General features: G+C 33.2%; 6 protein-coding genes, 2 long non-coding RNA genes and 3 pseudogenes across 8 annotated transcripts; 5 read left to right on the forward strand and 6 right to left on the reverse strand.

Moving 5' to 3' along the window:
• Nucleotides 1–8559: 8559 nt before the first annotated feature.
• LOC148620840 (cytochrome P450 4A2-like) lies at nucleotides 8560–26233 on the reverse strand. The gene is made up of 11 exons (XM_088574679.1): nucleotides 26012–26233; nucleotides 20362–20509; nucleotides 19350–19531; nucleotides 18687–18811; nucleotides 18121–18183; nucleotides 16993–17116; nucleotides 16427–16559; nucleotides 13431–13557; nucleotides 11934–12212; nucleotides 9813–9878; nucleotides 8560–9347 (listed from the first exon to the last, which is right to left on the reverse strand). Exons 1-11 carry the CDS (start codon nucleotides 26183–26185, stop codon nucleotides 9242–9244), a joined length of 1527 nt encoding a protein of 508 aa, XP_088430805.1. The 5' UTR covers nucleotides 26186–26233; the 3' UTR covers nucleotides 8560–9241.
• Nucleotides 26234–26330: 97 nt separating this feature from the next.
• LOC148620841 (uncharacterized) lies at nucleotides 26331–34599 on the forward strand. Its single transcript, XR_015920967.1, has 3 exons — nucleotides 26331–26387; nucleotides 27609–27715; nucleotides 34106–34599. It is a non-coding gene; the product is annotated as an uncharacterized LOC148620841 (long non-coding RNA).
• Nucleotides 31322–36256, reverse strand: LOC148620842 (uncharacterized). Its single transcript, XM_088574681.1, has 4 exons — nucleotides 35054–36256; nucleotides 34164–34232; nucleotides 33841–33930; nucleotides 31322–32342 (listed from the first exon to the last, which is right to left on the reverse strand). Exons 1-4 carry the CDS (start codon nucleotides 35726–35728, stop codon nucleotides 32289–32291), a joined length of 888 nt encoding a protein of 295 aa, XP_088430807.1. The 5' UTR covers nucleotides 35729–36256; the 3' UTR covers nucleotides 31322–32288.
• A 3277-nt stretch (nucleotides 36257–39533) lies between these two features.
• On the forward strand, nucleotides 39534–40411 carry LOC148620843 (uncharacterized; annotated as a pseudogene).
• Nucleotides 40412–42705: 2294 nt separating this feature from the next.
• Nucleotides 42706–54229, forward strand: LOC148620844 (cyclic GMP-AMP phosphodiesterase SMPDL3A-like). The gene is made up of 6 exons (XM_088574682.1): nucleotides 42706–42832; nucleotides 44082–44292; nucleotides 44806–45032; nucleotides 50960–51123; nucleotides 51883–52060; nucleotides 52596–54229. Exons 1-6 carry the CDS (start codon nucleotides 42718–42720, stop codon nucleotides 53162–53164), a joined length of 1464 nt encoding a protein of 487 aa, XP_088430808.1. The 5' UTR covers nucleotides 42706–42717; the 3' UTR covers nucleotides 53165–54229.
• On the reverse strand, nucleotides 48671–50693 carry LOC148620845 (uncharacterized; annotated as a pseudogene).
• Nucleotides 54230–55068: 839 nt separating the features above from the next.
• On the forward strand, nucleotides 55069–72390 carry LOC148620846 (acyl-coenzyme A thioesterase 9, mitochondrial-like). The gene is made up of 14 exons (XM_088574683.1): nucleotides 55069–55130; nucleotides 57720–57841; nucleotides 58783–58828; nucleotides 59481–59677; nucleotides 60607–60690; nucleotides 61357–61466; nucleotides 62859–62932; nucleotides 63655–63722; nucleotides 66719–66830; nucleotides 67927–68017; nucleotides 68740–68825; nucleotides 69753–69843; nucleotides 70360–70513; nucleotides 71615–72390. The coding sequence occupies exons 1-14, from the start codon at nucleotides 55099–55101 to the stop codon at nucleotides 71656–71658; spliced, it is 1311 nt and encodes a 436-aa protein (XP_088430809.1). The 5' UTR covers nucleotides 55069–55098; the 3' UTR covers nucleotides 71659–72390.
• Nucleotides 72391–73087: 697 nt separating this feature from the next.
• On the reverse strand, nucleotides 73088–77210 carry LOC148620847 (uncharacterized). The gene is made up of 2 exons (XR_015920968.1): nucleotides 76711–77210; nucleotides 73088–75682 (listed from the first exon to the last, which is right to left on the reverse strand). It is a non-coding gene; the product is annotated as an uncharacterized LOC148620847 (long non-coding RNA).
• A 12155-nt stretch (nucleotides 77211–89365) lies between these two features.
• LOC148620848 (uncharacterized) lies at nucleotides 89366–97511 on the reverse strand. Its single transcript, XM_088574684.1, has 5 exons — nucleotides 96809–97511; nucleotides 95631–95789; nucleotides 94408–94531; nucleotides 91512–91694; nucleotides 89366–89934 (listed from the first exon to the last, which is right to left on the reverse strand). The coding sequence occupies exons 1-5, from the start codon at nucleotides 97483–97485 to the stop codon at nucleotides 89743–89745; spliced, it is 1335 nt and encodes a 444-aa protein (XP_088430810.1). The 5' UTR covers nucleotides 97486–97511; the 3' UTR covers nucleotides 89366–89742.
• Nucleotides 97512–108613: 11102 nt separating this feature from the next.
• On the forward strand, nucleotides 108614–130109 carry LOC148620849 (uncharacterized). Its single transcript, XM_088574685.1, has 3 exons — nucleotides 108614–109001; nucleotides 118203–118319; nucleotides 123657–130109. Exon 3 carries the CDS (start codon nucleotides 126831–126833, stop codon nucleotides 129900–129902), a length of 3072 nt encoding a protein of 1023 aa, XP_088430811.1. The 5' UTR covers nucleotides 108614–109001; nucleotides 118203–118319; nucleotides 123657–126830; the 3' UTR covers nucleotides 129903–130109.
• A 6546-nt stretch (nucleotides 130110–136655) lies between these two features.
• On the reverse strand, nucleotides 136656–142151 carry LOC148620850 (uncharacterized; annotated as a pseudogene).
• Between the last annotated feature and the right edge of the window lie 2028 nt (nucleotides 142152–144179).

Below are 144179 nucleotides of genomic sequence, written 5' to 3' on the forward strand. Positions count from 1 at the left end.
CATATGTTTTCCTTTCATCGTTCTAACTTTTGATGTGCAGCTCGATGGGTGTTTCTTGATCCATGGCTGCTTCCTATTCTTAGTGGAGTTTGAGTTGCTCATTTACTTTTGTTATTTTGTACGTATTATTTTGATTGTTTTATGTTCTTTGTTGTGTGTTTCTGTTTTCCATGTCTGGTCTTTGTCCCTGGATTACTTTCTTTTGATTTCCGATAGAATCTTGGTTCCCTTGATTACCCTTTCGTACTCTTAGTATTTTGGTTGAATAGAGGAAATAGAAAGTTTTTTTGTCCATTTCTACTGTTTGTATTTTAGCCATGCCGAAATTTACATAAGATGTTATCTTATTTTGTATTTGTTTAAATTTTGCATCTCACCCACAAAGTAGTGAAGCGGGAATTCGATGTCGCTTGAGACTGAAATCGAATTACAAGGTATGGCATATACCGATATATTTATTTTTTTCTGGTGACACGGTTATTCTATAAACAAATTATTTTGAACATTGAAATTCAGATTTCTGTGCCACTTTTAACAAGGACGTGAAGCAGATAACATACTATGTTATAGAATATTAACATTGCTTTATGAATAAATACTAAATCAAAGTGGAAAAATATTGATGATAAATTATAGTGTTATGAAGGACAATATGCATCCCGATGGGCAATAATTGCACACCTCAACTTGCCGATGTTTCTTTTACTCTTATAAAATACAGATATCACCCTCAACTATTTTGTGTCCGAACTGATTAAGTCTGCTTGAACTTTATATCGTTCCACCCGTTTTCTGAACAGGGACCATCAGTATACTTAAGACAACTGGAACAATGATCTGTTGCTTCTAAATAACGATCTCACTCCAAAAGTAATTGACCGATATATAGTATCTGTTTCTTGATTTGGTTGAAATAAGAGGAGAATGAATATATGCTTTTCTTCAAAATACTGATCTGTATGTAGGAAAGACTATAGTTATGTAAAGATATGGGAATGTAGATCGAGGAAACATCTTTTGTTCGGTTTTTGTTTTCTTTACCTCGAATCACATCCGTTTGTATATCTCAGTTTAATATGAATTGGTAAATATACATTTCAATAGAGTTGTATTTTCATTAATTACTATACAAATGAAAACATACTTACAAATATTTAAGACAACCCTAATGCTTTGTTAGTAAATCATATAAGTGTAATAATATGAATGATAACAGCGACGCAAATAGTTTCCTGACAAAAATTATTGCATGTATCTGAAATTAAAAAAAAGTTTATATCAAAGCTGTTAACCTTAAATTCATACATCAAATGTTCATGAAATATAGGAAACATTTGGGGTGCTTCAGGTCTATTATCTTAAACACAAGCCTTAGCGACCAATGTAATACTGACAAATTCGAACCAGGAAGGAAAAAGAATGGGAGAGGGGGTGTTGTCGTGGTCTTGTAGCGCCGGCTAAAGTTGAAATACATGCTAAAACGAAGACTAAACGACATATACATATAAAACTAATATTTTTAATGTATAATAAAAATGATCTGACGGCGAACAATTTAAGTTTCTGTTATTCTCAACGATCAAAAAATGCACAAACGCTTCAGTTTGATACGAAAATGTGAACAAAGATAATGTGAATAAGTTTGAGAGAGAGAGAGATTTTCAAAGTGTGTCCCATTGTAACTACGCATAAAACTTAAAAAAAAATTGGCACGATTTATGTCTACCGGAACCCTTCAGCAATTATAAACACAACAAAATCTAAATACTTTGATTAGCCATCCCTCATGTGAAAATTTAGTTTTTATGAATCAAGAGATGTGACTTTCCTGTCATTTGGAAGCATCAATTGTGCCACTCTCTATGTCTTCAACAGTCTCACAACTTTCTTGTGAATTCGCATTGCAACATAAAGCTCTTGATGCAGAGAAAACGATCCCGCCAATTGTGTAAACGATTGGACAAATTAAAGGTAACAACTTAAACAGTTTCACATGAATGGTAATTGATTTTATCAGCGTCCCAATTTTATTTGTGTTTGAATTGTCAACACGTGGCATATCACTTTCGTCTCTGTTTGAGTTTACGACACGTGGCACATCACTTTCGTCTGTGTTTGAATTGTCGACATGTAGCATATCCTCAGTGTGGCATGAATTCGATTCAGGACGTTCAACGGATTCTTCCGATTTAATTTCTCCTAATAATATTTCTTATTTCCTTTCTATTAACATATTTAATGATTTCCAAATTCCAAGGACAGCATAACTTTTCAAAGATGACTGGAAGACATACAACCATAATTTCGATCAGAGGAGACGAAATGAAATGAGTGGTGTTGATAAATCTAAGACTGTCAAATGTCACGTATAAAAACAAACTGGTCAGCGACAGTTTGGCCAAAACAAAAAAAATCTGATTGCGTAATGGAAGACATATCTTGGTTATTTTATCGAATGTTTCTACTTTAACCCAACCTTCTTGAGTTCGATCAAAGTCAGCCATTTCTTCGCCTAGTTCAGCTTTCATCTGTATTATTTCATTTAAAATCCTCATATAACAATTTTGTAAAGTAATTGTATATTTAAAAATATAAAACAGGACTGCCATAACAATTGCCCAAATTGTATAAAAGCTTGGAATATTTGAAAAAAGTGGTCCTGCAACAAACATGAAAAATACAAAACATCGAAAAATGAAATTAACAGCAAAGAAAATATGCGGCAAACAATACAGCGATATCAAAGATGCTATCCCTAAACCAAGAAATGCCAATCGCCGAGTGAACTTGGATTGTTGTCCCAGGATTACATTCTTCTGATTACCGTTATAACCTTGGTTCCCTTGATTGCTCTTTCTAGCGTTTGAACATTTTTCAAAAACCATACGATATACCTTTATTGGACGAATAACTACCGAAATAATAAAAACGTGAAAAAAGGGAAATAATAATGTAAAAGTGTAAATTATGAAATTAATAGGCAGTACTACTTAAGTTAATGGTATGTTGTACAGTGCCGATTTATTACACGGACAAAAAAACGTACCCTTCCAAATACGGAAGCTAAAAAACCAAGCCAATCTGTCAAGATATGTTAAGGTAAATTTTGTATAGCCAATGGGCTTGTTTTGCTCTACAGTGGTTGAGTGTTGATTGTTTTCAAATTCCATTTTACCAAAGGGCTTAATCGAAAAAATGCACTGCTTTGATTCGGTCCAGAAATAAGAGTTCAATATGATCAAAGGAACTAAAATAAAATTGGAAGCCATCAGAAGCAAAATGTCTGTACCTTGTAATGGAAAATAAATACGAGGGAATTTTCTGTAATCTGATACAGTCAATGATAGCGTCAACTATGCAGTAAACTACACTAATAATGAAAAAGAACATATAAATTATTTTGATTTCTGGTAGATGCATTTGTATGGTTTTAACTGGTTGAAACTCTTCTTCAAATAAAGTTTCGCCTGTGTCGAGGCCAAGCAAAAATTTTGTGAAACTATAGGGAGTTTCACCTTTTCTATAACGGTTGTTGTGGTTGTTTTGATAGCGTGTTGGAAGAAACAAACACAACAATGGCAAATACATGATTATGAGAAGTACAAAGATGTCTACTACATTGTTTACAGCCCTTTTCTTGATCGGAACAGCATCTGCAATTAACTTTCGATGATCATCCAAGCACACAAAGTCGTATCCTAGCCAAGTACCAGTTATTCCCTTTAAAGCAAACTTCCATTCTTGGCCCTTAAAATACCTATTACAAAATTGCCAATTAGAATCGGATCCGTTCAATATTTCCGACAAAATAGTATAATACAAACTGTCGATGCATATATAGTAAACAGAATCATATCCATATTGTTACCAAGTGAAAGAGATGCATTCATATCGAGGCTTATTCGGCGTTCGATTGTTTTTGCTGTGTTCAGTGTTAAAAACTTTAAATTTACTGAAAGAAAGCAGCGAAGAATGACTCTCTAAAATCCACGTCCATCTTGTTAGTCCATTCTGTAAAATTTCATCGAAAGGGTAGTTTGCCCAAAATGCACTTGGTAACTCTATATCAAAAAGAACCATCCAGACATCGTCGGTGCTCCTTTTTTCGTTGAACCGTTTCTTGACTTCTTCAGGTTGATAAATGCTTAATTGGCATATTGTCCTATTGTTTGTATTGTCATGTAAAGGTAAAGCTGCAGTTGATAACTTCAAGAAAATCAGAAGCATCAACACAATATGGTTCCTCGAAATCTCAATAATCTAAATCAGAAATGATTGAGATGAAAAAATTGCATGTAAAATTATTTAATTATGTATGGGTTTCTCTTTTAGCTGAGTTATTGGTCCAAGGCTAGTAATTCGTTCTCGGTCGTCTCTCATTCATCTTCGCAGACGTACGAAATGAAATTTGGAGAGGTGTTTCAGAATTCATGGTAGCATGTAACCTATGAATCCAGACGACTTTTAAACTGATCGATCAGTCCAGGGTCAATACTGAAGGCGAGTATTTGCAGTTAATGTGTATTTTTACATTTTGTATTGTATCGACAGTTATCATATTTGATATTTTATTATGTATATCCCATTATTAGTCAATGAAATACTTAAGTAACAGTGTATATCATAAATAAAAATACTATTTCTTGTAAAGGCAATATTTATTTAGTTACTAGTAATTGAATTTAACACCGACTAATGTCCAATAAAATAAGCCGCAACTGAGTTCAACAACGTTTTTGATGCACAAATATTTTTTATCCATATCAAAACGGAGAGATAAAAAATCCGTATGATATGTTTTAATCAAATGAATTTTTGGAACATCGATACAAATGCTTGCTAAACGATAAACTATAAAAAAAAAAATAACAAAATATAAAAAATATATAAAAAAATGGTGGCGCGCTTATCAAAGATAATCATAGAGGTAGAGAGAAACAAACAAAAAATTAATGTGATGCAAACGCGAAGAAAAACATCAAATTTCAAATCGTTATGAGGAATCCGGTCAACAAAAACATTGAGCGACAGTGAGAGTTTTTTTAAGTTATTAGTTTTCTAATCTCAACAGAATATAACGATTTGATTTTCAATATTTTGATCGCAAACAAGAATAATTAAACTTTTACTCAGTCTACAAAATGTTCAGATGCTATATCTATGACAGATGGCTGAAGAATAAAAAGCGTCACATGAAGTTGTGATGAGAAAAAAAAATAGGGAATGTGATAATATCATAAACTAATTGAAAAAACGAGTCTTTTACCCGTCTTTGTTCTTAACAAAGGAAAAATCAAGAAACTTCCTTGTACAAATTGTTCCACAACTTTTTAACGGGAGTGACTTATTTTAGATCACTATTTTTAAAATATAGCAATACTTCAGGTGGAAGTGCAAATTTACAAAAAAAAAAAAAAAAAAAAAAAAAAACACACACACACAAAAAATAAAAACCACAAATTCTCACATGATTTAAAGTAATTTTCTTTGTTAATCGACTATATCAAACAAACATTTTGAGCATAAGCGGGAGGGGAGCCCTGACCCCTCAACAAGTCTTGACATTGAGACCGATGTCGGACTTCGAAGAGCTGAGGCTAAATATCCATCCAACAAAAACAGCTCATATAATTCAGACATTCCTAGTACATATACATGATATAACATATTTGAATGTCATGTAAATAACGAGAAATACTTTTCTCGATTGAAATCAAAGTCGGTATAAACCCACTGGAATTAGCATTTACTCTAGACTCCCCTATTGAGAAATCAAATCTTGGTTCAAATCTAAGTGAAGTTTTAGGGGTGTTTTAAGTGGCATATTAAGGAGCTGAAAAACTTATTACTTTCATGATATTGCACTATTTGTATGTTGGTTGTCGTTCCATGTCTTATCGACTGAAATCTGTAGCTTCACGAAATGCAAACCACTAAAACACTCAGTCTTTTTTTTTTGTATTGGACATCATAGAATGTGGATTTGGCTTGGTTTTTGCTTAATTAGGCTTCGTCTGCTTTTATTTTATGGCTTTTAATACTTCTTGTACACAGTGTTTGGTTTAGCTTTTTAATGTATTTGGTTTTAATGCTTTTGGTGAAAGATACTCCCGGAAACACATTGAGAATACCGAAATTTGCAATATATTTATGATTGGTATTTTTGTATTTGTTTTCTTACAGATAACGTTTTGTTTGTCATTATAACTATTCAAAATTCATGCAACAACTCGGTTATCTTTTCTATCCTATTTATGATATTTCTGCTACCTCAACAATTACTTTTCCTTGAAGACTTCTGAAATACCTTGGCATTATGCTTGTTCTAAAATTACAGAATCAACCACCAAATGTACCGTTTATTCCAACAAACTTATATATTTTACGAAATTATTTATTATTTGGTTCATTACATGGTTCAGGCATTCATAATACGACTTTCATCGTACATCGTTTCGGTGTGTCCATCTGCACCATGAAAACTAATTTGTTCAGCTTGTCATAGTTTTCCATTTCTCTTTGGTCTACCCTGAACTTGAGAAAAGCAAGGGACGCTTAGCCTACCGGTGCACATAGTCCAAGCTCCAAGTTTTCAGTGGATTCCGAGTTACTCAATTACATTTGTTACTTTGTATGTACTATTGTGGTTATTGTATGTTCTTTGCTGTGTTTTCCATGTCTGGTCTGTCCATTGATTACGTTCTTTTGATTTCCGCAAGAAAATTGGTTCCCTTGATTACTCCTTAAAAAATTAGTGTTTCAGGAAGTAACACTAGTTTTTTTTTAGATATGGCTAATAGTTTTATGTTATGTTTTTCTATATTAAATCTGATATATGTATTACTATATGTATACATAATCAGTTATGGGAGACTTCATTGGTGACCAATGCGATTTCATATCGGTTTTAGAATGGTTTAATTGCATAGAATGTATTTGCATGGGACGTAAATTGGCATAAAGCGTTCTGGTTCCTTTAAATTTGTTAATCGCACATTGTATTTCTGATTTGAATTTTGTAAATCTCAGATTTTTTAAATCCTACGATTACTTATCTAATACTCATTTTTATCTGGAAATATAGGTGTTTTTTGTGAATTAAGTATATTTTTCGTTAATACTAATTTAGTGGACAAGAAATAATTTGAAAAAGTAACCATTTTAACACATATCTCTTACAGGGGAGGTTTACGTTTCTAAAAGTAAAAAACATGTATAAGCGTTTTATGTTATGGAATCCTTGAAAATACTTCAAACTGAAAAAAAAAATTAATACGGTCACGGCATTAGTTGTACAGTAATAAGTTCAAAACTATACGATGCAAGTAACTTATATTTTGCATGTTTTATATACCATGTGAGAAAATTTAAAGGCCAGATTAAATGATTAACTGTTTTTGTTGATTTTTTCCTTATTTTTATCGAGAAAAGTATCTATGTTCGAGAAACACATGAAAAGTTGGTTTATATACAAATATATAAGAAGATTTCATGAAAATCGCATAAGATATATATGACCATGATATCAAATAAAGATGTTCATACAACAGTTTTTCAAAAAGATTAAAACTAATAACTTTTGCCAAGTATTCCGAGGATCAACCACTGAACAAAATAGGGTTACCAATACTTATGCCGTTGAATTTACCAGAGTCTGCTTCATCTTACATCACCTTTATTAACATAGTGAAAGATGAAAACATATCGATAAGTCAGACATATTGTGTCCTAAAATTTAATTTCAGAAAACCCACCTTTCCTCCTCCAAAATAATTGTTTGCCTATCCTTAACTCTTATATCAATTCGAATGTCTTTAAAACAGTTCAGAATTAGCTAAACTTTGAGACCTATATTACGTATAAAAAGATTGAACAAGAAAATGATTATGTCTTCACGTTCTTTGTTATTTTTTTACAGACAAAATGAAACTTTATAGTTACTTTTATCTACATCTTGCAATTATATTATTATATAATATGTGTAAATTTATGCAACAAGTAAATGAGCAATGCGTGTAACGTGTTTAGAATGAACTTAATTTAAATATCTGTAAAGTACAACTCTAAATGAAGTAATATTACTATACTTTGTAATCGTAACCCTGTGATCATTTAAGGGGTTACAAAACACCTAAAGGAAATAACTGTAAAAATCAGTAAAACGTTTTATATTGTGACACTCTGATACCAAACTCAAAGCATCTTATCGAACAAGTTTTGTTGATGTTCATTTTTTCATTGAAATAATTCCCATGAAACATTAGGTTAAACTGTCTTGAAATTTATTTACCTTTCTTCTGTAATCAAGCTAAAACATTGGATAAAATGCCGAGAAATTTAAACAAGTCACATAAATTGTAGAGGAGATATAAAGTGACCAATTAAATAGACACCTTCATTCAAGCATTAAACAGCTTTTTTTAAAATAGGGGATTTTTTCTTACAGGAACAAGGAAAAAGACTTGGTGGTTGTCGATTTTAAAGGAAAACCTGAGATCCTAAAAACTCCGAGAGGAAAGTTGAACAATATTTACTTAATGGTGAATTAAACAAGCTGTATCATTTTTGTATAATTTTATTACAAGTGGACATGTAATGCTAAAACTGTATAAAAACTTGGACTAGCTTTACATATATTACAATGATAATATACAAAACGATTTTGCAATGTGCATTAGCTAAATTAAAGATAAGATTATTATAGAGAATTAATAAAATAGAGAATGAGTTTTATTTTGTGTTGTGCAATGACTTCATATAATCATACTGAGTTAAGACTCCTGTATGTTTGGCTTTTTATTTTATATGGGCTTCTCTTTCAAATTGGTATAGTTCTTAAACATAGAAAATGTCAAGTAGACAAGTTATTTATGTAAGTTTCTTTTCCACACATTTAAATTCAGAACTGAATTACTCAATTTATAGTAGAAACCATTTTATTATATATGCTTCTCTGATGTGTACTACCTTCTGTTATGTTGTAAGAATACTGAAATATGTACTGTTGCATGTTGTAATATCAAACTGCTATTCATCAACAAAGTAACATAACATCAATAACTTCAAGACGTACACAATCAAGAAACAAAAAATTAGAAAAGTCGTACAGTTGTAAATAAATGAGATGTTAATGTTTTATAATATTCATTAATTTTCACATACCTATACATATTTTACACAAAAAAATCATACGTGGTGGTATATAATTCGTCAACTTGAGCAATGTTTTCATGATCAAAATCTACCGCTCTCTTCTCTTTGCAAAACATTTGATTCCGTTCTTAGCCCTCATAACCATAGCGATTTCATGTTCAACTTTGTGGTTTGGATCAATTTCTATGGAAAACCTATAAAGTATAAAACAAATAAGAAACACAAGCTCTAAACAGCGTCTGACGTTCGAAATTCACTCTAGACTCTACAGTCAGCCCTCTTGGGAAATCCAAAGATCTTGCAAAGTCGAGAAAAAAACAATGATTTGACGCTAATTTATTCGATTATCAAATATTGTTTTATTTTTTAAAAAAAGTTCGAAAATCCTGTCTGCAGCGGTCAGTAGTAAAAGACGGAACAAACGTCTGCTGCTGCGTGGAGCTTGTACGAAACGGTGCAAACAGTAAGTATTCATTGTAGTGCGAAAAGCAAAACAAAACGCAACAAAAAATAAAAGAAAAACAAAGAAGAAAAATACTGAAGTATATTGAATGTGTTTTGTATTAAAAGTTAGTTTCTGGTAATTTAAAATATTCTATGGACCTGTTGAAACATTTCGACCGCAGGCGAAATAGCGCTACTCTATATAACCTTCTTACCTCTCTAGAACTCTTGCAATAAGAGTTTTTTCTTCGTTCATAGCAAAATGCTGTCCGATGCAGTTTCTGATAATAAAAAAAAATTATTTAGTTCAGAAGATACATTTATATCTAGTTGATTCATTTCTTCCTTAAATGAAAGAAGTGAATAATAATTGTTTTGCGGGACGATTGTGTAAATATAAAATAAAAACAATTGCTGATGTGTTTGTAACACTATCAAAGTAACCAAAAAACGTTTTATTTGACCTAACATAGAAGGTTTTATCCTGAAATAATTGTCTTCACATACAAATACCCAGTGTTAATGTAGCTATGCTGTGTTTGTGTACATACATATGATTGCCTGGTTTGGCTATACGTATAGCACATGCACATAAATATTTCATATCACTAAAAAGCCAGCCGGGATTTGCCAATTTAACAATATGAAATACATTCGGCGAGACACAATAGGGATAAATTATAAATAAACACATTCTACTTATATTTTTTTTTAAAATCATTGTAGGGTAAATAAACTATTTCAGTAACGTAAGCAAGCAAGCAAGCGAGTAATTTGTTATATTGACATGTGTTAACGTACATGATATTTATGTAGTTTAAACACCCGCTCTTTTGGACTTGCAAGTCATCCTATATCTAAATATCATTGTGAGAACGTCTTAAATTGTAAGCTCGGCCAAATAAATTAATTCACTTGTGTGTTCAGACATTAAATTATGTATCTTAGCAATAGTGTTCATAGTTATATACTCATTTAAAGAATGTAACTAAAGCAAAACGGTTTATTTTATGCGTAAATCAACCCTAAGTTTTTTTTTATACAAGATAATATATATTCAGATATTAGTAACAGTCCTTATAATTTGATATTTTGGCAACACTATGATGAATTCAAATCAATTTATTCCAATACACACGCCTTTTAATCACACCTGGCCGAAGGCCGTGTGAACTATTGCCACCATTTAGCGTCTGTCGTCGTCGTCGTTAACAATTTTTCAAAACTCTTCTCGTCTGATATTACTTGACCAATTGAAACCAAACTTGGTACGACTGTTTCTTGGGGTATCCTGCATAGAACTGATATGGCGATTGTCGAAAAACATGGCCGCGTTCCATAAAAATAGAACATAGGGACAGACAGTAGTTGTTCGCATATATCTCCCAACCCGTTAAGTTTAGCCATATTCTGACAAAACAAATGTATTCAGCATGATGAGATCTATCTATAGGCAAATTTTCACTTAAATTTGTAAAGCCATTTTTGAGTTATTGCCCTTTTGAGTTATTAGCTATTTTTAATGTTATTTCTTTCAAAAATCTTCTTCTCTGACACTACTAAACCATTTGGAACCAAAATTTGTATGAATGTTCCCTGGTGTATCCTGCAGATAAATAATGTAGGGATTTTTGATTTGTTGAAAAACATGGCCACCGTTACTAAAAATAGAACATAGGGGTCAGACAGTAGTTTATTGCACATATCTCCAAAACCGTAAGCCAAACGCTTTCAATTGCTAAAATGGTCATCATTATAAGGCCTTCAAAAGTCGTCGGGGATCAAAGTTGTCAAGCGACTCCTTGCAAGATTTATTGGCATTGAAATATGAAAACTTACGTGTTTTTTTTAACAGTTATCAGCCAATATCTTGAAAACTAATAATAGATAGAAAGAAGCACTCGACTTCTGTAATGATCCTTATGAGTGCAACCAATGTCTTCTTGAGTCAAAATGTTGGAGAACTCCTTGTTAAATTTATTGCCCTTGAAAGCCACACTTTAACCAGGTGAGCGATTCAGGGTCCTGGGAGCCTATTCTTTCTGACAGGATTATTTCATTGTGAACAGTAGTCTGGTTAAAAGGGGCATTATAAAAAGTTAATGACCTTGTTTATTGATCATGTGATAGGAACATTTTTATACCCAAGATGAAATAAAAACTATGGCATATTTTCTTACAGTAAAAATAGTCTTATTGAATTATTAGAGTTTACAAAAGTTCATTTCGAACATAATTACAAAGCTCACAATCTTTATTATTGAAAATGGGAATCTGACTCCACGGTGTGTTGGTTATATTGTACATATGTTTGCAAACGTAAGTAAGAATGTTACCTTGGTCCTGCTGAAAAAGGTATAAACGCAAACGAGTCTATGGTATCACTTCTATCTTTAGAAAATCGACTCGGATCATAAACAGAAGGTTCAGGCCAAACAGTAGGGTTATGATGTAAACCGTAGACTTGTACAGTAAAGTTGGTGTTGGCTGGGAATGTTATACCATCTATAGTGTAGGGTTTGGATGTATGTCTACCGATGGCTGGAACGGGCGAATGAAGTCTCATCCCTTCTTTGATACATTGAGTCATAAATTCAAACTTCCCTAAATTATCCCTGAAAAGTAAAAGTACTGATTAAAATACATTTATATTGGTCAATGATATGATTTAATCTTTGTTTATGCATTGTTGGGTTGCTAGATGTAACTTTTTATATGATTTTCGAACCAAGCACATAATGTTTTTTTCATAATGAATTTAGTGCCTGATTTTGACATGATGTCTAAATAAACATAGAAAAAACTTTTCAGTACTTAATTAGATGGTAATTGTTTAATCGGTGTTTAGTAAGCCTAATTGCTTGGTCAATTAAAATCCTACAACAAAGTAGTTATACAAGGCTTTGGTTATTTGTATGTCATCCCAGTCAAGGAATTTACTTATGTTTTGGAAGTAAAGAGCAATCAATGGAACCAAGACTCTAGTGGAAATCAATAGAATGTAATCTATGGACATAGATCAGACATGGAAAACAAACAATCAAAACAAAGAACATAACGTAACTGAAATAATACATACAAAATAACAAAAGTAACTCGAACTCCACTAAAAACTGAAAGCATGCACCCGTAGGGAAGCGTGCTCTTCATTTCTATAAACACCTGCCCAGTAAATACATGTAACTAAATTTATAACAGATCGTCAATCATTTTTTTGGCTTCTAATATAGATCTCCAATTTAAATTTTGTCAAGAGTTCAGAAAAAAAAAATTGTTGCTAAATACATGTCAGTCCATCTAGCATTTTACTTTTGACTTGGATTTGATATCAAATTATGGAAAAAGAATTGGGAAAAAGTACTTGGCTCTAAACATACAAGTTCATCAAGCGTATTTGTCTTTATCAAGCCTTGTTCTTTGTAAAAACGACCAAATATTGACGAGCTATTTTTTTAACTAGTAGGTTACTAAATTCTGGACAGCAAATGCTCATTTAACACCTGGATTATAATAAACCCCTATGGTCCCGTGCGCCATAAGTAAGAATACAGATATAATATTGAATATACAACCTTTATTATTCTCAATGAATATATAATGGTGTATAGCAGGACGGCCTACCTGCGTTGTAGTAGATAAAAGATTTAAATAGCCCTTGGCTAAGGGATTAGTTTTTAGCCGAATTGGTTTGTCGCTGGCTTGTCACCGATCGGTCTTGGGCTCAATCCCCAGACGAGGAGGCATATTCTTGTGCGACAAATCATGCTCTCTCATTATAAAGATATTAATTTTGTAAAATTTCTAGTATCAGACTATTTACGATTATTTCTTACCATGATACAAATTCAGGATTATTTTTTAAGACTGTATCGATTTCTTCCTGGCATTGTTTCATGTACTGAGGGTTCTTTGCCAGGTCATACAAAATCCATGTTATTGCACTAGTGGTGGTGTCATGACCTAAAAGACAATATATCAATATGTATCACAAAAAAGTGATATGTTTCATTTCAAAAATATATGATACGCCAAAATTTAAATTTCGGGAACCATTTCAGGGTATAAAACATTTAAAATGTGCAAACAATGTAAATGTGACCATTCATAAATATATTGTAGCTGACATCGTTTTAAAAAGTCCGTTACTAAGCTCTACCTCAACAATAGAGCAAACGAAAAATACAACATTTATTGCACAAAATTGCAAGTTAATTGTAATGATACTTTTGGCCAAAATATCTTGTCGAAAGAGTATCATGGAGTTTTGACACATGTCGCCTGACATAGCTAATCGATCTAACTGATCATCAATTTCTCATCGGTAATCATATTAGCCCTGTTCATCAAACAATTGTCTATCAAACTCTCAAAATAGGTTGATCGATGAAATTTCAATTCGAAATATGATCGATTAGTGATTAGTCTGGAAAAAAATTGAAGTAAATTAATTTAGTTGATTAAATTGCATTAAGATGGAAAAGATGTATATTTTTCCAACATTTTGAATTATTCCTGACTAATAAGCAGCCAGTAAATATAGTAATCGTTCATTTATTAGTAAAAATCTTTCACTATTTGTTAATCAAAATCATCGTTCGTGATCGATAAGTGTTCGATTAACAGAGTTTATCAATTGACCATTTGATTAGTGACCAATAACTAATCAGTTTTGTAGATTAGTTACGTTGGGTTGACTTAATTAGCTACACATTTCACATTCGGCAATTATTTAATATGCCGAAAGTCAATAAGACTCAATTTCACTTAATAAATGGAATTTTAGCTGCAGTAAACATTTCTACCTTAAATGGACATGAGAGATCTTTTTATGTATATGTATGAAAATTATTGAAACTCAAAACTGTATATTAGCCAATACTCGTCCCATTATATTGAAAGAGTAATTAAGGAAATCAAGGTTACAGCGGTAATCAAAAGAATGTAATCCAGAGACAAAGACCAGACATGGAAAACAGACATACACAACAAAGAACATAGAGTAACTAAACTCATACATACAAAGTAACAAAAGCAAATAAGCAACCCGGACTCCACTAAAAACTGGGAGCATGAACCTCTGCTTTTCTAGAATTACCCGCCGAGTTGTTCATAAAAAGTCGTCCAGGGTAGACGAAAGAGGAAAGAAAAACAAGTCGAACAAATCAGTGTTCATGGCGCAGATGGATACACCGTAACGATCCACGAGTTCATGATGACGGCCATATAACTTTTGTAGTGATGACTTAAATCTTGTAGCAACATAACCCTGCCCCAGAAGCCTATTTGTTAGAATTCAAAAAGTCTGTGTAGTTTCCGCAAGCTCTGGCATAACGTATAAGTTGTGATATGAACACTCAATACGCAGGTGCTGAAGCGATGTTGCCACAGATGAAAGGAAAGTTGACAATTTGAATGAAAAGTCATCACGTTTGTCGTAAAGTTTGGTCAATAGTTTTGCTTTACCATTGACTTCTAAGTGTAGGTCAAGATATGAGGCTGGCTTCACAGTGTCTGTAGTATCCTTTATCTCAAGTTCTTTGTGGGTAGATGCCATGTACCAAATCCCCAAAATTAGGATCGTTTAAAGATAATACGTCATCTATATAGCGGAAACTGAGATTAAAGGATCTAGCAAAACGATATTCTTTCTTTCGGATCAGATCAGCTATAAATTCAGCCTCATAAGAGTGAAGGAATAGGATTTCATCTATTCGATGCCTTTTTATTGTATACTAACGGAAAAGGCAGTTTATCTATAAATATATTTATTAATCAGCACTACACACTTACCCTGCTTGAGCACGTATTTTTTTTTAGTCTTTTATATGGATAAATTGTATTATTCAGTGTGTTTGCTTTCAGTTCTTGTACGTACATTTCAGTTATTGATAACATATTTTTCATTTTCTACTTTTTCAGTCTTATCATTCAATTATATCATTTAAAAAAATATTCAAACTAAATTTCTTTTACATCACTAAGAGAAAATGTAATATTCAATTTATATAAAAGAATGCAAGTGCAGCATTTGAAGGCGGCATGGTCCAAGCTATGAAGCCATATGGATGTTGTCAAAATTTTCCGCTGATTATAGAGTGAAAAAAAACAACCATCCACGCATCCCTACTGTTTATGATATATGATAAGAAAGTCTTTAAAATATAAGTTATAAGACAAGCCCAACGTTATGAACCATGCCTCAATTGTTAAAAAATCTACCGAAACACTAACCATGAAGATGTACCGATTGTCGTACTAGGTATACCCTACTTGTACAGAATGAAGATGTGCGACACCAAACAATCATTAACAACATATGCACAAACTTTTTAAAGCCAGATACCAAATGCGAAATCAATCGGTCCGATTGGACCCGAAATTTTGTTAAAAAATTTTGACTGACAGACAATAAAAAGTGTAGGGTTCAGCAAACAATAGAAATGCGTAGATGACTGTTGTATTTTTAATGAAAACTTGTCTGAACTATAAGAAAAACGTAGAAATGGGTCCGGTTTATAACGGTTTAGAAGTTAATGAGAATCAATTAAATATTGCAAATGTCGGAATAAATGACACTGCTTAAATGAGCGACCTTTCATCGGTAGTGTTTTAAGCAAATATATTAAAAGATTCAAAAGAAACTGTATACAAAAATTACTCAAAACCCAAACAATATCTAAATAGGAAGCCAAATCCAGTACAGATAAGTCCTACCAAAGTATTTCAAAGGAACTACATCAATTAAGCCCCATATTTAATATAAGGAATGAAACCTTAGTGCTTTGAACCGAGGTTTTTCCGCATAATTTGGTGTAACTGAAGTAAGTACCTTCAAACATAAAGGTATCTACTTCTGCTCTGATATCCTCTGGCGACATCCCAACACCATTTTCATCTTTAGCTGTCAGTAATATATCTAGGAAATCTATTAACTTCTTCTTCTGTTGTCCCTTCCGTTCATTCTGTGTGGAAAGTAAGATAATTGATTTCGGCAAAATGTCATTTTTAAGGAAATTCGACAGAAAAAGATTAATGAATTTTTGGTAGAATTTGTCTAAATCAGTTAAATTACGTTTTTGAATGAGGTATCTACGGTTTCATAAAGGTGAGCGTTTGAGTAATTTTCATATTAGGTCACAAATTAATCTACGACAATTATCGCTATTACTCATTGTTTCCATTTTTTTAAATCATTTTAAATCTGTAGCACACATATTTTATTTTCAACCAAATCACGACACATCTACACATATTCTGTCTAGTACTAATAAGTACTGAACATAAAGATAAGCGTGTGTATTATTTTAAAAGTGGGGAAAAGTCTAACGTTTTCTTTTCAAGTAAAAGAAAAAAATCAAAAAATAACAATGGGACAATAATAATCCTATTTTCTACCAAAACGTGTTTCCTGCTTCGAATGACTTTGTCAGCAACATCATGTATTAAGTCACAAACATCACTGAATGCTTTACCATCTTTGCTGTTGTTCCATATAAAATCAAACAGGTATAGAGGAGTGCTTAAATCAAAGGGATGAATAATATCAAGTACAACTGGAAAACAGTGGGTAATTCTCCCTAATTGATACTTCTGTTCCCCAAATTACGAAGTTACGAATCTGTTGCTGTGTGAAACTATGAAATAGATTTTGATCAATATCAAAATTGGCAGTAAATCATGGTATTATTAAATAACGGATATGTGAAATTTTCTTTGAAATCCATTCAGCGATGTAAGAGAAGAGGAGTAACAAATACGTATATGAGAAAGGTGCATATGGAAACAATAATCTGACTAACACGCGTTTGTTAAATATGAAAATGGTATGGAAATAGTCATGATCATGCAAAGCCAAATCAAAGATTCATTGTGCTACGCGCACATGATGAACTTCCACGTATTTTTGAGTAGCTCTTTCGGTCACAAGGACCGCAAATAATGTGTCAAGATTTGAGACTAGGGAAGGGCCATGGGATTGATAAATATTGTTTTTTTTTTATTATTATTATAGTTTTAAAGATATTCTATATATGAAATTCACGATATGCCATTTGTTTTGTTCAACATTTCAGAATTTTTCATCTGCACTCGAAAGATCTTCTGGAAACCCTCAATTCAAAATTATTATCAGAATACAAGTTTTAAAACCTATGATTTTTCAACTTTGTGTACTTCTATTCCTATACTAAGTTAAAATTCCGACTCAAAAACATTACACATCGTTGACTGCCTCTTTGCTGGTTTTTTTTCCGGATTACATTATTTTCATTAGAATAGCTAGAATCTCGTTTCCCTTGATTACTCTTTAAATGGAGGTAAGGGTTGGGGTTAAAAAGTAGCTTAAAAAGGCTGACAATGCTACATGTCCCTATGTTTTGACAGTCACAAAAGATGACATATGAAACTTAAAAAGCAATATATGAAATTACTATAAATGTTTGAAAAAATAACCTTTAAAACAGGTTAGCATCGAAAGCAGTGGGGGTTTATTTTACTGATTTTTTACCTCTAATCAATACTCACAGATTTCTACGGATTATCATCCGAGACGCATCTGTGACCGCTTTACAATACGAATGTTGTTTTCTATAAAATTAACAAAAACAAAAACAAAACGAAAACGAAAACGAAACAAAAAACAAAAATAACAACAAAAAAATATTTCAAAAAATTTGAAATAGATATTATGTAAGTGTACGTTGTTTTCTACATAAGTAATGCTAGTTTAATTTTATCTCCTAGAAGCAAACATTCGAGTTTAGGGATTTTAAATTAATTAGATAAAATCGTCAGAGACAATGAAAAATACTAAATGTATTAGTTTTTTTGGAAAAAATTGACGTTTATAATATTTATGTTGTTTAGCTTTTAATGTTTTTCTATAACCTTTAGATTCATTATAATATTTATGTTGTTTATCTTTTAATGTTTTTCTATAACCTTTCTATAACCTTTAGATTCATTAACTTTAGTTCAATCATATTAAACATATTTTAAAAAATAATTTTTCTTAAACTAAAAAAAAATTCTGGTATTTCTTTATGACAATATTGGCTTTGCAGTAGAACATTCCGCTTTATCACAAATACCTGTCTTTCTGACAATTGGTTTTATATGAGAAAGCACATTGTAGAATGATATCTAAAGTACAATTACTGATCAGACTGAAAAGTTCAAAACTTTCACCGGATTCAGCATGCTTGTCTATGATATCCTGAAAAACAAAAATCGGATGCTAAAATACGTGTCTCCTTGTGTAGGTACAGATTAAAGAAAACGGATCGAGATGGTAATAATACTTTTAATGGTATAAACGTTTTGAAACGCCCATAATAATTATGAAATGGAATTCAATTCTACCCAGCAACTTCATATTATATACATGTATAATTACTAAATAATACAGGAAACGACGTTACGTACGATCGATTTAAACATTTGATTATTGAACACTTAACTGCATCTTATTAACAACTCGATTTTTTTCGAGACTAACAGAAGAGGCACTTACTGTACCGGAGTACCTGATCCACGCCTACAGTGGAGTCCGGATTGTTCATTTATATCGGATTCTATGTACGTGTGATTTAAGTTATTTCATGTATTTATTTGGCATATTGTGATCATTAGATTACGTTTTTATGTACCCTACAAACCGACTCCTGGTTCTCCTGATTTTTCTTTCAATAACGATATTCCAAACAATTCTGAGATTGTTTCCAGAAGCACATAGCGTTTTCCTTTCTACTTACAAGCATTACATCAGTACACTGGTTGTATATTTCTTGGTAGGGTTTGAGTATATCAAAATGAAATGCTGGGGTCAGAAGTCTACGAGATCGAGCCCACTTAGCACCTCCAGCAAGAAGTAAGCCCTCTCCAAGCCATGGTAATGCAGCCTTGTATACTCCCGTTAATCCCATTGGTTTTGGATCTAGAACACGATACATTTATTAAAATTTTGAATAGTTATATGAAAATTTTAATACCACGTTAACAAGACTGTCGACCTTATTCGATATTTTCATAATTCAGTATAAATAGTACTAGAAAATTTTCTTGATGAGTTAGCAGTAATGTGCATAATAAGTTAATTCATCCAATTGATTTATTCCGCGGCTCTTACAAGTTATGGTGTAAATATCATACCACAGGTCAAGCAAGCAGATTGTTAGACCGTAAAAGTATATTAATCTTTATTTATTTTCACACATATATCCAAAATGAAGAATGATTTATTGCTGATTAAAAGGTTTCTTTTGTGCTCGTTTAACTGAGTATTTAAAGTTATTTTTGCACAACTGTGTTTGATATATTACTTTACTTGCAAGTCAAACTCAAGTCGAAAATCTATACGGTGCCGCCTGTTCTTCTGTTTTCATTTGCATATAACAATGGACTTTACATGGAGAGCTGAGCACATCCCGACTTCAGTATTTGGTTTTGCTATAGTATTATTATGATATTATATTAAAAAGCTGGGAAAAAATATATCGAAATGAAGCTATGACATAAGAATGAAGCAGAGAGCGAAAATGATTTTGTCTTTAATTAAGGAGGTAGATCTGGGGTAAGGGACACAACTCTTGAAATCAGTGATATGTTTGTATCATATTCAATATCACCAAAGCCTGCCAAGGTTTCATTTGAAAGGTGCTTTGATGCTTACATGAGATTGATTTAAAATGCTAAATACAAAAGTTTCAATGATGAGTTGTGTCCCTTACCATAGGTCTACCCCCATTAAGATCATGTAAACGATACCTGCTGTCTTTAAGATGATTTTTGCTGTATCTGGATGTACTAGCAGGACAGTTGGTTTGAAGGAACCAAAATATACCCGAAAGAACCTTGGACATTTTTTCACTAAGCCCTCTAATTCTTCAATATTCACGCTCTTGTCCTTGATTAGCTGAAGTGAGAACCGAACAAGAAACTCAGTCAAACAAGTAATTGATATTCCTTGCACCAAAATACAAAAACATTAATTCCTTATTTCAATTAAAGATTACAACCTTTCAAAAGGCCTCAATTTTCCATTTCTTGTCTTTAAACGTTAACTTCAATGTACAAATTATTATTTAGGAATATCTATAATTCCATCCAATTCTCTGTTACTTTTAACTTTATATTTTATCAGCAAGAATTACAAACAATATTTATATAGTTTATACAGCAGTTTATAAGCAAGTATAGATGATAACTCATGTCAGAAATTACGTTATTTTATAAAACATAGGTAAGTTTATGCTAACTAGTATTTCTAATTTCAAAAGCCATGTCTGCGCGTTTTCAAAATGCTTTTATTTTGAGTTTTTTTTTTCATACTTAATTAAATAAAAAGTTCTTATAATATGTTGTATTTTTCTGAGGTACATGAATATCCATACGCAGAAATATTTTCGATTAAACTCATTTTATCTATTATTTGGAAACGTCTTGCTTTCGTGGTTAGTGTGTTAAAAGATATGCATTCTATTTCTTTTTTCTGAGTCTTCAAGTAAAACATTATATTATATATTTATGCCACCACGTGTTTGCTAATTTTATTTCATAATTCATTGATTTGAGATATCAAATTCATAACCAAATTCTCAATTTCAAAATATAATTGATAATTGAGTATGTTTCATAGTGATTATTCGTTACCGTTATCTAATTTGATAAATTCGGATATTAGTCCTATATTTCCAAGTTTTCTACTTTGTTAACAACATTAAACTTAGTAAAAAATGAATGATGTCGCCTTAACAACATTAGATTTTGACCCGTGTCGAGAATCTGAATTATTGCTTCTAGATCTTTACCGGATTATGCCCAATTTCAATATTGGGAGTGACGCTGGCGGAGCAGGACATGCTTACCCTTTTGGAGCACCTGATGTCACTCCCTGTTTATCATATTGCTAGTGCTTTAATTGTTTTGTGTGACGTCTTTCATCCCTTATCGTCAGTTTTTATTTTTAACCTTTTTATTAGATTGTTTCATGTGTTCACATTTAGGCTATGATTTTGGATTTTGACGTATTCGAATTATCCCACTGCTTACGCTTCTGTATTTTTTGCCGATATATATATATATATTTATATATATATATATATAGATACTTTCCCAATTCGCAGAATCCCTAGGTACGGGGAACCGAATGTGGTAATGTACTCAATTTTGTACAGACAAAAGTGAATTTTGTTCAACCAAAATGAATTCAGATTAACAAAATTTATGACAAACTACAAATTTTCAATTTTGTGAGACAAAAGTCAATTTTGTTTCACAAAAGTCAGTTTTACTTCACAAAAGTCAATTTAATTGTGAGACAAAATTGAATTTTATCAATTTAGATCGAAGACCAGAATTGATATAGCAGTCACCAGAGCCTTTAGATTTGTAAAGCCTGATAGCATCTGCAATTATCTTACACAGCCGCCGTAAAATAGTCTCATTGGCATACCCATATAGGTTCAAATGCAGTTAGTTAAGTCTATATTGTAGGTATTTCTAATACACTAAATTTAATTCTATGTTATCTACGCCAATAAACAAACCCAGTAAACAACTTTTACTGCGAACTTAATATGCTGATTAATTAGGATTGTACATTTGTATTAACAACGATCCAATTAATAGTTCACTTCTAATCCCTAATCATACCTGTTTATTTCTATGCAATCAGTCGTTCACTGTCGATATATTCAATTAAGTTGTCTAGTCTATTTATTTCAGACGCATAATACAGATAGAAATGAAAACCTGCCAGCATAAATTGTCGGAATGCTAAAGCTGTCTTCTGATATTTCATACAGGCCCTTACGGATCCAAATATTTACAAAAAGGGGCAGTGGATTCGATAAAGAAACTTATATAAAGAAAGGACTTCCATGCTATCATTGGCAACTATTTTTTTTTTGCCAAATGTTTTACAAAAGGGTATCATAACCCCCTAAAACTATCTCGATGTATTACTCACTATATCGTGTATCTTTATTTCTCCTTATGACATCGGAATTATAATAAAATTTGGCTGAGACGATGGCATAGGAATTTCGATAAAGCATTTCTCGGGAATGGTGACAAGTCTTTGGTCTGGTGATATTGCTTTTTGTAATAATCATTCTATTGGGCTGTTTTGGTCATGTGTAAAGATAATGGAACTGCAGGTGCTCCAGGTACTCCAGGGCCTAAAAGTGCATGGCTAGTGTTGTCTGCACCATACATAATTGTTGAAATTGTTATCTAAGACTTTGGCGTTTATGTTAATGCACGTGTATGTGGAACTAGATGCCCAAGAAACTAAGCACTTAAATTGAAACAGAGGTGTCTATGCGGTAACTTGTAGCACTTGAGCTATAAAGCTTATATCAGCTGAGGAATGTAGCTAGTTAAGAGAGACGTGTATCTAAGGATTTTATTTCAATGACTGTGGCGGCTTAAGTTTGAATGATTTGACAGACTGGTTCGACCTGGAGGTCAATAATCGACTTGAAAATATTTAGAAACTGGGAAAGACCAACTAATAGTTTGTAGTTCAATTACGCAGTATGTCGGAGAGTTTTAGCTCATTCATCTATGTGTTCCATGCAAACCGACATCGAACCTGAATATTACGCAAACTGGCGCACTGCCACGATGCATTATGAAATTGGTGTGTGTGCTTTTTTTTTGTAATGTCCTTCGTCATTAGAATGGTGAATTTAAAAATAAATCAAAGAGTTCAACATTTACTATTTACAATAATAAGTTTATGTTTAGATACGTTTCAATTCAATCCTCGTACTTTCCTTTTATTCCAAATTTTTGTAATTTGACGATTATTTGAGGCGAATAAGTTCAAACGATCGATATAAATTGATTCAGTACCTAAGTACTTTGATTGTCATTAAAGTCAATTTTGTAAGACAAAATTGATTTTTGTCATAAAAGTCAATTTTGTATGCAAATTAGTTTACAGAATCCATTGAATATGCAAATGAATTCTCTCATCACGATTTTGTAAGAAGGTTTCTCATTGGATATAGTAACCGCGGGTCTCGCAGACGCAAGTTTCCGATTACTTTCAGCAACGCAGGGCGGTTAAGGCCGTTTTAAGTGAAATTAAAATTAAAAATCTTTAAAGTTGCATTCTACAGTAAAACTGTTTTGAAATGACTAAAATCACTGTTGTACGTTTTTTTGTTTTAAAATACGCGATTTTTCTACTTTCTATTTATTGGGATTTTCCCTGGTGAATCAGCTATAAAATGCTTTTGCCAGACCTTTTAATCACAACCAAATTTGTTAAAATTTGACAAGATAATTTGTATTAAATAAATGTATTTGTCCCAAATTTTGCTGAAAAAGGAAAGAAACGTCAGATTAGCCAAGGAAATCATATTAGAAATATGTTGTGCGTGAAATTTGTTTGTCTGTCAATGTCGGCGAAAGATTTATTTTGTTCCACTATCCCTAAAGATTTTTTGCCAGATACAGATGGATTCCTTATTTCATTCTGATTCTATTGATGTATGATACAAGAAATTCGGTTGAGTGGAACAGGTCGGGCGAGATGAAAAACCGACATATATAGTTCGTGTCTAACTTTCGTTTCCCTTTTTTAAGTCGTTATAGTGTTAGCGACTTCTTGCACTTGTAATTTCTGTATTTAATATTCGCATATGATTTGTATTAATGTGTAGGTATACGCCACATAATCCAGCAGATCTTCGCCGTGTTCACCGCCACTGCGTTACAGTTCTAGATTCATACGAGATAAAAATGTACCTCTTAAATATCATACACGTGTGTTCTAGTGTGTTTCTTGCTTGAATGACAACGGGAAGTTTACATGAAATAATCAGTTAGCTTTGAACATTACCAAATTTCCGATTCAGGCACTGAGGCTAGTCACAAGACTTTATAGGTCATATGCATTAGCACGCCCGATATTCATGAATATTCATTGCCAGCTGCTTAATCTGGTTCATAAACTGGTTTCCTGTCAACATCATAAGCGACCCAAAGATCGCTACAACGTACCTTTTTAAAAACTTATCATACACATGTCTATGCGTGTTTTTGCTTGTATTAGAACCGGAAGTTTACATTAAAAGACAAAATGGTCGGTGAGCATTGAATTTATGTAATATTACCCAGTTTCCGATTCAAACACAGGCGTTTGTTACAATTGATAATATAAAGGTCATATGTATTATCAGTACACCGATATCTCTATATAGCCATTTCGGTCATAACGGTTACGAAAGAGTACGCAACAATACCAAGGGAACCTAGATTTTTACAGAAGTCCCCCGATTTTAGAGCATATCGCATTTGTACCATTTCGGATGTTTAAAGTACGCCGAAATCAGTGACAGTGAATATTTTACAATTAGCGACTTTGAAGACTTCAGTCTTTGATTAAATAACTCTCAAACACTCTTTAGATTCAAGATTAAGTGACACAGTGGGTTATGATTATGATATCCGATATTTCTTTCGCTTGTGTGCTTTATCATAACCGTGTACATTCGCACTTTATCTACTGTATTGTAGTGAATTAGAGTTTGTACATGTAATACACGTGTACATGATGCTGCACATTTTGAATTCATTTGCATATCCAAAGGATTCTATAAACTAATTTGCATACAAAATTGACTTTTGTTACACAAAATTGAATTTTGTCTCACAGAATTGACTTTTGTCACACAGAATTGACTTTTATCTCACAGAAATGACTTTTGTGACACAAAATTGAATTATGTCTCAAAAAATGAATTTCGTCATTACGAAAGTGAAGTGATCATAAAACAAGTCTGCTTTCTTATGCCGTATTCCGAAAAGCTGGTATTTATATTAATACCATTTATTCACGTGTATTTTTTTTTCATTTATTAATATCAATTCAATAATTGAATAATGCACCTGTTGATAGAAATGTATATTTATTTTATTAAATGTATATTAATATTAATAAATGGGAATAAATTTCATAACGGCTTGCCATTGCCAGTTTCAATACACAGATTGTGCAGTAATTAATCTTATTCTTGTAATAGATTAACGATAATTATATTGCTGGAATAGTATGATACGATTATGAAACAAGTTTAAAATACTAGTTTGATCACAATTAAAATTCGGAAACTGTAAAACCCACAGACTTGTCAAGTACTCTTCTTAAAAGTATCAATTTACAATACAGAACTCAACTTCTCAAGTAATAATTGACCCTTTAACCCAACCAACCTTAAATAACGGTTACAGATGTTTAGAATTTTTCATAATGCAGATTCAAAAAGATACACGTAATACAATTATTGCCCATTATTAAATACGATCCCTAATGAATCAAAATGTCAAATTATTTTTTTTTGTCTACTTGAGTACACAAAAACATGTATACACAATGTGGTCAATGCCCTCTACATATACTTACCAGTGGTAAATGACCTTTAAACCAATGTTTTTGTTCTGCGCTGTATCCAGGTAAATTATCAAAAAATTGTCTCCATCGATAAAACCACACGAGATTTTCTACAATTATAAACAAAACATAAACACATATCCCAACTAATAAGGTAGAGGTTAAAGTGCCACTCCAGGTTATCATTGCAATATATTTAAATTTATGGTGTCAGCTGCCCATGGACACAGGAGTTCGGAATTCTCGGACTTTTACATGACTTTTTAACTAAAATCAGACTTCCGAACGGTATTTTGTGAAAAACCATGCTGTCACATTGGGGGGGGGGGTGGGGTCGTCTGAATTTGAGTTTCGTGTACTCACATATGGACACATATTCCACCAAAAAGTAAGTGACACATTAAGATGAATGCAAATGAACCTGAAAATCGTAGTTTGAGGTAATTCCAAACCTTCTACAAAAAAAACACCAAACTATTTAAAGTTTTCTCCATTGTTTTTTTTTATCAGCAGCTTGCTTATGAACTTCGGCATATTTGTCGCTAAATTAATGTTTTATTTGAGTATATTTTTTCATTTCGAACATGACAGTTTGTTTTTATTTCAATTGTTTGCTATATTTTCTTGTTTGTATATTTTTATATATCAAAAAATTGATTAGCAAAACGAACATGCATGATATGCATTCATTATTGTTTATAGTGCCGCCATGATGAAAATACAAATATTTTATAGAGCTCGAACACAGTTACAATAATGAAGAATTATGATAAATAACTTAAGTGTTTATCATATACCATGTATTTGTTAATTATAATTTGTCGAAATCATGTGCTGTAGTCTAAGTAAATGTGTGCAGTACAAATTACAGGAGATATGGTGCACAAGAAACTTTCTTAATCCTTACATGTGTACTGTATACATGTTCCATAGTCCATACAAACATTTTTATAAAGACATGAAGAGTTGCCGTTGAGTCAATGACTGTTGATTTTCATTTAAAAGAAACAGTCTATGATACAAACTCGTTGAACATGATGAGGGTAGCACAAACAAAACCTTACAAGAATCTGTTATTTGTGTATTCAGTACCCCATATTTCATTTTTGAGAACAAAAATAAATTCATGTACAAGGTCAAGGAAACTCCAGTGAAACAAGTATTGTTGAACAGTTGACCAAGAGCAATCAAAAGCAATATGTAATGTTCCAATGTATTGTACATGTAAGTCATATGAGAACATTTCATACATAACTTGAAGTAAACTACACGATTATATGATTTGGAAATTAATCTAAACATTAACATATACATTTGTATGACCTTGTATATGACACAATTTTCAATTTTTTAAGAAGTTTATCGTGCTATTTTTTTTTACTTTTTTAATAGATCCATAAATACAAGCTGTTGACTTACATTGTATATCAGAAACTAAGGATAAGGAACTAGTTTTATCAGTCATCAGATTTCTTTTGCACAGTATGTTGTCATGAACATGTACGATTATACCATAGTCATCACAGTATGATAAAAGTCTATCCATGTTGATTTTGATTTTCAGTATCTCTTTCCATATTAAAAGGAAATATGTTTTGATGTTTTCCAGAAAATTTTTAAATGCAGCTGTCGTGTTCACCTACCAATGATACAAGTTACCAGACAAATCATACATAACAGGAAGCTCTGTTCAAATGAAGTATGATAATAGATTGTGTAGGTATTTGAGGTGCAGTATACAATATTTTTATGCCTTTTTTTTTGAAAAAAAAAAAAATTTATTTGGGGTGTTCCAAAGGTAGGACCCACTTCTTTTGTTGGGAAATGTTGGAAGTAATGTGGAAAATTTTTGCAAAAATGAGGAAATTATTATATTGGACCCCCACTTTCAAAGTCTTTTGATTGTTCACTAGAAACTCTCATTAGTCAATTTATTTTAAAAATGTATTTGTATTATTTCTACATATGTAATGTAGATAGATCCCATATGTGTTAATCGCTTATAATGTAGCACTACAGTTCCCATGACACTTAAATGAAGGTTGTAACATAGACATAATATTTTAGCATAATGGGATGTTTTGTTTGAAGAAAAAAAATCATCCAATGCGCCATATAAATGTGGAAAATTAATTTAATGACACATAACGTTTTGAAAAAGAAGAGATTTATTGTTGAATTTTAAGCCAATCATAATCATGCCATGTACTGGCACCTATAATTTACATTGAATTGATCTGAATTCATGGTTTCCTTGTATAAACTCTACAACACTGGTAAATTGTGATTTTTTTTTTGTTCACAAGTTAAGAGAGGTGTTGAGGTGAGGATAATCATACCATAAGCTCATGATGCACCTGTTTAATAGGACATCTTATCGAATGATAATTATTAGTCAACTGTGCTGGTAATACCTGTTCATTGATCAGAGGGGGTTGGCACACCTCCTTTTTACCAGAAAATTAGTCATTTTCATGTGTAAAATTTACAAAACATGGAAAATAATGTGTTAGCATCACCATCACTTTGGCTTGCACCCCTCCTTTTCAAAGTGTCTGGAGCCGTCCCTGTTCACTAATCTGTAAATAACTTTCATCATATTTGGCTTTAACCGTTTAGCATGAAACAAGTTGCCTGTTTTGAAACTATTTTAATATTCTCCATAAAAGCAATAAATAAATATATAAAAAAAACAATACAATGCTTAGGTAGCAAACCATGTTGTACTCCAGCAATGCTAAAGGTTGTTTGTCAAGCTATTTTCTGACTTGGTGTCATCCTAGGGTATAGAGGAACGGACTTCCAACCTCTTACGTTGTAGGAGTAACAGGGACGGATCCAGAATTTTAGATAGGGGCGCACAGTAAAAATTCTGCCGAGCGGAGCGAGGTGACACAAATTTTGAGGTTAAATTTTTGAAACATTATAGAGTGGGTGCAATGTAGATATCTTTTGTGGTAAAATTAGCGAGAAATTTTAAGTTTCAACTTGAAACCGCCTAAATCTACCCATGACAACCCATGCTTTGCAAATTATAGGGGGCGCACTCCCCCACCAGAATACGCCTCTGAGTAACCATGTTGATTTTTATGAGTGGGGTCGGGGCTAGGATCACATTTGAAATAGAAAGGCAGGACAATGATAAATGATTTTATATAAATACAAAGATGCAATAGGCGGAAAAAAGTTTCTGGTTTGAATATTACATAAAAAGATCCAGGACACAAAATTTGACTATATAGCCCCCTTTTTCCCCCTACGATTCAAATGGATATAGAAATGTATCATTATTTACCTGGGAGGGGGGACTGGTCATTTTGAAATCATATAAAATTTTCTTGACCCCCCATGATATTTTCTTTTCCCCTTAGAAACATTTTTTTTAAATGTGATACCCCCTCTATTAAACATGCGTATGGAGTTTTCATATACATGTATTAACTCCTACATTACGCCAGTGCTTGCCGAAACTACGCAGAGTTTTTGTATCGCGCTAGAATTCTAATAAATAAACTTCTGGAACAGGGTTGTGTTGCTACAAGATTGAAGTCATCCCTATAGGAGTTTTATGTTATGGTCGTCATCATGAAATCGTGGATCGCTATGATGTATCCATCTGCGCCATGAAATTCTAGTTTTGTCACGCACAGTAAAGTACTCATAATTAATGACAAACTCCTTAATGTTCACACACGACAAAACATTCCTCAGAATAAACTTTAAACACATTCATATCTTTATTTGCTCTATATTAGAGATTTTATGAAAATGTTACAGTTTGATAATACAAAAAAAAAAAAAAAAAAAAAAAAAAAAAAAAAAAAAAAAAATTAAATTTAATTAAATTAAAATTAACAATTGGAAAAGTTGTTTCTCGTCTTAACCACAAAGTTCATTAAAAAGGATTAACGGGAAATGATCAGCTATGATGTCTTACAAGGCATCTTGCAGGTTGAGTGTACCAGGACAATTATAGTATGCATGGACATAAACACCTGTAAATTCTCTATAACACATTTTTCACCATTGGAGTTAGAAATAATTGTAATACATGTACAGTTGGTAATTAATTATGAATTACGAATCCCTTTTTGATAGAGTTTTTTTTCCAAAAATAGGCAAGGTTAGCAATATAATTCTTTGTTTCCATGTGGAAATTTGGGGGTCTCCAGAAGATCTTTCGAATTTTTCAGTATCTACATGGAATTAAAACCACTACTAACAAGACCTCACAGCCTTTACCCGCTGTGGCAGAGAATCAATGTCTTCTTGTTCTTGTTTTATCCATTTTCTTGTGTAGCCCTCCACAGCAACCATAAGGCAACTATAAGAACTTTAAAGTTATAATTCCGATTTATGGAGCGTGTTTCACGGTACTTGAGGCCATTAGAAACGACCTTACGCAGAGATTCGTTTTCGATGATGCTTAAATCTCACGTAACGACGTGACCGGAAAGACCATATTTCAAAATATGAAAATAATGTTCTTTTGTTTCCAATAAAGATTTTGCATTTTATTTTCTGGATGTTGAATATTATTTTCGTAATGTTTGCTATATGTTTACGATTATTTATATTATATTAATGTAAAGTTACCTTTTTGAGCTGTATTTTGAAAAGGTAGAAAACAGAGGATGCTCCACCTGTTCTGTGTTACCAATTTTTAGTTGCTAATCTACTTTTGTTACTTCATCTGTGTCATATTTTTTGTTATTTCATGTTCTGTTGTGATTGTTTATTTTCCATGTGTAGTCTTTATCCTTCGGATATATATATTTTGATCCCGGTCGAATCTTGGTTTCCTTTCATTACTCTTTGAGTAAACAAATGTGAACGAAATATTCGGCCAATTAGTAGCTTTTGTTTCAGGAAATATGGAGACAAAACTTTAATTTGGTGGAGCAGAAAGAATGTTACTATTTAAGAAATGAGAGTTTGCAATAGAAAACAGCGTTTAGTTTTGTCTTGAATTATAGTTGAAAGCTTTCCCATCCATTCGATTTTGAGATTACGATCACAATAAGACTTTACTGTTTCTAAAGTGTCATTCACTGCAGTTTTTTTGTATTTGTTTTTGTTTTATTTTTAGTTTTTTGTCTTTGCTTTTTTTGGTTTTTTTTTTGTTGTTTTTTTTTTTTTTTTTGGGGGGGGGGATCAAGGTTTATCATTGATAAGCCACTGTCTAAAAGGTTTATAACCTGGAGACACTTGTACAGTCTGTGTATCAAAGCATGCATTAGTAACACTACTGACTAAAATTATGACCGAAATGGCTAATGACCATGCATGCATACTCAAAATGTACATTAGACAAATAAATGATTTCTACTTATATATGTTCATTTTATTTTCCTTAGTCAAATTTTGAGCATCTGAGCATTAACAGCATATTCACTAAATGTTCACTACAGCATATTTTGTCTAACTCAACATACACATGCGTTTTTGTTATGACTTCATAAGTGGGTTAAGATATCCTACATCAATGCAATAATATCGACGAAGACGTTGCTTGTCTGTCTCAACCGAAAAAGCATCGCAGTAGACATGTTTTTGACTCGCTGACTCACTCAACCAAAAAAAGTCTCGAGATAGCCAATCATTGTCTAACATAACTAAACACATTTTTAGGTCGATAAAAAATACTGACGCGACACTTGTTACAGTTGTAGTAGACAAAACGTATTTCACACAGGCAGAATGGGCAGAAAAGGGTTTCTTGCCACTTTTTGTTCCTGTATCATTCATAAAACGACTGTGAATTTTCATATCAGTCATTATTTTGTCTAGCAGTGTATATACAACCTAAATAGGTTTCAGTTTTAGTTTTAGTACAATACTAGTTAGGAATCGAAAATCAATTGCATTTTCGATTTTATTCTCTGTGTAATCTTTTTGACACAGTCTTCCGCATTGGAAAAGTTTTCAGTTGTGATGACCCCTACATTTTGGCCTATATACCAGCTGTTCCATCTCAATACCCCTCTCTGTTACCATGGCTACCCTTTTGGTTAAAGAATAATGTAGAATCTAGTTTTGACATGTAAATAATCAAACAACTAAATTCTTAATTGTACTGAAAGATAATAGTACATGTTGAATATCTTCAAGAAACTCTTCTGTATGCCTATAATCATTTCCTAGTTTACTGTATATCAATCCGCTCGCTGGTTTATAAAATATTAAAAAGCAAAATACAGTCTGTACAAAACTTGATCTTGACGTTGATCAAAAATAAGCATCCAATTGATTGTCATTTGTTGTCGGCTTGTTTGGAGACTATAATTCTCTAAATTTTAAATTGAAGCAGTAGGAAGAAATATGTCAGAAATATACCAGCAAGCTGAAAAAGAAAACAAAAAATGTTTTCTTGATGCGTTAATATTTTTTAATTAATTTTAATGAGCTAGATTCGAAAACTATAAATTATAAGAATCTTTGCAATTTTCGTTTCCATGGAATACTAACAACATGTACTTACATGTAACACTATGAAATAATTTTTGATGAAAATATCTTACCGGACATATCCCGTACTTTACCGATTATTTCTTAGAGTTACCGGATAGTTCCCCGTTTAACGAAAATTATCTACTAAAACCCAACTCGTACTAACCATTACGCTGACATTCACGGTTTTATATGTATAAACCGGTCATTTTTGAAAACCAATTTAAGGAGGTAGAACTAGGGTAAGGGACATAACTCTTGAAACCAGTGATATGTTTGTATCATATTCAATTTCTCCAAAGCCGATCAAGCTTTCATTTGAAACAGAATGAACCCAGTCCAAGTTACTTTGATGCATAAATAAGAGTGATGTAAAATGCTGAATACAAACGTTCCAATGATTTTTAAGAGTCATGTCCCTTACCCTTGGTCTACATCCTTAAACATCTTCAGAAGACCTTTCATATCAATTTCAATATTTTTTTAAATTGTGTAAACTGAACATTTGCCTAAACAGAGCAAATCTCTCTGTTCTGCGTGTTTGCTGGTGAAATTATACTTTTAAAGTAAGTTTTTTTTCTAGATTTCCCTTGATTACACTACTAAATGCATTAACCGATATTATGTAATTTTATTGACTAATTGATTCGTTAGTAAATAAACATTTGAAAATATTCCCTTTTACACGTTAAATATTGAGATGTTTTAGCGAATCATTGATTGTACACGCTTTTTAACATTGCACATGTAAAGTTTTAAAATAGACACAAAACAACCTTAAAGATTGTCTCTTTTCCTACATTTTTTCTATCGCTTTGTATTCTCGAGTCACGCCCGTAGCTGGAACGTTTTAGGGGTTCGGAGTGGGTTATTTGGTCGAAATTTCTCAGACTTAAATAGTGATTAAAGCCTGTGTTTAACAGTTTTTAACGCTTTTCTGTTTCCAATTTGGTGGGGTCGTAATTTCCCCTTTTTTTCCCTTTTCTGGTATTTGAAGTTTATTGCTATATTCTGGCGAAGAAGGCAAATAAACTTTCAATATCTATTTCTAAACGTGGTTACATTAAACAACAAGGTTAACCTGCATCGAAATCGCCAATAAAACCCACCCGATCTTCAACGGTCCTATGCCTTGTTCTTTTGGCACAAAACAATGCCAAGTGAAGTTCATCGAAATCTGTCATCATTCGTTTTATACAACAAATCAAGCTTGAAAGTAATGATTGCTTCGTTCCAAAAGGCCATACGACATTTATTGAGTAGAAAAGTTACGAAAAAAATTGTCAAGTTTAGATGTTACAGTATTACTTGAACGAAGTTATTTTGTACAATGAAGATACAATGGAACATTTCAGTGGATATTTTACATTAAATCAAATGAATGTACTTACGGTTAAAATCAGCTCTTTAGTAACAATAAAAAATCCCATGACAGAAAATCCTATAGGTGATGCGGTTAATCTCGATAGAAATAGGGTTAGCTGAAATAAAGTAAACAACAGTTGTATTTCAAACCATTAAAGGGACTTTGATTATGCTTGTACACACTGTTTCGCAATTAAGATATTTGAATGTATACTACGATCTACGTGTAAATATGTAATGCTTTCAGATAGTAAAATGCCCATTCATCGATCAGAAACCTGTTTTTTTCAGAAAGTCCTACGTATCATAGTGTTGTTACTGAAATAGTTTGAGTAAAGTAAATACATACATCACCTAACTGAGTAGGAGGAAGCTGTCGTAGTTCAAGGTCGTATACAAGGTCAAGAGGGGCGTGAGCCTGTAATTAGAGAGAAAACAAGTAAATGAGAAATATACATAATATGCGATCAAAGTATATGTGCAGTTTGTGTACGTGACTGTCATGATGATTAAACTGGGTATTTATTTTAAACTTCATTTTTTAATGTTATACTTTGTCGTTTCTATCTCACGACTGTACAAAGAATCGAGAAAAAAAAATGAAGCATGAACAATGCGACGATTCAAATGCTTCAAATTACAAATACATGACCAAGACAAAGATGACCTGAAACACACAATGTTGCAAACGAATGAAATATCACATGTACAGATACGTTTATTTTATGTACCTTTTTAGAATGAATAAGGCATTGAACTTTGTTTAGTTTATTTCGTTATTTTCATTTCATTCACATACCAGTGCAAATTTTTTAATGTCGTTTTAATTTGCATTCTTGCTGTTCGATTTTTATTGTGAATGTTTTTTTTTCTTTAGTATTGTACGGTTATATACTGTACTTCGACTGTTGTCCTTTTGGTGTCCCTGGTATTATTCTGATCCCCAATTTCCTCTCTTTTATATACGGAAGCCAGTTAGGACAGTTTGAAAAAAATTGTCGAAATTACGACATCATATGTCATAATAACGATATAGCTTTGTCGAAACTACGATATAGATATACAATGTCGTAATTTCGACACAGCTATTATATCGTAGTATGTTGTAATAACGACATATAAATAATTGTTTTTTTCTTCAAGTGGCCATTATCGGCTGCTCTATTTTCATCTTTGGTTTAGCTTCTTCTTCTCCCTCTAAGAAACTTGTCTAGCTACATGTAACAATCAAGATCTTACCCAGTATGTCAAGTTGGTACTGAAAAAGGCAATAACCAGTATGATAGAGACTTCACAAACAAACCAAAATAAGTTGATGACGAAAGTCAGTGTGTCTAGAGGTTTACCAGATATCAACTGGTACATTATAAACATAGTAATAAAAATGTTTATTCCGAATACATTCATAATCAGATACTTAAATCCGCCATCTAAAACCTCAACAGCTTTACACAGCTGATGGTGTTTCCTCCTTATGCTTTTGAGACAATCCATTAGCATAGGTGTTTGGCCACTGGCCTCGTCTTTCATAGCTTGACTAAATGAAAAATTGAGAGAACGAAACTGTAACGACAATGTTAAACTGATGCAAATAAAGAAAAACACTGGCAGTATCCAAACAGCACTTTCAAAAAGGAACGTTGTTATCATTAAAATAGACAGTGGGATGCTTTCGTGATCAAAAGGGTTGACAACTGATGCCCTAAATGAATTAGTTTTGTCCATGAATGACAACGCAAAGATACCAATAGTGTTAGCCAATACCAGTGGAACTCCTATAAGCACTGACGACATCGAATACGCTTTCAATTTTCCACAATGTGAATTTAGCTTTATTTCCTTAGCTACCCTGTCAGTCATTAATTGATTATACATGTAGACAAATTCTGGTAGTTGATTATTATTCTCGCACATAATAAACAAAATAATTCCAGTTATTGCACTCTGGATAAGTCATGCACATACAATGACTCTGGAAATAGTTATATCAGACATATAATTCATTCCAACCCAAAACGATGGGATATACCGGACGGCATTCATTATCATAGCCACCATGATGAAAAGATGGTAAAACTTGCCGAAAGTGTTGCTCGTGTGTTTGCTTCCTCCATTGGTTGCGGACATTTCATCTCTATTAGCGTTGTCAATAATAGCTGCCCTTCTTCTCTCATGATAAATTCCAAATAAAGTCATACACGAAAAAAGTGGTTTGAAAGCCTTGCATATCGGAAGAAAATATTCAATGAAGTGATCCTCTTTTTCAATGGGTTTCACAAGCGTTTTCATCGTTATTAATTTTGATATTTTAACTTGAAATTTAATTTTGTAACCCTTTCGACAAATGTGCTGGATTACACTGCAAGGAAGACTTTTATTAGAAGAGATCGACAAATATCAATACTATTTCATCAATGCATCCCATATGAATTCTAAGTAATTGCGAACTTTATTACTTGAGTGTTTGGTGTACTAAAGTCATTAATATTTTCATAAAACTATGTCATTGATTATTACTTAGTATAAAGTAAATACTGCATTTTCTATAGTTCTTGTTGGTACACATATTGAACATTTTACTTTGTTACTGTCACTTTGAAATATCTAGTTATTGGTTGGCTACTGAAAGTGCGTAAGTGTTTAAGGAATTACTGTGATATTTTTTCGGTCTATGAAGAAATAACCTCAATCACGTTGTGCACACTAAATAACCAGCATAGCAAGTTATTTTATGCAGGTTATTTTAAAGTGTTCACCACGGGCATTGAGGTTATTTCAAATAGACCGAAAAACATAACAGTCATTCCGTATAATTTAATTTAAGTACCAAAGTTCGAGGAGTAAATCATTAAAAAAAAGTTTGAAGACCTCACAGTCATTACAAAATTTGGTCTATGAGATGAGAACCGAATTTTTTTATCCAATCAGAAACCGAGTTACTTCTGAAATTAAATTATAAGCTTGTAAACGGTCAAAATCGAATATAAGAATAATATAAGTGTACGTGGTTATTATTTAAAACCCCAAAGAAATAATGATTTATTCCTTGTGTATATTTTTAAAAATTGTTAAAATTTTGTCGAGTAATTCAAGCTTAATTATGATCACCAATATGTATTATCTATGTAGAGGTTGTAGTTATGTGCCAATGGAATAAAAAGGCGCTCTGCCTGACATTTACAACGACCTGTGTTTAGTGTTTTAGTTATATTGACCATCTATCCACTTATCTGATTAAAGCTTTATTCGTCCTATCTTGTCAGCATTTCAGTAATTTCTGATATAATTACAAATACAATTATCAAAATATTTACAGAAGTTAAAATTATTCTGCAATTATATGAATTACACCATTACCGGCAAATTCAATAATCTCGGTTTATAACTGATTTGTTCTCGGTTGTGGGTTCAGTAAATGGAAAACTGACCTAAATAAAAGCTTGAATTGAAAAAATTTATATGTTAATATTTAATCGTTTATTTCAGTTTTCTTTCTGATTATTTTCCCGAAGCATTGTACATAGGTGATCAAGTAATTATCATTTTTTTTATTCTGGGGTAAAAAACTAACTTACATGTAAATTAATTAGCCGCAAAATTGTAAAAACTGTAAAATAAAATATAAATTGGAATTGTAATATTTAAACATTTATTTGTTTTGAAATTTTATTTTAGTCTTGTTTTTTAAAGCTTGGATGAATGGTACATTGTATAATCAAGTAGTTATAATGTATTTTGATCTTTGATCTTCTCGGAGTGTCTTCCTCGAATGCCAACATTTTATATGTTACCTATTCTTTGAAACATGATACGTTTCGTTGATGCTGAGCGTGCCCTGTTAATGGCGGACGATTTCCATTGCTTCAACATTTCATCACGATAAATGTAGGTATTCTGACCAATATGGTTTGAAAAACAAATTAAAATATCCCACATCAAGTTGTCTCCGGACTTTTTCAATGTTTTGTTTTGATCAATACCTCGACATTCGAGACTTTAATCTTATCAAATTTTCAACCTGGTCCCACCTTCGAAGGCGTACTTCTCTACTCATTAAAATTCAAACTCTTTTTCCAAACCCGATCAATCGTCATAATATTTATCTTCGAGGGCGGTTGCCCTCCTCATTTAAATTTTAAAGTCCCTCTTCAAAACCCTATCTATCATCATTTCAAATTGATCAGAAATGGTCAGAAGGTTCATATAAGAAATTTTGTAGCTGTAACCGCTCATTCTGGCGTGATATCAACGTTTTTATTTGACTAACTGTTAATATAAAAATGGCGGCCGGAGTCTCGCCCTCGAGAAAGGCATATCCCCCAAATAAAAATTATAACTCCTTCTTCAAAACACGAACGATCATCATTAAAAATTTGTTTTAAATTGATAAAAATGGTCTGGGTGTATTTAAGGATGTTTATAGCTGTAGCTTCCCCTGCTTTTGTGATATCAATGTTTTATAAGAGCCAATTTTCACTGCAATAACAGAATAGGCGGCAAGTAGTTGAAATCTCGCCACGCGAGATATTGCAATAAATTAAGAGATGCGAATCCTTCTATATTCAACTCCTTGTAAGAACTTAATAAAATTGAAAACTTTACCCTTAATTAATACTTGTTGAAATGTATTATGTTCCGTAATGTCAGGCTTCCTAGCTAATTACATTCACGGTTAAATGCAAGCTAAACATGTCTGAAAAGTGTTCAGCATCAAAGCTAATAAGAACAACATATTTTTTTATGGAACCACCACTAGACAGAAGGACCTCGCACTACATACCATTTATAGGGCTGGCACAAAAAGATAAAGAAGAAAGTCCGACATGCACACCCAAACATCTATGAAATAATTGACTTACATTCAGTATAATAAAATAAATAACATATATAGCTTAGAGAGTGAAAAAGAATTTGTAACCCCTTGATTTTTTTTCTACGCCTTAGGGTGACAACGATTTTTCGAAGTAACAAAGTGCTCTATCACCCTCTTAGCTATATGTTATTTATATATAATATAATTGTTATCAGAAGTGACATTACAGGTCATCCTTCCATGTCAGGGTTTTGAGTCCACCCTCGCTCCCTCAAACCCCTGACATCACTCATTCATATTTAATGGATATCGTCCAGCCAATTCCGATTGGTTGCTTCTCCGGGTGCGAAGCAGCAATGAAAATTGATTTGACATAAAATGTCTGTGGAAAGGTAAACAATGATACGAGTAACTGATAGTTGTAAGATGACATAAATGATTCAATATGACCAAAAAATGATAACTGTAGATTATGTTTAGAGTCTTTAGCAAAAAAAAATGACGTTATGTTTATATAGCCATTTTGTAAGTTATATCGAAGAGTTTCTATTACGAGTGATTTGACTGGATTTAGGATCCAGGTTAAATATACAATATAGGTACATTGTCGAAAATTATTGAAGATATGTGATGAGGCGGCGGAACGGGTGGGAAATGCGAGGCTCCGCCGAGCTATTTCCTCCTTTCCAAGCTGGAAATGTTCTACTGCAAATTGTCCTGCTACAATTAATACATTAAACAATATACCAACCAAAGTATCAGTAAATCACAACCATGAGTCTGATAACGTGCAGTTGAAGGTAGATGTAGTCCTGCAGAGCATGAAAAAACGTTGCATAGATGAGCTCACTCCAGTTTCCACTATCTATGAAGAAGAATTAGTAAAACTCAGAACTGATGACTGGAATGACGACACACAAGAATCTAACACACTTAGCAACTGCAGAAACTATATATGGTGACGGCACATTTTATACATGCCCTACTCAATTCTACCAACTGTACACTTTCCACGCAATGGTTGACAACGCAATGTATCCGCTAGTGTACAGCTTACTACCAGCCAAGAGCGAACTTGTATATACCAGATTTCTTACTCTACTCAAAGATTTATGTCAACAACATCAACTGCAACTTCAACCTACTACTATCTTTCTGGACTATGAGGTCGCCATACGCAACGCAGCATACTCCATCTTTCCTGGCATCAACGCAAAGGGCTGTTTTTTTTTTCACTATACTCAGAGCATTTGGCGAAAAGCTCAGGAAACAGGTCTACAGGTGCCTTACAAAGAAGACAACAACATCCACCAATTAGTACGTCATGCAGCTGTGTTACCACTCATACCCACTGCTGAGGTCGAAGACGTATGGTTTAATGCCCTTACTGATATAGATGATGTTGAAACAAACGCCAACTACGTTCCCTTCACTGACTATGTAACAACTTACTGGGTAGAGCAGAACAGACACTTATGGAACCACTACACAACAGAAGGTCCAAGGACAACCAATCACTTAGAAGGATGGCATAGTAAACTTAAGAAACATGTTCAACATCCACACCCAAACATATTCAGACTCATAAAACAACTGAAACATGAGGAAGCCATCCACGACTTGACTATGATTCAATACGCAGCTGGTGGTAAAAGAGCAGTACAAAAGAGAAAGTATGTAGACATCAACAACAGGTTAGCAGCCCCCAAAACAGACATCGTAACCAGGAAGTCACAACTGTCCAGTTTGGTGATGCAGCTTCATACCTTCTGCACCTTGACTAAATTGATGAACTGTTAAATTGTTATGTGAAAACAAAATAATTGTGTATGTTTAATATATATGATCTAGTGCTTAATATCGTAGAGACTGGTTGAATGAATGTGTTTAAACTGATATTGTTACTTTCTTATGTCTTATGACTTATGTATATCAAAAACTACTGATTCATTAATATACATTATGTATTCATATATATAACTGTTTATTTATATTTCCTTAAATTAAAAAGTATAATATTCAAAATTTACTTGTTTCTTTTTAATTATATTTATGCAACAAAATGGAAATTCACTGACAAAATATATCATTTACCTGTCATTAATTACAAAATCAATTAACACCTAATCAAACATTGTTTATACAGTATAATCCTTTATCTACACTATTTTCCACCTATTCCCACATGAAAATTTACCTTTTTATTACCTATTTTATAAAAAGTGGGAATAGGTGGAGTGAACCGGTGAAATTTTTATGGAAGTTTGAGGTATGATGGTTTATTAAACTTCCAAAACTTCGTTTGATTTGAAGCGGTAGATTTTTTTATTTGAAAAAGACTATAATCAACTCTGTGGGAAAATTAATTGTGTTCTCGTACCTATAGGCCATAAATTTTCTTTCTATTCAAAAATGACATAGGAACCTTCCAATTTATTTTGTGTGGCCTTGAAGATATTAAAGTTATTTTTCATCATTTTACAGAAGTAGTTCTTATATTGTACTGAAACAGTCTATTTATTTGCTATGTCTGCAATGTACGCGTGAACTAGATTTATTAACCCTATGAAAAAACGCCTTAAAATTCACATTTTAATTGCATCATTCAAAGCATCTTAATGGTGCAAACGTTTGGACGTGAAATCTGAAGTATAGATTTATTATTCAGACACATGCTCCTGGTTTAAATTACATATTCATGCTGACATGAGATGCAATGTACAAGTACGTGTGATATATACTGCAACAATGCACAAATTATACATGTATATGTCTACTCAGTATCCTTGCGTTATTATAACGAGCGCCCCTCCCCAATAAAAAAACAACAAACAAAAACAACAAAATCCTATGAACAATACATGTATATGATTGGTACACGTACATGTTATGTTCTATGCATTTGAAAATAGCCTCCGTTGTGTATAAAGAAAAATACAAAATTCTTTTGTGCTGTTTATAAATACGTCCTTTATCGCAGATGAAACAATTGCCTATAGTACAATGCCGGCGGATAATTCTTCTAACTCGTTCACTCAATGTTTAGAAATGTCCAAGTTGACCAGTTTATTATTTTTTTTTTTTCAGTTTGTTTGGTTTCTATATGTAATGTGCTTTTTGTTTTTCTCTCTCAGCTTTCAATGTTCGTTTTTGCTTTGCCATCGAGTAACTGTTAGTCAGTAGCCTACCCTTATCAACTTACACATTTTTCAAATAACTACCGATGCTACAGTTAAGTCGTCTATCACGAAGTTTGTCGGAGACCTAATATTTTTGCTGCGCTTAATATTATTTTTATTCTCCTGTCATAAAAATTCTTGAAAGTGTCCGCAGATTGAAATGAAACTTCACGGGAAGTTAGAAGTACTCTTTGAAGGATGCAGAACTCGGAAATGGCTGCTAGACCGGGGCGTCCAATTTGTTTTACGAATAAAAAATTGAATTAAAATATTTCAGAAACAGCAGATCAGAGTTTCAAGACATTTGGTATACTTTTCAGCTAATAGGTCCAAACAAGTTTACGAAAAAGAAAATCGCGTTTGTCTCGGCGGCTATTTTCAAAATCGAAAGCCCGATTTTAAAGAAAATTAATATCTTGGATATTTTGGCGTTCCCAACTCATAACATGAGACTTAATGTGAACAATGTGCTGACCGCTAATTTCAAAATGGCTGCCAACGTAGTTAAAAATTCAAAGGTGTCCGATTTCAATCAAATTCTATAACTACGTTTTTTAGACTGTACGTCCTAAATAATATCAAGTTTAATTGACAAATGTATCCCAAAAATTGTTCTACTCTTTTCGCGGAACGCAATATTCATTTTTTTTTTCAAAAATTTTGATTCGACCCGCGATCAGCAGTGTTATATTAATTTGAAATTCCAGAGATACATAAATTTAAATGCATCAGAAAACATAAAAGAAAAGGAGACATTACAAATTAAAATAACACTTCATTGTTGGGATGCTCGCAGCTAGTTGCAATTTCATGGTATGGAATTCAAGTACAACAAAGCACATTATCTTTTTATATTCATCAAATAATTTATGTTGATCCGCCTAATTTATCTAGCATCACACGTGTAGGATATGTTACATGCACGTTCAGAATCTCCAGCGACAACTGTAAAAAACAAAATGATGTTTATTGCGATAGTGAAATTGTTTGTGTTAGTTTTTATAAGTGGAGTCAGTTCTAATATTGGTAAGTGTATTTTTTTTATAGTATATTGAGAATAATTTAAAGATGCAATTTATAACACAGTTACACGTTGCAAATGTCCACTTTCTACAATGTGCAACTCGGAGATTGAAACATGTATCACATATACATGTACATTTGTATGTATAACTATACTAAAGCATTTTTAGTTAGCTGGCTAGATCACGCAATATTATTCTAATAATTATTTCTTATCTAATACAAAATATGGAATAGTCTTGTAACTGACCAACGATTTTTTTTAATTTCCGAGATAGAGTTGTATGTCTCGAGCTTCACATCATACAGATTGCAAATTAGTTGTCTTCGTATTTTGTTTCAAGAGTATGTCATGCTGTCAATTGAAACAACGAAATTGCAACTTTTAACTTTATAGACAACCAATATTTAAAAAAAAAACTGAAAATAAAAAAAAAAAAAAAAATACAAAACGCAAACTATTTGTTTTTAACAGTGATAAAAGTGTCTGTCCTTCACGTTCAATTTACTTTTAATTTGCATTGTACATGATAAAGTGTATGGAAGATAATATGGAGCCAAAAAAAGAAATATCCGTCTCATATTCAAAGTAGGAGGTTGCTCCTAATCTGGAGATTATTCAATGACTGTATAATTATAAAGCTGACTGAAACATATTAGGGGACATCACCCCCCCCCCCCCCGTTCTCAAGTTCAAAGTACACTCCATGTTCTGGGTGAAGTCCCAAGTACAATTTTACTTTTTGGTAAGGTACAAAGAACTTTGACTTGTGTGTCTATGTCTAAAGTACACTCTAATAATGATCAAAATTCCTAAGTCCAAAAAGGGGGGTGTGTATAACGTTTATATATACACTTGTACCATAATTTATGGATCCGCCCCTGCCATATATAACTCTGGTAGTTGAAGTAAGTCCCTATTAGGGTAATATCTGGTAGGGGTGGATCCATAAATTATAATGGGGTGGGTCCGCATTCAAGCTGTCATTTGACAATTTTTGTCCATATTACACACAATATTTACAAACAAAAGTGTGATATGAATTACCGGAACCCTCTGGTTCCGCCGTTATTGTCGTATTGATATTAATATTGAAGGAAAGTTCAAATGTGATCATTCTGTTCCTTCGTGGGCAGTGTCAGCTTTAGACTTGCTTTTACATACATGTACATGTATATACACTAAATTAGATTTCCTTTAGAGTTTTTACTTGACGACCCATAAAAAAAGTACGATGTTCATATTTTGCAGGGTATTTTTGGCATATCACAGACATCCATTGGGATTCAACTTACATGCAAGAAGGACGATCTTGTCAAGGAGCAGTCGAGGACCAAGATTCGGTGGGAAGTCATGGTATTTTTGGTGATTATAACTGCGATTCACCATGGCGACTGGTATACTCAATGGTAGAGGGCATACGAGATTTGAAGTCAGACCCAGACTTCGTTATATGGACAGGGTACATTTTATAAATATAACTATGCAAGGGGGTAGGTAGGCAAAGGCGAGATGGGGTGCTTTCTCCGTAAAATGTAGTTGAATCAGTAAAACAGGAAAAGAAAAGGATAAATCAATTTTAGAATCATGTTAACATATTCACATGTAGAGAAACATCTTTAAACATGGTACATTCATTTAGAAGGGCAAACAATTAGGAATGGCTCTCAAGATGTTTTGCCATGCTTGGCTGGGCAATTAAGCTTTCAAATTGCCTTTATGACTTCAAATCTTAGATCCGCGTCTTAAAGGTACAGTAATATTCAAAAGTCACCTCCCAAGCCAGAGACTGGGGATCATTTTTTTTTATTTAAATCAATCCTTTCTGGTTAATTCTAGTAGAATTCCCAATGCCATGAATGCAATGCACAAAATGTGAGAACAACATAATAATACTATCTGGTAAACAAATGTAGCTTTTATGGGGTTAAAAGTATCTCTTTTTTTGCTGATTAAGCAAATTTTATATTTCCAGGGACACCGTTCCAGACTTTAACGAAGAATACCTGAAACTGAATGTTATCGATAATATCCTTGGAAACGTAACGTATTTAATTAAGGAAACCATATCCGGAATTCCAGTGTTCCCGACAATGGGACATCGTGATTTCAGCTTCACCGTTCAGCTTCCAGTATACAATGATACTTTTGAGAAATGGAAAAGTTGGATCAGTGACCTGAATGCAAAAACGTTTACTAAGGGTTTGTATTAGGAAATTTATTTATACGTTGTTCCTTTTTAGCTCACCTGGCGGAAAGGTCATGTGAGCGATTGCCTTCACAATGTGTCCGTCGTCGTCTTTGTCCGTAAACATTTTCAAACATCTTCTCCTCTAAAACTACACAATAGATTGTAACCAAATTTTGCATGAATGTTCCTTGGGGTATTTTCAACAATCCTTGTGTGGGGATTGTTGATCTGGCAAAAACATGGCTACCGTTACTAAAAATAGACCATAGGGGTCAAATTGTAGAATTATGCAAATAACTCAAAAACAGTTAGGTTTTATTAAATAAAATCTGGTAGGGGTAAAATTGTTCAGCATGATGGGATGGATCTATGCCGAAATTTTCAGAAAGATCAGTTGACGAATGAATGAGTTATGAGTCCTGAAATGGATTTTTTCCCGAATTTTACATTTCCAACTTAGAAAATCTTCTTCTCTAAAACTACAGGATGAATTAAAACAAAACTTTGCTTGAATTGTGTGTAAAATATGTTAACCATTCTATGTGTGGGGATTTCTGATCTTGCGAAAAATAAGGCCACCGTTAGTAAAAATGGACCATATGGATCAAATTGAAGAATTATGCAAATAACTTAAAAACGGTTTAATTTTGCTAAAATCCGGTAGGGATAAAATTGTTCAGGATAGGATGGACCTATGCCGCAATTTTCAGAAAGATCCGTTGACGAATGAATGAGTTACCTGTACGGGTGGGTCCTGAAATGGATTCCCCCCCCTGAATTTTCATTTCCAACTTTGAAAATCTTCTCCTCTGAAACTACCTGGTTGATTAAAACAAAACTTTGCATGAATATTATGCAGAATATGTTTAGCAGTCAATGTGTGTGGAATTTTGATCTTGTGAAATACATGGCCACTGTTTCTAAAAATAGACCATAGGGGTCAAATTGAAGAATTATGCAAATAACTCAAAAACAGTTGGGTTTACCTTAAATCTGGCAGTGATTTTAACTGTAGCATGATTGGATTACCTACATGTACGTGAATGCCGAAGTTTTCAGAAAGATCCGTTGACAAATGAATGAGTCATGGGGGCTGAGATGGATTTTTAAAAAATCTCCACTTAGACAACTTGTAGGATAGATTGTAACCAAACACTACATGAATGTTTGTTAGGATATCCGTAAAAAAATTTCATCGTCGAAAACATGGCCACCACTGATAAAAATTGACGATTTGTTGAAATTACTTGAAAACCAAACGGTTTAGTCTAATTTTCTAGGGGGAAATGATCAGCATGGTGATACCGACCTACATGTATCCTGAAATTTTCATAAAGGTCTGTTGCTCAGTGTTGCAGTTATTGCCTTTGACAATGACAATTAGTGATTTATTTTATAATATGAAAACCGGTGGATAACTAAGATGCTCTGTATTGATTAAATGATTCTTGTGACAATAGTTTGGTAAGGTCAAGAGTCCAGCTTTAGGGTGCTTTAAAGGCTGTTTTTGACCAGGTGAGCGATTCAGGCTGTCTAGAGCCTCTAGTTTTATTTTCTGTCCCCCTAAAGTGTTGCAGAGTGACATGGATAAGGTATCTTAACAATTTATTAATTCAGTAATTATCAAGTCTCATCCTTTGTATAATTCACAGGACGAAAACTTTAACATATTTTCCTTACTCAGTTACATGTATAAAACAATTTTGAAACAAGAATTTAAGCACAGATCTGCCTTAGAACCATGCAGACAGAGGCTAATGATTAGTGAATCACATTTTTTGTACTGGAAATCTTTCAGTAGGCCTCATAGAACTTGTTTTTGACAATAAGAGTACTACTGATAGTAGATCACTGGAGATATTAAGTAAACACTTATATTTTAGTTGATTCTACTACAGAAAAGTACGTGAAAATTTCCCGCAAAAATTTTTTACACTAGTAATCGTTAAAGAATATTTAACAAAATATAGCAGATCAAAGGAAAGGAACGCAATGAGAGGACTTCGTTATTTGGGCGTAAAAAATGTATTTGAACAATTTCTTCAAGTATAATCTATACAATGAACTATACATAGGCTTATATAAATGTGTATCGAACGGCTTAGCCTGCCAGGAAAAACCACAAAACCCAACTTTCAGGTTGTGCAACTACTTTATATGTAGGAAAGTTCTGTAGAAACATGTGTCCATACCCAATGTAAAAGACTGTCTCAAGAGTTATACCTGGACGAAGTATAAGTTTAGAAAATTGGAAAACAAAATACATGTAGAATATTATGTCTATTAGACACATCTACCAAATATTATTGAAAAAATCATAATCATAATAATAAAATTTAAGCAAAGACAAAAAAATATATCTACTATATTTTTACTGAAACTTGAGTGTTGGCCAGTCAGATGTAGGCTAGAAAGTGATTACAAAGGGAAAATATTCCCGCTCAAAATCTACATCACGTGATAAATATCCCGTGAAACATTTCACTAGTACCGTCAATACAATAATTTCCTACTATACTATCGAAACGTTGGAAATCATACGTATAATCTATACATTGAACTATATATTGGCTTAAATAAATAAACAATGCTATATATTGCAAATAACCCTTTGCGACTAGAAATATATAAAGAAAGTGCCCAGTTGTTATCTTCCAAGATTTTTGGACACTGACATTCTCTTTTCAAGAGTGTATTCTATATATATCCGTCTTTTACAAAATCAGTTTTTCATCTGCCGTGTCTCTTAATACATCTTTTGTTAACATTGGACTCCGCAGCGGCAGTGACACCACCTGAACGTAATAAGTTTAAAGTTGGTGCTTTTCAAAATATTTTCTCTAGCTGCTGTATAGCTTAAAGGTTTCATTTTATATATAAATTTTGTAACACCTCTAGATCTAAATATAGGCTTAAAAACAAAATCATCCGAATGAGTGTCCAAACCTGATATCTTAACATAACGTTTGTACATATTAACAGGACATGCAACAGTAAAACATTTGGAAATATCGTTTCCTTGTCTATATTTATATGTTTTGCTATTAGCAATAAAAATCTTTAAATACTCATCAAAAATTTGAATGTCTTTACATTTTAAACTACTTATATCGTCGAAACGTAAAAATCCTGAGTAAGCGATTACAATCATAGTAAGATCTCTGATTACAAGTAGGTCATCGGTGTTTTCATAGATGGAAAATAAGTCAATAAGTATTTCGTTATTTACAGGACCTTTCTTGTTGACGGGTTTACCATTCAGTCTTTTAGCGGATTCTAAAAGTGACTTAACAAATGAGTTTTTTTGTTGGATCTATGAACCCGTTTATTTCGTGAGCCCACTTATTGGAATAAACAGCGGAATTAACGACACTTGGAGAGCACTGTATGTCAATTAAATAAGTCATGTATAAAGCTACATGTGCTGGGTCTGCTGACAATTCTTTCAAACCGTGTTCATTTGCAAACCCTTTCCATCGGTTGAAGCTCGAAAAGTCTTTTTGGTAGTGTTATCACTTTTTGAGTCCACTATTGTTGTAACCATCTTACTGGCAAGTTTCTGAAGAAATGTTGATTTTCCAATACCGCTATCTGCAACCGCCTTGTCCACACTCTGTTTCAGGCTTATTCCTAAAAATCACACATATAATTAAAATCTTATCTTAACAGCCAACATTTTAAATTTAGTTTCTCGCCAAACACTCCGTTCTTTCCTACCCCTTTTGTGATTACATTTTTACAAGGTAAGTATTTGATCTCATGTACAAAATCTGGTGTACCTATTTTAGTGTACAACAAATGCCAGAAAGGAGAAGATTACCATACTGGTACTATAAGAGTACCTTTGGCTCTATCTTGCTCTATTTTTGTTATTGTCTTGCTATCAAATTTGGTGGAGGGACCAACCAATTCGTGTCATCACACCAATTCCGAGAAAAAGCATCTACTGCCTCTGTGCCTGGGTACCAAATTTTAGGATTGAATCTCGTACACTAGGTGTTATAATGTGTAGCAAACCTGTCAATGCTGTATGGACCCCATGTTTTGTTAAAATAATGAAATATTTTGCTTTTTATTGTCCAATCATCAGGGTTTGTGTGCCTACTCAACTCATTGGCGTACTGATTTTCTGATCTAGGTAACCAATGTGTTTTTAATTGTATATTTTTGATTTCGCACACTTTGTGAATATCTAATGCTATACTCTGAAGTCCACTTTTCTTACTACCGACTTTCAATATGTGTGCCACATTTCGATTATCTGAGTTTATACTAACTCGTCTGTTCTCTAAATTATTTTCAAATGTGTTCCATGCACGCCTTACGCATTCGAGTTGAACTCTCTACCTTTTCGTCGGCTGTCCAATTGCCCGACATTTCTTCTCCAGAAACACTAGAAACGTGTTCTGGCAAAATAGCCACCAAAGCCTACATCTGAGGCGTCACAAAATATGTCAAAATCTGACTCCAAAACACGATCAATATCGGAAATATTTGTTCCTTGATCGTTAAATATTCTACATGATTTCTCCCAAAACATAATTTCAGTAGTAGTATATTGTGTTATTTTCACAGGTGAATCCCCACTAGCTCTAGACAAAGTACAATCATGAATACATCTAGTTCGTAATCGAACTTGATCTCCTATAACAATTTGCATTGATATCAACTGACCAAAAATGTTAGCTAACGACCTAACTGGAAATAAAAGCTTTCCATTCGTTATTTTTTTGCATCAAAGTTTTCGCTTTGGTCTCAAATCTATCAATTCTCTCTTCTTTAACAATAAATGTTACCGATTTCGGTATTCCAAGTATACCCCAACCAATCAATTTTTTGAGTTGGCTTCTTAATGCATTTGTCATGTGCCATTGAAAAACCCTAGTTTTTCTATCTGCGTTTTAACCCTTATGTTTGTTTTACTAGCTTTGTCAAAATCACTATCCCCTCCGAGGCCATCATCCAAAACATAATGACCCTTTCACCCTGTGACCTTAAATGTACTTATCTTTTTCTTTTCCGGACATTCATCTGTCCAATGCCCCTTCTTTCCGCGGTTGAAGCACCTCCCAGGTTTCCATGATGATGTGCTTGGTTCCTGCTTATCTTTACCGTAAGGAACTTTCCTTATCGATTTTCCTCTTTTCGTCTTGTCTGCATTGTTCTTGCGTTGAGCGCGTTTCTGAGCTTTTATCATTTTCTTTTCATCTTCTGAATCATCTGCAATTGGGTTGGCTATGTATTCATTTACAACCTTCCAACCAAGTTCAGATGAATCAGAGAGCTTAATTAGTTTTTGTCTGTCTTGTACCAATTCAATATCTTCGGCTGTCTTCATTTTAGCAACCTGGATGGATCCAAAATTCAACTCGGGCACTTCCAAGTTTGTGTTTGCCTCTTTAAGCTTATTTAACACTTTCACTTCATGCTTGTACTGGTTCTCATTCCCTTTTCTCTGAAAGGTGTATTTGTCAGTCAGTGTCTCCTCAATCTTGGTCATTTGAGTGCGAAATTTCCTTTTGTGTTTGTCTAATATCCGAATGAAAAGCTGAGAAACGGGTATCCATCATTGATGAAATGTTTGACACAAAATAATGTTGAGCTGCACTAACAGCAATCTTCACTTCCCGAGAAATAGCTTCTTTAATCGGTGAGTCTAACCCAGTGACCATTTTGAGTGCTGGCCAGTCAGAAGTAGGCTAGAAAGTGATAACAAAGGGAAAATATTCCCGTTCAGAATCTACATCACGTTATAAATATCCCGTGAAGCATTTCACTAGTACCGTCAATACAATAATTTCGTACTTTACTATCGAAACGTAGGAAATTATACTTATCTTGAGATATAACGAATCACCCTCTGTCTGGTTTTTTAAACAGACCCACACTAAATTAATATTGAGTACTGATGAAAGCATATTGTTTTTCTTTTTACCAGGTGGTTACTACAAAATGAAGACTAAGTTTGGGTTACTGGTGGTTGGGCTAAACACAAACCTTTATCAAAAAGGGCATAAGCAGGCTAGTGATGAACTGGATCCTTCAGGGCAGTTCAAATGGCTTGAACAAACGCTGATATCAGCCAGAATAACTGAAGAAAAGGTACTTTTGTTACATAATTCGAATCCCATCGCTCATATGTATTTTCCTTCTATTTACACTATTTGCCTGGTTCATAAATTTTAGTTTGCACGCTTTGACAGCGTATACAGGTCATAGTCATATTAATCACATATGAACGGTGTCTGTACGAAGGCAGACTTCTTTATTAGGACAGGGAACATTTTGTAGATACAGCTACGGGCGAGAAAGTTAAAATATCACTTCCAAAGCTTGAGATGGGAGTTTTTTTAACCTTGGTCATTGTAATAGTACTCCTCGTTTTCGCACACTGCAATGAATAAGCTATATGAAATATGAGCAACGACCACTCTTCTTCGGAAAGTAAATATGTTAAATATGTAAATAAATGTGTTATTTTTATCGTAATAAATCAAATTTTATAAATTCTTATTATCTTACATGTATCGGAAAAGCCATATGGACCTCTGAAATGGTTATAAAAAGATGGCATGCGCATTTATAAAACGAGGGTCGATTTAGAAACTAAATGGTGGAACAGGCTTTACTTTGCTCATTTTGTGCCCAAGTCGTGCATAAAATTTACAAACTTCTCCAATAAACGGGGGAGGAGGGGTCGCAAAGACCGACTGGAACCCTTTCCTGGATCCGCCACTGATATTGGGTTTTAATATACATAGTACAATGCAGTATGCTATAAATTATACGTTTGAATCATTGTCATACTGCAATACATGTACATTCACCGCATCGATGTGTTATTTTGTGAATCATTTCTAGGTTTTAATTACTGGCCACATTCCTCCGGGTGTGAATCCAGTCAATGGAGAACCTTGGATGCAAGAACAATATAATGCACGACTTAACAGAATTGTGAAGGCAAACAGTGATGTCATCACAGGGATGCTTTTTGGACATGAACATTCTGATAATTTACGGGTCTACCATAATGAAAAAGGCATGTACTTCATATATTCCTAAGTTTTGAAGAATAGCAGCATTGTTACTAAAATCTAAATATAATTAAAATAGCCCTGCAAATTGTTCAATATGACAATTGAATTGTAGAATAAAATCTAACACCACTTCATTCTTCTTTCTATTCTGGGGATCTTTCCAGCAGATAAAAATGCATGTAGTGTTGTTAGACCCAAGATGACGTGATCGAATAGGGTGATAGCAGATTTAATTTCACTTAAATTGTTTTGAATAAATTATTTTTATATCAGAAATTTTGTTGAATTAAATTTAATAAGCAAATGACGAAGCTACAAAGCATGCATAATATTCCGTGTCAAAGGATAGACGGCGCTGTCTTATATATAGTATTGGATTTTTTTTATTTGTATATGACTCCTTTTGTGATTGACTAGTTTGGACATTACTCTCGCCCTTTTGCTTCACTATATAATTACTCGCATTTTATGCTTTTATGGAATAAAACATTTTATAGATTTACAAACTGGACTTATCAATATTATTATCATTTGTAGGTAAAGGCATAGTATCCCAATTTGTGGCGCCCTCAGTTACACCAAGAAGAAACCGTGTCAGTAACTTGACAAGTTCAGCGCACAATCCAGGCATGAGGCTTTACAAGTATGACAGACTGACTGGAGTTATTTTAGACTACACACAGTATTATATCGATCTACCACAGGCAAACACAGAAAATGTTGCGACATGGGAAATAGAATATAACGCGACATCAGCCTACGGAATACCCAATCTCTTACCTTCTTCTATGTCAAAACTTGTGGACGTGATGAGAAATAAATCAAGTTTAGAATTCAGACAGTTTTTCAAATTCTGGACCGTCAATGTATCTGAGACCGATATGGATGTTTGTGATGAGCGGTGTCATGCTAAATTTTATTGTAATTATAAATTTCAAAACTATGATGAGAATTTGGACTGCTATGACAGATATTTTTCACCACTACCGGTAAATTCCCAAGGAACATCTGTATTAGATTCCTACTGTGTGTTAATACTTTCAGCAACAGTGTGGACGTATTTTGGCTTTAATCTAGGATTTTCATTTTCTGTGATGCAGTTATGAAATTAAAAATGCTACATTTTTTTACGGTTATTATGATGAATTCGGAGTTCAGAGACGTGAATTGTACATTTAGTCTTTGCTAGGTCCAAGGTTTCTTGAAGCCTGATCTCAGAAGAACAACTTACTTCCATATGATTGAGAATATATGCTGATACAGATATTGAAGTTCTGAAATATGTATATTGTTATAACCAAAGAAACATACGGTAGATACTGACGCATGCTACTGTCCGTCTGCTCATGCACACGTCGTAATTTTGATACTACCATGGAATGTTTGTCATGGTGGAGTGAAGACCCCCATGATAAAAGGTGTATCGTAATCCTCTTGGGCTAGTTGTACTCATTTGTGATCATGTTATAGTTTATCCTCGTATTTTGCATAGTATAATACAAATATTTTGTAAATATATAAAAAATACCCGAATACAAATGAGTTTTATACACATGTAGCATGTTTCAATGCCTGTCAAAAGAAATATACATATTCCCTTTAATAGAAAGACAAGTCCGTTGTGACGTGGACAATCGATCAATGAACCGAGGGTGTATATGTTGGAGCAAAATGTAGTTCAAGAATATTGTTCTGCCATTGTGCCTGCTTGAGAATTAAGATTTATACCTTTTGAAATGTGAAATAAATTGAGAACTCCCCTAAATGTTGATTCATGAGACAGCCTCTAAGCAATCTGACTTACATTCACAGAGAGTAGTGCAATCAAATGTGTAATTTTAATTAGATTGTATTCCGACCACATATCAAGGAAGTTTTAGCAAGAAATATTAATGTTGTTTTTTTTTTTTCAAATCACACACCAAAACAGTATCTGGTTTACATATATCGGGGTGATGCGGCCAGGTAACGGGCATTGGAAATGAAAGAATACATTCAAGGATGAAACTTCATTACACGATCTTGAAAATGGCCAGTCCAGATCGGTTCGGATCCGCATTATATCATGGAGAATATGTGGCTTAAGGCAGCAACCCCTCTTTTGTAGCAAAATGGCTGATATTTGTTGTTGATTGTGATTTTTTATATCAATAAATCATTTTAGCAGCAAACGGAGCTAATTCTAATTGAATTATTATTCAAAACATAAGTTAAGAATGGGGGGGGGGAGTAAATATGACCGAGTAAAGTTTTTTCCATCTAAAACTTGGAATCATATGTTTTTTTCTTCAAATATATCAAATTTTCCGAAATGTTTTGTACTTTACGTCAAGTGTGAACTGTAGAAAGCAGTGTCCTGGGTTCTGTTTGACAAAACAAGCAGTTAAGGCCAATGTATGACTATGTACTAGTAAGCTAAAATGTATTTATTTTAAATGATACATTGGTTATATTAGATACGACGGCCATCTTGAAATTATAATCACTTTTGGTACATATAAAAATAGGAGGTGGTATGATTGCCAATTAAACACTCATCCACCAAAAGCCAAGCAACGAACAATTAAACTTCTACAGGCCGAAACACAGTCATCAATGATGGGCAAAACCCATACCGTAAAGCCCAAAAAATAAATGAAATGGAAGTATTCATAAAAGACGAAAATCGACTTAATCTATAGAAAAAAAAAACGAAAAACAAATACCAATGAACATAAAAAACGACAATCACTTGACTACAGGCTCCTGGCTTGGGACAGGCATATAAAATATGTGAGCTGGCCATGGTTAAGCATGTTTTTGTGGGAGCGCTCGACCCTCCCCTAACCTGGGCAGGACTTTGTATTACACTAAGATACACTCCCTAACCTGGGACTGTGGTGGGGAAAATACAACAATACAACGAACTTTAAAAATCTGTTGAATTCGGATGTCTGTACTTACATATATTTGCTTTACAATTACATGTAATTCTGAACAATATGAAATACGGATTTTTATTTTGATCCGTCTAAGGTCCTTCAATTAGACGCACCGGAAGATGGCTTCTGTTTCGAAAACTTTCACGAAAATGTAGGTTTTGGTAAATTTTGATTTATCTCATTTTGATGTCGTCATACATGTAACATGACGTTTGTACAGACAGTTTTCAATCTGATATTAAGGCGATGTTGCAATAGAAGCCAAGGGAACAAAAACTTTAACTTGTTTAATCAATTACTACACATTAGTATGATAGGAACATGTACATGTACTATATTATAGAAGAACTATTATGACATTTTTTCTATGTGCAAAGTCATCTATTTTTATTTTGTTCACTATTCCATGTCACCATTAATTTCTATATTAAAACCGTTAATAACCTGGGGTGGTTTAAACCGCACGACCTTGTCTACGTATATGTGCACAATTTAGCATTATGAATAAGGCTTACAGCAAATTTTACATGTAAGGATATACTAGGCTTTAATTGATAATAAGTTTGTTTGCCATTCAAAGACCAACCTGATTTGAAGGGCCCGATCGAAATTATTCTATTGCCAAATTTCCAGTCTTATTTTTCACTCACCTGGCCATAGCCAGGCCATGTGAGCTATTGCCATCACTTGGCATCCGTCGTCGTCGTTAACAATTATACAAAACTCTTCTCCTCTGAAACTATTTGACTAATTAGAACCAAACTTGGTATGAATGTTCCTTGGGGTATCCTGCATAGAACTGAGTCTGGATTTTTGATTTGTCAAAAAAACATGGCTGCCGTTATTAAAAATAGAACATAAGGGTCAGACAGTAGTTTTTCACATAGATCTCCTAAACCGTTAGGTTTAGCTGAATTTTGACATGGAATAAAAATGTTTAGCATGATGAGATCTATCTCTGGTCAAATTTTGGTTTTTATCAGTTAAGCCATGTTTGAGTTATTGCCCTTTTTCAAGGATTTTATTGTTATTTCTTTCAAAAATCTTCTCCTCTGACACTACTTGACCAATTCAAACCAAACTTGGTATGAATGTTCCTTGGGGTATCCTGCATAGAACTGATGTGGGGATTTTTGATTTGTCAAAAAACATGGCCGCCATTACTAAAAACAGAACATAGGAGTCAGACAGTAGTTTTTCACACATATCTCCAACCGTTAGGTTTATCCAAATTCTTTCAATAGTTAAAACAATCCATATTATTAGGACTACAAAAATCTTCAGACTCCTTGTAAGAGTTATTGTCCCAGAAAGGGGAAAAATGACTTTTTTTTAATATATTTTTCAGTCATTATCTTGAAAACTATGATGGATTAAAAGAAACTTTCAATTGTTGAAGATATGAAGCATTACCTTTATAAATTAACCTATCAATGATATTACTGATAAACTTTTTGTGAAACATAAACAACAAAGAAATAAGGATGGTTTAATGACAAGTCATCAAAGCTTGGAAGACTAACACATAACATTATGTACCTCACATATGTCACATCCCTTATATATTTTATTCTGCATTTCATCCTCTCTTAAAATTTCAATAAAATAAAATTATTTCCCTACCTATTGACCCAAGCTTCAAACCATTGGGTAGGGGAACAGCAAACAAACATATATACATGTTTGGCCCTATTTACATTAACTCTCTTAAAAATATCAGCATACATTACATACAAATACTTTAACTTACATGTACATATATCTACATGTAAACTATACATGTCATAAATTTTAACATGTATCTATATGTACATGTACACTACCATCAACCTAAAATTTAATTTATCCTCTTTTCAGAGACTATATTCCTCTATTGTGACTCCTCTGTAGCTCCACTAAATTAAGAACTGAGATAAAATTGCTTAATTCTAATACTTGTCTGTATTTTGCTGTATATAGCTGAAAGGCTATCAAACTTTCAAAATCATTGAATATATTTTATCATGTAAGTAGAGGAATTAAACAACAAGCATGTGTTGGTAGTAGCCACTGTGATTCTTTTCACATCATCGCCATCAGGGAGAGTGGAGAAATTAAAATTTATGTTAACATTAGTGCCTATTACTTTTAGGTAGGAAAGTTAACAGAGTGTTCGGATTTTTCCTTCTTAAAAAAATATAATTTAGGCCTAAATCAAGGGTCTGCACTCCATTTTGAAGAATATTTTGAATTTTGTCGTTTATATTGAAAAATAATTCAGAATTCCAAGCTTCATTCAGATGTATTTACAATGCAGTTAATTTGAAATCAGTTTTATGATAGGATCAGTATTTACAATGTAATATTATTTAGATTCAAATGCTTTTAAAATAAGCTTGATGTTGTCATATTTTCTTATGGATAGTACATGTACAGTACATCTACATGTACATGTAATTGATCAGAAATAATTTACCATGTCTGTTAAATAAATGTGTTTGTAGACCTTGGTTTAGAATGATGGCCCCAGACTCTAACCATCATTCAAAAACAATTATAATCTATTGTGATGGCTTTGTTTCTACATACATGTACATTTATAGAATACTGCATTTCTCTATATATTTGAACTTTTTAATATTTTCTGCTTTTGGGCATCATCATATTATAATTTTATGAGTTTCAATCCAGTGACATGACTGATAGTTGCATACATTTTACTATTTTTGGTGACTTTACAAACAATTTTGTTTACTTTCAGCACTTCCTGTGTTGGGAAATGTATTTGTAGTAGATCAATCCTTAGATATACCAGGAGGTCTAGGTTCCAGATACTTGCCAGACCTTGTAGCACTTCAGCACCTATAAAAACAATTCAAACAGGTTGTAAACAAAGAGTTGATTAGATAAGTACATGTACATATTTGTATGGTTTCTTGTTGTCAACAAGTAATGAAGTCTGTCCGTCATAGGTAACATATCAGAGTAATAAATTCATCAGAGATCAGCCTGTGTTGACATTTTTGGGATACATGTACCTGTACTTGCAGTATAGTTAATACCATTAGTACTTGATCATGTACATGTAGCACCACCATTTTAATTTAATGATTTTTTTAAGTTAATTGGACTTTAGTGCTTCAAATTTATTTAGTTAGTGGTGAGGGGTATGGTTATCAAAGTATGTGTAGCAATCTTTGTAATTGGTTCCAAGTCATCTGAGAATATAAAGAATTCAAAACAACAGCTAATTTTTTTTTCTATTTTACTTATCAAATATTGTTTAAATATAGATTCTTCTTCAGTAATGAGTAGCATAAATTTGCTTTCTACATTCTGTGGTAAAATTAAGATTTTCAACGTGGCAGCTGTAGGGAGCATGTGAAAATCTGAATTTTACCATAGAGAGTAGAGAAATGATTCTAATCTACAGTAATCTGAAGGAAAATCAGTTTCTCCCATAAAAATTTGTAGAAAAAATTGGAAATTTTTTAATCGTAGGAAACTTTCACAGAAATTTAATCTAATTTAATTAAATTTAATTTAAACAAAGAACAAAAATATAAAAATTAGATTAGAATTCTCAAATCAGCTCAAACCACAAATTATAAGATTTGCCCTTTAGATGTACATGTACAATATAAACATGTACAAGCAAAAATTCATGTGCATTAGTCAACTTGGGCATATGTACTTATCACAGACTGTGGAGAAGTTTAATAGCAGTTCTGATTTGTAGCTTTTGGGACTATTATAACACACATGTACAGTAGCATGTTAATTTTAATGACTGTTGATTAATTTTGTATTAATTTCTTTTGCAGCAAGAAGTGAGTTAAAAGAATTAGTTGGTGCACAGATCACTTGGGGGTAAAGTTTTTTTTTTTGTGTGCTAGAAAAATGTACATGTACTTTTCCTTTCATTACTGTTTAATGAAGAGTCAACTAAGAAATGTTTTTAAATGCAATGTGCTGTACTTAGCTATTTTTATTTGATATATGATTAAGAAAGATGATATTTAAAATGAAAGGGAATTTTCATATTCTGTCATAAAATATATATGTACATGGTATGAGTCATGTAGCCAATGTTAAATTCTGTTTCTGGCAGGCTCTTACAACATTCTGTCTGTATTACTGAGCTGTATTTGTAAGATGTTTGGGCCTTTTTTGTTGCCTTTGCAATGCAGAATTTCAAAGTAGCACTGGTCCATGATCCTGGACCCTCAATGTCTGATACAGGACCATTGAAATTTCATTTTCCAATATTTTGGATCTATCATGTTGTGCAATTACTTTTATTGACTGAGGACTTTCACTTTCTTTTTGTGGACCTTTCATTTGGGATGCAAAAAAGACCAGAAATTCTCACTCTCAAAGATAAATTTGAACTGCTGCAGTATTAATTTTTTTTGAGAGATAACAAAAGTTGAAGAACTGAATTTTTGTTTCATAATAAAAAAGACCTATTCATCTGCATCAACTTACAAAAACCACTTGACTGTAATGTTTGTGATTTTAGGAAACAGGTTCAGGATGGAGGAGGCCAGTCAACCATTATTACAAACCAATCAGAACTACCCATCAGGACAATGTCAGATAGCTACAAGGAATGTATGATACCTGTAGGGAGTGATGAAGTCCTTCGGGAGAAATATATAAACTTCATTGGAGGCATGAGGTTTGGTAGGATTTTAGAAGACTTAGATACTTTTGCAGGTTTGTACATAAAAATGTATTGTAGGACATTTATCTCTTCTTATGGTGTACTACCACTCATGGAGTAGGTGGTATACTGGAATAATCTTGTCCATCTGTCTGTTGGTATTTTACGTACATTTCCATTTAAAAATCAAACAAGTATACAAAGGTGGTTGGCACATTATGATTTTCTAAACTGGTATTTAATTTGCTTGTTTACTGTGAAAGTACTTTAATTCATGGATAAAAATTTTCATGGATTAGCGAAGAAACACAAGTTCCATATTCTTGAATTCATGGTTTTGAGGTTTTCATTACACATATCAATGAAAATCTCCTTTTCGTTTTGAACCAAATTTCATGGTTTGGCCAACCCACGAAAAGCACGAAAATTGGCACCCCCACGAACAATAGTACTGTCACAGTAGTACCTTTCTACTCTCTCCAAAGGAAAACAGCTGATATTTAAAAATTTCAAATTTCTGAAAAGAATTGTTAAATGTAAATATAAAAAAAACACACACACACACAAAAATAAGGAATCAATTCCTACCATGTGCCACACAGTTTTCAGTATACAATTGAATGTTTTTTTCTGAATTGTTAACAAAGGGAAATGGAAGTATTTCCAGTTTACATAATAATACACATTGTCATTTTATACTGTGTACTGGAAACTTTAAATGTAGTATTTTTTGCTATGTGTTGAATGTTTTTTTTGTGTTGTGAATTTTGTGGTAAAAAAAAATATTACTTGAAAAGGTCCTGCAAGCATCTTTTTTCACAAAAGGAATTTTTAATTTGTTTTCAAAACTACATACATGTAAATGAATAAAACAAGTATGCTTAAAAGAGCTTCACTCAAGGCAATGTTAGCTATCTCAGAAATAAGTGTCACTTTGAGCCTTTAGTTATACTGAAGCATATAGTTTCAATTTATTTTTCAGTTCTGATATCTTACACACACAGTACCCAAGGATCAGATAAAAAATCTCCGATCTCCATAGTAACAGCTTTAGTTGATAGAATAGGTATGTACATGTACATGTATTTGTAGTCCTAATGTAAGACGAAAAAGATCAAAATTATCAAAATTTTTTTCAAGAGTGAAAGGACCCAGACTTTTTGGCTTCCTAATTGAAAGGTCCCCTATAAGAAAAATAGTACCTTGGTAAATCATAAAATGATATTACAAAGGTTGAAGGTCCTATACCTTGGACCAGTGCTAATTTGAACTTTTGCAGACATTATCTCCTACTCTATAATGCTGTTTACAATTTACATATATTGGTGACTTACTCAAATTTTGCCAACTTAAACCTTCAGATTCTCTTATTGAAACTTAGAGTCTCCAATTTATACAATTAACTTAAAGAATTCTGTTATACTTACAACAATCCCCTCCCCACCAAAAAAAAAAAAACAAAAACAAAAACAAGTGGATATATATATGTTTAGATTTGCTTATTATCTCCTATTGAAAAGTGGAGGAGAGACATGTTAATGATATCTATCTGTTTGTCTGTCTGTCATAAACTCTCCTTTGAAACTTCTATGTCATTGTTAAAGAAATGAGAATACTGAAAATTAAAAATATTTTCTTACAACAATGAAACATATATAGATTTTTTAAAGATCTCATTTCTTTAAATTTAGATATTAAATACTATCCGTTAAGATTTTTTTTATTTGTTTAGAGTTAGGAGAACAGAGAATATCACCTTTGCGGGATATAAAGATGAAAGGTCAAGTTACCTGGGCTGGTAAAACCTCCATGGAAATAACTATGACATTAGAACAACCACAGGTGAGCTATATCTGTGATCTGTATAACTTTTACTATGGTTATTACTATGACGCTGCAGTAGCAAAGTACAGAACCTATGATCAGCCATAGTACAATAATCATTATATCTTCCCTCTCTTTGGAGGAATATATGATTCACTGAACTATGTTGGAACTGTAATACCTTTTTGGACTTTGGAAATATCGGGGAAGGGGGGGCATATGTTTTGAGGGCAAAAACAAACTTTAATTCACAGATTGGAATATGATCTTACAATCTTAATATAATATTTATTGTATAGTTCCATTAGCATCACGACATAACACTTCTATGGATATGCCCCCACAATCACCAACAAATATAGAATAACAGTGACAATGTGTGATATCTCAGTGATAAAACAATGACAGTGTGTGATATCTTGGTGATAAACAGTGACAATGTGTGATATCTTGGTGATAAACAGTGACAATGTGTGATGTCGGTGATAAACAGTGACAATGTGTGATATCTCAGTGATAAACAGTGACAATTTGTGATGTCTCGGTGATATCAGTTTATATTTTGTATGGTTTTATATAGTATTAAACAGAACTTCATAATTCTGTTTTATTAAGATTAGATAATAATAGGATAATTCATTGGAAAAAGTGAATAACCAAAATATGATCACAAGTTTGAAGAACGCAAAGATTTAACGAGTGTGTGGAACTTGTACAGTGCATTTTTGGCATAAGTGATCAAATTTTGGTTATTCACGATAACCAATTGATTATTTTATTTACATGTATTTCATAATTTCCTTCATTATTCATTCTTTATTCAAAATGAATTTTAAATTTTGTGAACAGCAGATTGATATTCCGGTTGTGACGTTTTTGCAGAAGAAAGTGTGAGAGTGAAATTACTGAATTTATTTCACAGTGTGAATTATCGAAAATGTTAACACTGGGAACATTTGGTAAATCTCTGCTTTCTATATAATAAAATTGTAGTTGTAGGTACAGTGAATTCAGTCCATACCAGACCCCTCATGGACTGTAAAAATTTTTCAGATTGGGTTTACCGAGGTTTACCTGGTTTCATCTGCAGGTTTTTAGTTGATTTAGACAGGTTTCACTGTAAAAGTATTAATTTTTGCTATTTTTGCAGTGGACAAAAAAAAGCAAAAAGTAGTACCCACAAAATTTATTTTTAACACTATAGCACGCATTTCATTTTTTGAAACTGCAAAAAATTGATATCTGGGAATATGTACACTTGACAGAATCTGAAAATTAGTAACTGTGAAAATAAATATGTTTACAGTATTATGCTCCCATGGTGCAAGTTATACCAATGTCTGTCAATATTAAGTTTAGATGAGGGAAGCCAGTGTATGCACCACTAACTGAAATGTGTTATAATTTTAGGAAGATTCAGCTGATTGGAAACAGATTTTAAAGGCAAGATTTGTAATGGTAGCAAGAAATCCTGTCACAAAAAAGTAAGATAGTCACCTTGATCATCTACTTTTTTCATACCATTTTTTATAAGAAAATTTTTCTGACCCCTGTCTTATTTACATATTAATGATGTCCTGAAATTTCCAGCAAAATGTATTGCTGAGGAGCAACTTGAGAACCCCTGTGATGCTAATTAGAACAGTAGTGCAGTTTTATATTTCCTAATCAAGTAAACTGAATAGCCCATTTTCATTAGCATATTTCCACTTTTAAGACCTTTCCAATTCCAAAATAATTGCACTATAGTTTAATTGAAATGACTAAGTCACAGTAATTAATGAACACAGTGACTATGTTTATCAAATACTTAATGACCTTCTATTTCAGGACTGAATATTTGAAGATGTCCTGTGTTAACTTGAACAAAAAAATCATTTTGACAGCTTGATTTTTCATTACACTGCATTTTTTTCTAATTAGAACCTTATACTACTGTTTTTGGTTCAACTTGATATTGCATATTTCTACTCTGTACACCTGGTCTAAGCTCCCACTTTTTAGTGGAGTCCGAGTTGCTCATTAGCTTTTGTGACTTTGTATATATTTTTTTGGTTATTTTATGTTCATTGTTGTGTATGTCTGTTTTCCATGTCTGGTCTCTGTCCCTGTATTACATTCTTTTGATTTGGCTAGAATCTACGTTCCCTTGATTATTACTCTTTGAGTATACATTACATTTGAAATTAAAACTTTATTTTTGTAGATCAGCATTGATTAATGCCTTGAACCCTACCAATGCCGAGGAGGAGGAACTGTTTAAGCTGGGTGAAGGTAGTTCTATATACTGTGAAACCTGTCTAAATGAAGCTCCTTTGGACTAAAGGTTTTTCTTGGTTAAGGCAGGTGTTCAGTTTACACATGTTCATAAGATGTATGGATTACACAGGATTCTGTCTTTTTTTTTCAGGGGTCAGTTTTGACAGGTTTCAATGTAATAAAATCACGAAATGTAAGGTCATCAAACTATGTATTCAAAACTCTTTATAGCAATTTGAAATAGAGTGGTACTGATTTCAGTACAAATCTAGATTAATTACTGAGTGATATAAATAGCTCCGCAGGTAGAAATCCCAGTGTTCCCACTTTATTACAACAGAATACTTCTGTGATCTTTTTGGCACTGTCTTTCAAGTTTGAATAGCTGTCAATTATAGGATACATTTTGAAAAATCAGTTTTTCAAACTTGAAAGACAGTGTCTAAAAATCTCACAGGTGTTCTGTTTTGATAAAGTAAGACACATGGGTAGAATGTCGGACAGATTTCTTCCTAGACATCTATTTTAACTACTTAACTAGCTTAACTTTATTTGTATTAAAATCAGTATCACTCTGATTCAAATTGCTATAAAATGTTCCATAATCAAAATCTAAGGAGAACTTGATCTCTATTTTGCATGTTACTTAGGCCAAAAAAAAATATGTCAGTTTAGGGTTGCATTCCTCCCAAAAATAGGGTAGGTCGGTAGGCATTTTCATTTTATTTTTTTTTTTCATTTTATTTTTTCTCGACTTAAGTTGAGCCTATATTTGTAAAATAGCATCATGTTTAAGTCATGAAAATGTTTGGTTTTAAGTAGAAAGTTTAATTTTTAATATACACACCTATTAATCATGTCATTTATTACAATACATTTATTTTTTGTTGGAATTTTGAACAAAATATAAGTACACTGTATGTACGCTTGGATTTACATGATATAAATCAGTCTCCTGTTCAAAGGCTATTGTGACCTGGTTTTAAACGTACTTTTGGTTTTACTGGAAATTGGCGGAAATTACCAATTTTGACAATTTTGGAGAAAAAATGTATTAGGGTTGGTCGGGAAACCCTAAACAGACATTTTTTTTGGGCATTATTTAACAAATTAAATAAAATTAACCTAGCTTAAATATGACACAATTTGTACTTCTTTACTTGTTTCCTAAGCAGGGTGGGAAACTCACTAAAATTCTAGCCAGTCCTGAATACATTTTTTCAATATATTTACTATATGTCTATATAAATTTTTCCTAAAATTAGCCTGCCCTGCCAAAAAAATAGCCAGTTGCAGGCTGGTAGGCAGGCTACTATTTCTAACTCTGTTCCTAAGTACATCATTAAAAGAAATGTCATTGATTCTTCTCAGAGAATGACTTAAAAAGAAATAAATATTATTAGTTACATAGTGATTTAGTGGTCGTGTACGGAATCTACCCTGGTCAGTATATTTCATACCTGGCAAGGCACAGCTGAACAAATTTACCCCATCAATGATTTTGTTTTTGTTTTTTTTTTAAGAAAAAAAAATAGTTCATACCCGATATTTAGATAGCAATAATTTTCTTTAATGTTCCGGATGTGTTTCAATTTATATCCATGTGTTGCCTCTATGGTGCTTTTGTTTCCTTTGAATTCACCATCATTTTATTTTTTTGTATATCGTCTGCTGTAAGCGACACACAGCGTTTGGTCGCCATTTTGGATGTAGTAAACTAAAAAATGATAACTGTGTATTGCTAAAATAGTGACCGTGTATCGGACAGACAGTGTCTTCACGTCACGTGATCAAAATACAGAGCGCCGATTAGTTGATTTCAACTGATAATTATCAGAGGTGGGGTAATTACATGTACCTTCATATTGCGACACCTCAGCAATGTAATACAGTTCAAATTTTGGTATCTATGTTATAATAATTAGGAGACAGCATGACATAAACTTAATTATAAAGTATTCTATCATCTCTCAATTCTATAATATTCCTGCTAATATGATGTTTTACTGTACACATTAAAATATTGTTTAAAAATCCAATGCTGACTGGGTTTGCGAAAACTGATATTCTTTTGGTAGTTCTTCTCCAGATCCTGTCAGTCCAGTCTAACATCTGTTTTTTGCATAATTTACAACTATTGCAAGAAATATAATGATGAAATTTGTCACTCTGGACCAACAGGACTAACCATTTTTGTGAACTCTGTGCTTGTTATAAGATATCTGAATATTTCAATTAACAATGAAGAAGAAATGTGTATGAATTGAAGTAGTATTTAAAAGAACCAACCAGATATCAAAAGTTGAAAGTGGCATCTCAGTACATTTTACATCTTATTAAATATGTATGTGTACTCAATGAGTAGGTAGTATGTTAAAATTACCTTGTCCATCCATCCATCCATCATTCTGTCTATCCATTATTCAGTCCTCCTGAATTTCATTCCTGTTTTGACTGTCTGTGGATTGATTGCTTTCAAATATGATGGGTGGCTTTAAATAGATTGGCCGATTTTGTAAGCGATTTTTTATTGGCCTGTGATATCAAAGTCCTATTTCATGGGACATGGGCATTTCACAGGCCCTTGGGACCAGGATTTTTTTTTTATCTTCTGTTAGGGAAGGAGATAGACGAAAAACTGGGCATAGTATAAACAGCAATAAATAGCAAGCAGACATGTCTTAGAACACACATAATAACTCAAATATGAAAACGAAATGGTTTAATGATATTTTATTTAGATAAAAAATATCCTAGTCCCAAGGACCTGTTGGGCATTTTTCTCTATTTTTGTCACTTAAATCTTGGCTCTTAATGGGGTGGGTTGATTTAAAATTTGGTGTGACATACATTGTAAGTAATTTTGGTTGCTGTCTGATATCATCTTCCTATACCAGTAGGGGTATGTGTACAACATTTTGGCATGCAGCTTCATGTTTTTTCTATTTATTCCAACAGATCAAAATCAATGTGCACAGATGGATTACTAATCACCTTGATTGTTTTTATAGGGAATAAATTGAAGAGACAAGAAGAAGCCCAGACACATTTATTGAAGCAGGCTCCAAGTGAAGAGGAAAGACTTATTATCCATGATTATTTCATGAAAACTATTGACCCAACGTAAGCATATTTAAAGCTGTCATTTAAAATGCTTATGATACCTTCTGCAAACAAAGTTTATAGGAATCACCTGTCTGTCAGTCTGTTTGTCTATCCTTATTTCTTGAAAGTGCAACTCCTCCCAGTCCAAATGAGAGATTTTGATGAAATTTAATTGATTGAATACCATATGTGAATGCATTTGAAGGAATATAATTCTTGTTGGATGGCTCAAAAGGTAAAAAAATTAAATTAATGGATTCACTAGGACTCCATTGAATGGGTTTTTTTTCTTTTTGACCTTGCTCACTGTACAGATTCATTTTTAAACATTAGAGTACAGTTAGAGAATACATTTGATAAAGATCAAATTCATCCACTGAAATATTTTTTGACATACCTTCTGTTAAAAACATACCCCAGAATTTCATGTGTAATGTGAAATATACTTCAGTTTCTGAACTAGAGTTATCTCTCTTACTTCTTATTAGATCCTACAATTTATTTAATTTCCCTACTGTTTTTGGTGTTAATAAAACAAATAACTTTCTTCCTTATCAATTCCTTTTTTATACCCCTGTTGAAAAGAGTGAGAAAGCACATTGTGATTATCATTTTCTTAAATACTGTGCCAAGATCAGTAGATATTAATCATCATATTCAAATTCCAATGTTTCTACGTGTATATTAGTAGACCTGTAAATATTATTTTCTGACTATTTAAGTCAAGCTACACAAATACAGATCAGGACTAGATGATATTACCTTCAGGAAACCAGTTGATATTGAACAAGTTCTGTGCACTCATTATTAAATCATTGCATTTTTTAGCACTTGTGATCATGGTATTGTTGTTCATGCTTCACAATTGATTATTCTTAAATGATTTGCAGAACATTACTTTGAGGCTGGTGCTATATAAAGTGAATCCTGCTGGACGTGTCCTTCCAAGGAAGAGCAAAACCCAGGTCACTGAATATAGCTGGTCTCTATATAATGGTTAATTTGATATAGAATGCACTTAAGAGGGATATTTTAATCACATTTTTCAAGTCAAATTATTATTGAATACAAGTGATTTTTAAGACAGGTTTAGCTTTTTGTTTTATATTTTCAGATCCAGTACTTTTAAGATCAGAGTTAAACCTGAGAACAGTATATGGATGGAGCAAACCAAACTGAAAAATCTTATAATTTGTTTCCCTGAGGTGAGAACCATTGTTAATAAAGTGATGATAACCCCACCCCCATGTCTTATCATTTTGATCAGGAAATTTTTATTTGATTTGATTTGCTGTTGTATTTTTGTGTTGTGTGTCTGTGTATTAAAGGATGTGAAACGTTTTTTTGAGTGCTTCATTGTACCATTGAAATTGAGTTCTGGAAATTAATCTAGCCAATTAATGTTTTGGGGTTGACATCATTTTTGGCCAGTTGAATTTTCAAATCCACCTCCCTAAAATTTCTAACAAAGTGTTTCCATTGAGATAATGTTCCTGTTAAGACTGACTTCATTTCCTACCACCGTCTTTCATAATTCTTTCTGATTTCTTTGAAAGATCTTTTGGACCAATTCAATTGATTTCTCTTTCTGTAGAAATGTCCAACTGTAAGCCTTGTTTACCCTAAGGCACGTTATTTTGGTGGATGTAAAATTTTTGCAATTTTTAAGGATAAAGATTTACAAAATAATGTTGGCATTTCTTGTTTTGGCAGATGCTTAGTGGTGCACAAAATATGTAAGCCCAGAGTAAATAATTCACAGAATTTATTTTTATGTTTGTGGACGGATAGCTTAAATAGGCCAAAATTAGAACCCTGCTGCAGGTCTAACAACTGTTTTCCCTCTAATGGTTTAATGCTATATTTAATTATGAGGAGGATTTAGTTTTCTTGAAGCATGTTTGGAATGATTTTTTCTCTGTTTCAGCAAAGAAATCTGTACAATAAGATATTTGGAGGATTTTTGATGAGGAAAGCCTTTGAGTTAGCCTGGACAAATGCAGCTTTATACAGGTAAAGTGTTTATTCTGAAGATTATTGTAATACAAGTGTACATGTACATTTAGGAGGCATTATTGTTGTACAAGTGTACATGTACATTGAGGATAAAAGTGTACATGTACATTTAAGAGGCATTGTTGTAGTACAAGTGTACATGTACATTGAGATGGTATTATTGTAGCAAAAGTGTACATGTACATTGAGGAGGCATGATTGTAATACAAGTGTACATGTACAAGCTGTTTACGGGGATGACCTACCTGTTGAATTTAGAAAAATATCATATTTTAATCAATTTAAAAACATTATAAAATCTTGGGATGGAAAAAACTGTAAATGCACGGAATGTGCTGACTCCATCTAGGTCATTTCAAGTATTGTATTTATTTATGCTTTTTATTGTGCTTTAATGCTTTTGAATTGCTTTTATCACCTCAGTTTTAGTTGCTTTTAATTGTAGAGCAATTTGTCTGTCTGGTTTTATTTTGCTTTGTTAGCCAGCTCTTTATCATATATGTATCTCTTGTATTGTCCATTATTTATCTCCATGCTTTGCTGTTATATTATGTTGGTCAAAATCTCAATATAGCTTATGTTTATTATTATTATATATATATCATACATACTCGAAATAAAACTTATTTATTTATTTATTTATTTATTCATTTATGTACATTGAGGAGGCATGATTGTAAGCTTGGGAAGCGTACATGTACATTTAGAAGGCATGGACATTACATAACATTGTCATAGGTAAAATGACTTGATATGATTTTTTGTTACTTGTACATGTATATATAAACTTGTATTTAACAAGTAAAGTTTAAATGTTGCAATTACATATAATTCATTTTCACATCATAATACAATCAGATGATATTTCAATGTTTCTACTTATATATAAGTGGACCTGTTAATATTATTTTATGACTATTTAAGTCAAGCTAAACAGATACAGATCAGGACTGTAGATGATATCGCCTTCAGGAAACCAGTTGAAATTGGCTCACTGTTATTTTTATCATCTGAGGTAAGTGCTGAATTATTATGGTAGGAGTTATTTTCTTAAGTTTTAAATGTGAATCATTGATAGGGTTGGTCATTTTTTATTGTATAAATTAAATATGGTGCAATTCAACACGGCTGATTTAGGCAATTAAACTGCAATACTAACTAAAGCATGATAATTATAGTTAAGAAAACACTACATATTTTGCAGATTAGGAAAACTGAAAGGCATACATGTATTTGCATGTATTAACTTATGCACTTTTGAAATTTACTTATTCAGTATGTTCAAAATCAATGTTGCAAACACTAATTTTCAAATTATTTTTGCCATGCCATGTTCAGCTGAATTGTTCACCGTGAGAATAGTGAACATTAGTACACCCAAAAAATTAGTACATGTATATCTTCCACCTATTCTGACTTTCAATGTTAATTAAGTTTTTACAATTTCTTACCTGATGATTTAAAAATTTGGAATAAGATGGATGAACCAAAATTATTATATCCACAGTTAATCATATAATAATTGTTTTAGGTGGTTTACACAAAGGGACCAATGTTACAGTTAAAGGTCCATGCTGAGGTTGTTAACCCCTTGGATTACAGCAGAGCTACCACAAATGACTTTCATTTCACTTTTGATTCATTAAAAGAAGATCTGCCTGCTGTTATCCCCAAGACCTATGCAGGTTTGTGATCTGATGAACTGCATGTATGGTCAATTAGTGTTCTATTATTTTACAGTAATCAGTTTTAATACCCATTTGTACATTCATTTAGTGAAGTAATAAATTTAAATTGTAAAACATACATTCATGTACAAAAGTAACAAGTGCTGGCATATGGTATTCAGCTGATTTTTTCGATAAAATTTGTTACTGTAACTGCATAATATGGTTTCAAATAGATCAACAAGAGTAAACATGTACATCTCATATTTGTTGCTTTGTTAATAGATGGATAAGATATTTTTACTTAAATCATAGACTATGTACAGGGTAAACAGATGTAGACGAGGAGAAAAATTAATGGGCAGACAGGTACTAGGGCAACAAAATTCTGGGCAAATGGACAAAGACTCAAGTAATATTGTCTACACTCTTCCTTGATGAACCTCTTCAATAATTAAGTGTCAGTCTCAGAATCACACTGAGTGTAAGAATCAGGCAGTGGGTGAAACGTGGTATGGAAAAAACCACGATTTTGAAAGTTTAATTTGATTATTTGCACCATCAAAATCAAGGATTAAATACAAGTTTTCAATATCAATTTGGTAAACTGAGTTATAATTTCATTGAAATGCACGTGAAATGAACATTTCAGGGGCAGATAACACTGTCAGAAATCTCACTTTTCTAACATTCTATTGAAAAATTTCTAAGGAATTCGAGTGATGCAGAGATCAAAGAATGGTCTGTTAAAGTAGAGAATGTATTCTCGAATAAAATTATATCAACAGATAGGTGGTTTTTTTACATGCATGTTTCTGATTTTTCCCTTTTTGCCTGATTCTTACAGAAACTTACACTTAATTTCTTAAACTTGGGAGAGAAATAAATCATTAAATTGCTTGTTTTACTACACTCATGAAAAAGGCTGAATTTCTTAACACTCAGGTTAAAATACCAAGATCTTCAACAGACACTTGTATAAGAACATAACATTCTTACATGGATTAGTATGTTACCATGACAACTTAAATTGAAGTTTAAACCTGAAAACTGAAGTTTATAAAGGGAGATAATTACAAATATATATATATCAGTAAATATTTTACTCTTTTTTTGCAGAATTCATGATGTTTCTAGATGGGAAGAGACACTTTGAAAGTTAATTTTGGTAACATCCTTGGAGTTTTTTATTGGAGGTGTTTTCTTCTTCATAGCAAATCATCAGGACAGTTCTTTACATTGATTTTTAGGTTGTCACATGATAAAACAAAGTTTGCCATGTGATGATACAAATGCAGTAACCCTTTTTTTATAATGTTATCTACATTTTAAAAGTGTTAGCACTTGATTCCTTAACAAAATAAGTATCAGGGATAAAAAAGAATGGATCTTTTTCTCTCTGTGTAGTTTGCTACTTTTTATACTCTGCCACACAATGTGGCTTGGTATTATGGGATATTCTCAGAAAACTTGCATGTCAGTCCATACCCAGATGATAGCTTTAAAGGTTATTGAAGGGTCTTTTTCAAACTTTTTGTAGTTATTTTACAAGTATCATAGAATAATGACAGAGAGTGAATTTCAGTTTGGTCAGATTTTTTACACAAAAAATATGGTCCTTTATAGTTATTTTTTTACTCTCAAAATATTTTATGTCCCGTTAGATGCCCTATTTTTGATGATGGGGAAATGACTGAGTAGTTCTGATTGATTTCATCCAATTTTTACCGTCATGAAACAGTTTCAATTGTGATATTATTTATTCCAAAACTTATGGTAATGTTTATATTACCTTAGTTATTTCTTAGTTTTGGACCATTTAGTTGTATTTTTTTCTTTTTTGTATTTATACACCTTATATTTTGTCATCAAAATAAATACATGTTGTTTATTAATGAATTGTTTAATTTTTGTAATTTGATAGTGCATGAAAGTCATAAAGACTATATTATCAGTGTTCTCCCTAGGAAGTTCAACCACATTCTAGAAAATTTGGAGAGAATCTTTTCCTTTGAAATTGTACACATACAACGTAGCATGACATTTGTAACACTGGAAAATCAGTTCAGATATCATCACATCAAATCAAATTAGTACAACACTATGGTGCTAAAAGGCTACTTATAGAGTTTTCCTTGAGTTGGTCAATTGCTGTAGGTCACTATTTATCAATGGCGGATCCAAAGGGGGTTGCATCCCTTTTTATTGGAAATTTGTCATTTTTGTGTGTAAAATTGACACAAAATGGCAAATAATGTCCTAGCACCCCTCTTTTTTTAGGAACCTCATCTGCACCCCTCTTTTTTTTTAGGAACCTCATCCGCACCCCTCCTTTTCAAAGTGTTTGGATTCGCCACTGCTGTTTATATAAAGGCTCTTGCTCCCTCTCATATATATATGGCCTGAAAACAATATGCCTGCTTACTTTCTTTTAATAGATATTCTGCTAATGTGTGAGCAATTTTGAACACTTGAATTATGTCAAGTTGAAATAAATGATTTTGTACTTGATTGTAAGCTGATGCTGCATTTTAAATGATATTTTTTTTTTGATCTTCCAAGCTGCAGATATTGATTATAATTATAAATACCTTTCCTGTTGTAAATGGTTTATTATAATATAAAGGCAGTGACATAACTTAGCGTGCCATACCAAGAAACAGTTTACATACAATACAACAACAAACATTAAATAAAATCAAAATGAAAAATATATTACTTATAATCAACTTATGTTTAGAAAATAAGTCGGAACATCAGACCAAATTATTACTTCATTTGAATTTTATATCAAACACCTGAAGTCTTAAATTATGACAAGTGAAAAATACTGTAACATGTAATTGCTAAAGTATAATTGGACAAAAAATGGCAACTGGCCAAATGATTTATTTGATAAAAAAATTATCAACCACTGTCCAAATTATGACTTATTGAACTTGTGCATCAAACACGATAAGTCTTGAGTTTAGGACAAGTGGAAACAAACACTGGAAGCACAGGCCCCATAAATACTACCACACTGAGTGTAAGAGTACTTAGGGGCAAGGTTCCGTCTGAAATGGGTGCCTGTGACTAAAAGTCAGATGTCCTAATTACTATTATATTAGATAAAATCAAATTATATCTATACGCACAATTAAATTGATGTTAGTATAGCAAGTAAGGGGCATTATCAACCACTTCCAAATTATGACTTTATTTGACTTATATAAAAAAAAAAAAAAAACTAGTATAAATTCATGAAAGCCAGCACTCCACAGTATTGTACAACTGCCTAATTTTGGTCTTGTAATCTGATGCTTTATAACATTTATCACCTTAAAAAATTGTCAAGCATCTGTAAATCTATATATCTAGAAATAGCTCAAGCCAAAGCCTTCAGGATGCAGTAAAAATTTCTGAAAAAAATTACCCACAGCAAATAAGGTTACCATAGAAACCTTGCAATAATATGCGAAAATTTGCAAAAAAGTTAATAAAATCAGGTTTAAAAATATCAAATTTCCCGCAAAATATCTTAAATTTTTATTTCATCCCCTGAAACTGTCCAAGCCTTTTCCTTCGAAAACCCCATCCTCATATGGACATCGCCTGTTAGATTTTGAGCTATATAACTTTGTAATCCACTTACCAAATTTAGCATGGTAAAAAATTGACTTACTTTCACTTTCACAATGAAGTCAAATTTTCATTGAAAAAAAGCCTCTTCAACTTTGAAAATATATAAAACATTGCAAAATACTTTTAAAAGTCCCCTTTTTCGGAAAATGTTTTATCAACAATAGATTCTTCATTTTTAATCACTATAGCAACCACCGGTTTCCATTTATGTCATTTTTCTTCCCTAGCCAAACGTGCGAAACTAAACTAAACTGTGGAGTGCTGGCAAAAATGAAAAACAGATGACAGGAAGTAGAATATAGCTAAATTAATTATTTAATAAAAGATGATTAACCACTGTCCAAATTGTGACTTTAATTTACTTGTGTATCAAACACCTAAAGTCTAAGTTTACGACGTGTGGAGAAATGCCCAAAATCAAAAAAGTTTCTAGAAAATTTCGTTAAGGTTGTTTGCCGGTATCATGTAAAGTACAAATTATCATCTTTTAAAATCGAATTTACTTACAAATACAACAAAACACTTCGTTATAAGCAAAATAATGTATGGAAACATCAGAATTTTCCCAAATAAGGATTAATAATATTATCCTAAATATAGTTGTCTGGCGATAATGGCTTTTATCGATTTTATACAATGCTGTAATCGATCGTAATTAAAAGTTACAAATAGCCGTGTTTTATTAGTGGAAATGCAGACAATGGATATCTATATATCGCGCATACTGCTTACATTAATTAGAAATTGGAGGTGTTAATCTAAATATAAACTTTAGCATTCATAAACAAACTACTCCTGCCTCGCCCTTCATCTGCTTACATTACACCATAATTGTTGGCATTTTGTGCACGTCATTAGTTCTTGGATACGTTTTTTTTTGTAGATATGCAAGGTTAAATAACAATCTTACACCTATATCTATCTTCATTCTGTCTTACGAAACAGCGTAAATATGCAAATAATAAAAAAAAAAAAAAACTACAGTGAATCCTGTCCGAACCGAACCCTGTATATTCCGAAAACCTGTCTTAACCGGACTTCAATACCGTACAACTGTCTAAACCTAACCAATTTTAAATTCCAAAAGGGGTTCGGCGAAGGCAGGTTTCACTGCAGTTTCTTTAATTGGCAGTTGTAATTGAACAATACCTCTGTTTTATCTTTGGATGTTAACTGTCTATCTGACACTGTAATTAAGAATAACGAGTACTCAAACCAAAACAAAAAAAAAAAAAATACATGGCATCATTTGTTATAAAAAGTTCTATAAATGTGCGATTGTGGTGCACTTAAAAGAACACACAATGACTGAAGTATTGATCCATATATACATTGTATTGTACTCGATGCATTGGGTATACACAACATTGAAACTAGAAAAGATGGTTCACATAAAAGGCTGCACCGAGAATGTAGTGTAAAAAAGCTACATAAGGTATAAGATTCTTTCCAATGTTCAAGGTCGTAGTCCTTTGTGGTGTACTCGAGTTGTCGATTGTTGAGGTCACGAGTACCTTGGATGTCGTTTTTCAGCGGTCGATTTTCGTTGTTGCCACAATTTGTCTGCAAAAGAAATTTGGGGCAAAAATAAAATTCAGTCTGGGAACGTAAACCTTTCTCGTCGTGTTGTAAATAAAATGTCATATTTGAGGTCTTGGAGAAAATTTTCACTGTCATTTACTGTATTTTAAGACCAAAAAATCAGTCTAATGACACGTTTGATTATTACAGTAAACAATGAATATATAAATAATAATATCGATCATAATATATCATATATTTAGATTAAAATATACCTTTTTGTGTATGCATAATAAGTGTTTGTTTACATCCTATATCACATGTATACCCAACATCCCACCCCTTCACGGGCTATACTTGAAGTTTAGTTAAAATATATAATGTAATGAACATAACATGTCAAAATCTGTATCACGTGTGGTATCAAACCTCGACCTATATCAGAAGTAGGAGTCTCGGGTTGATGCCACATGTAATACAGATTTTAATATGTAATATATCAGACGAGTATATAAATCAATATTTGATATAATATACTGAATATTACATGTCCACATGCAGTATCAATTAACCCTCGACCTAATGTATATCACCCAACAAGCCGGTGGCCCTTGAGGTGATATTAGAGTCCCGGGTTGATACGGCATGTTCATGATATAAGTTTCAAGTGTGTTCTGTGTAGGAGAGCAATATATAGTATGTTATATAGTACTAGGGGTGTAATATAGGGTATGGGATATAGGTCTAGGGATGTGATATAGGGTATGGGATATAGGTCTAGGGATGTGATATAGGGGAGACGATATAACAAACACTTATAATGCACATACAGAAAAATGTATATCATAGTTTATTCTAAATATATGATGTAGGGACACCCGCACCTCTCTATCCGTTTGATAAAAAAAATCTTATTTTTGAAGTATGTTCAGTCCACTTTCCCTCTGAGATGAGTGAATATTGACTTCTTGTCACACCAAACTATTAATCAATATATCGAATCATTTTTAACATTCAATTACGAACGTGATTTTTATCATATTAACTAATACCTTAATTTAGATACTTACTTGTGGTCATAAGAACTTTATTCTTTCAACGAATATCAACGTAAACTGTCTATTAACGAAGGTAAAATGATACAGGAACCAACAATGGCGACCACAGCAACAATAGTTTTCTTTTTCCGCGAGGACATCTTTGAAAACCCCTCCGTCTGATCCTTCATTTTGTTCTTCAAATTTTCCATTCCTTTCTTTAAAGAATTCGAGTCTACATGAATTGCCATTGCTTGAGAAAAAGAGAAATACACCAAAAGTTATAGCCAGACACTGCGTAATAGATCAGTAATGGCTTCCTCAAAGCGACGCTATGAATCGATACGTATTTACATATGAAAATATGTTAAGTATTCTGATATTTGCCAGAGGACAGGTAATTCATATCCACATAGTTGTTAGGTGAAGCGTTGTACCTTTTTGAATTTCTCGCTCCGTTGACCAGATATCGCTTTTAGTGTAAATGAAAATATAAAATGTGTCCTTCAATTAAACATAGAAGGTGCTGAGTTAAATGAATTTATGCCTTTGTAACTGCCACTAAGCTGCTAAAGGACTAATTATACCCCCGCAAACGAAGTCTGTCTGTCCGAACTATTTTCTTAGCAACTTGCAGCATTGATATGAAACTTATTGGGATGTTAGATGACCATGTGGCGATGTGCATATTTTCCGGAATTTATGTTTAGGCAAAAAATGTAGAAGTGACGGCTGTTTGAACTTATGTATTTTCAGCAAAACTTTGTCTCATACGTTGTCCGCAACTCCTCCTCGACAACTTACAGGATTGTTATGAAACTTAATTTGGTGTTAAACTACCATATTTTAATATGCATATTTTTACATGATTGTACATTTACAGTAAACTTGCAGTTATATTCTGTCGTTGTGTTATCAACAACAACAAATAGTACTGATTGCAGTTTGGAGTTGAGTGTTTTAGAAATAGTAGCAAAATAGTGTGTCAAAAGTGCTTAGTTTTGTCCCCCGTGACAATTGTATCTAATATAAATCGTGTGTCCACATTGGTCCTCAAATGTACATGGTTCAACAGGCTGCGGGGTATTAGTCTAAGAGGGCAATGCCTTGTTAGTTATGACAATAAACTTGTACTTGTATACGTTCCGATAATTCCACGTGTGATATTTTGTCAAAACATTGGTTTGTTCAATTAACAGCAATATATCTTTCTTAATACTTTTACTCATACTAGCGTTATTCACAAAGAATCACTAATTCCAATATGTTCATCAAAGCTCTATAGACCACAGCCATGGTAAAAAAAAAGTGAAAAAAATAAATGACCAGCATTTCGTACAACATATAGGCTGCGTCTATCCATAAATATGAGGAAACTTTATTAGAATCGAAATAAACCACGGAAACTCCAGTTCAGTTACATGTATTTAACCTCTCTCTATCGCTCGGGGTAAAACAATGCGACATACATGGCCAGCCCGTAGTAAAACAATGATAAAATGGAGTTGTTAACTAATTTGTAAATATTTTTAATTTTTTAATGCACCTTAAGAACAAAGAGAAATTTAGATATCAAGAAAAGAAAAAGTATAAAAAAAGAACACAAACCACGGACAGACTAGATAGAGGAAATAGACGTCGCACAAAGAATGAACATAGAATAACCAAAATAACACGTGCATATAGTGACAATAGTAAATGAGTAACCCGGGCTCCAGTAAAAAAATGAAGCATGGGTCATTTGCAACGGTAGGATAAGCGTCTTCTGCTTTTCTAAAAACAACCGACAAGTGTATCTTGAGAATAAAAAAACAACCGACAAGTGTATCTTGAGAATCTAAAAACAACCGACAAGTGTATCTTGAGAATAAAAACAACCGACAAGTGTATCTTGAGAATAAAAACAACCGACAAGTGTATCTTGAGAATCTAAAAACAACCGACAAGTGTATCTTGAGAATAAAAACAACCGACAAGTGTATCTTGAGAATCTAAAAACAACCGACAAGTGTATCTTGAGAATAAAAACAACCGACAAGTGTATCTTGAGAATCTAAAAACAACCGACAAGTGTATCTTGAGAATCTAAAAACAACCGACAAGTGTATCTTGAGAATAAAAACAACCGACAAGTGTATCTTGAGAATCTAAAAACAACCGACAAGTGTATCTTGAGAATAAAAACAACCGACAAGTGTATCTTGAGAATCTAAACACAACCGACAAGTGTATCTTGAGAATCTAAAAACAACCGACAAGTGTATCTTGAGAATAAAAACCAATCATAATGTTATATAGCATCGTTAATGATTTTCATAATTCCGAAATATGACTCTGAAAGGTTAACAATTTCCACTTATTGTTTTTTTGTTTTCGTTTTGTAAACAAAATTTGATATTTAATATACTCATTACATTCCTTCTTAATCTCGAAATACTTTTCAATTAATTTGAAGCGTGTAAGGAATGCAAATACATTACCATATAACATATGATTTAGATTTTCCTGATATTTATTTTCCATTTTGAGATGGGGGATATTCCTGAAACCCCATCCCCCTACGGTATTTATACTTCACAACTGGTCCGTTTTGCTTGTATTTGTAATAAAGAGTTAGATATTAATGAACGCAAAAAATTCCGTGCAATAAACGCCTCAGCACAAAGGGTATCGATATGAAAAATTTCTGAGAAAAATGCTTTTTTTTTTTCACTGCTGCATAACTTTGATCAATTAATATGATAGTACTTACAGTTTCTTCAATAATCTTGCTGGCAAAGTTTTTTTAAGGAAATATATAGTCTAGAAAGCGCATTCTTTCAAACAAAATCTTGTGGGTTTATCATCCTTAATAGATTAATTGATAGTGGATACGATTTTCAAATGATTGTCTATTCTATGAACCTTTTTTTCACAAACAAGATTGAAAATAATGTTAGAGTATTACAATATACCCAATTGTCTATTTAGTACTTAACGTAACTACTCTGAATTCAGTCCATTGGAATTGTGATGACAAATTATTCCTGATGCTGGTAATTTTTATGGTATTGTCATTCTTTAATATAATCTGAGCAAGCTTACAGTAAGCGCAAGTGTTCTTAAAGTGGATTTTTTTTCATTTTGTTTATAAGGTGTATGTTGTGGAGAGAATTGGGGATATTATTTGGTGAATTTTTATGTTTTTGTTTGTTTTTTCAGCTCATATTTGAACTTACATTTAAAAAAGGTGGTTAAGGCCTTTTCAAACTAAATTAACCCCAATGAAGGTGTTCATTAATGTGCCTTCGTGTCGTTAATTGCCTTTTTGTTTTACTTTGAAAATGTCAACGTTCTATTACGGTGATTTTCATTCCTTTTGTTGCCGGGGCCTTAAATATTACTTAAAGGTGTTTTACACTTTAGATGATCTCTTAAAGTATTATTTTGTATTTAGGTTAAACGATAGTGTGTTTTTGCGATTTACCTTATCTGTTCTTTTTTTCTAAAGTAAATGATACACACTTTAAGGGTTGTCCTGGTGTCGATGCTGATATATCATTTTTGTTATTTAGGCACAGACCGAGTTCTTCTCAGAGTGGCCTAGGATTTCATATGGAGATAGAATCAATTGTTTAGCAGCAGCCGGAGTTTTATTTTATAATTTTTACTCGGAAGTCACGTGAGTGGCTTCGCCTATTGTAAGTAAAAGAATGACAAAAGGGCTTCCGGGAAATGCAGTCTTCAAATTAATGCGTGATTCTCTTTTAAACTTTAAATATTTCAACGATATCCCAAATGAATGATATTTCAAACATTTTTAAGTGTTAATTTTCAGCTAAATATAGTCGAACTGGTAAATCGAGACGCCAAACTATTTTTTGCTGCTTGGCCGCGTAGTAATTTCAAAGAAGATAGTTAAAAGCTATTCTGGTTCCCGGGACTTCTGAATAATGTGATCGGGAACCAGTCTAGTTAAAAGCCAATATAATTTAATTGGAGTTATCTCTCTTTGGGTGCTATTGGATTTTAACTATGCCCCGTGGATGGCATTATAATCAAAATCATTTTATCAAGAAGAGTCACATTCAATATCATTAGCTGCCTTTTTTCAAGTTTAAGGTCTCTAGAACATAAACAAATGCAATAATCTTATTTTCACGATATTTGTGTACCTCTTTGATTTGTTTTGCTGCAGGTTGCAGGGGAAATATGGGTTCAACACCAAAACAGTCTCAAACCTTGGTCCAGGTCATGACTGGCACTATAGCACATTGCTTAAAAAATAAACATCGGGAACCTATCATGCAGGTTGCACGCCTAACGACTCCGAAGTTTCAGCACCTTTGGTGCTTTGATTTATATTCGAAGATCTACTTTGTTAAATACTGGAGGCAATGGGGGGAAATATTGAACTCTTTTTTTTTCGTTTGACTAAATTCTACCATCTTAAGACTAACACCTTTCTCTTTAATTTAGACAAGTACTGATGCGTGCATGTAGGCAAATGTTGCTAAGGAGAGTATCCATGGATACTGGCTATAAATTTTCTCAAGAGGTACATCATATTATCTTTTGCTATTTTTTAATCCTTTATTATGAACCAGATTAAGAGTATAAATAAATTAAATTATAATTTGTAAATCATCATGTGCCCACCGATCCTTATATTTAAATTTGGTAGGATTTTATATGGAACCGTTAACTTAACCAATTGACGCTTATTATTAAAAACCAAGATTGTCTCATTTGGAGGACATCGCGGGTAACATGTAATATAAATATTGATATACCTACTGTATGTCAATAGTAGAATTACAAGAGCATTATCGGGTGTGTATATTTATAGAAAAGATTTAAAAATAAACATTTCATTGTGGGAAAAATCTACCTATTTATAGCGGAAATTTTCATTATGGTGCCAAAAGAAAAAAAAAACACCACATCTACGTAATTCACAATTAAAAAAGAAGATATTTCATGATTATTATTTTTAAAGAATATTCAATAAATCAGTCTGTAAAAAAATCATTATAATCTATTGTTTTGATACAATGTCATTTTTACTCCGTTTACGATAATACTCCTTTGGATAATATCACATTTTAATTAATACTGACTTTGATAGGATATAAATGTACAATATTTAGATTTTATACTCTTTTTTTGCTATATAAACTTGTGTACATGTGGTAGAGATTAGTTCTTAGTTTTTAATTGATTTCAACGAATTGACATATTAACAATCACATTTACTAAGAAAGACCAGATAATATACTTCAAATAAGTTTATCAGTCTGGTTAACCTACCAAGTATTTTTGAATCATTGCTATTATTAATTTATATATCACTATCAAGATTTTTTTTGCTATAAAAAAGAACACTTGATAGGCTAGCGTTAAAACAAAACAAAACATCCATATTACAACAATGGCACGGGCCTATATTCCTATCTACGAAGGGCGTTATTACATGTTCATCACCCCGCCTGGCATGAGATACATTAAAGTAAACAGTATCGAAGCAGTTCGTAGGAGTCTATTGGTTGTGGGATCCTTAACGCTTCTGGTTTCCATGCTTGTTTCTATAATGCTTCTGTAGGATATGCTGCCAGCGCATTCATGTAACTATCTAAGGTAATTACTAATATCTTGAACATTGCTAAGGCCTTTAAGTACTTTAAAGACATATGATATCTACCTACTAGTATTTGGAGGTCATGAAATCTGACAGTGTAAGTTTTTTATCTGAATAAATTGTAACATTATGTATATAACAATATGGTCATACCCCGGGGTTCAAAGCGTGTGGTGTTTAGTGATCAAGTTGTTCATCCGCACGTCACAACTTCCTTTACTAGTAATTGAATGGTACATATATTAGAGTAATGCCATTATGAACTAGTTATTTTGATTGTTGATCAAATATGTAACTTCCATAAAGAATACACACATGATAAGGGTACCAGGTCATTGTTTTTAAAGCTGTGTTCACAGTTAATTAAATTCTGGTGTTTACTAATACGTGTGTATTTAAGTAACAATAACATTTACAATTGTGATTTATTTAATTTTTCAGAGTTTTGCTGTATTTCAAGGGAGGACCGACCAAAGAACTGAACAGTAAGCTGAGGATAGCTTCAAATTTAGAATCCTAAGTCTTAATAAATTTGTTATTGTTTCTTCTTTTGTGACAATGAATTTTCAGTATGCTAAAAAAACAGGACTAAGGAACAAATCGAAATCCGATTCATACTGAATAATGATTCGAATTTAAGCTGTTCAACTTGAACGGAATATTATAACAACATTGACCAAGAGTGTCTCGTACAATGAGTTGAACTTAATTGTAACATGGTTTTATTGTAACAATACATAATGGTATCAAAGTTGGAAAACTCCGAAGATTCACTGTTAACTTGATGTATTTATTGTTAACTTGAAAGGAGAAAAGTTTAACGATAAAGGTGATTTCTACTTAGATTATTTAAAAAAAAAAAAAAACAAGTGTTTAATCGATCAGTTAATATGTTATATATAATGGGTACATTTTAGTATGCAACACAAATTGACGAGTCACTGTAACTACCTTCTACCTAACCGACTACAATTATATGCCAGTTATTAATTTAAACTAGATATTCTTATAAACTTACTGCTTTAGATACTATGACGCGTGAATCACTTTTGATGTATTAGTTCTATTGGGGAGATTTAAATATCAAAAGGTGTATATAAAAATGTAGAAAACCCATATTTTGCATTAAACATATTATAAATGCTTGTTTTTGTTTTTTTTTACACACGTTGGTGTCACCAAGGTGAAAGTAGTCGCTGAACTCCGTCTGCCCGTCCGTCCGTTCGACTTAAGGGTACCTATACTTTGTGAAATAAGTAACTCAAAAAGTATTTACCCAGAGATGTGAAAACTTTGCACAGTACTTGCATACATATCAAAAATATGCACCTATTTATGTGGTGAGAGTTTCAGTTCGGTAACAGACGAAATTGACGTCTATATTCTCGCTCGTTAAACAATCAAGTTTAAAGGTACATATTGAGCGATAAACACCACCCTGCATTCCCCTACATCTGTAATATTATTATTTATCATATTTATTAAGTCGCCAACCACTAAATCGAAAATTTAATTTGTCCGATAATGATGAACATTGGTATCTAGGTTCTTTAATTCGTCCTAATTAAGAATCTGCGGTTCAATTGGGAATTTGAGCTACGTATCGACCGGCATTTTCAAAATGGGCGCTACCGCGGTCGAAAATTCAAACTTTTTTGCTTTTGTTGGAATTTGATATCCACGATTTTTACGCTGCCTCGATTAATAATAAGCAGTTCAATTGACAATATGTTTCTCGAAAGACAGATCCGGAAACGGGAGGCGACTTCTACACGTTTCGTGGAAACGTAAATTTTAATTATTATTTTTCTTCCAATGATTTTTGTCCCGAGTTTCTAGAGAGCATCACCGAAGGGAATGAATTGGAACTTGGTATGGAGGTAGATGGTATTGAGAAGGGGTGCACCAGAATTTTTGTCGAAAAAATGGCTACCGTTTCCATAGAAACGTGATAAGTTCATAATCTAAGACAATGCAATATCTCGGAAACCTAGGTGGCTAGAAACTTGAAATTTGGTATGGTGGTAGAACTCAATTTCCCTAATAAAATTCAGCAAAAAAAGGTGAATCGATATGTTGTCAGTTACATGGCAACGAAAAAACTGAGAATTTCATGGATACCAAAATTCACTTTTTTCTCACACTTATAACTTTTTTTATGTAGAAGGTAATTTTAATGAAACTTTGTTGTATGCTGCGGAATCAATATCTCGGAATCCACATAAAAATTTTTCGCTGATATGCCGCCATTTACAAAATGGCTACCAAAGTTCATAATCTGGAACATTGCAATATCTCGGAAACCTAGGTGACTAGAAACTTGAAATTTGGTATGGTGGTACGGTTTAGAGCGCCTAATAAAATAAAGAAAAAAGGTGAATCTATGGAACGCCTAAACTGTCTGATGAGATACACATTTGTTTATGTGTTGTTAACTTTATATTACTTGCTGTGGTTTTATAATTACATGTGGTCATTTTGTATTTACGTTATGTAGGAACATCTTTGCATTATGTCGTTTTGTCTTTACGTTCTGTCATTTCGTCATTACGTTCTGTAATGTTGTCTTCGTTCTTTCGTTTTATGATTACGTTACGTCAACATATATTTACATTATGTGGATTTATCTTTACGTGCAGTGGTTTTCTTTATAACGTGAGGTCGTTTCATCTTTACGTTATGTCGATCTCTAAATACTTTATGTGCATTTTCTTTTCTTTACGTGCAGTGATTTCTTCTTTGCTTGATGTGGTTTCTTCTTTACGAGATGTGGACAAATATTTCATGATGACGTGTGACCCCGGAACTTTTCGATCCGGTGTAAACTTCAAATCAGTCCGTAAAAGGCAAAATAGACGTCACAACGCCGATTAGAAAAATGCTGAACGAAATACACTTGGGTAGTCTATCCAGTCACCCTAGAGTGTTTATTCTATAGTAAAAAATAGCTTATTTGTTACTTACGTTCAATATTATCACAATTGATACACCTGGGACTCTGTAGATGACCTGTGGCGATTTTCGTAGTCAGAATATATTTTTTTAAATTCCAAAAACATGGGAATTTCGACTCCCGCGAAAATGTGCATAAATTCGACTCTACAAGTTATTGCGTGACTAAATTTATCTTCTACAAACCACCAAAACTAATTTTCAAGAAAGAATTTAAAAAAAAATAATTAAAAATAAAATAAATTATTACCCCTAGAAAACTGGTCCCAGTATCAAACATAATTTTCATTCACGGCATACCGACACTGTGAAAGTCATATTTAGGCATTCATAATTAAGATAATGATTCACTCAACACATCTGATCAATTGAAGCGTTTGAATTTCTTTATGAATTTTCCCTTTTTATGAAAAAAACACATTACTGTCGCCTACGCTCATGAAATTAGCAAATATGTTGGATGCATCGATAATGAAAACAATCGCCCGCAACATGCCCAGTGTGCGTCGTTTATATGTTAAAAAATAACATTTTTGTTCATGTTGAGTTTTTTTTTCATGGGTAGGGTCGGTAATTTTTGCACCAACTTCAATTTCAAATATTAATTATCTGGCCGATTTGAAAGCTTAGACACTATACAAATCCACTGTATCGCACAAAAGCTCGTTTAAACTACGGTATTCTGAAAAAAAAAAGATAATAAGGAGTGATATAGAAGAAATTCTGTAAATTCTACTTTTTATGATTTTATAGTAATTGTAACCCTATGAAAATATCACACGCCTGAATTGTTCAGATAATTTGGGCAAATAATTATCTTTTAAATTATGAATGCCTAAAATATGAGTTTCACAGTGTCGGTATGCTGTGAATGAGAATTATGCTTGATGACCAGTTTTTTCGGGTTAAATTTTAAAACATTAAAAAAAAAATCTTTCTTGAAAATCAGTTAATGGTGGTTTATTAATTCAGGAAATTCAATTTCTATCGAATGATTCAAAATTTGAGACTTTTTAGTCGAGTAATATCTTGTAGAGCCGAAGTTATGCGACTTTTTACGGGAATATTGAAATTCCCATTTTTGAATTTTTTATTATTATTATTATTATTTTTTGTTTTGGTTTTATAAATTCTGACTACGAAAATCGCCACAAGTCATCAACAGAATTCAAGAAGTATCAGTTGTGAATATCTTGAACATAAATAACAAATACTAGTAAGCCATTTTTACTGAAGAATAAATACTCTAGGGGTTTTGACATTGAAAAATATGTCAATTTAAGCGATTTCTATGAGACAGAGTTCCATTGTATTCATTTTGATATAAAACACAAGTGTTACCGCAACTTTCTTGGTATCATTGTAAATCTGAGAAATTTGGCAGCATATTGATACATGCATATATGAATTTACTTCGTTTTGCAGATAAAAAGAAGTTAGAAGTATAAAAACCGTAAACAAGATGCTCCAAGGACCCTAAATAGCTCACCTAGTTATTTATTTTTTTGGTTTTTTTTTCAAGGACAACAACTCTAACAAGGAGCTGTCCGACAATTTTGACTCAATGAACACTTTGGTTGGACTTATCAGAAGGATCCCTTTATCAATTGAAAGTTTCATTCTATCAATAATAGTTTTCAAAATATTGGCTGAAAACTGCTAAAAACATATTTTTTTTGTCTTTCAAGGGCAAAAAATTTAAAGAGGAGTCAACCAACAAGTTTGATCCCCACAAACATTTGTAGGTCGTGCCATAAGGATCATTGCAACAATTTAGTTAAAGTTTTCTATCTATCATAGTTTTCAAGATATTGGCTAAAATCTGTTAAAAAAAATAATCATTTTTCGCCTTTCAAGTGCAATAACTCTAACAAGGAAACGTCTGACAACTTTTCTCCCTGGATACTTTAGTAAGCCTTATCATAAGGATCATTTCAGCAATAAAAAGAATTTGGCAAACCATAATGGTTTTGGAGATATATGCAAAAAACTATTGTCTGACCCCTATGTACTACTATTAGTAACGGCGGCCATGTTTTTCGAAGAAACAAAAATCCTCATTTCAGTTCAATGGAGGATACCACAAGAAACATTCATACTAAGTTTGGTTCTAATTGGTTAAGTAGTTTCAGGGGAGAAAAGTTTTGTATAATTGTTAACGACGACGGACGGCGACGGACGCCAAGTGATGGCAATAGTTCACATGGTCTTGGGACAGGTGAGCTAAAATGATTTTTGCCTCAACGAGGTATAAAAAGTAGCCAAAAATACAAAAGAAGTATTGTTTTGAATTGATAAGATATGTTGAGTAAATCATTATCTTAATTATGAATGCCTAAAATATGACTTTCACAGTGTCGGTATGCTATGAATGAAAATTATGTTTGATACTGGGACCAGTTTTCTAGGGGAAGGAGTAATATTTTTAATTTTTTTTTTTTGAAAATTAGTTTTGGTGGTTTATTAATGTGAAAATTAAATTTAGTCACGCAATAACTTGTAGAATCGAATTTATGCAAATTTTCGAGGAAGTCGAAATTCCCATGTTTTTGGAATTAAAAAAAATATATTCTGACTACGAAAATCGCCACAAGTCATCAACAGAGTCCCAGGTGTATCAATTGTGATAATATTGAACGTAAATAACAAATAAGCCATTTTTTACTATAGAATAAACACTCTAGGGTGACTGGATAGACTACCCAAGTGTATTTCGTTCAGCATTTTTCTAATCGGCGTTGTGACGTCTACTTTGCCTTTTACGGACTGATTTGAAGTTTACACCGGATCGAAAAGTTCCGGGGTCACACGTCATTATGAAATTTTTCTCCACATCCCCTAAAGAAGAAACCACATCAAGCAAAGAAGAAATCACTGCACGTAAAGAAAAGAAAATGCACATAAAGTATTTAGAGATCGACATAACGTAAAGATGAAACGATCTCACGTTATAAGAAAACCACTGCACGTAAAAATAAATCCACATAATGTAAATATATGTTGACATAACGTAATCATAAAACGACAGAACGTAAAGACAAAACGACATAATGCAAAGATGTTCCTACATAACGTAAATACAAAATGCCCACATGTAATTATAAAGCCACAGCAAGTAATATAAGGTTGACAAACACGTTAACAAATGTGTATCTCATCAGACAGTTTAGGCGTTCCATATGAATCGATATATTGTCTGTTGCCATGGCAACGAAAAACTGAAAATTTCATGGATCCCAAAATCCACTTTTTTTCACACGGCCATAAGTTTTTTATTTATTGAACAAATTTAATGAAAGTTAGTAATACAGTGCGTATCATGTAGACCTCGGAATCCAAGCTAAAATTCTGACGAAAAGTCTCCATTTTCAAAATGGCTGCCTTAGGTCACAATCTAGGGCATTGCCTTATCTCAACAGCATGAATAGCTACAAATTTGAAAATAGTTTGTCAAAGAAGTTGAATAGGCATAACAATTCAGTAATAAAATTGGGAACGGTTGCCGGGGCGACATTCGCATTATTTTAAATCTCCTGTCATAAAAATTATTGAAAGTGTCCACCCTTTTTCTCAAAAGTGGTCCGATTGAGATAAAACTTTTTAAGAAGTTAGAACTACTCTTCGAAAGATGCAACCTCAAATGGCCGCCGGACTAAAGATACCCATCTTTTTTACACCAGTAATTGGAACATCATACATCTCAAAAACCACTGACCAGAATTTGACGAAACTTGGTGTATAAAGTAAACTCAATAGTCCAAACCAAATCTGGAAAAAAATCGCGTGCATCTAGGCGGCCATTTTCAAAATGGCCACCAACGCAGTCGAAAATTCAAATTTGTCCGATTTCAATGAAAATTGATATCCAAGTTCTTTTAGCCGTCCTGATTATTAACTGAGACTCAATTGGAAATTTGAGCGGCGGGTCTGCCTCAATTTTCAAAATAGCCGCCACTGTGCTTGAAAATTCAAAGTTGTCAGATTTTGTCAGGTTCTTTTGGATGCCCCAATTAGCGGCTCAATCGATAATCGCCACTGCGATGGAAAACTTAAATTTATTCCGTTTTGATGAAATTTGATATCCAGGCTCTTTACACTGCCTCGATTAATAATAAGCAGTTCAATTGACAATATATTTCTCAAAAGACAGATCAGGAAACGGGAGGCGACTTCTACACATATTGTGGAAACGTAAATTTTAATTCTATTTATGATGTATCCCTTCAATGAATATTGAACTTGAAAATTGGTTTCTATAAAACCTGAAAATCCGTAAAGAACTCTGTGAATAAAAACTCATTCCGGATTTTCAGTAAAATTACACTATCAAAATGAAAGGATTTTTCATACCATGTTTCACCAACTGCCTGATTTTTAGAGAGACTGATACTTAAACCCTAAAACTTTCAAAATAAACATGCAAACCACTAAATTAACTGATTTTTTAAAGTGCAGAAATCACCTTTTTCTGTAATCAAAATAGAAGGAAATAAGATCTATTTTTTCATGCACACAAATTTCATCAACTTCTCAAAATCCAAGAATGTTTCCACTAACTGTTTTCTATCCTCTTTTCTCAAGATATTATATTGTTTACTGTATGTCATGACTGCTCCTTTTTCACATAGATTTCCACTGCACAAATGTTCAAAGTACCCATCATCTGGTATAAAAGATGTTAATGTTACCTGAAAAATGAAAGAAAGTGGGCATGTTATGGGATATTAATTTAATTTTCATTTGTGGGGGGATGTGCTTAAAAACAACTTTTTGTGTTTAATCTGATCAAACTGAAATTCAACCTAAACTGTATTACACGAAACTCAATAACTATACAAAGTTTGAAAAAGATCCTTCAATATCTTCTAAAGTTAACATCTGGGAACCATCGAAGGACAAACAGATGGACAGACATGCAATATCATGGAGGGTATCACATAATATGTGGACCAATCGTGTGGCAGGGTATAAAAAGAGACTTCTTTTGTGACATATTCTGACACTCTGGGACTTCATTAAAGGAATACATATACAAAAGAAATGTCAAGATAAACAATTCTAATGTGAACCACGATGCATCTTATTGTAACAGATAATTTCACTATGACGGGGCTGTCAAGCTTTCAAGATCTGAATGCATTATTCTCACATGAATTCCAAGAGACATGACTGACCAGCTTTGATTCTTAGTTCATTAATAATGTAGGAATGTCACTAATATTTTAAGTTTTTTACAAAAAAGAGTTTATCTTGACCTTGATGGGGGCTCTGTATGAGTTAGTTCCCCTTATCTACATGTAACAGTGCCTGAACAGAATTCTTTCTATAAAGACAGTCATGACAGTAATACAAACTTTGAATGTGAGAGAGAAGGAAAGACCAGGGCTTAATAATAATCTCAATATCAGATTTTCTTAAAAATTTCAAGGATTTGAGGAAAATATAATTTGAGTATTTTTTTTTTTTTTTTTTTTTTTTATAAAACTGGGCCCAGGTCTATTCCAATGGCCAACTTGGTCAATAGACATACGAATAAAGAATCACCTGACAAAAGATACTCTTTAAAATACTTAAATATTATAAATTTCCAAAAAGGTTTCTTGTTTAAATATAAACCCTAAATTTATTCAAAAAGGATCCATAAAATCATCTGACATATTATATTATACATGTACATTGTCAATATATTACAGACACAAGGTAGCCCAATAAAATTATCTAGACCAAAGTGTAACTCAGTTCTATTTAAAAATTTATAGGACCAACTGGTCCATATTATACATGCAGTCTTCTTGCATAAAGGTTTTCCATAACGGCTGATAACTAACATGGATGTGAAACAGCTGTATTGGACGATTAAATCCCTTAACTGGACAGCTAAATCCTGTTTAAGCACACTTTTGTATTTTGTGTCGTATTTAGGCTAATATTTGAACGTTTGTCAATTAATTGATTTCAAACCAAAGTTTCATGAAACATATGCCATATTATACTTTTCAAATGTAGTTTACTATGAAGTGCTTGTGTGGAATAAAAGAAGCGTAAAAACTTTAAATAATGATGTTTATTAATTTGAAAGCTAGGAAGTTCATATAATTTCCTAGGGACCCATATATAAAGTAATGTGGATCAGAAGATATATCTAAGGAAATGAGCAACATGTACCATCCATTGATTAAAGCAGAGGATGTAATAACTCAGGCATCCTAGCCCATGACCATAAGTCATACATCTTATAACTGAAATTATGCAAATCAGTATTTACATTTGTTCCCTGTACAATGAATCCATACATTCCACGACTTCCAAATGCAGAGTTAGACAAAGTACACAAAAACTGTCCACAATGTTGTCCTTTTAAGGAAGATCCAATGTGTTTGGCATGATTACATGTACTTCCTAAATATTTGTCTTCTTCTTTGTCTTCATCTTGACTACATGACTTGACCTGAGAAAGTAAACCATGCAGTTATAATAATAATCTTACTGTAAGAAGTTTTTTATTCAGTAGGATTATTGTGACAGATACATTAACCTCATTATATCCATAATTAATTATATATATACTAATATATATTAATAAATATGTAATTTCATATTGGCCCTGTTATAGGTTTGAGGTCTGTCATATTGGTCGGGGCGGTTGTATTGGTCCCGAGGCATCACTGAGGGTCAATACGGCTGTTGAGGCCAATTTGATTGACCAAAACCTATAACAGGGCCAATATGAAATTACATATTTATTGACAATTATATTGACCAACTCAACTAGATGATTCGTAGAACAGTTGTTTTCGTGTTTTACTAAGATCATGTAGGTTTATTTACATTAGTCTTAAACATCCTTTTTGTATAAAATGAAAGATTTTTTTTGTGTTTCTGCAGCTTTTAGTCCTGGTGATCAAAGTTTTTGAAATTAAAATTCTAACTCAAAATGGCGATGTCAAACGACTGGAGGTTATGATGCCCTATTGGCCCTGGTTTGTTCCATATTGGTCCTCTTTTTTTCATATTGGCCCCCTATAGATGCCCAGTTTGAATTCATATCAATTGGTCAGTTTTTGACATATTTTAACATATTTTGGGTAGATGGTTGATAATATATGTTAATAAATATGTAATTTCACATTGGCCCTGTTATAGGTTAGAGGTCGGTCATATTGGTTGAAGCGGTCATATTGATCCTGAGGCATGGCTGAGGGCCAATACGACTGTCGGGGCTAATAAGATTGACTGAAAAACCTAATGTGAAAGCATATGTATTGATAATATTCTAACCATATCCTAAATAAACTTGGCTAATAAAAGTATCAATGCATGGCCTTTTCCATATTTGCCTTGTAACATGCCCAAAGTATTAATAATGGCCAAGGATGACTATAATGGACCAAGGCAACGCCTATATAGAAAAGGCCATACATTAATACTATATTATTATGTACAGTAAATCTATCATTATCATTTATACATGTACATATTGTACATTTGTACAAACATGTACTTTTTAATACATGTAATAGGATAAATGTGATAGATACATGTAAATTGTACATTTACTATTATACCAAGTAATTAGTGCATACTAATTCCAATCTAATTAGCATATGGCTTTTTTATGCATTATGATTAGTTGTTCAACTTTCACGACCTAAGCAAAGACAGTTTTTACAACAGTGTAAGCTCCATGTACATATCGTAAACAACATGTCTACCATCGCTTTGACAAAAGATAGTCATAAAAAAAAAAATATTTTAATAAACACGTATTTCAGATAGCTTGTTTTTTCCTGAATTTATGGATGTGCAAAATTAAACCTTCACTCATAAACCTGACACAGAAGTCCTTTGGACTTTCATTTGTTATGTAAGTGAATATTCTGAATTTACACTTCGATAAATACTAGAAAAACAATGTTATCATTTATACATACTAGTAATTACATGTACATGTACTTTAGTTGAAATTTATCTGTAATTTCTAATGATACAGGTATGACATTACAGGTACATGTATTGTTTAAATGTACTGGTAAACAGTTGTTCTTAAAGGGCATAATGCAAAATGTGCTACATAATTATTAATAAGAAATGACTGAATCCCACAACTCCAAAATTAAAAAAAAAATGCTTCACTAAACGCAGCTTTTTATGACCGCAGAAGTCGAACCCTGAACAGTAGGGGCAAGTATGGACACAACATTCATGCTTGATACAGCTTTGTATTTTTGTTACAATTAGATATTTGACAACAGGATAAGAGTTTAACCAGAATCAAAATGGTGACTTTTGGTCCCTCATTCCTAAATGGTGACTTTTGGTCCTTCATTCCTAAATGATGACTTTTGGTCCCTCATTCCTAAATGGTTCCTGTGAAAACCATCAAAACCATTATCCACCTTCCTTTCCAAGTATTGCACCTTGTCGTACATTTTCAAAGTGACCCATTGCTTTTTTCTAAAATAATCATCCAGGTATCTAAAACAAAAATGGTTTCTGGTCTCCTATTCTTACCTGGCTCAAGTCACCACCCTATCAATCTCAGTCTTTCATTTGTGGAATAGCACATTGTAGTAAAACTTATATGAGAACCATTCACATTAACTTAATTTATTGTCTAAAGAAAAATGCTCGTTTTGGGCCCCTTATTCCAAAAGTTTTCAGTCTTAACCCCCAAAAATATACTAGTCTTCCTTTGGTGGTACGGTACTTTGAAATACAAGAGACCCGTTCACTAGAATTAAAAAATGTAAGTTATTGTTGAAACACAAGAGATCCGTTCACTTGAATTAAAAATGTAAGTTGTTGTCTGGACTATCACAATCCAAGTCTCACAATAATGGTACAGAATATTGTGGAACAAGATCATAGACATTTCTACGCTTTTACTGGATTTACATGGTACATGTACATGTAATACTTTGTGAAATGTTTGTTTTTGGCCCATTTTTTTTAGTCTAATTTTAACACCTTTTCAGAGTCCTTCAATTTTTCATTTGAATAATCCCTTAAAAATCATGACATATGAAACCTGATAGGCTTATCAAAAAGGTCAAGTGAACAAAAAGTAGAGTGTGGTGAGATCCTACATGCAGTGACTGAATGAAACAATGGATAGGTCTAATTTTACTTAAATTGATAAAAGGATACTACTTTTAGCTTACCTTTATCACAGCGAATATTTTGTCATCATCATTTGAAGAAGAATGGCATATAACTGCATCTGGTATGACAAAGAAGTCCTTATTGTCAATGGACAAGGAATATTTATCAACATTTGAACCACTCCTAAAACAATGATTCAGAGAGTACAGGTTAATACACACGTGTATGTGGTCCTTCAGTAATGAGTCACTCGTTATGGGTGGTTTAAACTACATGTATTTCTCCACTCAAGATGGTAAAATAAAGATTTTGGATCTCCTGTACTTGGCGACTGCAATACTGGTATAAAAAAAATTGTTCCAGTATTGTATACCAGTATTGTGATTAAATAAAAAAATGATTACTTATATACCTATAGTATTGTAGTAAGAATAGTCATGAGTATTGTGAAAATTTAACTCATGTACTGTTTTGTCATTACCCATTTCTACACAGGTTTAACTTTTATTGATGAAGCAATGTTGACTTTGATATGAAAGAGTGCAAAAACTGTTGTATGATATCTATTTTGTACATGTTAGAGGAAAATTGAGTACTGTTTTAATGAAAGCACAAATCAAAGCACATTTTAGAACAAATCAAAATATCATGATAAAATTACATATTAAGGTGATGATACACAGCTACTGTCATTAGTGTGTGTCTTAAATCTTCAATGATCTAAGTCTTCAGTGGACCCTGTTGTTGTAGTAGTTTGACTAGGTCTATTTTCTTTGATCTTTTCAAGGTCTTTTTCCCCAGGGACATGGCAATTTACTCAATAGTAAAGAAGGGATATGGCAACTAGCATATAAATTGATGACACAAAATCCCTTAAAGCAAAAGAAGAGTGCTTTTATTACCATTCTTCATCACTTTTGCTTTTAAACAGTTGATGGCATGAACCAATCCAATCCAATACACTATATATAAAACCTATGTGATATCATATTTCCATTATTAAAATACAACATGCTATCTTGACTACATAGACTTCACCATAGCAACATGGCGGAGCACCATAAACAAAGAATGAGCTCTGTGCATCATAGGCATAGCTAAAAATCATATTAGCTTATTGTATTGTGGGTAAAAGTTTTTTTTTTTTTTTGATTGACCCCATATTTCTATCAGTGGCCTCCTCTGGTAAGCTGCTTGGGCCATGATGATCCCCAGTGAAAAATTTCTAGATTGAACACTGATGATTCCAATGATATAAACGTACAATGTTACATGTACTCACACAATATTCAAGCCAAATATTCTTGCAAACGAAACAAAAAGCTCTAGGTACATTCCTTCTGTCAGTTCCTTCTGTGTAGATCTTTTACATTTTCTATGCATGTATAACAGCTGCCACATGAAACTTTTCAAACTTTTGCAGAGTTCTCTATCACATATTCTACAAAAAAAAAGAATGAGAGTGAAACTACATGTACATGTACACTTCTGTCAACACAAATTTAAATTTCTCCACTCTCTACAGTGTAGATATGAGTGGAGTCACAGTGTCTCCACTTTTCACAGTGGAGTCACCATTTCAAAAGTTGTTTGTAGTTTACTATTCCTGTCTGTATAACAAGGCATACATTGAAATTAATGGTTCTAGCAGACTAATAAAATTTCTCAGTTATAGAGAGAACAAAAATATTGAGAAGTAATGAAATGTCCAATTTTATCCTGGTTTTTACTTTTGTGGAGTCACAGTGGAGGACTGTGAAGACCGGAGAATTCGACATTTTGGTTGACAGTAGTGTATATGTAAATGATTAAAAATCACTGATCAATACAAAAAATGTACACAAACATGTTCATTGGAGTGCATAATGATCTTAACACACTAGAAAAGGGGGATGGTACAAAATGTACATGTACAATTACATGTATATTAAAATATATTATTCTGTACTCCAATGTTCAACAGTGTCTTGTTTTAATGTATATGTAGTGTTACAAATGTACTTTAATACTGTATTTGAATTGATTTGAGAGGTACAATTATACATTTGTACAAAATGTACATGTACATGCTACTGAGCTTTATGGTACAATGTACATGTACATGCATACATGAATATTTTTATTTCTAAGGCAAAGTCAATACAGGTAGCTTTGTTACCTGCTACATGTACATGTACCAGGAAGACAAAAATAGGGTACTAAGGTACAAAATGTCTATTTGTTCAAGAAGGAAGGGAAATCATTTTACTTTTCAAAAACAGTTTAAACTGAGTTCATGGGGAAACAATCTTTAACAGTGCTTGGGCCAAAATGGCCATAAAATGTTTAGGGTCGGTAAATGCTGGAATCAGATACATGTACATGTATTTTATAATTTTTTGCCTGATTGTATATATTTTACACCTCTGTCTCAGTATTGGGAAAGGTTCAAATAGTATGTTGCTGATCAATGCTCTTAACCTTTTGAGAAGTTGTTGTTTATGAACAGACTGAGCTACATAGGTGTCAATCCATTGACATTCTTCAAATATCTGGTTCAATTCAAGTACTTTATCATCAGAAATATGACTAATATGACAGCTGTCAATGTCAAACACTCTCAGAAATGCATGTTGAAAACATTCATATTTTTCTTTATCTATTTCACGGCCTTTCAGATAGAATTTTAACACTTCAGAGCAATGTTCATTTTCAATGAAGTGAAAAATACTCTTCGTAAATACACAATCTACTGTTACATGATTTAAAAATTTTAAGTTGAATTTGATAGGCAAAACTATATTCGTCCACTCAGACGTATTTTTCTGAAGGATGTTTAATAGAAAAGGACTGTCCGTATCTTTTCGAGTTAAACGGGAAGTTTGAGACGAATCACTGCTGTCTGTAGCACACAAGTCGATCACGCCAGAGCCAGAGGTGCTGTCTGTTTCACACAAGTCAATAACGCCCGAGCCAGGGGCAGATTTGCGACATACTATCTTTACAATTCTTCTACGCTTTTTGACTGTATTGTTTTCGGTAGTACTATTATCATTAAGGGGATCTTTATTTTCAGAATCAGAAGAGCTCCTCTTTAAACCACTTGAAGAATCAGGTGTAGCTAGTTCTTTTTTCAAGTCTTTGTTGGGTGACGCCATTTTTGTTTTTTTTAGGCAAGCAGTCATTTCGCACTATATATATTTCGCACCATGTTATAATGTACATGAAAACTTCAATAGAGCTTAGGCGGAACCGTGGGGGGGGGGGGGGGCATATGCTCTAAAAAATGTCACTTTAAGGATCACCCCGTATCATAACTTAAAAAACATGTAGCAAATGAAATGACAGCAGTGATAAATATTTTTCAATTTATAAGATTTTAAGAGTTTTTGGAGAGTTCTATGGCAAGCCAAAGTGGACAAAAATGCCTATTTATAAATATTTATAAATAATTATAAATATTTGTAAATTAATCATAAATATCTATGATTCATTTATTAACATTTATAATTCATTCATAAATATTTATAATGATGATGTTATTTATAAATATTTATAATGCAATTATAAATATTTATAAATGAAATATAAATATTAATAATTGTCTTATATTCATAAATATTTATAATTCATTTATTAATATTTATAATTCAATGATAAATATTTATAACTATTTACAAATATTTATAATTATTCACAAATATTTATAAATAGGCATTTTTGTCCATTTTGGATTGAAACATAAATGTTCATAATTGATTTATTAATATTTATAATTCATTTATAAATATTTAAAATTGCCATATTTATTAATAAATATAATTCAATTATAGATATTAATAAATGAGTTATAAATATTTATAATTGAATTATAAATATTTATAATTATTTATAAATATTAATAAATAGGCATTTTTGTCCACTTCGGCTTGCCGTAGAGTTCTCAGTATCATACGAAATACGTTTGCGTAAACGGACCAACAAGACGACATTTAATGCTTTCACATATTCATTTTAGGCTTTTTGTGATAAGTCCAAATATTTGGAAACCCACAGCGAAAAAAAATATGGAGTTATTTTATTTTGTACCTTATCCATAGATACTATTGAATTTTACATAAAAATAAGACCAATGCATATCTGAACCTTCATTTCCTCCATATATTTGTCAGTGTCTGCAATATATATATCTCATGGCATGTATGTTTTCAATTTTCTTCTAATTTCTGAAAGACAAACGGCAGAATTTTCACGTTATTTTTTTTCTTCAAAATTTCAAATAAAAACTTCTGAGTAGGGGGTCTGAAGGAGAGGCATTAGGGTGACCGGAAACATTCTTTTAGGCCTTAACGATTGGTCTATTTATTACTCCAGTAGTGCTAGAGATTGTCTGGCTAGCTTTTTTTCTGACTTTGCTTGTCGTATGAAAGAACGGACTTCCAACCTCTTACATCAATTGTCTATCTATCTATCTATCTATCTAAAAAGTTTCTAAACAAAAGTTAATGTTGTGAAGTGCTGAATGTACAAACACGTTATGTTGGTTTTTCTAAAAAGTTTCTATACAAAAGTTAATGTTGTGAAGTGCTGAATGTACACACACGTTATGTTGGTTTTGAAACCAAATGATACTGGCAGTGTCTCTTGATATATTTTATATAGCTGCAAAACAGTTTTTGTCCAAGGAAAAAAAATCAGGCTACAAATGTATGTGACTATTTAGAATTAGATAAAATTGTTTGGTACAAGATTTAGTTGAAATATTGATTTAGAAATGTTAATTGTGGGTCACCTTCATTACCGATGGGTTTAGTCTTGAAGTCCTTTATATACCGGTATTGTATTTGTGTTGCATAAGAATTTCGAATGTTTTTCGTTGAGTACATGACTGTAAGTGAGAAAGGATCCTTTTTCCATTATGTAGTTTTATTCTCCTTTGCTAGAAAATTGTTTAACTAGGACTAATATAAAAACAAAGACATTATAGATGTAAATTATTAGCAAATCATACATGTACACTACTAATTTGGTCTTAAGGTTGAAAAATGGTGCTGACAGCGACGTCATCGTCGGCGGCGTCCGTGTCGTTATCGTCCATATTCACTTGATTTTCGTGCGATGTCTTCATGGTTATGATTGATCAATTGTTATTAAATTTTGATATGATTTTACTAACTATTAATTAATGATTGCTCCTATTTATTTTTTTTAGTTTATGGCCCGACTACCATTTTAAAGTTATTAACATGACATAGCAAGTTCAAGAGTAATCAAGGGAACGAAGGTTATAGCGGTAATCAAAAGTATAATCCAGGGACAAAGACCAGACATGGAAAACAGACATACACAACAAAGAACATAAAGTAACTAAAATCATACATACGAAGTAACAAAAGTGAATGAGCAACTCGGACTCCACTAAAAACTAAGAGCATGGACCAGGTGCACCGGTAGGGTACGCGTCCTCTGCTTTTCTAGAAACACCCGCCGAGTTGATCATAAAAAGTAAAGTCCGGGGTAGACAAACGAGGAAAGGAAAACTATGACCCGTTGAATAAATCAGTTTTCATGGTGCTGATGGATACATCATAACGATCCACGAATTCATGATGACGACCATAAAACTTCTGTAGTGATGACTTCAATCTTACAGCAACATAACCCTGTTCCAGAAGCCTATTTGTTAGAGTTCTAGCGCGATACAAAAAGTCTGCGTAGTTTCGGCAAGCTCTGGCATAACGTATGAGTTGTGATATGAACACTCCATACGCAGGAGCCGAAGGAATGTTGCCACAGATGAAACACATCAATGCAAGTACATCTTCAAGGAAGAATATGTATATGACATGTCTTATGATTGTGGCAAGTCATTGTGGAATTTGTTCCCCATTTACTGATATCAGTAGATATTTAGTAACACATGTTCAGATATATTTATGAATATGTGCATAATTCAGTTATTGATTTCAGCAAATGGAGGCGTTTTCTGGACAATGCAAACGCGTTCACCCTACCGGTGCACCCGAGCCATGCTCTCAGTTTTAAGTGGAGTCCGAGTTTCTCATATACTTTTGTTACTTTGTGTGTATTATTTTAGTTAATGTTCATTGTTGTGTTTGTCTGTTTTCCATGTCTGGTCTTTGTCCCTGGATTACATTCCATTGATTTCCGCTAGAATCTTGGTTCCATTGGTTACTCTTGATCAAGACAAAACGTATGTATGTTCAAATTTGCTTTTTTTGGCAATACCAGTCTGCGTCCATACTTGCCCCTTGGGCAACACCAGTCTGTGTACACACTTATTTATTGTAGTAAAAAAGAAATAAGTTTTTCTTCAACAATGTATTTTTGAAGTTTAAATACATAAATATTTTCATCAAAGTTAGAATATCTGACCCATACAATGACAAGTTTATTCCCTACTTGCGGAGCTCGGGATGCAGCTAAGTTTTATCCTGTTTTTGCAGAGTTACCTCCCGTAAGAGCAGGTATAATTTCGAAGTCTCTCTAATCGATGTTCGGATTCGGGTGCAGAAAAAAGAGGTAACTCGAATGAAAATGGAATCCCCAGGTACGAGAACACAATTAATTCCCCTTGGCCTTATTTCCTTCGACCATTGGACATGCGAGTCATGCAATGTACCACTGATACTAAATATGCTATAACTTATATATTTTCCAACTAATCATGATGAAACTTTGTACTTGAAGTCAAAAAAGGTTCATCTTGACATGAGTGCAGTTTTTATTCAAATTGGGCACATTTATTTATCTAATAGGTACGAGAACACAATTAATTCCCCTTCGTTTTCGTTGTATACGAATATAGTTCCAACTTTGGTAGTAGGTACCTTCCACATTTTTTTCATATTTTTACTGGAAACTTATTTGCTGAAGTTTTGCCTCTAATTGGTAGAAAATAGGTTAAAATTACATGGGATTTTTTTTCATTAATCAATTCTGACTAAAAGTTGTGATTTGGTTCAGTGGAAGAAGGTTAAAATTTAGGACTTTTAACTCAGTTCATTTGTCATGTTTACCCCATCTCCGAATTATATGTATTAATTTCAGAAAATGAGGTAAAATTTTCTACAATTTATATAAAAAATCCTGTTTGTACATATCTTTAGGCCAGAGAAGTTTTATTCAGTTTGCGCCGGTGGAATTTTTTTAATCTGCTCAAATGTGTATATTGAAATGCACTTGAAAATTAATTGCGGTCTCGTGCCCCCAGCAGACAAACACAACGGTGTTTCTAAAATTTACAGGGTGTTTCATTTTGTTGGTAAGTTACACAAGGATGATTTTCATTTGTATCTCGGGTAAAGAAAATTTATGGCAGGGTCAGTAGAACGAGAAATTCCTTTGTGACTTTCGAGATTTTCTCAAGTATCGTCGATATCGGATGGAAAACCTTACGTGTCCCGAATAGACACTTGCTCCAAAGGGAGATAAATGTTGACAAAATGTTGGTCCGCAAGTCGGAAATAACGATAGGATAATGAAGTGTATTTAAGTTAAAGTACGAAGCTGGTCATACTTATGACACTGAAAAAGAAAATGATAGGTTGATTCGACATGATCACATGAACAGTTTGGAGAATCTACAAGATTTCGCATGAACAGATGCTCGTTAAGGGAGCTGCTGTTCATGCGAAGCCTTGCATGTAGAATCTGTCCTTCCCTTGTCCATGTATGATAATATTTTGGACATGTATTTTTATGTGTCTCAAGTTTTCTCTTAAATATGCTTAATGAACCAGACAGTCATGTTTCCAATGGCACTTGGTTCCCTTGATTACTCTTTCACACCACTGGGTCGATACTTCTGCTGGTGGATTTTGTCCCCGAGGGTATCATCAACCCAGTAATACATTTTTTTTTAAAATTAATGGTTTAAACAAGAGGAATGAAAGGGTTTTAATGAGATGAATGAAAGCAAAACTGGCTCGGACGTCGCCCAGTATAAAAAGGTCCGAACCTGACAGCAGATCGGACACTCTGTTGTAAGCATGTGGTGTCCCCAGATCGGAATCTTAGCACACTCACATCTGGTATGGAAAGTGCCCCGGCCAATTCAACTAAAAGTACCCAATCACACGTTCAGTCTGCAGACCATCTATTCCAGTACAAAAATTCTGACTATTTTAAAATTATCAAAGCATGTTCCATCACTTTAAACGATATATTTGACTACAACGATGACGAACCACATTGTACCATATCAAAATGTGGTATTAAAAATTGCAAAACATGCAACATTCTTATAACCGACCCTTACTTCTCCAGTTCCCTTACAAACAAAGCCTTCTATACAAGAAGTCACGATGACTTAAGTTGCAATTCATCAAACTTAATATATGGATTAGAATGCAACTTATGTGGTTTAATATATGTCGGAGAACTGCAAGATCGATTAAATAAAAGAATTTGCGGTCATCATTCGGGAATTAACACCACCAAATTCCCGACAGTTTATCAACACTTTAATCAACAAGATCATTCAATCCTCTCCATGAAAGTTCGTATTTTAGAAAAAAAATTACCATCCTACGAACAGTCCAGTTCTAAGTAAAAACTATCGTAGGGAAAGAGAGGAGTACTGGATACGCAGACTATGTACTGCAATACCTTACGGATGCAATGACAACATCAAAAATATCCGAAACCTTTCAAGCCAATATAACAATAGCATAAATGTGATGAATTTATTTGACAAAAATCCAAGACGGAAAAGGAATCATGGCCATCGCCACTATACATCACCTAAGTTACATGATGTCTCCATAGATCGTCTCCTTCCTTTCATACAAAAACCTCTTGGACTTCATCACATTAGAACCAAACTTAATTCTATACCTCTCACTCTACTATACTCCCTTTACAAAACAAGTCTTGACACTCCTGTTTCTGACCCCACCTCATCATTATACAGACTTGTTGCCATCATTTTGGATATTGGTTTCCACAGACTCTTTAAACTAGTTTGTGTGAAAAGTCAAGATGAAGAAAAACGATCATTTCTTCCACTACTGTTTGTCAACAAAGGTATAGATGCAATTAATTTGGCTAACATCCTCCATCACAAAAACCTTACCAACAAATTCCCCCATATTTCAAAAAGAAATCCATACCAATTATTTCATATTCCTATACTTCACCCATCGCATCCAAAATTTTCAATTATAAAAGGCTATTGCAGAACCTCGAGATTGAGGACTTCAAGGCTAAACCACCTGACTGTTCTTGCAAAACCTCTCCATTCAAAGATGGCCCTTCTGGTCACGTCGTTACAGGAGATTTAACCATTATCGAAAACTAATCTCTGCGTAATATCCTCTCTAAAGTCCCAAGTACCGTGAACCACGCTCCATAAATTGGAATTATAACTTTAAAGTTCTTATGGATGCCGTCGAGGACTATGCAAGAAAATGGATGAAACGAGAAGAAGACATTGATTCTCTGTCAGAGTGGTTAAAGGCCGTGAGGTCTTTAATTTTGAAACGAATGAAAGTTTTAAGTAGGTCAATGAGTGCCAAGGCTACATCAGTTTTCAAAGACTCCGATGTAGCAAAAACATTGTCTACTATACATGACAAATATGTTGTCGTGCCAGCAGACAAAGCCCAAAACAACATTGTTTTTGTCTGCAAAACGTTTTATATCCAATGTTTATTATCAGAGGTAGACGTAGAAAATAGTAGCAGTGATAAGACATATACTGCTACCACTCTCTCCAAAGAAGAGATTGTGGAAAACCATAAATCTGTGCTATCCTCTTTTGGTCTCTCTACCAAGGACGATGATTGTGATTTACCGTCTATGTACTAGATTCCTAAACTTCACAAGAATCCATACAAACAACGTTTCGTAGCTGGATCAGCAAAATGTACCACCAAACCTCTTTCAAAACTTTTAACTTCTATACTCACAACTGTCAAAGAGGGTCTGCAGTCCTACCACAACACTTGTTACTCCCGTAGTGGTATTAATTCAATGTGAATCCTGAAAAATTCGAAAGATCTTTTGGAGATAATCAGTTCAAGACTATTATCTGAATATAATAGCATTAAAACCTATGATTTTTCAACACTGTATACTTCTATTCCCCATACTCAGTTAAAATCCCGACTAAAAAAAATTATACATCGTTTTTTTTTCCAAAAAAGATGGTACACCTAGATACAAATATATAGTTCTTGGTAGAGATTCCTCTACTTTGTAAGAAATAACAACATATTTGTCCAGTGTGGTGGACGTGTTTTTCAACAAACGGTCGGCATTCCAATGGGAACAGATTGTGCTCCTTTACTTGCTGACCTATTCCTTCACTCTTATGATGCTGACTTTATAGCTGATCTGATCAGAAAGAAAGAATATCGTTTGGCTAGATCCTTTAATCTCAGTTTCCGCTATATAGATGACGTATTATCTTTAAACAATCCTAATTTCGGGGATTTGATACATCGCATCTACCCAAAAGAACTTGAGAAAAAGGATACTACAGACACTGTGAAGTCAGCCTCCTATCTTGACCTACACTTAGAAATCGATGGTTAAGGAAAACTATTGATCAAACTACGACAAACGTGATGACTTTTCATTCAGAATTGTCAACTTTCCTTTCATCTGTGGCAACATCCCTTCGGCTGCTGCGTATGGAGTGTTCATATCACAACTCATACGTTATGCCAGAGCTTGCCGAAACTACGCAGACTTTTTGCATCGCGCTAGAAGTCTAACAAATAGGCTTCTGGAATAGGGTTATGTTGCTACAAGATTGAAGTCATCACTACAGAAGTTTTATGGTCGTCATCATGAACTCGTGGATCGTTATGATGTATCCATCAGCACCATGAAAACTGATTTATTCAACGGGTCATAGTTTTCCTTTCCTCGTTTGTCTACCCCGGACTTTACTTTTTATGATCAACTCGGCGGGTGTTTCTAGAAAAGCAGAGGACGCTTACCCTACCGGTGCACCTGGTCCATGCTCCAAGTTTTTAGTGGAGTCCGAGTTGCTCATTTACTTTTGTTACTTCGTATGTATGATTTTAGTTACTCTATGTTCTTTGTTGTGTATGTCTGTTTTCCATGTCTGGTCTTTGTCCCTGGAATACATTCTTTTGATTACCGCTATAACCTTGGTTCCCTTGATTACTCTTTGTGCGTGTACGAAAATTAACAAAGTTATAAACTTGACGAGTGAAGTGACCGTGTCGATCACCAACCGAACTAGGAACAAGGTCACATAAATAACTTGAGGATTCCTTGAATATAATCTTATATAACAAAATAAGTCTATGTTTGTCCCTCCTGGACGAAAGTGTCTCCCAACCCGTATTTTGATATAGTTTTTCTAATGACGTTAATTTTGTCCCTCCCGTGATGATGCGCATAGCTTCTAACTGAACACTCTCTAACTTGTTAACTAGATTTTGGGTGTGGTTTTGCCAAATGACGTCACCATATTCAAGGATAGGTCTGATAAAGGAAAAGTACATTTTCTCCAAGACATACCTGTCATGGACAAAACGCACCTTACGCAAAATATTCACTCTCATAAAAGCTTTCTTAACAATATATTCAATGTGATCATGCCAAGAACTATTACTTGAAAAATAAATGCCCAGGTGTTTATGAGAAGCAACCTCTTGAATATTATGGCCATTCATAGAAATAGGCGGATGTACTGGCTTAACGATTTGACGTGATATGGTTATTGTTTGCGTCTTTTGCGGATTAAATTTTACTAACCACTTATTTGAGCAGTTATGAATCTTCTCAAGATCTCTATTTAGTATGTCAGCGGCGATTGCGGGATTGTCTGCTATTATATAAATGCTCTTGTCATCTGCAAATAGTTTAACACTCGCATTAATATCTTCTACAATATCATTAATAAATAACAAAAACAGCAAGGGGTTAATATGGAGCCCTGGGGAACACCAGCTTCAACGGATGCCCACTCAGAACTTCCTCCACTAAGAACCACCCTTTGTTCCCTCCCGGGAAGGTAATTTTTGAACCATGAACCACTGTAGCAGATCCCCACAAATACCGTAGTTTTGGAGACCTCTATGCCATACGCGGTCGAATGCCTTTCTTATGTCACAAAAGACAACTCTTATTTCTTTCCCACTATCTAGATCTTTCCCGATATCGTCGGACATACGTATTAACTGGTTTATGGCAGAGTCGCCCCTGGTAAATCCCGACTGACTGAAAGAAATTACTCCATTTTGTATTAAAAAGTTATGTACATGTTTGTATACACAACTCTCCATACATTTTGAAATAACGCTAATGAGATAGGTCTATAGTTTTTGACTTCGCCAGGCGAACCATTTTTAAAAACTGGTGTTACGTTCGCCCTCTTCCATTCATTCGGGAAGTAAGACAAAGATAACGACATATTAAATAGTTTACAAAAGGGATGTTTTAAAATAGACGAGGCCTCCTTAAGAAGTCGAGGATTTATGGAATCTGGTCCAGAGGCTTTATTAATATTCAAAATAGAAAGTACATCTTCGATGTCACTTTCATCTAAAACTATATTTTCTAATTCATGCTCTCGATTGGTTGCAATGTCAGACAGTGTAGTTTTTGTGTCATCTAATTGTGTCTGCAAAGCAAAGTAGTCATTAAGACTATTTGCTCTGTCGACGTCGTCGAATACGAATATATCTCCAATTAGCTATGGTGGTACGTCTGAATGTAACGGTTTGATACCAGATATCTTATTGCAGATTGTCCACCAAGATTTGGCTGAGCATCTCTCGGCTGATAAACGATTAAATAAATCTGAACGATATTTCTCACGAGCGAGTCTAGCTTTTGACGTCACTTTATTTCTTATTTTCTAAATTTTGTTCCAGTCAGCGGGTCTACCAGTCAGCCGGTCTACTAGAACGTTTTGCCTTAGCATGAATACGGGTTTTCGACCTAATGAGTTTCTAGATCACCTGTAAGTCATGCAGGACTTTCCTTCCGAATGGTTACAAAACGATTCGGAATACACGAGTCCGCTGCATGTAAAATACATCTGGTTATATCGCTAATAATCTTGTCTATATCATTAGAATTCAGAATATTGTCCCAATCAGTATTAGCCAATATCTGCCTATACTTATCAAAACTGCCCTTGTTATAAAGCCAAACTTTACGTCTAAACGTCTTTTTAACTGGTTTGGGGGGATTTATAAAGCCAATTACAGGGCAGTGATAACGAATTGGTCGAGAAGTGGGGGACCAACAGTAACATGGTACAAAATACTGATCATCTGTAATTATCAAGTCAATCAGTGAGGAAGAATGTTCCGTAAAATTTATAGGCTCTTCAACAAGTTGTTGCAGACTAAACCTGGTGCATACACTTTTCATTTTGGGGTTTGATAAGAAATGATTGTCATCAAAATCGCCAATAATAATTATATGATCATAATTTATAACACTTCTTGCGGACTCAACAGAGTCCTCGACCTTTCTCCAAATGTCAACAGGACTGCCAGGAGGAATGTAAAAAGTCCCATACAAATTTTTTTGGTATGAACACTGACCTCGAGCCAAATAACCTCAACATCTGTCGCCTCAAATTCTAATCGTCTAATAGTATGAATATTTTCTCTAACATATACATTGACCCCGCCCACATATACAATGACCCCGCCCCCATTTTTATCAATGCCCCTATCCCTCCTGAAAGGCCTATGATAATTTAAGAGAAATAACTCATCATCGGCAACAGATGTATTTAACCAAGTTTCAGTGAATGATAAAATATCGAATTCAGAATATTCAGCAGTTATTACATCTAGCTTTGGAACTATACTTTGGATGTTTAAATGCAAACAAGATGTTTCAAATAAGCTTGAAACATCTGAGAATTCAGAGATATCACCTTGTGAGTCAGTCTCACTACCATCAATAAATTGACCAGGATTAGTTTCCAGTCCCGATATAATAAGTAGCATTTGAATAATAAAAAATGACAAAGGAAATGTTTACAATATTGGTCGGGTCCACATACATGTACTTAGAACAAAAAATGTTTTCCGAATTACACTTGGCTCTTTCAATAACAAAAGCATTGCAATACAGCAAGAGTAAAAATCTAAGTGCATGGTTTTTATCTATACTAAAAAATACTACATACACAAACAGCACTTCATTTACATTCAATGAAATTTTTGGACCGAGTTTTTGGGTCATCACAAAATTACCCACTAATGCGGTATTGCTCTATACATATACCCATGATTAATTATTATGCAACAACAAAAAGGTGTGAAAAGAATCCGGAAGAGCGGGTTTTACGCACACATTTTGTAATATTCAGTGATGTTTATATATCTCATTCAAGTTCAAAAATAATACATGCAGTATCGGATATATATACAATAACTGCACCTCAGATAAAAGAAGTTGTGAAGGATAAATAAGGATAAAAAGGAGGCAAGACATAGTCATGTGTAAAAAGTTTCTATTAAAAGAAGAGAAAGTGAATGTACAAAATATAATGAAGCAGAGTAAGAACATCTGCATCTTGGATGTATAGCAAAAGGCAAAATCAACACCCCAGGGATGTTATCTCAGGATAATAGGATATAATTCAATAAAAAATTGAAAAATAGACTTTGATTATGGAATACAAATACGTTCATATAAATAAATGGTAAGTACTTAAGTCTTTATCATAAATTAAATTTTCAAGATTTACCGTAAAAGATCATAATAACGAGTTTACTGTGGACCTACATTTGCTTGAAGTCAGAGACCTATCATTAAATTTAATTACAGGTCTATGACTAAGTGTACAAATTTATAAATAGCACGAATGGAAGGAAATAAATGTCACTTGACTAGGGGATGATTAGTTACGCTTGATTAACTGATTTTACTACGACATAGAAAATTATTAAACATATAAAAAATGACAATTGTAATAAAAAAAATAACGGTAGACGTATGGATTTATAGTATATTAAGTAAGCAGTTTATTTTATTTATACATTCGACTTGAAACACGTACTCAAAAAGTTCTTTTAGTGTATTGAGGGTAAAATTTCCTATCGGCGTACTGCATCTGCAAACGACTGAGTGACTATTTCTGATTTTGGTGGTGGGTAAGCTATCGCAAGTGCCTCTGGAAAGTTTTCGGCGATGATTCGTTTCAAAGCATTGTCAGTTGTTATTGTGACGATTTTCCCACTTTGAAACTTAATGAAAATTTTCCCGTCTATTGTCCATGTATGAGACAGAAACTTTTTGTTCTTGAGCTGGCGAGCTCTGTACGCTATGCTATTACGCGTCTTGGTCAGAGGATAAGGGTGTAGTGCTCACTATCTTTCAGGTTTTTACTGGCCTTAAGTATTTTCTGTTTTGTAGTTTTGTCTATTAATCGATTAATTATTTGTCTTGGGTTTTGTGTTTTCTTGTTCGGATTTCCGACTCGATGTGATCTGATTATTTCTCCCTCATTTAGATTTGGAATGATTGACTTGACAATTGTTTTGACTATCTCGGTGCTATTTTCGTCTGCTGACTCTGTAACACCGTTCACTCGTATAAGTTCGCGCCTTCCATATTGCTCTAACGAGTCAATGTCCGGTTTGAGTTGAGGATTTTCTGTTCGAAGAGTGTTTAATTGGTTTTGAAGGAGCTGAATCGTTTCGTTTAGGCATTCATGAATTTCCTCCTTGACCAATGATCTAATATGTTGGGTAAGTTCGTCTTTGATTGCAATTTTAATTTGTTGTGAAATAGCGGCTAAGTCTGCTGGATGTAGCATAAATGTTGACGGCTGCATATGTGGATGGCACATACTAGGAGGTGTATATGTAGGTTGGTATGATTGGAAGTCGTCAGTACTATCATGGATGATGTAGTTGGAGGGAGACGACAATCAGGTCTTTCAGGAGGAAATGGTTTACTTTCCCTTCGAAAACGTATGGGATGTATGTTTTCTGTATTTGAATCATTGGGATTCATTTTTCAGCTAAGTTTTACAACGCTGATTGTTTACAAACATAAAATATGGCAACCATGGAATGACGTATTTAGGTTTATTGTTTACTAATGAGATGTGTTCACTTCATACAATTCGAATCTTCAAATTCAAATTCTAACTCATAATAACCGACGATTTTTTCCCGCAGCCTCACTAGCGATTCTAAACTTACATCCCTGGAGGTTGTTGCGTAAAAATTAGTTCATGAAAAATGTCATTTTCACATAAAAATCACAAATTTTAAGCTCCGAGTAAAATGCGTGTCCTTTTTCCTTGGGCATGCGTATGAAGACTATTTTACCTTGGCCTGTTGGATTAATGTGTGTTACCAAGAAAGTTACAGTAATACTAACGTTTTTAGTTAAATTCAAAATATATACCCCTAAATCCACCGACAAATTAAAATAAAGCGTAATATATGTACTGTTCAGAACCAATTTAAACTTTTGGGGGATCTTTCGGTACACATCCTTTGGTGATTTTCAACTTTCAATAAAAGTCGCATAAACTGACGCTGCAAGTCATTGCTGGACCAAAACGTTTTAAGCCGTTGATATCATCCTATAGATAATCAATTTTTTTTACATTATGAAACCAAGAAATTGAAAAGCTTATTTTTTGTACGAATTAACAAAGATAGTTAAAAATATATCACCCCAACCAAATAAAACAGGTTACATAATGATTCACACTTTAGAACTGACGTTTTGCATTTTGAGCATTTATAATTACGATAACGATGTGCCTTGGCTTTTTATAAGCAAATAGGCTGGTGTTTCTAGAAAAGCAAAGGACGCTTACCCTACCGGTGCACCTGGTCCATGCTCCAAGTTTTTGGTGGATTCCGAGTTGCTCATTTACTTTTGTTACTTTGTATGTATTGTTTTGGTTATTTTATGTTTTTTTTATTTCCACTAGAATCTTGGCTCCCTTGATTACTCTTTTTAACATATTTGCTCAATTCAGGCACAATCTTTTTCGTTTTAGGGTTACAATTATTATATATAACCGTAAAAGGGGGAATATTTTTAATTTCCACTTCAATATTCTATTTTTACCATATTGTTAAACTAATTTTTTTCTGATACTTCTGGAGTGGGTTATTGGACTTAATTTTATAAAAAAAAGTAAAATAAGAAGAGATGATCTAACCCCACCGTAAAGAAACTCCAGTTACTCAAGCTTACTGGAATTGTAACTCACACGTCAACTCTAACTGTAACTCGAATCTTTAACTTTTAATTATAAATGTTCATGTTTTTGTTGGTTAAAAAAATATATTGAATATATACCAGAAAGACTGCAGTCCACAAAAGGCAACCAAATACATCACAGTGACGTGAACGAATTTTAAGCCTCGGTGTTTCAGTGGTTTTGGTTTTGCAGTCGGTAAATCCTACACGTATGCTACAATTAATATATTCTGCAAAACACACAGCGAAGTAAACATGAATATTGTATTTTCCTAACATACAGTTCAATACCAAGAAAAATAAGTACTTAATAAAAATAGTCAAGCACAGGGAAGCTTCTAACGACCTTCATATGGTCATAACGCACAAAAGAAAAGACAAAAACAAAACTATTTGATAAATATTAAAAAAAAACATAGGGAATATGCACCAGTTAAACGGACAAACCATAGAGGCTTGCTTTTACCATCAAATATAAATGCAGCCCGTATTACGGGGCGCCGAATGGGACTCGTGTGGTTTTGTACGATACTCAAATTCAATTTTATACAGACAAAGGTGAATTTTGTTCAACGAAAATGAGTTCAGATTAACAAAATTTATAACATACTACAAATTTTCAATTTTGTATTACAAAAGTTAATTCTGTGTCAAAAACTTCACTTCTGTGTCACAAAATTCAGTTCTGTCTATTTTGTGTTACAATGTCAATTTTGTATGCAAATTAGTTTATAGAATTCTTTGAATATGCAAATGAATTCTCTCATCACGATTTTGTAAGAAGGTTTCCCATTGGATATAGTAACCGCGGGTCTCGCAGACGCAGGTTTCCATTACTTCGAAATCTGTAAAGGTAAGTAATATCGCATCAACCATATGATATTCCCTTGCTCGAAGTATTGAATTTTGTGACACAAAATAGACTTTTGTCTCACAAAATTGAATTTTGTCTAAAAAATGAATTTCGTCATTACAAAATGAAGTGATCATAAAACAAGTCTGTGTAACATAGTTTTGTACGACAATAATGATTCTGCTATGCATGACGGTATTCAATTTTGTGTACACAAATTGATTTTGATTACAAAAAGTCCCATTCGGCGCCCCGTACGACTATTAAGTAGTATAACAAAAACAAGAAAAGGTGATCCCAGATATAAAATTCAAAAAACCAAAATAACTGCGTTTGATATTACTATATACATGTAGTAACTATAAAACAAGCATTTCCTTGAAGAAATTTCTCCTTCAATTCTGGCGAGCAAGCTGAAAAAAAGTTGTGGTCTAATAAATTATAATTTTAGTTAAAATATGAAGTATATATAAATCTAAGCTACCACATTCTGACTTGACAAGAACACGACGAGCGATAACAAAATTACAGAACTGATAAACTCTTTGTTATAGACAGAATGAATAGTTAAAAAGAAACGTCCGTTAAATTAAGACGGTAATCCGCTGCTTAAACGATCATATGTATAAGAAAAACTGACTTGACGATCCATTTTGCGCATGTAAACAAGCTGAGACCTCTGAACACTTCTTGTTTGTATGTTCTAGATTTGACATACAGAGGCGTAGTATGCTTGATCGTCTGACATATCACCCTGTTACTATATGGTGATGCCTCTTTGTCAGATAATGAGAACTTAGAAAACTTTCTAATCATACATTAGTGTATATTAAACTCAAAAAAGGTTTGGCTGATATCAGTGTCATTTGTTATATTGGGTCTTGTGTGTCTGAATATTTATGTCTCTATAGTTGGTAATTATATTAGTAGTTGGTCATCTCTATTTTTTTTCTTATTGTACTTATTATATTATCATTTTTGTGTATATTGCCGTATCTTATATTGTATTATGGGAAAGAAATTTATAAAAGTGCTGAGTCACTTGTTTTCCAATCCCCAAAGTGTTCATCATTATGTTAACATATTCTTTCTTTAATAAACAAGTCTGGACACAGACTAACATTGCCCGAGGGGCAAGTATGGACGCAGAATGGTATTGCCCGAAGAGCAAATTTTAACATGCATACGTTTTGTCTAGAACCTGATTGCATTGTCTAGAAAACTTCTCCATTTATTGATATCAATAATTGAATTATGCACATGTTGATAAATATCCCAGATTCCACTATGGATTGCCATAAGACAAGTCATAAACATATTACAATGCTTCTTTCTTGAAGGTGTATTTGCATGGATGTGTTGAACTTGCTATGTCATGTTAAAGATTGGCCATTTCACTTTATACAGGTTAGCTTGATAAAATTCTGGACTCAGTTTTTTTAGACTTATAACAGAAACCTACATTGTGGTGTATGTCAGTTACATGGATGGCCTTTATTTTAAAATGGTAAGGGACATAAACTCAAAATCAAATAAGAACATTTCTTAAGTAGTCAGTAAAATCATATAGTTATGAGTTGTGAGTTTTATGCTGAAGAAGGATATCAGTTATCCGAAATATTCAATGTAAATTTTACCACCTTATGGTGATGTTAAACATGGCTAATTCGGGGTTTGGGAATGCTTCATTTTCAATTCCCTAAAAAGCCTGTCCATTACTCTTCCAACTTGATAGTGTGTGATTTGCTAAGAATTTACATAAAGTCTTTGTTTTTACATTAGTCCTAGTTAAACAGTTCTCTAGCAAAAGAGAATAAATCTGCTTAATGGAAAAAAATTCCCACTTACAGCCATGTACTTAACAGATAACATTCGAAATTCTTATGAAACAAATTACAATACCGGTATATGAAGGACTTCAAGGCTAAATCCATCGATACTGGCTCACAGTTAACACTTCAAAATCAATATTTCAATTAAATCTTGTATCAATCAATTTTGATCAACTTCTAAATAGTTAAATACAGTTGTAGCCTGAAAAATGTTTCCTTGGACTGAAACTGTATACTATAGTACTTGTTTTGCAGCTGTATAAAATATATCCAGAAGCACTGCCAGTATCGTTTGGTTTCAGAACCAAAATAAACTGTATGTACAATTGAAGCATTTCAAAACACTGTCACTGACTGTTCTTTAAAATCTCTGTTTCATTAAATCCTGTAAATCTTCACAATTTAATAAAACTTAGTTTTACGTGTGTAGTATTAATGTCATCCATATTTGTCTATCTGCAAATATAAGAAAAAGAGTAGACATTTACTTTTAATATTTCACAAAATAATCAAAAATGTGTTTTTTAACATACATGTAGTTGTATATCAATGCCTGCATTTGTTGAGTGTATGGTGTTACTCTACATCTATAATCATATACAGTAAATCTAACCGTGCAATTCAAAATAAATGTCTATTGAATATTCTAAGGAAAACATCATCTGACATCACTATGTCTGTAAAACATCATCTGACATCACTATGGTTGTAAAACATCATCTGACATCACTATGGCTGTAAAACATGTTTAAAGAACATTGCATGTGCGATGTATTTTAACTTGTATGTACACATGTGTACAATATCATAATGAAATGAACTCAGAAAAGGAGATTATAATTACATGTGCAACCTCAGTTACATCTCCGAAACTATTTCTCAATTTATTATGCTAAAACTCAATGTTGAAAATCAAAATTTACCATTCTCAATGGAGAAATAATACTGAGGGAGGCTCTTGATTAATACAAATACATGCACATATATACAGAAAGCTGAAAAATAATCAAAGGTTTGTCAAGTTAAGATAATACATACATGATTTCAAAAGCCAGTTAACCGGGTTGCCCTTAATGTACTTCTATACATGTATAAAACATACTTGATTTAACAAATGTAGACTTGACGGACCCGTCGTACTTGTACAGTTCACAATTTATTTACACACAATAACATGTAAATAAAGTCATAAGTATAAAGTATGAAGGTTATTAAAATTATATTGTTTATGTACATGTACAAATTTTACTTTATTTGCACGAAGTCATAAACAGAAAAAAAATGGTCGAATTAAAAATCATATTAAGAGTGTCATCACATGCAGTCTGACATACACATATATAAAAATACTGCAAAACTAAAAAGCATTAAACATTGCTCCTAATATAACTTCTTCACTTTATCATGTATATAAATGGACGCAATGCAAGGAAGGAATCAGCTTATTTTTGTTTATTTCCATCTTGGTCTTAACTACAAGGAAATAGTGGAAATCTTACACGAGAAACATGGAATTTCCAAATCTTTGTGTCACCTTGAAAGACTTTTGGCTAGTTTTAGATTATTCAGAAGAAAAAAATTCTCCGATATACTAGATGTAGCTATGTTTATTCACGATCAAGTAAATAAGTCCGGACAGTTGAATGGATACCGATGGATGATGCATCTGAAATGTTTGCAAAGAAACAGTACGACATTTAATGCGTGTTTTAAATCCTGATGGTGTCCATAACAGATTGAAACGAAGGCTCAAACGACGGGATTATAATGGACAAGGTCCACATTTCATATGGCATCTGGACTCTTATGATAAGTTGAAGTCCTTTGGATTTTGTATAAATGGGTGTATTAACGGTTATTCTAGGTATATTATTTGGCTTCATGTTGGCAGAACAAGCAGTAATAGAAAATAATGGAGTGCCGTTGAGAATGCGTGGTGTCTTGGGGACCGAAAACATACACACGGCTGAGATGCAATCATTTTTTCATCGAAATGACCGGAATCCGTTCATATATGGTAGTAGCCAACATAACCAGCGTATCGAAAGTTGGTGGAGTTTACTTCGAAAGAAAGATACGGATTACTGGATCTCACTTTTTCAAACTTTTAAGAAAGATGGCTTTTACACAGGGGATTTCGTCGACAAAAACCTTCTCCAGTTTTGTTTCATGCATCTTTTAAAGGTATGAAAATTGTGGAAAAAGATAACTAGAATTACATTTCCATTTGATGCTATGTTTATGTCTTATAGGAAAAATAAGCTATAACATTTTATTTATTATTTGTTGTCATTGCATTGGTCGTTCCTTGTGGACTAATCGCTCTCTCTCTCTGTCTTTCTTTGAGTAATACCAATGCTTTCATTATTGAACGTTTTACATGTATTAGGAAGGTTAACCATAACTGTGTCTGGGATATGGAAGTATGGTCACTGAATTTCCTCAACCGGCAGTACTAATCGAAGGGGTGTATATTGAAGTGCAGGATAAACAAATTTACAAACCAATGTCAACATAGTGTCACACTTAAATTGGCATCAGATGTTGGCAAAAGTATGTACCTCTAGTACAGCCCGGGGTCGTCTGTTTTGCCGGCAGGGGCATTCGTGTCGTCCCGACACATCTAATTAAGTCGCCCAAACGAAGTTGAAAGACTTATTGTTTTTACCTCGTTTCTTATTATTATTATTATTTATTTATTATTATTATTATTATTATTATTATTATTATTATTATTTCTCTTTCTTAACCCTGAACGTTTCCGCCAGATTTTTGGGACACTGAGATTCCAAAAGTCATGAAACGTCATAGGAAGGTTGGTGCCTGGGCATCATGAGTAGGGGTGCATCCAAATAATGGAATTCTGGTTTCCATGGAAACGGTGCAAACATATAAAAAAAAAACTGAAATTGGTTAATTTTTTTCCAAATGCTACCAAATTTTATAGGAAGGTTGAGGACCAAAAATATTGGTACCATCAAGTATTGGAATTCTGGTTGCCATGGAAACAGGGTCCAACAGGAGGTTTGGGCGACTTTGTGTTGGTATCCCAACACAGTATTACTAGTTTAGAATTACTTTTATTTTTGTTTTTTTGTTTTTTTTTTAATGCGCTCTCTTGAGATTTCCCCCTTTTTTCATATTTTTGTCTTGTACATTTATGCAGGTATCGCCTACATTAACTTGCATACAATACACAGAAAATTGGATAGATATGGAGGAGTGTATTTTTCCAGAAGACATTTGTGACAAAGACGTTTTTGATCTTGCATGCATTTTAATGCGAGAAAATCGTCTGCATCAACCAGCAGACCCCTATACTGCCACTAATTTGTATATGCAGCTACGAAATATGTTCCGTGTGCAGTTGTTGGATCCACAATTTCACTGTCAATAAATTATATATAGTACTGTTCGAACAACAATAAAAAAAAACTTAAAATCGTTTTTACTAATATACGATGTATAAAAAGGAAGGTTAGACTGTCCGACAAAATATTAATTTACAATTTGATAGAACAATCTGCATTGTTTCTTGCCTTTTTAAGTTGATAATATCATGACCTGCATAATTTACCTTGTCGAGGTACAATGCAGTGTGTGTTTGCTGAATTTGAATTGCAGAAATACTCTCAACTCTACACTACTCTCAGAGCAGATAAAAGTCTCCTTCGGTAGACTTCCTTTTACACTATCATTTGCTACGTTAATATTTGTCAATTTCTTGGGTTGTACATATGTTTAACAAAATAAAATAAATAAAAACTTTTCAGATTATTTTCAGTTTCATATTTTGGTTGATAATAGGTCTCTTGCAAAGAAATGATATGTCATAGAAAATAATGAAAATAAAAAGGACAGCATTCCAAATTTTGTTGAATTCTGTATACTTTGTATGTATATACGCCTTGACTCAATAATTTTTTTTATGGATCTTTACAAAATTTTGTTCAATGATAATACTTGATAAGATCTATTTTTGTTTTAGATTTTCAGGATCAAGCGTTGCAGTTGAAGGTCACGGTGGAGTTTGTTGTTTTTGAAGTCATAAAATCTTCTTGGCAGCCTAGCATCGACAATTATCAATGGATCCTATACAAAATTGGTACAATGGTAGTATTTATTTTCAAGGTCATGACAGGAAGTTTAAGGTCGTGATGTGACTTTCTTGGTTTTTTGTAGTCATAAAAGTTTGTTGGCAGCCTAGACTCAACATTCATCGGTGGGTCTTAATTAGATTATGTAAAATGACAGTACTTTACTAAGATCGCGAATCATACTAATTCTCAAAATCGTGTGATGAAGTTCAAGGTCATGGTTAGACATGATTGTTTTTTTAATCATGAAAGCTTGTGGTCAGCCTCGGCTAAGCATTATCAATGGAACTTTAGCCAATTTAGTACTGAGTAAATCTGGAACCCTACTGGTCATGACCATGACTAGACTTTTCCTTCATATACACATTTGATTAAACTTGTTATAAAGGTATTACATGAGTATTTTTTTTTCTTTTTTTCTTTTATTTTGGTTTTATTTGGTTTAATTTTAAATGACATAAAGCAATGTTGGTCAAAATCGAACTTGACCTTCATTTTATATTATGAAACAATATATTAAAATTTGAGAAACCTCTGTAAAAACATTTTCTTTTAATCATATGGAAACGAAATAAACATGCTTTTTCAAACGATCAAGGAAAATAACTCTTTAACGACATAGGCAATTTAGGTCAAAATCGACTTGACATTCCTTTTATATTATGAAACAACATATTAAAATTTGAGAAAACTATGTTCCAGCGTTTTCTTTTAATCATATGGGAACGAAATAAACATACTTTTTCAAATGATCAAGGGCAAATAACTCTTGAACGACAAAAGCAATTTATGTCAAAATCGAACTTGACCTTCTTTTTGTATTATGAAGCAACATATTAAATTTGAGAAAGCTATGTTAAAGCGTTTTCTTTTAATCATCTGGAAACGAAAAGTGTGCCGGACAGACGGACTGAGGTGTGGATCACAACATACCACCTCCCCCTAGGGGAGGCGATATGAAAAGCAACGGAAGGGATACACGTTCAAAAAAATAAACACCCTGGCCACGGGAAATTTTATGACTAGGACCAAATGACCAGCATAAATCATGACAAAAACGCATGGCTGCAAACTAAAGCCTGAGTCATAATAAGACATTCATACCCTAGAAAACCGTATTGATTTGGAAATGTAGACTTCATATATTAAGCAAATTCACCAATAATGTTGCTACTCAAGAACGGAAAGAGAATACGCTTACCCTTCCGGAGCACCTGGTATCGCTCCCGGTTTTTCATTGGAGTTTTTATTGCCTAAAGCTTTATTTTTTGTAAAATAAGGGGAATATGGAATATATGCCGGAAAGACGGCAAGTCACAAATTTACTTTATGAATTCAATTGCATGTGAAGTACTTTTCTGGATTGACCGTCGTCAGACATGTGTACTGTTTGTGGTGTATCTTTTGTTTGTGAGTGGGTCTGTCGTTTACTTTTTTCGATGTTCTTTGTTCATGGCGTTCTCTTCTTGTCGGCATGTCTTTGTTGATTTTTATTTGCCTCATTCCTGTTCAGTTCTTTCCAGTGCGATTCACAAATTTGCCTTCGGTAAAGTTAGTTTGGTATCTTCTACACTATATTGTCTCGCCAAAAATAAATGGTTGAGCTCACTGGTCCGGCCAGTACATAAAATATTCTCAATTTGATTAAGCATATATTTTTTCTAAAGTTAAATTCAGGATAGCCGTCTAGTCAAAACAGTTCACGTATTGCTTTTCTTTCTCTGACAAAATAAGAAAATTGTGGTCTTTAAATCGACGGTATGAATGAATACGCATTATCATATTTATAGGAATAAATCGTGTTTATTTTATATTTATCAACTGTAATTATCGAGGAACAATTAGTTCATTTAATTCACGATTTATCATCGTTGTTATTAACAAAAACAGGAAAAACTGTGTCCATTAACTCGAATAATTCAAGCTCTTTCCGTCTTTATTGGATTGATCGTATTTGAGCGCAATATAAAGACTGGATTATGCGGGCTATGCGTTTATAGGGCGTATGTCCCCGCCTCACAGAACGTCGATGCTGCGTCACTTTATTTCTAAGGATAAAACTGCGTAATAAATTTCAAAATATTCCAATAAATGGTTTCAAATTTATTTGTTTTTAGGCATGTAAATACTCTAAGTAAAAGTCCATTAAACAGAAAGCCGATGCACAACTACATTTTTAGAGTTTATAGTAGCGGTTTATAGAGATATTTGTGCGTTAAAGAGTAATTATCCAAGGTTAAGTCCGAAAATTGTTCGTGAAACGTTCACATCGCATAATTGTCTTATACATTTGGTTTTTGAATCAAAATTTTTCAGATTTGATGAAAGGTTTATACGTCTGTCATCATGGTATTTATTAATAAAATGAATACCGTAAAAAGAAACCCATTTTACTTCTGTGACGTCTTGTAAAATGGAAAGGCGCAACTCTACCCACTATTCTAAAATTAACGTTTGAAAGAAAAAAATTGTTTTCGACCAAAAAAGGTACTTTCATATTTGTATTTACACATAAGCCACAAAAAGGATATATTTCAATTCCATGCCAAGAATTTGTAATTTTTTTAAATTTATATTGAAAAAATTAGATTAAAAAAAAAGCCTAACCTTGTCCATTAATGATTATGTTCAGTCAAGGTTTGTTTCTGCGTATGTATACATGATTTATTATTTAAAAAATTATGATGGTGTGCTGCAAGGAATGCACGTATGTCTTAGTGAATCTGAAGTACTTCTTGTGCATGTCGTGCGACCTTGACCGTAAATGAACAATAATTTTCATTCAATTTTTTGAAAATTATTTCATATTTTTGTTGGACCAGAGAAATAATTCGTATTAAACATAGCATGATTACTATATTTTGTTACATTTGTTTGGTCGCAGTTTGTTGATTTCTTCCCTGTAATTCATGTACACCGACAGACTTTCAGTACATAGTGTGAGTACCTCGGGACAGGTGTTATGTATCGAGAAAAAATATTTTATAATGTAAAATCGGCTATTTTCTGCCTATAGTTACATTAATGAATAGATGTCATTTCTTTAAGCTCATTCAAACTGTAGTTTTGGTTATAATAGAAAAGCTTAAGTATCAGTTCGAAGACTAAGGCAAATTATAAACTGTACTTGAAAATACGAAGTCAGCGAGTTACGAATCCCTTTCCGTACATGGCATGGCATGACGACGCTTTTAAAATTAGTCGCCCGAACTCGAGGTTAGCGTGCTAGCCTGGAATGCGGAAGGTCGTGGGTTCGGTCCAAGGTCTTGTTAAACCAAAGACTGTAAAATTTGTACATGCTGCTTCTTCGCCATGTGCTTGGCATTAAAGAGTAAGAGTAAAGGCTGTTTGTTTCGGAGTCTGAATAATGTGTCCAAGTAAGGTAGTATGTCTTCCTGCCGTCTACTACCTTATAAGCTAGCATGTTAAAAATTGGACTCAGCGTATCGGTTTAGTACAAAGCAGGATTTAATAATCAATTATTAACATGCAGTCGTCCTGGATATGCATATAAATTGGCCGCTGGACGGTAAGCTACAAGTAGTCACTGACTCACTAATATTAGTCGGACAATACAAAGAAAACCATGGCAGTTAATGTTTTGATGATATATCAAAATTGTGACTATGTGAGCTACTGATATATAAGCAGATATATGACTCAAGTTTTGTTGATCTTATGATATTCGGCATTATAAAATAATGCCGGCAGAAATTGAAAAAAACTAGCTCAAGTATTATTTGATGTCCAGCAATGCCTGAGCTAGAACATATACCGTAAAGCACAAGTTACTCTTTAACGCAAAAGATTAACGGTCGAGTTTAAGCTTCACCTACTCTATAACTGACCAAATTTTTACATCTTTGGAAATATTTTTATTGTAAATCAGAATTTTAGTCTGAAAATGGCACGATACATTGGTGATGGCATATGTTTCAAACTGTCACATTTGTGTTTTTAACATATAAGCTGAAACCGAGAAACGACTTTCACCGCAAGCGAAACAAAATCAGCATAACATTAACTGCATTTTAGAGATAGCTTGTTCCCAGAAATAAGGTGATATGAGAACATGAACTTCCGGCAAGAAATTTCACTGAATACATATGTTTAATGATAGATCAGGACTCTGCAAAAAGAAAGAAAATATTCTATAAGGAAGCATTTGATAATATTGTTCAATTTCATGCCCAAGTTTGGTGAAATATCTGCTCTAGTTCTGAAGTTATACTGAAGGGATTACTTTGTGTAATAACGTGTACTTATGCCGGGCCTACTAATTAGTGGTTCTTCTATACCTTCAATAATGATCTTTTTCCAATATGGCGTGAAAATTGCATGAAACTTTATGCTTCACACCTGGACGCAATAACTACATTTCCTGACAATGGACAAATGCAAACCATATGCAGTGAATCAAACTAGTTTTATAAGTCAAAAGAATTTTTTCAATAAAAAGATATGTGCCCGGGATAAGTGAATTGAAGTTGTTTGATGATCTTAGGTTCATCATCATGTGACATACGGACATTGCCAGTATTTTACTCCTCAAAATTTACTCTATGCACAGACAAACCGGTACAGCATTAAAGGTTTTAATGGTAGCACTATATATTTTCATAAAACCAACTTCTAATTGATGTGCTACAAAATAAGCATCAGTATAAACGATAATGAATGGTGGGAATGTAATGGATAATATAGGGAAAATTGAAATTGACACACCAGCAGGTGATTTAGTCAGCTCATAAAAATGGACTGTCTAAAGCAAAACTCGAGTGTTTATTCTACCATCTACTGCAATGAATCACAAAAGCAAGGATTTATTTGAATTGCCTCTTTCAAAGAATTGATTTAGATGCTATATATTCTTTATGCACCTCTTCAGATGGTATGCTACAATGTTGCAAACTTTTGTTGAAATCAATCAATCCATGTGGGAGGAGATGCGCTTACAATGTATATGCACAGACCGACCGACGGACACATGGACGCACAAACAGACAGGTTGATTCCTGCATACTGTACATTGACAGATCTTGGTGAGCTAAACAACTTTTGTTCTTATATTGATATCACAATAATAGTTGGTAAGTACGAAAATTACAAAAAAAAAAAAAATTGACATTTAAAGGGCGATAACTGCAACATCGAGTCATGGATCGTGATGAAAATTTGATAGCAGATAGATCTCGTCCTGCTGAACAGTTTAATCATTGCCAGAATTTTGAAATATGAGTTCATTTTTGAGTAATTTACAAAAAAACTTGTCTGACCCCTATATTTTATTTTTAGTAATGACAGCCATGTTATTTATCTGATCAATTAAAAAATTCTTCATTCAGATCCTCAGATGATATGCTGCCACACTGCGAAGTTTTGTTGAAATCCAACGATCCGTGTTGGAAGAGATGCGCTTACAAGGTCTATGGACAGATGGACGGAAAGACAGACAGAGTGATTCCTATTCACTCCCAAACATTTTTTGCCGGGGGAGGATGTAATTAAATTATATCAGTACTACATCTCGATCAACAGGTAATGGTCATCATGTCCGCTATTGCCATCATTGATCGCTCTGATTTCGTTTTTTTTTTCCAATTTAATCACCATCCCTGTTATTAATTTGATCACAGTTATGCAAAATTAACTCTTCGTGTTCGGCCTCTTCTAGAATGGTCCGATGACATAAATTGGTAACCAAAACAGCCACAATGTAGTGTTATTTAAAGAAATGTCTGACGGTGTCTTTTTTAAGGATTACATTTTCGTATATTAAATTGCCTTTTTAAATAAGAGCCATATTTGGATTGCCATATAATGACAGTGTCGTGTTGAAGAAAGGATGACGATCTCTGTATGTGATGCTTAATTTGATTGGGGTTTGGTGTCAGGTTTGCATTTATTCAATATATTCCATTTCTTTTCTGACCAAAAACTTCTTTGTGACCATGAAATATGGGTCATGTGACCTCATTTTTTAAGGAGGTCAACACCTCATGATGCATCTGCACGCCAAGGAATATTATTCTAGCTTGGTTAGTTCCTGAGAACTGGCTGTGAACATAGACGCAGCCGTGGACGCTGAGGGTACTCCAATAGTCTCCCTCTATTTTGTAGATGCGAACTAAAAATCTGTGTTAGAAGTTAACATTAGGTTTAGATCATACAGTGTAACACAACATTTGTAACTTCACAGTAATCAGTGACACATTAAGAAGCGCAAATAAATTCAAAAATTGAGTTCACCATATTTTTTGTGTTGAATGAGACTTAATTTGAAATCTATTAATAGTATAAAATGTACTAAGAAACAATTAAAGTACTAGAACTAAGTACTGTCAAATATGACACTTACTGGTGGCCTTTTTGACGTGAAGCAAATCAAGTCTTCTTCTCTCTCAAGGTTGTCTAAAACTTCCTTGGGTAATGCTGCTGACAATCCTATTGTAGCGGTTTTTCCAAACAAGGATTCATACGGAGAGCGACCGATGCCTGTGTTTAAGGATGAGTTCTTTTGCAACTGGACAAACTTCAAACCGACAGACCACTTTGTACTGTCATTATCTAGCAACTATGCCGAAATCATATCGTGTATGTCTGCGTTGGACCTCTCAACACTGCCCTGAGACTGTGGATGTCGGGGTTTGCCATGTATGATAACAAGATCCGGCCACATCAGTTTTAATTCTTGTATGATTGCTGCTGCAAATTCTCGACCATTGTCACTCTGCAGAATATGAGGAGCGCCAAATATAGTAAAGATGTCGGTTAGGTTGAAAGCAACATCTGAAGCGCGTTTTGAAGTTAAAGCCTTTAACACACAAAACTTTGTTAAATTATCTTGAAAAACCATTACAAATCTGAAATCACCATCTGGATTGGATTGAAAGTCCAACAAATCAACTTGACACCTACTATTGAACTTGAAGATAATGGCTTCACGACTATTCCTTTGGATAAATGTTTTTTCTTCAAACAACAGTTTTCAAAATATGCGAGAAAAAGCTCTATACTATCCCTCGAGACATTAGCATACCCCTCATTGACTTTCTTGAGCATTCTGTCTCTTCCCCATGTCCAGTTTCTTTATGGGCTTTCTCCAAAACACCGAAAAGCTCTTCGAGATACGCGAACAACTTAAATCCCTGGTGATCACCTTCTGGTACTTTGGTTATTAGACGCTCAATCCCAGCCACAGAGAGAAATCAAATCTGGTAGAATAGTGATATTCAGTCGACGATTTCTTTTTAGTTGCTGCTGTCGATTCCTTTTTCAAAAGTTCCAAAATTTCATTATATTTCTCACGAGCATATATATTCCTAGTTTTCCCGTTCTCATAGCGATTTCTCATTTCTGCGTTAAATTTTTCCTCGAATTGAGACATGTTGACACAACTACACAAGATGAGCAAATGAAAACCATTTAATGGAAATCAAGTGAGTAGTGAAAAGAACATTTACTAAATATTACTTGAAAACAACTCAGAACCTTATAAACTTATTTAGTTGTACATTGGTGTGTGTAGTGGCCTTTGGCAATATCTGCTGTTCTCTCTATAGTTAAGGATTAACAGTATTAAAAAACTAATAATTTACATGGAAAAGAGTGGAAATGGGGAATATGTTAATCCACGTAGGCCAGATCCACTGAATGACAATGAAATCACCGTTATAGTTAAAAATGTTCCATATTCTGACGATGAAGATATAACCGAAAAAGCAAATAACATTATAAATAGTATCGGTGAAGATATATCAAATAACGTGAAAATTGTAGCAGCAGCTAGACTACGAAAGCGATTTCGTGACAAACCGGCATTGATAAAAGTCAGTTTCGAAAACTCAGATCAAAAAGTACTCGTTCTCCGAAATAAATATAAACTCAAAGAAGTTGATGAATATAAACGGGTGTTTATCCAGGGCGCGAAATCACGCATGGAGAGACTTCTTGAAACAAATGCGAGAACAATATTGAAAGAATTACCACACGGAAATTCGTACAGAATAACGGGAAGCGGACGCATTCTTAAGAAAAATGAAAACGTACCGATGGAGGCAAACGATATTCAAAACGATTCGGAATAGGTACACGGCCGGTGCAACTGGACTATTAGCATAGCTCAGCTAAATGTTTGTGGTTGGACTGAAAATAACTCTTTATTACGAAAGCAGATTGTTAAAAATGTAGATGCCGATATATTCAGTATATGCGAAACGCACTTGAAAAATGATGATAAACTAGAGATAGAAAATTATAAATGGATAGGATCGAATAGAAAAGAAATTCACAGAAACGCACCGAAAGGGTCTGGGGGTGTCGGACTTTTCGTCAAACATTGGATTAATCAGGAATATACTTCGGAAATAATAGACGCTACATACGATGGTATTCTATGTGTAAAATTTACTTCCAAAAGTACCGACCTCAGTTTCACCGTGATATCTTGTTATCTACCGCCGGAAAATTCAGTTTGGGGACGAGATTCACAAAGTTTCTTTGCGCATATCCTGTCAATCATGTACTCTTATAACGACTGTGACGCTCATATTATATGCGGAGACTTGAATGCGCGCATTGGATCCTTAAGCGACGTTTCAGAGTTTGATTCTGTACCGGAAAGGTCGTGCATTGATAAAGCAATTAATCAACATGGACATGCCTTTATAGACTTTTTGAACGAATCTAAAACGTGCGTTCTAAATGGAAGATATGATAATTCAAAAAACAATTATACGTGCATATCGGGAAAAGGAAAGTCAGTTGTCGATTATATATGCGTTCCACATGAAGCTTTACAGACATTCATTTCGTTCGAGGTTCGCACCATACGATCGATAGTTGAAAAATACGACTTATTTGGATACCTAAATGACCGCTCGAAAGTCCCGGATCATTCTGTACTAGAAACTAAAATGAACACACAAATTAATGTCGATAGTATAAGTAAAAAATCAGGAAGTGCTTTCAAAAAACGATATAAACTGAAGGTGATTCCGAACGATTTTTTCGCCTCTGATATATCGAAACAAGCAATACAAACACTTATAACACGTATTGAACGGACCCGTGAAACACAAAGCAACATAGATGGAATATATACGGATTTGTGCGATACTATCTTAAAGGAGATGGATGATACAATTCTTTGCTTTGCACCAAGCAACAAAACGAAAAAACGTTTCCGAAATCATAAACCATACTGGAATGAAGAACTATCGACTCTTTGGAAAGACATGCACTTTAAAGAGCGATCATTCTTAAAATGTACGGGAAATACAAATTCGAAACGATTAAAACGGCTCCAATTCCAAAGTGCACAAAAACTATTTGATCGTAGATTGAGATTTTATGAAAGACGGCACCGAAATGCGTTCTGTGAGGAACTTGAAACAATGACAACAAAAAACCCTAACGAATTTTGGGCTAAAATACGTAATATGGGACCACGAAAACAATCCGAAATACCCATGGAAGTTTATGACGATGAACGAAATATTCTTAATGACGAAAATGAAGTTTGCGAAAAATGGAAATCCGAATTTGAAAAAATGTACAACAACACTAATGCAAATCAGGATTTTGATTATGAATTTTATAGACAATCGCTACAGCATAAAAATCTACTAGAAAACAACATGTTAGATCCGTTATATCAATGTAACGAAGAATTAAATTCCAATATTACTATTGAAGAGGTCTCTGTAGTGATTAAAGCCACGAAAAATGGAAAAGCTACTGGTTTGGATAAAATACCATACGAAGTTCTTAAATCGCCGAACATCTTACCAATTCTACTATCTCTTTTTCAATGGATATTTGATACAAGTTTGATACCATCTTTATGGAGAAAGGCAATATTGTTTCCCATCCTGAAAGACATGTCCTCCGATAAGCGAGAACCATTGAATTATAGAGGAGTGTGTCTACAGTCATGTATATCTAAACTGTTTAGCTCTTTTATGAACAATCGTCTAACTTCCTATTTAGAGGATAATGATTTACTTGCAGACGAGCAAAATGGATTCCGCCGACAAAGATCATGTGAGGACCATGTTTTTACACTGAACAGTATAATTCGAAATAACCAAAATATAATAGCAACTTTCGTAGACCTGAAGAAAGCGTTCGATTTCGTAGACCGTGATATGCTCCTTTATAAATTACTCTTAAAGAATATCGATGGTAAACTTTATAACTCTGTGAAAAGTATATATTCATTGACTTCAGCAAGCATACGAATAAACAATACTATGACAGACTGGTTCACGTGCTATTCAGGAGTTAAGCAAGGTGATAATTTGTCCCCGACTCTATTCTCGATATTCATAAATGACTTGGTTCAGGAAATAAATAACCTAGAGTTGGGTATCGATATCCATTCAAAAAAACTTTCACTGTTATTGTATGCCGACGACATAGTTATGTTTGCGACTAACGAGAATGACATGCAGCTTATGCTGAATACTCTTCACAACTGGTGTAAAAAGTGGCGAGTTCTCATTAACACGGACAAATCTAAAGTCGTTCATTTTCGATCGGGACGAAGACCAAGAACATCCTTCCAGTTTAAAATTGGTGATAATATGCTACAAATAACAGAACAATATAAGTATCTAGGCGTGATATTTCATGAAAAGAAAACATTCGAGTCAAATGCCGATAATCTTGCTAAGGCTGGAGGTCGTGCCCTCGGGGCCCTAATCTCAAAAGTGCACGGGCTAAAGGACTGTGGAGTTAGTACTTTTCAAAAACTGTTCTACTCATGTGTGGCTCCGATTATTGACTATAATGCTGCTATATGGGGATTTAAAGGTTTCAACTGTATTGACAATGTTCAAAATAAAGCAATCAGATACTTCTTAGGTGTACACAAGTTCGCACCTAAATCGGCAATAATCGGAGATATGGGTTGGTTACCATCACGACATAGACATTTTCAACATATGGTTAGATACTGGAATAGACTTATGAAAATGCCTGACGACAGATTATGTAAACAAGTGTTTCTGTGGGACTATAACAGATGTAACAATAACTGGTCCTCAGATTTAAAGTCTGTGATGAATGACATTGGACTCAATCATCAATTTAGTAATAAACTCGTATGTGATCTTAACACCGTAAATGACTCTCTTGTTGAAAAGTACGCACATGAGTGGTTTGATATGAATGAAAACTCACCAAAGTTGAGGACTTACAAAACGTTTAAATCGTTCTTCCAAATTGAACCATACGTCAAAATGAACTTATCGAAATCTGAGAGATCTATGATGGCACAGTTCAGATGTGGAATTCTCCCTTTGAGGATCGAAACAGGCCGCTATGTAGGTGAACCCAAACATCAAAGAATATGTCGTTTGTGTGACACTGACAATGTAATTGAAGATGAAATACACTTTTTGACCGAATGTTGTTTTTACAATGATATCAGAACTGAGCTTGTCAATAACATAAATGGACTTGATACTTTCAAAACCTTACCAAAATGTGAACAGTTAATTCAACTTGTGAAATATTTTCCCAGACAAACTTCAAATTTTATTTTAAAAGCTTATTGTAAGCGTAGACAGTTCATTTACTCAAAATGATTTTTTTTTCTGTTGTTTTACTTTGCTTGAAATTGTATATAGATAAAGCTAATTTAAGTGACTTATAGGTCCAGTGGGCCGGGTGTATCTTATTTCATGTTAAAATTATTGTTTGTTAGTTTGATTTTGTACACATGTCACTATAATAAATAATTACTTACTGTTAAAGAGACAACAATCTTTAAAAGATTAAAATGCAATGTTTTCTTTCTTTCATTATTTATCATTGCCTAGTAAATAAGAAGATTTTGACCACTATCATATCAGGGAATAAGCCTAAAGCCTGATAATTGACTAGTCAATAGCTTATTGACTAGGCTTTAGGCTTAATGCCTGATTTTTCTTATTGCCGCTAACATATACAATTTACCAATAACTTCACCTGGCTTTCATTATACCGTTTATCCACTATTTAAGTCACAGTGATATCTATGTATGTTATATTTTTGTTTAAGATGTGATATATCCACTCAATTTATAACCTTCGAAATTGCTTTTAAATTTCAAAAGATTATTTTACATGAAAAAAGATATTTCCTTGAAATCCCAAACAGCTTTATTCAGAAAACAAATATGGACACAAATAAAGTTCTGTAACTTGAAGAACAAAAAGAAATATCAGTATGTATTTTCAACACCAACAATAATGACAACACTGATGCTACAATAATGACAACACTAATGTGGCATAGTTACATATGCCTTTGCAAATGTGCATATACTTATAACATGATCATGATACACAATACCTTATAGAGAAAATCATATTCATGAGTTCTACCATGCAAAATTTTAAGAACAACAAGAGGCTCCAAGAAGTCTGAATCGCTCACCTGGTATTTAAGCCTTGAAAATCTTTTCGCTTTGAACATCTCTGCAATTAAATGTTTTTTTCTATCTGTAACAGTTGCCAAAAACAGTACAATATGTGAAAAAATGGTCATGCAAGGGCAGCAACTGCTATAAGATATTGCTGGAATATTTTAGTCATATCTAACTATTTTATGCATCTGTTATTGGGGAATATGTTTTCTAAAGTTTCTCTCTATCTATATAATAGGTTTTAAAATAAAGGCCAAAGACAGTAAAATTAAAAAATCACCAGTTAAGGGCAATAACTCCTATAAGAAATCATCAGAGGATTTCAGCCATAATAACTTTTTTGCAGATCTAATATTGATGAACATTTTTGCAATTCAAAGTTTCTTTCTATCCATTTTAGTTTCTGAGATAATAGCTGAAAATAAAAAAAATGAGAAAAACCGTCAATTAAGGGCAATACCAGAAGATTTTTGATAAAGTTTATGCACGGGCAATAGATGGACGATGGAAGCCAAGTGATGAAAATAGCTCACCTGGACCTTTGGTCAAGGTGAGCTAAAAATATAGTGCTTCATTGAAACAAAGAAAAAAGGTGTGCCTCACTGAAAGCCTGTCTTAAAATATCATTAACCATAAATCTAATGGTGCATAAGAAATTGTGCTTCACTAGAAGCCCTAACATATAATCTAGAATAAAGAGCTACGCTAAGCGCAGCATGATATTACTGCAGAGATTGAACTAGTGAAGGTTGAGCAAGCATGGACACAGTAATATGCTGAACAAGATAATGTGCTGGACACAGTATAGTCATGTACTGGACATTTAAAAGAAATTAAGTTTTATGTCCAATATCCTCTTTTACCACTTTTTAATCTGAATTGCTCTGAATCCAAAATAACTAACACAAATATGATGATAATAATTAATCTGGAAAGTTCATAAAGAAACTAAAAAAAAATTCCATAAAAATCCGACATGATATTTAAGAAATTATTATTTTGTTTGGATTGAGCCCTTTTAATAAACTACATGTACATGTAAGAGCAATTAATGATTGACCATTTCCCCCCTTCTAAACCCTTTATAGCAAGGAAACCATAAGACCTAGATAAAATTGGACTGGTAAATATGTAGGAAATTTGATAAGGAATCCATAAAACAGGCCATGTCAACACCAGACCAGAAATATAAAAAGTTTCAATTTTTTAGGTCGAGCCATACTTTTGCCCTTTATAGCTCGGAAACGGTGAAACCTGTGTCAAATTCGTTGCATACCAGATGTGGAATGTCACAAGGAACATCTTAAAAGCTCTGCTCTACATCAAATTTAATAAAAACACTTATTTGGCCCTTTACGCCCTATCTCCAAAAACATTCTGCTTGTGTTTAAAGTTTCATAACATTTGACCTAAGATTACTCAAGTTTTTGTCCGGAAACCACAAATGCAGATGACGCTGGTGACAATTTCAACAGGGGAGATACCTATATACAACTGCAATATTTTGTGATTGTATGGAAATATATTAAAAATAGGACAAACTAGTGGCACTCATGAGCCTAATTGGCTTTTTCATCTGCTTGATGTGTGCAATGTTAAACTAAGTCTCCACAATAACAATACATATAAACATATTAAAATTTTCTCTTTGGTACAATTCAGTTTATGAACCATATTGGTTAGAATGTTTTATAAACAATTTGTATCATGTCCTATTAGAATATACTCAGTAGTTTTCAATTTAAAAAAACAAAAGGTTCCAAGGAGCCTGAATCGCTCACCTGGCATATAAGCCTTGTAAAACTTTTTGCTCTGAACATTTCTGCTATCAAAAGTTTCTGTAACAGTTGCCAAAAACAGTAAAATTTATGAAAAATGTTTATTAAAGGGCAATACATCTTATAAGACATCATCAGACGATTTCAGCCTTATTGACTTTTTTGTAGATCTAATATTCGTGAACATGTTTGCAATTTAAAGTTTCTATCTATTATGGTTTTTGAAATAAGAACCAAAAACGAAAAAATCTGAGAAAAATTGTCAATTAAGGGTAATAACTCCTATAAGACATCATTAGACGATTTCCATCATATTGACTTTATTGTAGATCTAATATTGGTAAACATTTTTGCAATTTAAATTTTCTTTCTATCTATTATAGTTTCTGAAATAATAGCCAATAAAGAGCTACGCTAACCGCAGCAGTCGAACAAGTGTAGGTCGAGAAAGCATTGACACAGTAATATGCTGGACACAATAATGCTCTGGCTGGAGTATAGGGAATTTGATAAGGAATCCATTTAAACAAACCCGTCGAAATTGGGCAAAAAATTTAAAAAAGTTAGATTTTTTTTGGCCTGGCCCCATTTGGCCCCTTAGAGCTCGAAACGGTAAGAAATACAAAAAATCAGCTTGTAACCCGATGGATGCAGATTTTTATAAGAACATTTTGAAAAAAACCAGAACAAAATCGGATGAAAAATAAAATTGAGAAAAATTGTCAATTAAGGGCAATAACTCCTATAAGACATCGTCTGACGGTTTTGATCCAAGTAGACCAAAGGTAGATCTCATTTTTATAAGAACATTTTGAAAAAAACCAGAACAAAATCGGATGAAAAATAAAAATTTTACGGGTAATTAAAAATTTACCATTTTGGCCCCTTATAGCTCGGAAACCGTAAGAAATACAAAAAATCAGCTTGTAACCCGATGGATGCAGATTTTTATAAGAACATTTTGCAATAAACCAGAACAAAATCGGATGAAAAATAAAAGTCAGATTTTTTTGGCCTGGCCCCATTTGGCCCCTTAGAGCTCGAAACTGTAAGAAATACAAAAAAATCAGCTTGTAACCCGATGGATGCAGATTTTTATAAGAACATTTTGGAAAAAACCAGAACAAAATCGGATGAAAAATAAAAATTTTACGGGTAATTAAAAATTTACCATTTTGGCCCCTTATAGCTCGGAAACCGTAAGACCTAGCTCAAATCCGATTGGAAATGAAGTGTGGGGAATTTGATAAGGAATCCATTAAAACAAACCCCGTTGAAATCGGACCAAAAATTTGATTTTTTTGGGCGTGGCCCTATTTTGGTTCGTTATAGCTCGGAAATAGTAAAAGCTACTTCAGATGCAAAATTTCATGAGAAACATTTAAAAAAAATCCCATCAAAATTGAACCAGTAATAAAGTCTCTACATAAAATTTAATGAAAACACTTATTTGGCCCTTTTTGGCCCCTGTTTCATAAACGGAAGGTGCCAGAAACCCCAAAAACATTCCAAAGCTGTATTTTATGGTCCCCAACCTTATGTTCAAATTTCATAACGATAGAGAAACAATTACTCAAGTTATCGTCAGGAAACCACTCGTTCGGACGCCGACGCCGACATGGGTGATACCAATATAAAAACGAACAAAATTGAGAAAAATTGTCAATTAAGGGCAATAACTTCTATAAGACATCGTCTGACGGTTTTGATCCAAATAGACCAAAGGTAGATCTCATCATTCTGATCATTTTTGCCCTTGTCAGATTTTCTTTATTTGTTACGGTTTTTCGAGATACAAGTCAATATTTGTGTTTTACTCATATGTTCTATTTCTAGCCCTGGCAGCAATGTTTTTTCATCGGTGAAAATAATCGACATGATTTTGAAACTAGATACTCTAAGAAAGACCATGGTAAAGTTTGGTAATGATTGGCCTTGTAGTTTCTGAGGAGAAGATTTTTGAAAAAGTTTACGGACGGACAGATGACGGAGGCCAAGTGATGACAATAGCTCACATGAACCTTTGGTCCATGTGAGCTAAAAAGCAGTATCATTTTCTCAGTAACAAATTGACAAAAAAAGCAATATCAGTGACCACAACTCACACAGTTGGTCAAAGTTTTCTATAAAACTAATGTTGATATATCATGTGCTCTATTTAACTATGATATTCACATAAATGTATATTTTTCAAAAATATACATAATTTAGTTAAAAGCAGCAAAATTGGTCTTTCATAGGACTTCCCTCTGTTAAGATGAAAATTCATGAAATTAAAGGAGTTGGTTTGATAGCAATATCCTGATCATGAATGTTGCATAATTCAAAATGAATAACCGAACATTTTTCACATTAACAGCCTTTTCCAAATAAGTCCTACAAAAAATAATTTTTGTGGCTTCACTATTTTGTTAGTAAAAAAATTATAATCTCATCAAAGTGACCAATTTTACTAATTAACTTGATGATTTATATCTTACATTTTAAAAGATAACAAAAATTGATTGCATATGACAAATGCTTTAAACTGCTAATTATATATATTCTAATCAGAGTAAAAAGTCCTTCAGGGAACAAAGTTACTATTCCAATTTAAAAATAATCTGCCAGACGTTTTGACCAGTACTAATGCATAGTCCATAAATATTGTCATATATGGTCAACTTCAATTTATCTTAAGGCTATTAATCTTGATGCTTATATCTTTTGTTTCATTTATATCTACATGTTTATCCTACAAAACAAAAACATATAGTAAACAGAATGCACACACTAGAATGTCCTGCTTGTTCTACTGCTTTTGACAGAATGGAAGAGAAAATAATCCTTAAAAGGTCAAGGTCAAACGAATATAGGCAGACAGATATGTCTATCTTCTAACCATTATTTAAAGGATGTACTCTTCAAAGGTTTCAGTCTTGTTGAAATATCGTTTTGGAATAATTTGAAATATATATAACCAACAAAAAACAAAAACAAAAAAACCAAAAAAAAAAAAAAACACAAAAAAAAACAAAAAAACAAAAAACAAAAAAAAACTAGAATTTGGTGAGAACAGCTAACTATAAGATACCCAAAGCACCCAAAATTAGTCAAATCAAATTCTAAAATAAAAGGTGCACAACTACATTGTGTAATGAAGATCCTGTAAAAGTTTCATTGAAATCCCTCAAGCGGTCTAGGAGAAATTGAAGCCACAAGGTGTGGAAGACAGACGAACGAACAAACTAACGGAATGACAGGTTGAACACTATAAACCTTCAACTTCTTGAAGCTTGGGGTCTAAAAAAAATGAATTCAGAAAGCATTATGATCTCAATGAATTGCATAAAAAAATTAAGAACTTCTACCGACTTATTTTTGAGTAATTTCAAATTCAAATTTTATGAACTAGAAGGCTTTTTGATTCAGTCTGAATTTATGTAAATGGGGATAAGGGATTGGAATTGGAATACTGCTCATCCAAAATTTATTTTTGCATGTTTACTTCCTTTATTATATATTTCTTCAATGGTATATGATCAAAACCATAAAATTTTGAGCTTTTTATCTACAGAAAATTGCAAAAAATGATTTCTTCAGATTTCATAAACACTCGAATTGTACGATAAAAAGCAACCAAATATGATTAAAATTTCTTACATCAACACCTACCTATAGTTTTTGTAAAATGTATTAGTTTCATGAACAGACCCTGAAAATGGGTGAAGATGGAGAAAAATGTGAACAATCATTAAAATTGGGTGTTTTGAAATGATATAGCATAAATTCAGCACACCATCATCTGACTTTTTCTTTTAACCTGCTTTCTTGTGGTCAGTTTTCTAAAAATCAAGGTTAGAAAAAAAGAATGATGCAGGAACGTTTTCTTACCTCTGAGAAGAGTACACTCTTGATATACACTTTATTACAAATAGTATATCATGAAATGACAATCAACCAAGTAGTACATATTGTACCTTGAGCACTGAGACATAAACATAAGGTCTTAGTGAATCCTTTGGACAGACATGCACCTCTGGAAATCACTATATATGCAATTTAGTTATGACTTATTGTAATATTGTATCTGTAAAAATGAAGCTGCTGAGGTAAAAAAGCAAGCCTATTTATTGCCACAAAACTACCATGTACATGGGCTTCCATAACAAAGTTACACAAAATCCATTACCCAAATGTCACTTGATAGAATGTGATTGAACTCTGACCTAAATACAGGAAAATTTTCATAGGCATTAGATAGTTCCAGTAGCAGTCCACATATGTGGGCGACAGGTCTTCTTGGTAAACCTTCAATTGAATTAAACTTAACTGAAATTCTGTTGACATCTGGAATCCTTGTGTCTGATCCCGTGCAAAATCTAAGAAATTTTTTCAGCTTTTCACTATCCATTTCCTTAATATACTGTTTAAGAAACTGCATTACATCTCTAACATTCTGGCTGATATCTTCTGGAAATTTAAGAAGTGAAAGAACTCCTTTCACTGTCGGCTGCAATGTTTTGTATATTTCAACAAATTTTTGAGTTGGAAAAGACTCCTTCAAAATTACTGCAAAACAAACGATAACATACTTTGGGGCCTGAATAAGCTCTTTATGAGCTAATTCCAAAACGATTGACTTTACATTGTCTTTGCTTGGTAGTTTTCTGCAATGATGAGATTCTAAAAACTCCAACAAATCTGTATTGTCAACCTCCTCAAATCTATCCAAAGCACATTTCACAAGATCTCGTTCAGCTGGAGATAGAAACATTAAGAATGAATCTTCTAGGCTAGAATGATGTGATCCGTATATAGCACACTCTATGAAAACTGGATTCAATTGTATTGGAAAATATCCAAACTCAAGGTAACCTAGCTTTCCTTAAAATATGGGCGACTGCAGTCCATCATTCCTCCTGGGGATAGTCATGGCGGATTATAGTTACTTTGTATACAGCCCCTAAAGTGCACTGTTCATAAAAAATTGACCAATATTCTGACAGACAATCTCTGGAGACTCCACTCCCCTGTCCTTGCTCCTCCTTCCCATTGGGTAATATCATTTTTATTTCAATTGGGTATAATGTTATGTAAGGAGCTTTAAAACATGCCATGAGTTCTGTTAGAACATTACCACTGTGAACTTTCAATATAACTTCATCATTTTTTGCAAAGTTCATCATCGATGGTGATATAACATTAAGTGACTCCATATTATCTGGTGGTATTTGGTACATGTCACTTTCCTCATTTAAAACAGGCACTCATAGACATCCTTCCCCAATTAAATCTTGCAGAGGAACTGTACTGTCAAGGCTACAATTACCTCCATGTGTTGGTCCAATACTGATATCTCCATCTTTATATTCAAAATTTTTTGAGTCTTCAGTTGTTGATTTTTCAGATGTTGGAGTCTTCTTTTTGTTTATTTTTATTACTGGCAAATCTTCGTCATCATCATCAATACCACCACAATTATTATCTAATTTCCTTGTAGTAACAAAGTTAAAGCGTAGTGTTCGCATTTTTGCTCTGTTATAAAGAGCTTCTACAGTATCACTTTCCTCAACATCTACAAAGTTGACATCTGTTAACTTCACATAAAAATTGGATAATGGGTCCCGTACAGATTGCCCGTTTGGAAAGTACAAGTCAATGACAGTTTGTAATAGGTCTTTTAATGTTGTATTTTTATTAGATTCTTTGGGTCCGCCTGCCTTATCTTTTCTTATTTGCTTGTAGTAATTTATGTCTTTCATGTACTCATAACATCCAATATCGATTATTCGTGAATATTTTGGTTTCTTCCCTCTAAATGTGTTTTTTTGACAATCTAAGGAATCTGATTCATCAGATGATTCTTTTGCTTCATTTGTTTTTTCAATATCTGTTATTGGCTTATACTCTGTAGAATGTTTTAACCGTTTTACTTTTCTTCTTAATCTATCTGTTAATGATATATTTTTTTTCCTTTTTACCAGGAATACCTGAATTTCTACAAAACGATTTTGCTGCTAGTCTGTCACCATATGTGGGAATATACTTTGTTGATCCTCCATCAATAAAACCACACAATAGTCAATCTTTAAAAGAAAGATAAGCCTATTATTTGCTTCATAGTATATGGTTCCATTATTTTGAAGCAAAAAAAAAAAAAAAAACAACAAAAACAAAAAAAAAAAACAAAAAAAAAAAAAAAAAAAAACAAATAGGTATAGAAATTATGGCTATAATGGTACATGGTAACGTATCTATCAGGTATGCCAGTTAAATTTATAGCAAAGAAATACTATAGGCTTAGCCAGGATCCACATAAATATTTGGTCCCCAAATTCAATGTCTTATCCTTTACTTCTCCAGGACTAAAGTTGAATTTTCCATGACCTTATTCGACAACATCTCAAGCATAAACTAGTACCATGGCCTTGAAACTTGACATGCTTGACAGGCTACTACAACATGACAATGGCTAACCAAGTATTAATTTTGGTTCAAATCCATTGGAGGATGCTCTCTGGAACATGTTAATAAGAAATTTTTTTTCGTTCCACAATGACCTTGACCACTGATGTTTTACCTTGAAAATCAATAGTTTCTAGATATTGGCCACGGTTAAAAATGTAAGAAGATTAAAGGATGGATACTCTCTCTAATGTGTTCACAAGAAAATATTTTTATGTCCCACTTTCACCTAAACCTTTGACCTATAGGGAATAATAACTTTGAACAGAATGTTTTCAGCAAAACATGATAATGATAATATTGTATACCAGTATAGCCACTTTTAGAAAGTGTTTTCTGGAACTTCATTCTCAATACTAAAAATATAATTTGATAACAGTTGTCTCCAATTACTGGTTGTGGCTCTGGTTTAACGTATGTAAGAGCAACGACCTAAACATATTTTATCCGTGAATATGTAAGCAGTATTCTGTTTATATACAAGATTTAACTGATTTTATTCAAAGGTATGTTAAACTAGACTTCTGTGATCATAGCTCACTATAAGATAACTGACAGCAAACCAGATTTTCCCACATTGAATTGAATCTTCCAAATACTTTTTTACAACGAATATGGCAGCCAATCATAATGGACAAAGCGATATTTGTCAGAATTAAACCTGACCTTAATTTTGTCATATATAAAAAAATATCCAACTTTGAAATAAATCTAAAAAATACTTTTCAAGTTATGGCACAATGTTCAAACTTACTTTTTTCACGACAAAAATGGCCGCCATTGGGAAATGAAAGAAGGTATATTCAAATATACTTGAAAATCAAATTTGACCTTTGTTTTGTCATGTAAAACAACATATCCAAAGTTGAAATGAATCTGCCCAATATTTTTCAAGTAATATCACAGACAATGATTAAAGTCCCTATTTTCACAACAAAAATGGCCGTCATTCATAAATGACATAAGCAATATTTTTGAAAATCGAACTTGATTTTCATTTTGTCGAATAAACCAACATATCTAACTTTGAATGAAACTGCCAAATCCTTCGAAAAATCCGGTTAATAACTTAATAAAATATAAAATTCAGTAAAATCAAATTCTAAAATAGAGAATGCACAACTTCATTGTGTAATTAAGATTCTGTTGAAGTTTCATAGAAATCAACCCAGCAATTGAACACACAAGGTTCAGACGGTTGGACAAACAGATAGATAGAAAGATACCATGAACACTATATACCTCCTGCTTCAATATGCAGGGGGTTTACCTCAGTAACAGCTGCATCAAATCTGTTGAATTGTTTCAGATGAAGAATTTTATAAGGAACATTTTTAAAAATTCACATGAAAATTGGATAAGTAAGTAGACATTATTGAGATGGAAGCCATCTCTGTGGACCCTGCTGTCATAAAAAAAAATTCATCCCCAATGCATACAGTATAAAACACAGACTTTTTAGTTGATAATTAATGTATCCATTAATTTGACAATGTGGTCAATGTTCAAGGTCAAATGTCACCAACTTTCATAATGATACATCACCCTGAGCTTATCATACCTCATACACATATCAAAAGTTAAAGCCATGACATGACTCTGACATAAAAATTAATTTAACAGACCTTGCAGTCAAAGTTCATGGTTAAAAGTCATCAACAGTGCTATAGGAGACTTCATTTTGAGCTGATCTACTCTCATGCCAAATATGGAAATCAAACATCAAAAGACAATAAAGAGCTACGCTGAGCGCAGCATGATACACCCACAGAAGTCGAACAATAGAAGGTGAAATGAGCATGTACACAGTAACATGCTAGACACAATAATGTGCTGGACATAGTAACATACTTGACAGTAATATGCCTGACACAGTTATGTACTGGACACTTAAAACAAGAGGCTCCAAGGAGCCTGAATCGCTCACCTGGCATATAAGCTTTGTAAATCTTTTCACTCTGAACATTTCTGCTATCAAAAGTTTCTTTCTATCTGCAACAGTTGCCAAAAACATAAAATTTGTGAAAAATGTTTATTAAAAGGCAACAACTCCTAAAAGACATTACTAGACTATTTCAGTCATATTAACTATTTTGTGCATCTAATATTGGCCAATGGGGAATATGCTTTCACAAGTTTATCTCTATCTATAATAGGTTTTAAAATAAAAGACAGTAAAATTGTCATTTATTAGCAATAACTCATCTGACCATTATCTTATTATCTTTTTTTAGATCTAATATTGGTGAACATTTTTGCATATTAGTGAACATTTTTGCAATTTAAAGTTTCTTCCTATCTATTATAGGTTTTGAAATAATAGCAAAAACAGAAAAAATTGTGAAAAATCGTCAATTAAGAGCAATAACTCCTATAAAACATCATCAGACGATTTCGATCATATTACCTTTTTTGGTAGATCTAGTCTTGCTAAAAATATTTGCAATTTAAAGTTTGTTTCTATTTATTATAGTATCTGAAATAATAGCCAAAAACGGAAAAATATTGTGAACAATCATCATTTATGGGCAATAATCTTACTAGACTTCGTCCAGCAATTTCGGTCATATTATCTTTTTTGTAGATCTAGTCTTGCTGAACATTTTTGCAATTCAAAGTTTCTTTCTCTCTATAGTTTTTGAATTCATAGCCATTAATGGCAGAATTGATAAAAAATCATCATTTAAGGCAAATATCTCCTACAAGACGTCGTCTGACAGTTAAATCTAATTTGATCAAAGGTAGATCTCATCATTCTGGACATTTTTGACTTCGTCTGATTTTCTCTATCTGTTATGGTTTTCAAGATACGAGTCAGAGTTTGCATTTTACCCCTTTGTTCTATTTTTAGCACTCTGCCATGTTTTTACATCAGCAATTATGTCATATAAAATTTTGATACTAGATACCCTAAGGATAATTGATGTTGATACTGGCCTGGTAGTTTCAGAGGAGGAGATTTTTTAAAAAGGTTACCATGACGACGGCTAGTGCCAAGTGATGGCAAAAGCTCACATGGCGTTTTAGACCAGGTGAGCTGAAAAAGATGAGGAAAAGTAAATAAAGCAATAGGATCAAAGGAATTAACACATACTGCATATAAAACATACCACGCATTTACCTTATCATCATTTAGTTTCTTCAAGAATTCCTCAGGCACCCCTCTTTGTTGTAGAAGTATTAGGAAGTCTTCTGTATTCATGTTTCCTGAAATACAAAATACAGTCGCAATCAAACCATGGTCTACAGCGCTGGACTTTTAATTTACAGTGCTGGAGTTTAAATCTCCAGCGTACAGTGCTGGATTTTAAATCTCCAGCGCTGGACTTTGAATCTACAGCGCTGGACTTTAAATCTACAGTGCTGTAGTTTAAAAATACAGCGCTGAAGTTTGATTCAACAGCGCTTGAGTTTGAATCTACAGCGCTGGACTTTGAATCTACGGCGCTAGACTTTAAATCTACAACGTTGGACTTTAAATCTGCAGCGCTGGAGTTTTACTAAATTTTCAGCGCTGGACTTTTAATCTACAGCGCTGGACTTTTTAAATTACAATCTCTTATCTCTATGAGACAAACAGGGCTCCGTACATATGTGTATGGAACATGAACTGTTAAAAGATATGTAAAAGGAATGTCCTGTTAAAATAACCTTGATACCCAAGTTTTTTTCTCCAGCAAAATGTGAAGAAATATGGACCATATTCAACTTGTGTTCTTAATAAAAATGCAATTTGAAAAATCTATACCTACCTCCTGGACTGCTTTATGAGCATTTTGCCATTAAAAATATTTAACAATTTAAAAAAAAAACGATTTCAGAACCGCTTTTGAAAACACAAAACCCAAACCTCATATTATATGTATATATATAGACTACTACTACAATGTAAGAGGTTGGAATTCGTCCGCTATACCCCAACCCAAGTCAGAAAATAGCTTGCCAGACAACCTCTAGCATTGCTGGAGTAATAAATAGACCATCCGTTTAGGCCTAAAAAATGTTCCCGGTCACCTACCCACCCTCCTTCAGACCCTCTACCCTTTTTTTTTATTTGTAATATTGAAAAAAATAACAATTAAAAAGTCTGCCGAATGTCATTCAGAAAAAAGAAGAAAATAAAGCCAATGATGTATTTTTGTATCTATACAAATACTGGTTGTTTAGATTTAGAATCGATTGTAAAACACACATGACGTGAGTGTGCCCTTGCTCGTGGATAATCACTTTTGGGATTCGGTACTTGGGATATTTTTGTTTTGTTTTGACCACCGCCATCAAAACAAAAAAATATCTCAAGCGTCGAATCCCAAAAGAGATTTGGCCGCGGAATAAGTATAAAATTATTAGTTGTTTAGTCTTTGCATAATTATTTAGTTTTCAATGTATTCTGAGTTTGGTGTCACTATAAAGACTTATTTCATTTCGAAAGATTTAAATAAAAACGAATCCCTACCTACCGACCCTACAAAATTTCAGAATGGTGATCTGAAACATAACTTTATTTTTTTTTCGGCCTTGGAGATTTCTCATCAATTGCCTGGCATGCACTAATAAGTTGACTTACTTATATATCTTACATTGTACAGGCACTTGAAACTGTTGATTTTATCCCGAAAAGTATTTTGCTGGGTCAAAGATATATATATATAATATTTGACTCTCTTTTCACGCTATTTGTCTCTGAAATTCAAACGACTGTGTTGTACCATATACATTGTAAGTGTGCAGATCACAACTTGGACCACTACGTCACGGATCGACATCAAATTACCTGGTAATGCATTTAACGAATGAATGATGTTTGTTTGTTTGTTGGGGTTTAACATCCGAGCAGCAATATTTCAGCTATATTCAGACAATGAACATGAAATGGATGATAAAATGAACATGAAATGATGATGAAATGAAAAAGGGATGGGACACAAGGACAATGGGTTCGACAAATTTTGATTGACACTGGAAATAGGGAGAGGTGGGTAGGGTCGGGCAATTTAGCCTCTTGTAGCGGAGCCCTATGGTTTCTTCTCCGGGAGAATACCACAGTAGGGTTCTTTAACGTGCGAGGAACGTGGCATTTTTCCCAACACGTTGCACCACTATGGTTTGCGGTCAGGTTTTCCGTATTATAGTCTGACAACCCCAGCATACAACACGCCAGGGGTACCCCATTCCACCACCTGAGGCACACATCCCAGTTGCTCTGTGGGCAGAGCGTCCTAGCCCCCGG

The sequence above is a fragment of the Perna viridis genome, chromosome 3 (assembly GCF_037379345.1).
Source record: "Perna viridis isolate PV_CMFRI_1.1 ecotype Kerala chromosome 3, ASM3737934v1, whole genome shotgun sequence".
Lineage (NCBI taxonomy): Eukaryota > Metazoa > Mollusca > Bivalvia > Mytilida > Mytilidae > Perna > Perna viridis.

Bases quoted from the DNA above. Each gene is read 5' to 3' on its own strand.
- LOC148620849 (XM_088574685.1), top strand. From the start codon at position 126,831: ATGTACTCTTATAACGACTGTGACGCTCATATTATATGCGGAGACTTG.
- LOC148620844 (XM_088574682.1), top strand. From the start codon at position 42,718: ATGTTACATGCACGTTCAGAATCTCCAGCGACAACTGTAAAAAACAAA. The intron at 44,293-44,805 runs GTACATTTTATA...TTATATTTCCAG, and splicing joins GACTTCGTTATATGGACAGG to GGACACCGTTCCAGACTTTA. The intron at 45,033-50,959 runs GTTTGTATTAGG...TCTTTTTACCAG, and splicing joins TGCAAAAACGTTTACTAAGG to GTGGTTACTACAAAATGAAG.
- LOC148620842 (XM_088574681.1), bottom strand. From the start codon at position 35,728: ATGTGCGAGAATAATAATCAACTACCAGAATTTGTCTACATGTATAAT. The intron at 34,233-35,053 runs GTAAGATCTTGA...CTCTAATTACAG, and splicing joins GTACCAACTTGACATACTGG to GCTCACGCCCCTCTTGACCT. The intron at 33,931-34,163 runs GTATGTATTTAC...ACTTTATTTCAG, and splicing joins CTCCTACTCAGTTAGGTGAT to CTAACCCTATTTCTATCGAG.
- LOC148620848 (XM_088574684.1), bottom strand. From the start codon at position 97,485: ATGGCGTCACCCAACAAAGACTTGAAAAAAGAACTAGCTACACCTGAT. The intron at 94,532-95,630 runs GTGAGTACATGT...TCATTGTTTTAG, and splicing joins ATATTTGGCTTGAATATTGT to GAGTGGTTCAAATGTTGATA. The intron at 89,935-91,511 runs GTAAATACTGAT...TTCATTTTTCAG, and splicing joins TCATTGTACAGGGAACAAAT to GTAACATTAACATCTTTTAT.
- LOC148620846 (XM_088574683.1), top strand. From the start codon at position 55,099: ATGGCTTCTGTTTCGAAAACTTTCACGAAAAT. The intron at 57,842-58,782 runs GTTGTAAACAAA...TTTCTTTTGCAG, and splicing joins TATAAAAACAATTCAAACAG to CAAGAAGTGAGTTAAAAGAA. The intron at 66,831-67,926 runs GTAAGCATATTT...TTATATTTTCAG, and splicing joins ATGAAAACTATTGACCCAAC to ATCCAGTACTTTTAAGATCA.
- LOC148620840 (XM_088574679.1), bottom strand. From the start codon at position 26,185: ATGATAACCTGGAGTGGCACTTTAACCTCTACCTTATTAGTTGGGATA. The intron at 18,812-19,349 runs GTAAGTAGAAAG...TTTGTTTTTCAG, and splicing joins AGTGTACTGATGTAATGCTT to GATATCATAGACAAGCATGC. The intron at 13,558-16,426 runs GTACTTACTTCA...ATTGTCTTTTAG, and splicing joins AGATACCTTTATGTTTGAAG to GTCATGACACCACCACTAGT.